The 121,896-nt window shown below is 40.1% G+C and overlaps 15 protein-coding genes and 1 pseudogene across 16 annotated transcripts; 1 reads left to right on the plus strand and 15 right to left on the minus strand.

The window, feature by feature from the left end:
• Window positions 1–2,561: 2,561 nt before the first annotated feature.
• On the minus strand, window positions 2,562–4,611 carry LOC119912473. Its single transcript, XM_038731684.1, has 6 exons — window positions 4,556–4,611; window positions 4,048–4,392; window positions 3,843–3,890; window positions 3,602–3,712; window positions 3,474–3,508; window positions 2,562–2,780 (listed from the first exon to the last, which is right to left on the minus strand). The coding sequence occupies exons 1-6, from the start codon at window positions 4,599–4,601 to the stop codon at window positions 2,658–2,660; spliced, it is 708 nt and encodes a 235-aa protein (XP_038587612.1). The 5' UTR covers window positions 4,602–4,611; the 3' UTR covers window positions 2,562–2,657.
• A 5,353-nt stretch (window positions 4,612–9,964) lies between these two features.
• LOC119911894 lies at window positions 9,965–12,167 on the minus strand. Its single transcript, XM_038730876.1, has 6 exons — window positions 12,088–12,167; window positions 11,583–11,943; window positions 11,397–11,494; window positions 10,650–10,760; window positions 10,514–10,548; window positions 9,965–10,225 (listed from the first exon to the last, which is right to left on the minus strand). The coding sequence occupies exons 1-6, from the start codon at window positions 12,140–12,142 to the stop codon at window positions 10,103–10,105; spliced, it is 783 nt and encodes a 260-aa protein (XP_038586804.1). The 5' UTR covers window positions 12,143–12,167; the 3' UTR covers window positions 9,965–10,102.
• A 6,173-nt stretch (window positions 12,168–18,340) lies between these two features.
• Window positions 18,341–19,657, plus strand: LOC119911895 (signal-regulatory protein beta-2-like). Its single transcript, XM_038730877.1, has 3 exons — window positions 18,341–18,371; window positions 18,476–18,841; window positions 18,995–19,657. The coding sequence occupies exons 1-3, from the start codon at window positions 18,341–18,343 to the stop codon at window positions 19,441–19,443; spliced, it is 846 nt and encodes a 281-aa protein (XP_038586805.1). The 3' UTR covers window positions 19,444–19,657.
• A 24-nt stretch (window positions 19,658–19,681) lies between these two features.
• Window positions 19,682–26,759, minus strand: LOC119912149 (immunoglobulin kappa light chain-like). 2 transcript variants are annotated; one of them, XM_038731180.1, is made up of 6 exons: window positions 21,967–26,759; window positions 21,523–21,864; window positions 21,072–21,413; window positions 20,794–20,925; window positions 20,636–20,676; window positions 19,682–20,416 (listed from the first exon to the last, which is right to left on the minus strand). In XM_038731180.1, exons 1-6 carry the CDS (start codon window positions 22,028–22,030, stop codon window positions 20,318–20,320), a joined length of 1,020 nt encoding a protein of 339 aa, XP_038587108.1. In that variant the 5' UTR covers window positions 22,031–26,759; the 3' UTR covers window positions 19,682–20,317. The 2 variants fall into 2 exon arrangements, with proteins under 2 accessions (XP_038587108.1, XP_038587109.1); XM_038731181.1 differs by having other exon boundaries at window positions 20,636–20,673; window positions 21,967–26,758.
• A 91-nt stretch (window positions 26,760–26,850) lies between these two features.
• On the minus strand, window positions 26,851–34,751 carry LOC119912159. The gene is made up of 6 exons (XM_038731193.1): window positions 34,658–34,751; window positions 34,229–34,570; window positions 33,791–34,132; window positions 33,124–33,240; window positions 32,987–33,018; window positions 26,851–32,888 (listed from the first exon to the last, which is right to left on the minus strand). Exons 1-6 carry the CDS (start codon window positions 34,695–34,697, stop codon window positions 32,769–32,771), a joined length of 993 nt encoding a protein of 330 aa, XP_038587121.1. The 5' UTR covers window positions 34,698–34,751; the 3' UTR covers window positions 26,851–32,768.
• Window positions 34,752–39,298: 4,547 nt separating this feature from the next.
• On the minus strand, window positions 39,299–40,951 carry LOC119912155 (immunoglobulin kappa light chain-like). Its single transcript, XM_038731189.1, has 5 exons — window positions 40,888–40,951; window positions 40,030–40,734; window positions 39,800–39,916; window positions 39,678–39,721; window positions 39,299–39,557 (listed from the first exon to the last, which is right to left on the minus strand). The coding sequence occupies exons 1-5, from the start codon at window positions 40,940–40,942 to the stop codon at window positions 39,438–39,440; spliced, it is 1,041 nt and encodes a 346-aa protein (XP_038587117.1). The 5' UTR covers window positions 40,943–40,951; the 3' UTR covers window positions 39,299–39,437.
• A 2,961-nt stretch (window positions 40,952–43,912) lies between these two features.
• Window positions 43,913–45,971, minus strand: LOC119912152 (immunoglobulin kappa light chain-like). The gene is made up of 5 exons (XM_038731184.1): window positions 45,597–45,971; window positions 44,729–45,436; window positions 44,477–44,596; window positions 44,348–44,391; window positions 43,913–44,219 (listed from the first exon to the last, which is right to left on the minus strand). Exons 1-5 carry the CDS (start codon window positions 45,649–45,651, stop codon window positions 44,097–44,099), a joined length of 1,050 nt encoding a protein of 349 aa, XP_038587112.1. The 5' UTR covers window positions 45,652–45,971; the 3' UTR covers window positions 43,913–44,096.
• Window positions 45,972–47,416: 1,445 nt separating this feature from the next.
• LOC119912158 (immunoglobulin kappa light chain-like) lies at window positions 47,417–50,496 on the minus strand. Its single transcript, XM_038731192.1, has 5 exons — window positions 50,392–50,496; window positions 49,524–50,228; window positions 49,306–49,404; window positions 49,084–49,124; window positions 47,417–48,912 (listed from the first exon to the last, which is right to left on the minus strand). Exons 1-5 carry the CDS (start codon window positions 50,444–50,446, stop codon window positions 48,793–48,795), a joined length of 1,020 nt encoding a protein of 339 aa, XP_038587120.1. The 5' UTR covers window positions 50,447–50,496; the 3' UTR covers window positions 47,417–48,792.
• A 4,392-nt stretch (window positions 50,497–54,888) lies between these two features.
• Window positions 54,889–56,615, minus strand: LOC119912164 (immunoglobulin kappa light chain-like). Its single transcript, XM_038731197.1, has 5 exons — window positions 56,552–56,615; window positions 55,714–56,415; window positions 55,466–55,591; window positions 55,337–55,380; window positions 54,889–55,196 (listed from the first exon to the last, which is right to left on the minus strand). Exons 1-5 carry the CDS (start codon window positions 56,613–56,615, stop codon window positions 55,077–55,079), a joined length of 1,056 nt encoding a protein of 351 aa, XP_038587125.1. The 3' UTR covers window positions 54,889–55,076.
• A 4,312-nt stretch (window positions 56,616–60,927) lies between these two features.
• Window positions 60,928–65,052, minus strand: LOC119912156 (immunoglobulin kappa light chain-like). The gene is made up of 5 exons (XM_038731190.1): window positions 64,971–65,052; window positions 63,601–64,305; window positions 63,173–63,289; window positions 61,475–61,515; window positions 60,928–61,337 (listed from the first exon to the last, which is right to left on the minus strand). The coding sequence occupies exons 1-5, from the start codon at window positions 65,023–65,025 to the stop codon at window positions 61,218–61,220; spliced, it is 1,038 nt and encodes a 345-aa protein (XP_038587118.1). The 5' UTR covers window positions 65,026–65,052; the 3' UTR covers window positions 60,928–61,217.
• A 7,458-nt stretch (window positions 65,053–72,510) lies between these two features.
• On the minus strand, window positions 72,511–76,233 carry LOC119912151 (immunoglobulin kappa light chain-like). Its single transcript, XM_038731183.1, has 5 exons — window positions 76,124–76,233; window positions 75,270–75,980; window positions 75,035–75,160; window positions 74,905–74,948; window positions 72,511–74,767 (listed from the first exon to the last, which is right to left on the minus strand). The coding sequence occupies exons 1-5, from the start codon at window positions 76,179–76,181 to the stop codon at window positions 74,642–74,644; spliced, it is 1,065 nt and encodes a 354-aa protein (XP_038587111.1). The 5' UTR covers window positions 76,182–76,233; the 3' UTR covers window positions 72,511–74,641.
• A 4,553-nt stretch (window positions 76,234–80,786) lies between these two features.
• On the minus strand, window positions 80,787–83,787 carry LOC119912150 (immunoglobulin kappa light chain-like). Its single transcript, XM_038731182.1, has 5 exons — window positions 83,420–83,787; window positions 82,599–83,288; window positions 82,005–82,124; window positions 81,368–81,408; window positions 80,787–81,256 (listed from the first exon to the last, which is right to left on the minus strand). Exons 1-5 carry the CDS (start codon window positions 83,511–83,513, stop codon window positions 81,125–81,127), a joined length of 1,077 nt encoding a protein of 358 aa, XP_038587110.1. The 5' UTR covers window positions 83,514–83,787; the 3' UTR covers window positions 80,787–81,124.
• A 3,536-nt stretch (window positions 83,788–87,323) lies between these two features.
• Window positions 87,324–89,538, minus strand: LOC119911896 (annotated as a pseudogene).
• Window positions 89,539–92,596: 3,058 nt separating this feature from the next.
• On the minus strand, window positions 92,597–94,215 carry LOC119912154. The gene is made up of 5 exons (XM_038731187.1): window positions 94,158–94,215; window positions 93,343–94,044; window positions 93,075–93,203; window positions 92,952–92,995; window positions 92,597–92,826 (listed from the first exon to the last, which is right to left on the minus strand). Exons 1-5 carry the CDS (start codon window positions 94,198–94,200, stop codon window positions 92,704–92,706), a joined length of 1,041 nt encoding a protein of 346 aa, XP_038587115.1. The 5' UTR covers window positions 94,201–94,215; the 3' UTR covers window positions 92,597–92,703.
• An 8,922-nt stretch (window positions 94,216–103,137) lies between these two features.
• Window positions 103,138–116,417, minus strand: LOC119911897. The gene is made up of 5 exons (XM_038730878.1): window positions 115,333–116,417; window positions 104,210–104,554; window positions 104,017–104,058; window positions 103,810–103,889; window positions 103,138–103,296 (listed from the first exon to the last, which is right to left on the minus strand). The coding sequence occupies exons 1-5, from the start codon at window positions 115,376–115,378 to the stop codon at window positions 103,174–103,176; spliced, it is 636 nt and encodes a 211-aa protein (XP_038586806.1). The 5' UTR covers window positions 115,379–116,417; the 3' UTR covers window positions 103,138–103,173.
• LOC119912161 lies at window positions 114,779–121,355 on the minus strand. Its single transcript, XM_038731195.1, has 7 exons — window positions 121,300–121,355; window positions 120,817–121,161; window positions 120,673–120,720; window positions 120,413–120,523; window positions 120,265–120,299; window positions 119,415–119,562; window positions 114,779–115,162 (listed from the first exon to the last, which is right to left on the minus strand). Exons 1-6 carry the CDS (start codon window positions 121,352–121,354, stop codon window positions 119,440–119,442), a joined length of 717 nt encoding a protein of 238 aa, XP_038587123.1. The 5' UTR covers window position 121,355; the 3' UTR covers window positions 114,779–115,162; window positions 119,415–119,439.
• Between the last annotated feature and the right edge of the window lie 541 nt (window positions 121,356–121,896).

The following is a 121,896-nucleotide window of genomic DNA, read 5'->3' on the forward strand; positions in this document are numbered from 1 at the left end:
CTATTCTTTCTAAACTATTCTTTCCTGATCTTCTTCTACGCAGAAGATCACGAAGGCTCCTGGCCCTGACGGTGTGTCTCCATCCTTTAGTCATGCAGTCCTTTGAAAGACTGGTGTTTCACCTGAAGGACATGACAGGCCCCTTGCCGGACCCCCTGCAGTTTGCCTACAGGGCTAACAGGGCGGTGGATGATGCATACAACTTGGGACTGCATTACATCCTGCAACACCTCGACTCTCCAGGGACATATGCAAGGATCCTGTTCGTGGACTTCAGCTCGGCGTTCAACACCATCATCCTGGACATCCTCAGCACCAAACTCACCCAGCTCACTGTGCCAGCCTCACCGTACTCAACAGCCCTGTGTCTGCTGTGGAAACCTTCAGGTTTCTGGGTTCCACTATATCCCAGGACCTGAAGTGGAAGCCCAACACGGACACCATCATCAAGAAGGCCCAGCAGAGGATGTACTTCCTGTGTCAGCTCAGGAAGCTCAACCTGCCTAAGGAGCCAGTTCTACACAGCCATTATCCAGTCTGTCCTCTGAACCTCCATCACTGTCTGGTTTGGATCTGTCACCAAAAAGGACAGGAGCAGACTACAATGGACAGTTAGGACTGCAGAAAAAATAATCACTCATCATCACCTTATCATCACTCAGGAAGGTTTGTGGGACGTGGGGGTAGAGATGGTAGACACCTACAAGTTCCTGGGGATGCAACTCAACAACAAGCGGCCCCTCCCAACTTGGGATTTTTTTCTGAAATCTGATTGTCTCAACGGCACCATCAAATGAGTTTACTTTCCATCTGGGAGTTGAATCTCAATAGCCTAGGTTTGTGTGACAAGCACAACAGAGCAGGTAAATATGTCAAAAAGAAAGAAAGAGGAGGACAAAATGTGTGGTGCCGAAAAAATAAGAATTAAGTAGAAAACAATGTTGGCTCCGGAGGCAGCTAAATGCGCCGAATTAATCGACCTATATATATATATATATATATATATATATATATATATATATTATAAACAACAGTTGAAGGAAGAGGCAGAGGAACAGGAGGAGCTGCAGGAGAAGGACGAGGAAGAGAAGCAGCAGTATGAGGAGGAGGAGAAGCAGGAGGACAAGGAAAATGAACCAGAGGTACAGTGTCAGTGTGCAGGGCTGGGTAGGCAATCATATTATGCATAGATAGAATTAGAAAATGGATTATGGTTAGTAAAATTTATTACTGATGTTCTTCTCGTGCATATGTAGCTGTACAATCAGTAACAGCAGAGTCAGGTTCCAGCACAGGGGAAGCTGAGCCAGAGATAGGCTTACTAAGAGCTGAAGCTGAGGGATTTGATTTTTATGCATTTACACACATACTGCTCTATTTTATGGGACTGCATTGTAGTTTTTGATTATATTGAACTATTTTAGCATTCTGCCTGACCTGGTCTTGTTCAGTGCAGTGGTGTCTTGCTTATATAAACTCTCTGTCTCAATGTCCCGGGCTGGATTTTCAGTGAACTGGCTGCTACGGATGTTCTACCAGTCTGTAGTGGCCAGTGTCATCGTCTTTGCTGTAGTGTGCTGGAGAGGTGGCATTGGGACATATAGCGCCAACAAACTGGGCAAGCTAGTGAGGAAGGCTAGCTCAGTGGTGGGGAATCCTGTCTCTTTAAGGTAACAAAGTGTGGAGATACATCTGTGCAAGACTAGGCCTCACTGGTTACATTACAAAAACACAACTTCATTGATTTTGGTGAAACTGGATCATATTTAATGGAGAAAATATTTTCCGGTTTTCCAACTGATGTCCTCTGGCTGTTCTGCCTCAACTTTCGGTTCCTGATGGACAAATAGCTTTACTTGTTAGCAGTTACTTTAGCCCCAAACCACTGCTGGTGTTGTGTAGGACTATGGGACTAAGTGTGGTGTATTCAGTACGTGTTCAGTGTGTGGGGCTGTCTATGCCGTCTATGCTGCAAAGATTCCTCCATGACATCAAGAATGGAGACAAAGCAGGAGAAAAAATGAGCTTATGATCATATTGAAAAGACATGCAAAAGTGCGTTTTAAGGGACTTCTAAGAGAGCAGTATTCTCGGTCTGTGAGAATAGCAATGCCTTTGTTGTTTGTGCTCATGGCTGAAGTCTTCTTGTTGTGGAGACTTTATATTTGACTCATACAGACAATGTTTGTCACCACAGGGGGCCGGTGTATTCTATAGTTTTTCTCCCCCTCACTATTTCTCAGAAAAGCCTAAATACAGCAGCTACTTTAATTGTGTCATTAGCTAGTTTTCCCCTCAGTTATTTTCAGTTCACATTGTGCCGTCTCTTCCTGCCATATAAGTGGCATGTACCTCACTCACTCCTCCCCCAACAGACTTACCCTATAAGTAAGTGTCTCAGCCATCAGTGTCCTTTCTGAAAAGCTCTTTCATGTTCTTTTTCCTCTCAGACTAACAGCAGACAAAGTAATGAGGACAGATTCTTTGACAGAGATAGAGCCAAAAAACACAAGCTAGGAAAAATAGAATCATTTAACATTTATTATTTGCCAGTGACTTCTTCCACTTAGTACCCAAACACGAAATCAACAGCAGATTAATATCATAAAGCATCAGTTCCACTCTGAGCTGGCTGCAGTTCCAGTAGCTTTCTGAGTCTATCTGGTGGCAGCATACACAACATTTGGCTCCAGTTCTCTCTCAGATGCAGGCCTGCGGTTTCTTTTTGCTTTTGGCTGGAAGCTTAAAGCTGCGTAGTTCAGTTCATCTGAGCCCAGATTCTGTAAAACAGAGTATTTCACATAGTCACATACTGTATCACACATGCTGCAGCTGAGTTGCCAAAAATCCATACAATTGGCAGATTTGTGGGTTCTACCAAAAAGGGATCATTTAAACTAATATGAGTGTTAAACATAGTATAGCTTGGTCTAATTTAAATGGTAAAACACTGTTTTTGATATAATCCCTGTTTTCATAATTTACATTAAACCTAAGAAAAACTGTTGATTTAAACCAAGGTTGTATATACAATAGGATGTATGTCAGAGTGTATGACGAAAACCCATTAACAAAACTAAAATTGTTCCACCTTGCAGTGGTTTTATTTGAACTTTAAAATAACAATGTTGCAACTATTTGTTGTTTGCTACTGTACTACAAGCAAGTATATGCAATTGCATAGCAGATAGGCTCAATTGTCTCTTTCTTGACAATTCATCCTCTGGTGATGAAGCATTTCGGTGTTTCAGAGGGACGAAAAACAAAATCACCTTTGTGAAGACGGGAAAAAGTGTGTACAACTCTTGCATTCTCGCAACTATTTTTTACTTGAGGTTAAATATAACTATTATGCTGCCTGCCTAAATTTCCTCTTTGAAGCCGCCTGCAACTGCTTGGAACATCATTAACAGACTTATGTGTTTAAATGCAACTTTAAAACCACAGTTTATATAAATTAATTGTGAGTTCACCTTGTTTTCCTTTGGCTGCGGTTCTTCATTCAGAGCTAAATGGCAGAAGACAAATGTCTGATTAGCTAATTATTAGTGACCAAATACTTTGCTTTTACCATTTACAACAAATTATAAATCTACTGTACCTGTCTGAAGTTTTCTGATTTTAACAGCCAGAACAATTATGACTATAGTGAAGAAAACAGCCAGACCAGCCAGGATCTCACACATTAGGTTTGTCATTCCACCAGGCTCCTCTACAAGAACATTTATATAAATAAATTCTGTTATTAATCTGGTAGTTTTAGACATGATTAAGATTGAAATTACTGGCTGTATGGTAACTTGCACGATGAAAAAAATCTTGTGAGCAAAGGAAAACCTTACTTTCAGTCTTAAAAGCCACTTTATCATCAGATTCACCATTAATTTCACCTTTAAAAAATAAGGAGGTTAAATCATTTGATACATATTTATTGTTTGTTGTTTGTTATTATTATTATATTTTTACTGTGACATAACATGAGACATACTATAAACATGATGAGAAAAAGAGTTATCTGAAAGAGGTAAGGCTTGACTGCAATCTTACCTTTAATGCTTAAGTGTGTTGCACTGGCAATGACTGTATGTTTGTCCATGTAAAATCCACAGAAATACAGTCCAGAGTCAGATAAATCCACTTGTTTGATTTTAAGAAAGACAGTAGAAATGTTGGAGCTCATTTCAAAGTTTTGATTTTGAAATCCGTGACAGAATGAAACTTTGCCATCAGACTCATACATGGAGGAGATACAGCTGGGCTTGGTTCTGTTGATCAGTCTGAACCAGTCTGTCTGAGTTGGAGTTCTGGAAATGTTGGAGCACAGCAGAGTGACTTCTTCTCCACGCTGGACCTCCACAGTCTGAGACTCAGAAACTGAGACAGAGATCCAGCCTGAAACAAACAGCAGAGACAACAAGAGATTTATCCCTGAGCGTATAATGCAGCAGATACTGTAATAAGGCAACAACAACTATTAATTCAGTTCCAGTTTACAAGTTTGAATTCTGATGGTTTTATTATTTTGTGCTGAGAATAACCAAGTGTCAGTACTTACTGAGGCTGCAGAGAAGTAAAGCTGTTATCAAGGTAAAGCTCCTCATTGTGCATTTAATCGTGTCACTGCAAGATAAGTCTGTACTACTGAGCTCTTATAAAGGGTATTAGAGAGGCGGGGCGTCTTTTGTTTTTCATCTTTCCGCTAACACTGACCTGCCAATGCAATGTAATGCCTTTGCATGTATTTAAACCTGATGTAATTTCCAACAACATAAACTCTGAAATATGACTTTTGATACTAAAAACTCAAAATCTTATCAAATTGGAGTCTTCTTGTTGATGCTCAAATGTGTCTTGTTGACCCACAACGTAAAGCTTTTTCAAATTTCTGTCTGTTAAAGGCCATTCAGTTGCTTTTCCATTTACTTGAAAAATCAGTTGTGGTTGCATGTACCTGTTGTATTAAGTGGAGTAGGTTTTGAGACGATCACTGCTCAGGGCATCTCCCGTACAGACAACCAGACCAGCCCGACCAAGCCTCACCTTGCTCCTCGCTAGGCAGGTCTGGTCGCAGGAATATATAAAATATTGCTCAGGCTAACTCAGCAACTGGAAATCAGAGAGTGATGTGCCGTCATTTTTTCTGAGACCTGGTTCCCCAGCTCTGGCAGAACACGAGACTCCGTAAAGACCAGAGGAGGCACTCTATGTGTTTACATCAGTGGTGCTCAAATCTAGTCAAACCAGATGGCCATTGGGTTACCTGTGGAATTTTTATTGTTAAGATGTTAGCCATATTATCAGTTGTTTACATTCCTCCAAGTACATATTACAAAAAATACTATAGGACTGTATGAGGTCCTCAGCAGTCACAAGACACAACAACTGGATGGTGTTTTTATTGTAGCTGGTGATTGTAAGCACACAGATCCTAGAATTGTTTTACCTAAATTCATGTCCACATCCCCACCAGGGCACTGTACCATGAAGCAAATTCAACATACCCAGGATATCTTTTCATTATCTGCCGTCTCTAACCCTAACAATTGTGATTAGGCTCTGCGGTCACACCTCTACCCCTGTAAGTAATTGAACCACATTGTGGTACAGGCCCCAGGGGAACACATACCCTGGATCATAAACACAAACATTTCTGGCAGCTACAAAACCCAATTTTGGTCTATCATACCATATATGTCTGTTTCTTCTGCCTACTTAACACCCAGCTGATGAAAAGGGTCAGACCAACAGTAAAAACAGTCTAAGTGTGGACAGATGAGGCTACAGCAGCCCTACAGGACTGTTTTGAGTGCACAGATTGGAATATATTCAGCGAGGACGCCACCCAGCGGAATCATCAGTGACATATTACAGCAAATGTGTTGATACCAGTTTGTGATTCTTTGAGATTGAAAGAGTGTTTTTCAAAGCCCTTCATCAGAATGGGGGTGAATGCCACAGCGCAATGGTGGCTGTCTTGAAACAGGAGCGAACAATCTCCTCTGACAGTTATACATTAAAATTTGTAATAACATCAACTAGCTGATTGGCACATATTTTTAGTTCACGGCCAGGAATGTTATCAGGCAGCTTCACCCACATTATTCTCAGCAGGACTCTCCTCACATCAGCTTTGGATACTGATGGTGGCTGCTCTTCTGTAGGTCATGTAGACTTTACAGCTGACTCTTTGTTGAGGGACCGAAACGAGCATAAAAGGTGGAAAGCCCATATGGTAATGTGGCCTCACACATGAAGCTTCCGCTTTTGTATCCTGTGATGTTTTTGATCGCCTGCCACATGTCTTTGGTGTTGTTCATTTTGAGGTCTCAGCCTACTCTCTGCTGATGTCTCCGCTTTGCCCTCCTTGATACCAGCTTTCAGTCTAGCTCTGGTGGTGCTATTTCAACATATTCTCACTGTCAATTCGTCACATATGGACTCATGTTCAAGACCCACTGGCCTCAGTTTGTAACGCACTGGGAAAGCCCTGTAGTGTCAGTTTTGCATGCTAAAGGTAGGTGTAGGATATTTAACATTAAAGTCTAAGTGAGGAATTGGTTGGGGTGGACAGTGGGCCAGAAATCAGACTTTCAGCCAGGAGACCGGTTGTTACTAACTTCCAGTGGAAAGTCCAGGGGAGGAGGAGGTTAGTGAAAATAATAAAACCATTCCAGGTTGAGGGAAGCAAGCAGACAGATTTATCGGTATAGGTTGGGTTTATTTACGATTTAAATTAACCAAGGTATTCTCAAAAAGGTGCCCAGTTTAAGTTACGGTTAGACAACACGCCAGCAAACTTAAAAGTTAGCTTACAAAAAAAATGAATGCCACCAAGGGGAAATTAATACAATAACAATTACCACCCTCCCTCGGCCGAAAAGAATAAACCCAAGCATGAGGATTGGACTTAATACATGCTACTACAGGGACTCCACGAACGCCACTGTAGTGTCACCACTACTGGCTCTGGATAGAGAACTCACCTCTACATTCATGCAAGCTTTCAGTTTGGGGAAGGATTGTATTGTCTTAGTGATCACCACATGTGCACGGCCCAGGACAGGAGGGCTCTGCATGGGGTGCAGATCACACTGCTTAGAAGATTTTTTGTGCGCATCTGGCATCAATGATATCGGTGAGGTGAGGTCCCTGCACAGAGCCCAAAGGATTCTAAAAGAAAGTATTTTCAATTCAATTCAATTTTTCAATTCAATTTTATTTATATAGCGCCAAATCACAACAACAGTTATCTCACAGCGCTTTTCATAAAAGAGCAGGTCTAGACCGTACTCTGTGATGATATTTACAGAAGCCCAACAGTTCCCACCAAGAGCAAGCACTAGGCGACAGAGGCAAGGAAAAACTTCCTTTTAAGAGGCAGAAACCTCGAGCAGAACCATGGCTCAGGGTGGGCGGCCATCTGCCTCGACCGGTTGGGGTGAGAGAGAGAGAGAGAGAAAGAGAGAGAGAAAGAGAGTGAAAGAGAGAGAGAGAGAGAAAGAGAGAGAGAGAGAGAGAGAGGGATGTAAGGGGAGAGAGAGGGGAGGGAGGCAGCCTACACAATATACACACAGAGGTACAGACAGCGAAGGTAATGTTGCTATAAACTAAATGGTACAGATATTTATAATAGTGTTAATGGTAACCATCGTAATGTTAATGATTATAATAACAATAAGACTAGCAACAATAGTCGTTGCAGTAGAGGGTGTCGAGCAGGAACACGGGGGCAGCAGGCGACCCGCAGCCACAGATCCAGACTCCACAGCTCCAGAGCCAGAAAACCTGCAGGAAGTGATAGGAGGAGAGAGGAGAGGGACGAGAAAGCACAAGACTACCAGAAAGGGGAGAAGTTGTGTTAGTAACATGCAATAATGGGATAAGGTTGCATACAGAGGGAGAGAAAGTAGAGGAGAGAGGAGCTCAGTGCATCATGGGAAATCCCCCGGCAGTCTAGGCCTATAGCAGCATAACTAAGGGATGGTTCAGGACTACCTGAGCCAGCCCTAACTATAAGCTTTATCAAAGAGGAAAGTCTTAAGCCTACTCTTAAATGTGGAGATGGTGTCTGCCTCCTGAACCCAAACTGGAACCTGGTTCCACAGGAGAGGAGCTTGATAGCTGAACGCTCTGGCTCCTAGTCTACTTTTGGAGACTCTAGGAACCACAAGTAACCCTGCATTCTGGGAGAGCAGTGCTCTGGTGGGGTAGTAAGGTACTATGAGCTCTTTAAGATAAGATGGTGCCTGACCATTAAGAGCTTTGTAGGTAAGAAGAATGATTTTAAATTCTATTCTGGATTTTACTGGAAGCCAATGCAAAGAAGCTAAAACAGGAGAAATGTGATCTCTTTTCCTGGTTCCTGTCAGAACACGTGCTGCAGCATTCTGGATCAGCTGAAGAGTCTTAATGGACTTTTTCGAGCAGCCTGATAATAAGGAATTGCAGTAATCCAGCCTAGAAGTAACAAATGCATGGACTAGTTTTTCTGCATCATTTTTAGACAGGATGTTCCTGATTTTCGCAATATTACGTAGGTGAAAAAAGGCGGTCCTTGAAATTTGCTTAATGTGGGACTTAAACGACATGTCCTGATCAAAGATAACTCCAAGATTCCTCACAGTGGTGCTGGAGGCCAAGGCGATGCCATCCAGGGAAACTATATCTTTAGATAATGCGTCACGGAGGTGCTTAGGCCCCAGAACAATAACTTCAGTTTTATCTGAGTTTAACATAAGAAAATTACAGCTCATCCAGGTTTTAACATCCTGAAGGCACATTTGAAGTTTAGCTAACTGATGAGTTTCATCTGGCTTGATCGATAGATATAACTGAGTATCATCTGCATAACAATGAAAGCTTATGGAATGTTTCCATAAGTACCCACCCCAACCACCGCCTGTTGAAGCCTTCTGGTGTTTGGCAAGAGTTACTGTTTCCACTGTCGTACCACAAGACTCCAGAGCAGCTTCTTCCCTCAGGCTGTTAGATGTAAATGAAGCGTGTGACTTAAACATCACTTGTGACAGCAAAGACGAAAAGTGGCAGCAGACGAAAACATCAGATATGTGTGGAATGATGAGGAGATGGTAAAATTCTCAAATGAATCCAAAAAACCATACTTGCTTGCTGCCTAGCCAACCAAATCACTTGCTTTGATATGCCTTCTCCAGTAGCTACAGCACCCAATACAATATGTTCCTAAAGCATCTATGAACGGAATTTTACAATGTAAAGAATATTGTGGCAATAACACATGAGCAGCCCATTGCTAAATGAGGTAGGGTAATCCTACATATATAGGGATATTTTGTCTCTCCTTATGTCATTCAAAACTCATTGGTTTCTGTATACATAACAACTGGCAGCCTTCTGAGTGAAAGCCAAGATCAGTTTCACAGGGTCCATTGGTCCTAGCTATACAATTAGAGAAAATCATTTCCATCAAAGGAATGGTCTCCTGGGTAACTGTACATTGCTTGGATGACTACTTTTGGTTAATGCAGCAAAATGCACAGTGGGTAACAGACTAGTTGTAACAAAGGTATAATTGGCAAATTCCAGTTGTGGAGACGTTTGACTCATAAAGATAATATGCATGTTATTTTTGTTCACTTTTAAAAAGTTTTAATATTGCAGTTAGTTAAATCCTGTTATAAGTAGGCTAGTTATCGCTGCTTCAATTATATACTTTCTTCAGAGTTTTGACGTGAGAGGCCTCACTATTTCACCTCAGCTGTTCTAAAACCACACTGTGCCGTCTCTTCCTGCCAAACACGTGAAGTTTATCTCACTCACTCCTCCCTCCACAGACCATCTCACTCTCACAAGTGTGACAGCCATCAGTGTCCTTTCTGACTTTTCGTTCATCACACATTAAGCATGCTCTGTCTCTCAGACTAAAGGCAGACAAAATAATTAAGAGAGACGCTGTGACCAAGAGAGAAACATGAGCGTGAAAATACAGGGGAAAATAATCCAAATTTATTTTTTGACAGTGACTCATTCCACTCACTATACGCACACACAAAAGCACAACAGTAGATTAATATCATAAAGCATCAATTCCACTCAGAGCTGCAGTTCCAGGTGCTTTCTGAGTCTATCTGGTGGCAGCATACACAACATTTGGCTCCAGCTCTCTCTGAGATGCAGGCCTGCGGGGTTTGTTCAGTTTTGCCTGGAAACTTAGAGCTGCATAGTTCAGGTCATCTGAGCCCAGATTCTGTAAATCACAGTAATTTCAAAATAAATTCCAACACAGAAAAACTCAAGGTTATTCAATAGCAAAATAATATAGGCCAGATTGTATGAGATAAGCTCATTGACAGAAATAAAACTGCTACACCTTTACAGTGGTTATATACATATGCATTAAATACACAGAAACGTCATTTCAGAGGGGGAAAAATAAAGGTTAAAGATAACTATTGTAGTGCCTGATCATTAACATACTTTTAATGTGTTTAAATGCATCTTTAAGGCCATAACACAGTTTTAATTGTGAGTTCACCTTGTTTTCCTCTGGCTGCAGTTCTTCATTCTCAGCTGAATGGCAGAAGACAAACTTCTCATTAGTTCATTATTACTGACCATATACTGTACCTTGTTTTGGATTTATCCATCATCAAATTATAAATCTACTGTACCTGTCTGAAGTTTCCTGATTTTAACAGCCAGAACAATGACGACTATAGTGAGGAAAACAGTCAGACCAACCAGGATCACACTCATTAGGTTTGTAATTCCATCCAGCTCCTCTACAAGAACAATTATATAAATAGATTCAATTTTAATTTGGTAGTTTTAGACATGATTACGATTGACAATACTGGCTCTATGGTTACTTGCAGAATCAAAAAAATCTTGATGTCACAGTTTGTATGGTGAGGCAGGTTGGTGGACCCAAACGCAGGACACTGAGCAGAGTTGGTACGGTACAAAAAGGTTTATTTAACATAAGGCGAGCACACTTACAGGGAGTGGCCGATAAACAAAAAATAGTACCGAGCAGACTAAACCAAAATGATGCAGAGAAAGAACTAGAAGCAAATACTACGACATGAACTAAGGCACAGGACTAGGAACAACATGGAACAAAAATGCAGACTCCCCAACAAGATACACAGACAGGACTGAAACCCAGACACAGAGGAACCAAAACCAAAACACAGAGAAGGCATGGCCAAAATAATATAATCCAGACAAACTCAGGACAGGGTCGTGACACTTGAGAGGCCTTTAATAAAGATCACTTCACAAGAAAATTTAGTATGAATAGAATTTGATTCTGTTTTATAATCTGATGGCTTTAGACATGGTTAAGACTGAAAATACTGACTCTATAGTAACTTGCACAATGAAACACATCTTAAGAGAGAAAAGAAGAACCTTACTTTTAGTCTTAAAATCCACTTCATCATCAGAGTCACCAATACCTTTTTTAGAGAAAGAGGGGGATAAACTCATCTGAGACATATTGGTTTCTTGTTGTCTTTATACAGTATTTATATTACTGTGACATTATTTTTTAGATATATGGTGAATCTAATGGAAAATTATATGTCTGAAAGAGGTAAGGCTTGACTACAATCTTACCTGGAACATTTAAATGTGTTGCACTGGCAATGACTGTATGTGTCTTCACGTAAAATCCACAGAAATACAGTCCAGAGTCAGATAAATCCACTTTTTTGATTTTAAGAAAGACAGTGGAGACATTGGAGCTCATTTCAAATCTTCCATTTTGAAATCCGTGACAGAATGAAGCATTCCCATCAGACTGGAACATGGAGGAGATACAGCTGGGTTTGGTTCTGTTGATCAGTCTGAACCAGTCTGTCTGAGTTGGAGTTCTGGAAATGTTGGAGCACAGCAGAGTGACTTCTTCACCAGACTGGACCTCCACAGTCTGAGACTCAGAAACTGAGTCAGAGATCCAGCCTGAAACAAACAGCAGAGATAACAAGAGTTATTCCTCAGCGGAGTATGACACAATAGTTCAACACTACTAATTTGCAAGTCAAAAAATAAAAGTGGGTGACTTGCTGAGATTGCTGCTCAGAATAATTCAATGCCAGTGCTTACTGAGGCTGCAGAGAAGTAAGGCTGTTATTAAGGTGAAGCTCTTCATTGTGTGCATTACCGTGTCACAGCAAAGGCACTTATATGGAATAGACACAGAAAAGGGGCTTTCATTGAAAAGGGGCGGGTATTAAATAGTTCATGCAATGAAGCTCAAATTACAAAGTCTCTGTACCTATTTGTACCGTTTATTTTCAGACGGCATAAGTAACAATTCTTACAGTTTGACATATAATGGAAGGTATCTTCACCTCATCTGTAACAGTCTGATAAGACAGATTGCATGTGATTTAAATGCATAAAACACATGCAAGTTTGTCATCTATATTTAAGTATGCAGTTGAACAAAATGTTTTTCCTTTCTGGGGCCAAGGTGCACAGAAAGCAAAACACGGAAAACACAATAATACAGACAAAACAGTTACCAAATAAGCAAGTCTCTGTTTAATGTAAAAAAAACAACAAAAAAAACCCCACATCGTAATTACTTATTTTTTAGATAATACAATGAAAAATTACCAGAGGAGCATGATGACAGCAGCAGAACTGACATTTCAGTGTTCATTTCAGTGACGCTGCTGCTGTGCTATCTTGGCAAGGGAGGTGATGTTGGAGGAGTTGGAGGACCATGTAAGGTTGTCGCTGATGCCCAAAAAAACTTGGTGCCACAGACTTTCACACAGTGGTGCAACTGATTTGCAGTGACAGGGGGGCAGTGTCACTGACAGCACTTTAAGTACCTATAGCTTCTTTTATCAGACCCAGAGAAGCCATTGTTCATGCACATGCATTCTCCATCTTCTTGTGTAATCAGCTGATATGATAATCTCCCTCTCTAATCAAGCTCACCATTTCAAGTGTTCCCCTCAGGGAGGCACTACAGATCTCTGACTCCCAAAATACTGTGTACACTGTGTATGTAATTAATGAAGTTGTGAACTTGGCTTTCCTGACATGACCTCAAACTGCAAACTATGTCAAGTATGACTCTTTAATACATTTTTGATCCATTATAGTGTAATTAATTTTTTTAATATTTGAAAAAAATTCCTAGAGTTGAGAAAAAACATTTAAAAATGTATGATGTCATCACAATGTAAAGTCTATCGCCTGTTCAGGAACTAATGGGCAGGGCCAGGAGGAGAAACGCATATTCAATGGACCACATACCTCGGAAGCTAGAAACTTTTTTGGCGCATACACACCAGGTGTGCAATTCACAGGGACTGAGTAGGAACCATATTCCAGTATTCAATTCTAACAATACATATGCCGCTGTAACCTAAGTCCTCTACCCTGTGGGCCCTTAACCATTTCATCATCTTGCCAGTTTGCTCGATGGCAGTGTTAACAACTTGTCGACTTTCCTACTAGATTTAGCGTGGGGTTGGTAGGTTTGAGCAGAGATGCTTCTTTAGGATGTAAATATCTCGTTTGAGCTTCTCCACTACTCTTTCTCTCCAGATCTCCGGATTAGAGTGTTCCTATAGCTAATATACACATTAACCATAAAATTATGACCACAGTGGGTAGGATATAGTAGACAGCAAGTGAACTTTGACCACGGCCAGATGGCTAGATGACCTGATGATCTGATGATTGCAGCTCTTGTGGGGTGTCCTGGTCTGCAGTGGTCATATTTGTGTAATATTGCTATCTTTGTATATCCTTAATACAGATGAGGAGGCGGTATGTTGTCTTAGCTTGACTTTATTCCAACACGTCGTAACCTAACACACCCTGAATCTCCCCACCTCTTCCGGTATCTCTGTACGTATACTTAGATACCGACGTATGCTCAGGCTTCTGGTGACTGTGTCGGAGTGTCATTCCTTTCTTGGTTGACGATCTCCAGATGCCTCCGGTTTCGTCTGGTGGTGTCTCCTTGTAGCGTTTTCACCACAAACGAACGTGGAGTAGAACACGAAGACTGTATCACCCCGGTCCCTCCCCATGTCTTCTCTGAGTCTGTTTACAGTCGCACTCTGTCGCCGACACCTAAGGCAGGAAGTGGCTTTGTTGTGTATCTCCTGTTGTAGGTGTATTCGTAGGCCTGCTTAGCTTTGGCATCTGTCTGCCTGATTGTAGACAGATTGGGCCATGCCGGTGTCAACTGATGGTGGAGCTTGGGGACTGTGGTTCGCAGTCTCCTTCCCATTCTTTTGTCGGCTCCGTGGCTGTGTTCCTGTAGATCAGGAGAGCTAGCTGGGGGTCCTGTTGCCTCAGGATGCTTTTAGCGGTCCTGACAGCTCGCTCTGCCATCCCATTAGCTTGGGGATAGTATGGGCTTGATTTAGTATGCTGGATGTCATACTTGGATGTGAAGACCTGGAAGAGCTGTGAGGTAAACTGCGGGCCGTTATCTGTAATCAGCTCTTCAGGTATCCTGAACCGTGTGCTTTGGCTCGGTTTGTGCTCATTACAGTGTGGGCATGAGGAGACTTTCTCCTTCACCGCATGGCTAATCTTTGGCCACCAGACGGCATCTTTGTATCTCTCCCTGGATTTGTTTAAGCCTTGATGCCCGTGGTGGATCCTCTCCAGTCTCTCAGTTCTTATTGTTTGTGGAATCACTATTTGGCTTCCCTTCTTCACCAGTCCATTATGCTCACTAAGACTACTTCTCTCCTTAAAATAGTCTAAAGCTGGTCTGACGACATCCTTTTTATATCGCGGCCAGCCAGACTTAATGTATGGTCTGACCTTCTGCAGGGTTTCATCCTGCTCTGTCTCTGCCTTTATGCACTCCAGCACTGTTTTAGGCCTTTCCTGCTCATTTTGTGTCTTCCGCATTTGACTCCGGGTGCCTCGACAGAACGTCAGGTATTATCAGGTTCTTACCTGGGATGTACTCAGCGACAGGGTTGAACTTCATTAGGCGGATCAGAAGTCGTTGACACCTCAGTGGAGTTTTGTCTAGGTCTCTGTGGTTGATGAGTGTCACCAGTGGTTTATGGTCGGTAAGTAATTTGCAGCTTTCCAGACCACACAGATATAGATAGAACTTTTCTGAAGCCCATACACTAGCAAGGCACTCCTTTTCTATCTGTGCATACTTCTTTTCCGCCTCACTTAGTGTACGTGAGCAGTAGGCTACTGGTTTGAGTGTGTCTCCATGATTTTGCAGCAGTACTCCTCCTAATCCATAACTGGATGCGTCAGCACCTACTACAGTAGGCAGTTTTGGATCAAAGTACTCAAGGACAGGTGCAGAGAATATCATTGTTTTTACCTTCTTAAAGGCTGCTTCTTGCTGCGAGTCCCACACCCATGCCACTGCATTCTTCAACAGCTCGTTAAGGGGATGAAGGATTTGTGACAAGTTGAGTATGTATCTGCCAACATAATTCACCATGCCAAGTATCCTTTTTAACTCACTCACATTTGTAGGTGTCTCTAAGGCGGTGATGGCAGACACTCTTTCTGGGCTCGGAGTCACTCCCTCCTGACTGATTACTTGGCCCAGGAAGTGAAGGGATGCCTGCCTGAACTTACACTTCTGGCGGTTGAGTTTTAAGCCAGATGCGCGGATTGTCTCCATCACTCTTTTCAGGCGGCGGTCGTGTTCTTCCAGAGTGGGTCCAAACACAAGTATGTCGTCCATGTAAACTACCATGCCCTCATGATCCTGCAGTAGTTCTTGCATCCTCCTTTGGAATATCTCTGTTGCCGATGTTATTCCGAATGAGAGCCGTTTAAAACAGTACCGACCATTTGGTGTTATGAAGGTAGTTAACTTTGAACTTTCTTCATCTAGAGCCATCTGCCAAAATCCACTGGCAGCATCCAGAGTTGTGTACACCTTACTTCCGGCAAGTTTGTGCAAGATGCTGTCTGTGGTTGGCAAGATAAACTTCTCTTTTCACGTTCTCATTCAGTTTAGTAAGACCTACTCAGATTCTTACTTTTCCAGTCGGCTTAATCACAGGCACCATTGGCGCTACCCATTCTGTGGGCTCCGTCACACGCTCTATTATGCCATTTTCTTCCATTCTCTTCAGCTCCTCTTCTACCTTTGGCAGCAGCAGAATGGGTATGCGGCGAGGGGCAGCAACACTGTATGGCTTAGCGTTTTCTTTTAGGATTATTTTGACGGGGTCTCCTTTAAGCAGTCCTAACTCCCCAAACACACTGACTTCTCCTATGTGTTGTATCAGACCCAGGCGAACACCGACAGATCTGCTCAGTAGGTTATCACCTGTAGACTTGGCCACTATTACCCTAAAGTAACAGTGGGTTATTTTTCTCCCTTGTGTATTAGCTAGGAATTGCCCCAAATGGACCACTTTTCCTCCTCGACTTTCCAGTTTAGAAGTGACGCCTAAGTTTTGGTTTGACACGGAGGCGGCTATATGTAGCCTCATTTATTATCGTTGTGTCAGCACCAGAATCTATCTTGAAGCTAACTGGAGTATGGCATATCACTAGAGTTGTGCGCCACGGTGGCTCTGTATCAGTGATGACTTCATCCACTGTAGCCTCATTCTTGGTTGTAGTTTCTTCTATTGAGCCTAAGAATAAGCTGTCAACTTCTTCAGTCACTTCCTGTATCATTCTGGTTTTGCACTTGTTTGCAAAGTGACCAATTTTGTGGCATTTATTACATTCTCTCTCTTTAGCTGGGCATTTGTCTCTTGCATGCCTGCGCTCACATCTTCCACAGTTTGGCCTTCCATTTTCTTTCCTTCCTGCTGTTGCCTCATACTTTTTTTCCTTTTACTTTTATAAGACTTTGATTTTACTTCATCAACGTGCCCTGATGCGCCAGCCTCGCTGTTCTGTTGCTTTACTAGCGCAGGCCATGTCGACTACCTTTTTCAGAGTGAGTTCACTTGTCATTTGTAGTTTCAATGAAAGATCTTTGTCTTTAATCCCTATGACCAGTCTATCTCTTATTTCCTCCTCCTTTTCATGAAAGTCACAGTGAGCTGCAAGTTCATACAGGTGCCTTATGTACTGTTCAACGGACTCACCCACCTCTTGCGTCCGCGAGTGGAAACGTGCCCTCTCGAAAATCACGTTGCTTTTCGGCACAAAGTGCTCGTCGAACAGCCTCAGCACATTGTCAAAATCCTCTTCCTCGTCATCCTCTAAGACGAATGATTTGTACACTTGTTCTGCCTCCGGGCCCATAGAATAAATCAATGCACAGACCTAGACATCGGCTGGCTCCTTGTTAAGCTTCGTTGCTACTCGGTACCTGGAGAATCGTTGTTTCCAATCAGGCCAGTCCTCCGGTTTAGTGAAATTAAGCTGCTCCGGCGCCAAAAACTTTGCCATCCTGGGCGGATTCCTCCAGTGAAACTAAACCCCGAGTCAGCGTGCAGTCTGCATCCCACTTCTGACACCATGTGGAATATTGCTATCTTTGTATATCCTTAATACAGATGCAATACAATATGTTGTCTTAGCTTGACTTTATTCCAACACGTCGTAACCTAACACACCCTGAATCTCCCCACCTCTTCCGGTATATCTCCGTACGTATACGTAGATACCGACGTATGCTCAATCACAGATAGTAACAGGTTTACGTGACAATATTGAACAACCTCCATGCACTTGAAGAGTAGTCCTGAGCAGAGTAGTCAAGCATAGGCAGACCTTTTCTTTTAACACTGTACCACGACTGGAGAAAACTCAGAGCAGAGCGTGATGATGGCCATGTTCCTGTACTGACAAGCTGTGAGCAGATCATAAGCCAGATAAGATGACCAGATAAGGACATCTGTGCTGATCTGACATATCTTTATGTAAAGGCTGTACTAGAGTGAAAAATGGGGGCGGGGGGGGGGGGGGGGTGTTTACATAACTAAACATGTAGCATTTCTAACCTACTACACAAAAAAAGCAAACGAAACAGCATTAGTTATAGGAAAAACGTAAGTACTAAGTTAAATGTCATTTCACCTCCACTAAGCTCTCAAGCCTGCATTTTGTCCATAATATTTTTGTGTTTTATTGTCTTACAACTTTGTAATGGAACCTTTTGATAGGAGATGACAGAAATAAAGATACAAATTTTTGCTGCTATATTTTTGTATAGTTTAGTTGTCTGGCCTGGATGTTTGACAAAGAAGAATAACCTACATTTATATGCTCTTCATTTTTCTTATCTTCATTCACTTTCCATTGAGGCCAAGACGGATGTTTATGTCATACAGTTTGACCCTCTTGGCAACCAATCAAATGTCACCTCATTTTTAAGCTGTTGTCTGCTCTTTCGCTGTGCTCAGTTCTCAAAACCTCTGAGAAGATGCACCTGTATACGATCCTCTTTGGAGTATGTAAGTACTTGATAGAAGATATTTTCAGTTTATAATTTGAATTAATTCATTCATTTGAATGTCACCTCATGTCTATAACATGTTTTCAACACCTTTTGATCTAGTTCATCTGTCAGCGGTGATTCAGTCGTCGGCACTCAAGCAGGACACTGGGGTTATATCTGCTCGTGTTGGGGAAAATGTGACGTTACATTGCTTCTATGACAGCCAAGTGGCAATGCACTTCTCCTGGTACCGACAAACCTTAGGAAGTGGACCTGAACTTCTGTCTAGTATTTACAAATATGATAAACCATCCACAGTCTCCCGCTGGACGGAGAAGAACCCTCGTTTCTCTGTGCAAAGGAAGGAAGGGATGAATCATCTCCACATCTCTGACGTTCACTTATCAGATTCAGCTACGTACTACTGTGGAAGCTCACACTCCAACATAGTGGACTTTGGAGAGGGAGTCTTTCTTAGTGTAAAAGGTATTGTACTTTATTTATTTTTTATTTATTTTGACTGTAAACTGCAGAGATTTGCATTCAAAAAAATGCTTTTTTTTAATCACATGAAGTATTAGCAAAATTGCCATTTTTCCTTTGCTTATTGTGATAAATGTTTTTCCCTGTGGATTTTAGGAGTCAACATCAAGGAAATAGTCCAGGGGCCAACATCTGAGACAATCCTGAAAGGAGGCTCTGTGACTTTCAACTGTACAGCACGCTTCGGGACCTGCGATGGAGAACACAGTGTTTACTGGTTTCGACATGGATCTCGCCAAGCAGTCCTTCAGGCGCTCGGGGATGGGTGTAAACAAGTCTCCACATCAGGGCCTCCTTCACTGAACTGTGTCTACCATTTGCAGAAGATGAACCTGAGCTCCTCTGATGCTGGAACCTACTACTGTGCTGTGGCCTCGTGTGGGGAGATACTGTTCGGTAATGGAAGCAAGCTGCTCATCAAAGATGATGTTGAAGACCAAGCGGCACAGATTACAATCTTAGTCTGGCTCTCCATAATCAGAACCGGGCTTCTCTTATTCTTTTTAACTATTTGCTTCTTATTTCACATCACCAAATGCGGGTGATGTTTTTAATGCAGAGGTTGGCTTTCTTAGTTCAAAGTGTTAACTTAGTTAAGAATATCTTTTACAATTATATGTTATCACAAGTTAAAAAAATTCCATCTAGCTTTCTGATTTCGCTTTTTTGCTGTATTATATTTTTCTTCATAAATGCAACTTTGACAAAGCTATCCCAGAGTGTTCTTATTTTTGAGTCATTATTTGTACGATTAGATGAAGCATACAAATAATAAACTTCGGATCACGTTGAATCTATTGTTTAATCAAGCCATAAATTTTGTTCCGGTTTTACCAACCACAGCGCTACATAACATCTGCGATGTTTGCTCACAAGCTGTATGCAGTTAAAAACAAAGAAGCTGGTAAACTGTGTTATGGAACATCAGTGAACTTCTGCTTCTTCACATGTAGTTTGAAAAAAAGGTTCCTGTGATCCACTGAAAGTCTTGCAACAGAATTGCGACATAATGAGGACATCCTGCGTGAAACCACTTACAAACACAAAGAGAGCACAACGGCAAAGGTTATCGTATTTTACTGCTGACCACAAGAAGACTGACAGGCCTATTTTCTGTGATGGTGAATGGTGTGTCGGTGAAATGTCAATGCAACAGGTGCATCTATTAAGGATGGCAACCTAAGAACACAGAAGCACTTGATTGTTGGACTATAGAAATATCATTTTTATGGTGATTAAGTATTCTCCACCAGTCTTTGTTTGGATGTGGGGTACCACACAGTGATAGAGGAGGTGAGGAGACTCTTGATGGTGGCTCTGTAGAACTAGATGCAGATCTTCAAGGAAAAATTCCTTTTTCGGAGCAATCCTTAAAAAATCATCCTCTGATGAGTTCGCTTGATGAGCGTGTCTCCCTTTTCATGAATAAACTACTGTGTCTTGATTGTATTTTAGTGAAGCTGGTCTGCAGGAGGAGCGTCTGGGTTCTGAACACACTGCTGCATAGACAACTGCGGTCTGAAAGACATGAAAATCCAAATATTTTGTATTTGTTCTGAACGTTTGGACTAAGAGAGATCCTGCATATAGTTAACATGTGGTACTGGGTGCTTGTGACTGACAAACACTATTGTATTATATTAAACTACATGGGAACGTTTAAAGGTATAAAACTGAAATTGCAATCAAAAACAAATCAAACAAGGCACGAAAAGCTAAAAGAAACAAATGAATTACCTGACTGTCTTCAAGAGACCAACCACTAGATCTGAATGCTGCTGTAAACAAAGTGACCATCAATGCTAGTAACGGCAGAATATAATTTAACATTTTACTTAAATATTCTATTTAAATTCAGATATACAGATATTCAATATAATACATAGTTTACATACTTGTGGGATCTTCCTTGTGGTTCTTACAAAGTGTCCATACAAGCAGAAGTGTCACCATCCCAACAACAGTGTTTGACAGCATCAGCGCAATAACAGTTGGACTCAGATCATCTGATTTGGTGAAGGCAACGTCTCCATTGAACATGTGACAATGAACAAACAGTATTTCATTTAGATTTTAACAACAAACTTTTGCTTACTTACATGAGAATAAAACTTATTAATACAGTAGATTTTCTTGGACTGATATCTTCCACCTCTCTTCCATACTGTCTTACTGTGAATATTAATCCTGGTCCCATTTCCAAACAGTATCTGTCCACACAAAGTCACAACACAGCAGTAGGCTCCAGCATCATCAGAGCTGAGGTTCCTCATGAGAAGGTTGGACACACAGGTAGTTTCTCCGCTCTCAGTCCTCTGGCAGATGTCGTTCTTATTTCCAGAGGAGTAAATCATTTCTGGAGCAGAATGATCTGAGGTTTTCAGCCACATGACACTAACGTGTTCTGCTGCACAGTGGCCAGTGAGAACAGAACAGCTGAGAGTCACAGAGTCTCCTGGCTGGACTGACTGAGACTCTGGCTGCTGGACGACAGAGTCGCTGATCATCTTTGCACCTTGGGAAACAAATCAAAGAAGTCTGATCATTAGTATTCTGTTCACAGTCAGCTGTGATCAGTAAGCTCAGTATGAATGCTTGAATAATTAACTACAGAGAATAAATACCTTTTATCATCAAATATGTTCCTTGTCCAAACTGAATTTCGTTTAAGTTCATCACTCCACAGTAGTATGTGCCAGTGTCTCTCCACATTGTTGTAGATATGGTCAGGTGGCTGCTAATGCTGTGGGATGTCACTGAATGATGATTTGATTGCTCATTAAATGTTGTCAGATTATATAAAGTATCTGTTGAAGCCACCAGCTGTAGTCTCCCCCCTGTGTTTAGTTTGTACCATACCCTAATTCTTCCAGCAATATTGATGTGACATGTAATAGTAACTGAGCGTCCTAGCTCCACTGCTTGGAAAAGAGCAGCCTGATAGATGTCACTTGACCGTACTTCACCTGAAAGAAACAGAAAAAATAACAAGGAGCCTAAATAATACAATCACCTCGATGTATGTAAAACGACATAAATAGATCTCACAAGTGGATTTTTTTACTTACACACAGACCAGAGCAGGGAAATAATCAGAAGACACACCATCACCTTCTCTGCTTCTATCCCCATCCTCTACACAGCAGGTCTGACTTGCTCAAGTGACAGCAGTCTTAACAGATTCACCATGCAGGACCAACTGTTGCGACAGCGTGTCAGGTATCTGATTGGTTCATCTTCAGCCTCACCTGATTGGCTGCTTCTTAAGTCAAAGAATGTCTCATATTATCCCATGAGGCTTCATGTTGTTTCTATCTACTATACAGTAATCTTAATGCTGTACCAAGCAAACACTAGGGGTGGTACTTTTATAAAAAAATAAGTGACAAAACTAGGAAATCCAAGAATATAAAATAACAGAAATATAAAAATATTAATTCTCAGGTCTTTAAATCTGAAGTCAGATAAAGCAAATTCCAAATAGAGGAACACAGAAACGGCTTCATAAAATGAAAGCAGATGGCTTAAGTAACCATACTTAAACTGACTCTATGATGTGGTGTTGGTGTTTCCTTTGGTGCACGTGTCTTATATAACTGTTTTTTTTTTACTCTTCTTACTGAGCGTTCCTGTTGTTCTGCTGTGGTCCTGGTGGTTCACATCAAGATAACCAAATAGTTCTCATTGGCAATTCAATTATGGATAGTTAAATTATTGAAATGTCAGCCTCTGCCGCCCTCTTCTTTACATTTAACACATGATGCAACAGAAACTCGTCTGGACCCCTTTATGGCAGAAAATACGTTTTATCTTTATTATCTTGTGTGAACCAAATGTCTAAAAGTAACTGTCATTTCATAGAATATGTCTTTGCATAGGCTTCTGATTTTCTAAAATATTTTCTACCACTGTGATTACAATGTACCTGAATCTTGAAATGTTGGCACACAGACCTGAGACCCATGGAAGCCCCACATCCGTTTAATTTTCAAAAAACACCACATTTTTTGTCATGCTGCATGTTATGACCAAGCGGCAACCTCCTGCTCTCACTTACGATACCAGTCAGGAAGTAACTTAAACTGCAGTTCATCGAGTGGCCTCTTTAGGCTGGCTGCAAAAGGGAGTCAATCTCCATTGAATCTGAAACTTTACAGCAGAATAAAACATGTTTAGTTGTAAAGTAAAGGCTCTGTTAGTTGACGTTATGTTAACGGTAAACTTTACAAACAGGCAATGTTAGTTCTGCCTGCCCTGCTGAGGAGAGCCATGCACGTCCAAGTGTACTATAAAAACGATAGCGTTATACTGTTCTTTGTGGGGTTCATCAGTGGGGATTATTGATTTGAAGTTCATATTGAAGGACGTTTAGAGTAATCATTAAGTTATTGCACTTAGTAGATGTAGTATTCCTTGTGATTCAGCAATCAACAATCTGAGGTGATAACTGCGTTTGATGAGCAGCGTTTCTGAAAGGGAGCTTAAGAGGTGGATGCATACTTCGGCAGAACAGATGTTGTAGGCTACCTGCAGAGATTTGCATCCGCCTTTTTGTCAGCATATAATGAGCGTTATGCCTGCAGACAGGTACAGTAGCTGGGCTTTAACTAGTGCAGTGCTCCTGAGTTTAATAGTTAGTTTAGTTAAGGTGAGAAATTAGGTGTGTCAGAGTTTGTTTGGTGGATTAGAATTTGCCTAACAAGGTAGTACAGATTCTTATAATAAATGTTGAATAAGATCTGACTTGAGCAGTCAACAGAAGTCTAGCAGCATGAATTATTATTGCCCAGTGTCCCGCAGCAAACCATTGCACATATTAGTAACAGTTTATTTCACATTTCCACCCCTGATTATAGTTACATGCCAGAGAGGTTTTCTTGCTGAGGTGATCTCAGGGTTCCGTAGCTTTATGGCACTTTGGGAGAAGCTGCTTAACTGTCTACCATTTGTTTTCTTTACAGGTGCCAGAGAAGTTGATTGCAGAACCCTCCAGATGTGATTTGCTGTGTCCAGCTCTACAGGAGATAACAGCCCCAGCTTCCAGCAAGGTTCTTCAGCTCCAACAGCTGAACAACACTACTACTAAAATTGATCAGACTAATTATACTTAAAATCAGTTTCCTATGTTAATTGCAAATAGTGTGATCTAAACTCAACAATATGTTATAGTTAACAGCTGTAAAAGAAAATATTACGATTGTATTTATAGGTTAACATTTTGCATATGTGTTAGTAGAAAGTAAAAAATGAAAGATGGTGAAGAGCTCTCTAATCAGCTAATTAAATCAAAACACCTGCAAAGGTTCCGAAGCCTTTAATCTCTCAGTCTGGTTCTGGTACTCACAATGAACTTTTCCACGGTATTCAAATTTTTTGAGATGCTTTTCTAAAAGATGGAAAGAGGGAGATCACCCTTCTTATCGGTATTGTAATAAATATCATCTTTTGGTTTGAACATGACTATGACTTCCCGTCCTCTAATGCCCCAGTATTGTTATAAACATTGTTGCTCCTCCTCCCCTGGACTTACCATCTGGAGGAACGTGACAAACAGTAAACAGTAGCTCTGCAATGGCCAAAGGACGTTTGGGCCATTTTGCTACAATGTAAGTTGACTGGCAAGGCTCAGGAAGCTTGTGCTGCACTTTCAGTGGAAGACAATATGTGTTTTGATACAGCTGAGCGCGCAGTATTGCGGGTCTATGAACTAGTGCCTGAGGCATATCGACAACGGTTTAGGGGCCTCTGTAAAGCTGCTGGCCAGACGTACGCTGACTTTGCTAGGGAAAACGTAACTTGATCGTTGGTGTGCGGATTGTAAAGCTGATGATTTTCCCTCCTTAGATGAGTTGATGTTGTTGGAAGAGTTTAAGAACCGTGTGCATGAAAGGATTGTCGTTTACTTGAATGAACAGAAAGTGGCTACCCTACAGCAACCAGCTATGCTAGCTGACAAGTTTACTTTAACGCATAAGGGTGTCTTCAGTAAGCCAATCTCATCCTTTGTCTCTTCACCACATCTTAGGGCTAACAAGAAGTCTAGTGACAGACAGGAACCCCGAGTTGGTTTAGCTAACTCTACTTTGGGTGCTAAGGCAGACAGGCTGTGTTTTTTTCTGCCATAAACCTGGTCACCTCATAGCAGATTGTTTAACAAAAAAACAGAGAGCATGAGAGAATTTTTTAAGCCGTTCATCCTTCCTGGTTCTGCATCACTCACAGGGCAGGTTGAAGATTAGAGTCAGGTCACCATACTACGTGACGCTGGTGGTTTGCGGTCTTTCATCCTTTCTAGTATCTTGCCTTTAGATGCTGAGTCAGCCTGTGATGTCAGTACAGTTGTCCGAGGTATCGGTATGTGTTGTGTGCCAGCCCCACTTCATCGCATCCACGTCTAATCTAAGCTGGTTTCTGGTTGGTAAAGTGTACCCTGACCCTGAAGTGGTCAATGTACCCATTTCTGAGAGTGAACCAGATGAGCTGGTTCAAAAACACCCATAAATGTTCTCGGTCAGCATGTTGACTAGAGCTCGGAAACAAGATCAGGAAGTAATGTTGTCTGACTCCATGTTCACTTTTTTTCTGAGGACAGGATGGCTGGTGGAGAGTCGACAGAAGTGTGTGAAAAAGTGCCAGAGACTCTGCCACTGCCGTTGACACGTGAAGGGCTCATTGGTGCACAGAAAAGTGACCCCTCACTGGAAAAGTGTTTAGCCGCAGTTTGTGCCGACCCAAGTGGGTGTAAGAAAGGTCAATGTTTTCTTGTGGAAAACGGAGTGCTTATGCAAAAGTGGTCTTCCCATACAGGTGCAGCAACAGATGAGACAGGTGAGGTATTTGACACAGTGTACCAGATAGAGAAACCGGTAGGACAGGTGCAGGTCAAGTCAGTGGAGGCCAAGATGGCTGCAGTGTTGGCTTATCCAGTTCCTACAACCAGATGAGAGCTCTGGCGTTTCTTAGGCATGACAGGATACTACAAATGCTTTTGTAAGAACTTCTCAGTGGTAGTGTCACCCCTTACTATTATTTTCCAGCACTGCCTTAACCCTCTTGGGCACCAGAACTTCACAGGTTGCCAGTGGAGCTGGTGGATGTTAGAGACCTTGCACTCCTCCACCTTCTGTTTGAGGATGCTCCACAGATGCTCAATAGGGTTTAGGTCTGGAGACATGCTTGGCCAGTCCATCACCTTTACCCTCAGCTTCTTTAGCAAGACATTGGTGGTCTTGGGGTTGTTATCATGTTGGAATACTGCCCTGCAGCCCAGTCTTTGAAGGGAGGGGATCAGTATGTCATTTAAGTACATATTGGCATTCATGGTTCATTCAATGAACTGTAGCTCCCCGGCAGCACTCATGCAGCCCCAGACCATGACACTCCCACCGCCATGCTTAACTGTAGGCAAGACACACTTGTCTTTGTTCTCCTCACCTGGTTGCTGGTACACACGCTTGACATCATCTGAACAAATACATTTATCTTGGTTTCTTCAGACCACAGGACATGGTTCCAGTAATCCCTGTCCTTAGTCTGCTTGTCTTCAGCAAACTGAGATTTCTTCTGGGACGAAAGCTATGCAGAACAATTTGATACAATTTGTGGCGTATGGTCTGAGCACTGACAGGCTGACACCCCACCCCTTTAACCTCTGCAGCAATGCTGGCAGCACTCATATGTCTATTTCCCAAAGACAACCTCTGGATATGAAGCTGAGCATGTGCACTCTACTTCTTTGGTCACCCATGGCAAGGCCTGTTCTGAGTGAAACCTGCCCTGTTGAACCGCTCTATGGTCTTGGCCACCATGCTGCAGCTCAGTTTCAGGGTCTTGGCAACCTTCTTATAGCCTAGGCCATCTTTATGTAGAGCAATAATTCTTTTTTCAGATCCTCAGAGAGTTCTTTGCAATGAGGTGCCATGTTGAACTTCCAGTGACCAGTATGATGGAGTTTGAGAGCGATAACACCAAATTTAACAGACCTGCTCCCCATTTGCACCTGAGACCTTGTAACACTATTAGTCACATGACACCGGGGAGGGAAAAGGGCCCAATTTGGATCTTTTCACTTAGGGGTTTACTCACTTTAGTTGCCAGCGGTTTAGACAGTAATGGCTGTGTGAAGTGTTATTTTGAGGGAACAGCAAATTTACACTGTTATACATGCTGTACACTCACTACTTTACATTGTAGCAAAGTATAATTTTTTCAGGGTCACATGAAAATATCAAATATTTACAAAAATGTGAGGGGTGTACTCACTTTTGTGAGATACTGTGTTCCTGCAATGTTTTTTTGCAGCAACACAGACCGCTAGAACTTAGTCAGCTTGTTCACATTGCATTTCCTCCAGGCTACCAGGAAGTGCTCCATGCTTCTGAAGCCAGTTTTATGTGTAGCCAAACAAGCGGCTGTAAAACGGTGGATACTTTATTTTTAGCATCACAACCCCTTCAAAATGACATAATTTAATCATTCCTTATTATTTTGTCCTGGAACAAAGATGGTTTAAAGGTTATAGGTCTGGCCTGCAGTCCAAAGACTTAGAGATAGTCTTATTGTTGTGCTGTATAACAATTTCATCAAGATAGGGGGAGGTAGACTTAATTACCAGATGCATAAAGAGAGACTTCAATATACAGTAACACTGACCAGGTAACTTGCAAATAAATTATGGGTCCTAGACTCTCTTAAGAGCTGTGGAGTCAAACATAGAGAGATAAACTTATCCCTTAGTGGGATTAATGAACACTACACAGAATCAGTGTGAACAGAAGCGCAGCCATGTCATGCTTTATATTCTTTTGTATTTGTGGAGGCACTCGCTGCCGACATACTACTACTACTGGATAGATTCTAGACAGGGACCTTTGATACATGCCCTCTCTGCAGTACAGGCTAAAATAAAGCAACATGTCAGTAGAATAGCAGCAGAAGCTTCAGTCCCTGTTCAGTATCTGCACAAGATGTGTTCAGGCACAGTACCGAATGTCGGTCACATGTGTTTTCTCAAGCTCAGAGCCAAATACACAATGAAAACAGAAGAAAATATAATTGTGTTTTGGGTTGCACTTATGTGAATAAAGCAATATGCAAATTGTCACTAATCACACTAATCATGTGAGTCCTGGAACTCAGTATCCCATGAACAGAAAGTTACACTTAAGACTGCAATGGAACCACATTTCTTCTACGCCTGGATGAATCCACAACAGACCTGCCAGCTAACAACTAGCATGCTTAAGGAACTTTTCACAGATCACACACATTCACATCTGATTTGGCCCAAACACAACCACGCAGTGAAGAGAGGAACTCTCTTTGTCCTGACCATGTGCGTCCATACTCGTACACGCGATGCATAAGGAGGCATAACAATGACACACGCACACACATCTCTTTGTCTTTAGTTTAGTGCATTTCAGTTAGCATTCATTTTGTGTTTTGCTTTTGTTTACCTTTCTAAATAAATGCTTGTGGATATCCATATTACATTTTTAGCTACTATTGTCTATCTTAGTAATTGATCTAAAAATTTATGTTACTGTGTGTTTAAGATCTGCATAGATGTAGGTAGGATCTATAACTCCGATTCAGAGAAGAACTGATGAAGAAACATCCTGCATGAAACCACAAAGAGACAAAGACATCACAAGATCTCATCTCTTTGCTTTTATCTGTAAATGGGTTAAAGCTTCCTGCTCTTTGGGTTTGTGGTAGCATGTACAAAAAACAACATCCCGTTCTGTGAAGACTTTGCTTTGGCCTTACGTATGAACAAACTGTATATGTGACATGTGCCAATGTTTTATTTTACCTTTATTTATTCAGGGAGCTTCACTGAGGGCAGCCTCTCATTTGCAGGATCATATCCTGATCATATTCACACTGTTACATATTCATACCTGGAAGCTGCCCAGGTTGCTCAAGGGCACCTCAGTGGTGGTAAGCACTGCTTGGTTTACTTTCCACACCCAGATTATATCCTGCCAATCTGGGGAGTGAACCGGGGATTGAACCGGCAACCTCCCGGTCACAAGCTCATCAATGTTGCAGTGACAGCGATCTGAGCCTGGAAACACTTCAATTATTGAGTTGTTTTATACTTTATAATGCATAACAACCAACTGAAATTATTAGTGTAAGGTGTGTGATCATAGTGAACTAAGGAAAGCTAACATAAGATGATAATCTGCTGTCACAATACAGTGTTGAGTCCTTTCTTGGTGAAGGCTCATATTTCACATTTGAGTACACGTTATCTGCATTTAAGATATGAGCCTTAGTTCACACAGCTGTCCTTTTAAAATGACTGTCTAAGCTGCTACACTGTGGCTTGGGGGCCACAGGCCTCAGTCTTCCTGTGTTCAAGCTAGGTCTTAAGTTTCCATCAGCGGAAACCTGTTCACAGAAGTTCACACTTCTTTCACAACAGTAAAAAACAAAATGATGAGAGTTGGACAGTTTAAACTTCACGCCCTCTCTGTACATTTATGGTTAGAAGAAGTTTTAATAGATCAAAGCGAATTTTGGAGTCCGCTCTGTCTGTGTCTGTATCCAATTCTGTATATTACAACATTCTCTTTTAATACACGGATTTTACTTTATGGCCTGCACATTTGACTGCAGAGCTTTCAGCTGAACCATTTTTAACACACTGTAGTTTGCTGTTGATTACTGATACTTTGTATTTGAATTTTACCTTTTCTGTTTCAATTAAATTCAATTTTTTTTATAGCGCCAATTCATAACAGAATCTATCTCAATGTACTTTTCTTTTAGAGCTGGTCTAGACCGTACTTTCTAATATTATTTACAGAGACCCAACATTTCCTACCATTAGCAAGCAGAGTGTGTGTGTGTGTGTGTGACAAAGGTCATAAAATATCAACCATTCCTAAACACCATCTCAGAGCTAGGCTATAGTAGACGACTGCTTGTGTTCATATTTGGCAGCTTAGGACATACGCACAGGCTGCCCATGCTCTGTCATGGTACCTATGAGAGATGAGTGATATGCTTAGTATTGTGAAGACCTGTTGCATGCCACTGGTCCATGATTTTGTATATGTATTTGACTAGAACTATAATATTTGAGATGGGGTATGTTTGGTTATTAGCAAAAATGTCGAAATAGTCATAGTTATTAATATTACAAATTATTAATAAAGATTCATAAATACAGGGAACCACCCTGAAATCAGGGACCAATAACTCTCAAAATGGGGTTTTGTCACCCTACAAATGCCAATATTTAAACATTAATTTACATAAATAAGGTAGACAGTGAAGGGTGAATCCGTGCATTGACCGTCATAACGATAGCTACGTATTGTAACTCCAGATTCTATGAGTATAGACGCAGCCCTCTAAGGCTATCGCTATTGGGTTTACATAACGGTGTGCAGTACTTCACCAGCGGGTGAGCGAAAACTGTCCTGTCAGCGAAACACGTTGTGACAGGCGAAATGGCTGCAGCGTAGGTCTTAACCGTACTGAATGCCAGAACTATGTCCATGAGCAGCTGGATCACATAAGCACCCCATGCAGTGGACAGGCCTGGGTCCAAATACCAGTGTTGGAACGCCGACCATTTGGAGGAGTAAGAGGCTTCAGAGCCACCAGGATCACTGCCAAGGCTGAAAATCGCAGGCAGTTCAGGGGGCGAGGCATCAGCCGAACCGGCGGAAAAGCATACAGCCAAGGAGGCCACAGTGGGTGCATGATGGCATCCAGATCCACAAAGAAGGGCTGAAAGCAAAATAGCTTAGTAACCTGAGGTTAGTGAACATGTTTAGCTCAGCAGTGGCCATCTAACATTAGCTTGCTTTCTTTCAAAGGTTGACTCCGACTATCATTCGTTATGAAAAGATGAATGAGCATTTGTTAATATACTCAAAGTCAATTAATGTAATTATTTATGTACCGCTGGCTGCCGTCACATTAATTATTAATGTTGGCTGCAAACAGGTTACAGGTTTATTGTTGATCATGTAACGTTACATTTACGTTTTATTTAGTTAACATCACACTGGGTTTGAGGGTCTGGGGGATGTGTTGACTGAGTTAACAAGCTGTCATAATTGCATTGCACGTTATATGGTTGTGCTCTGTAAGTGAAAAACAGGTTACAATTAAAGAATCCCTGATAGCTATGCAGTGTTCTAAGCATCCTGGATTGAACGCAGCAGGTGACAACATTCATTATAACCACGAGTGACTTGAGACTTGACTTGGACTCTAGCCTGAGAGCATCTCTGTCTGGATCCCATCTTAATTTTTTACAGTGTTCTAGTGGGGTAATAAGGTACTATGAGCTACCAAGAAATGTGGGTGAGGCTTCTAATGTGAGTGAGTGAATGACTGACACGGTAACATGCGGCTTTCATTTTTACTCTGCAACTCCAGAGTGCTTAATAATTTTCTCTGCTGTTTGCAGTGTTGAGCAATGTCAGTTTTTTCAACTTAGTACTCACTTCATTCTGTTACTAGTCATAAATAGTAACTATTTACTTCAGTCTTCAACAACAAACATGTTCTGTTCCTGGTGATGTGCTCACTTTCCACATTCCTCTGTGAAGCAATATTTAAAAGATGTCTGAATAATTACTTTTTTAAATTTTTTTTTTGTCTACTACTGTTCATACTATTCTACACGTAAGGACCAGCTTACTCATTGCCATGCTGTTTCAGTTTTATCTTCAAACAGTGCAGTTAAATAGAAATTGTTTGTGTTTCTAAAAACTTACATTTGATGATGACAGACCTATCTCAGAGCATTTTTTATTGGAACTTCTTTACACTCAAGAAAGAAATTGTCAAAAAGAAACTGCTCATTGTGAAGTTTTCCTGGGTAACAACATCTTCCCTGTAGCTTTTGCAAAGACACAGCGCTGATTTTTTTCAAGCTGTTTCACAAGACAGAATTCACTCCATATTGAGGTCATGGTAGAATGTTCAGAGGTAGACATCACAAACGTTTGGCACATTAAACAGAAAACAGATACCACAAGGGTGAGAAAATATAGCTTGTGTATATATAGCTAGTGTAAGAGTAGCAGGTCTCTGACATCCACTGTCCATTTTTCTGTAGAATGATTTTAGTCGATTATAGGAGCTTAGGTTTATTCTGTATTTTATCTACATCTGACTTTTACAACTACAAACGTACTTTAAATAACTTTATCCAGCAGCCGTCTTAATGCAGCAGCCACAGTCATTCAAGACTGCTTGATTGATTAAACTTCTTTATTGATTGTTAATATAAAGGCTGCTAGCAGCTTCTAAATATATATAATTTCATTTAAAATTTAATCCATAAAAACTCCTAAATACAGTGGTTACAACTGACATGCCAGAATTGGCCCAAAGGCTTCAAACTAGACCAACCACAGAAAAATGACAATAATAATCAACAAAAGCATTATTCAGATTCAGCAGGTCATTCAGTTATTTGTTGCAGCACACACATGCCCAACAATAAATGTTTACTCAGCAATTTAGTATTTCCATAGTCGTTAGTACTGAAATTAAATTTAAGAATTCAATTAAATAAAAAGCATCTAAAACAGTAAACCATTGCTTTGTTCAGAATCAGCGGCATGATATTGGGGTGGCAGTAGCTCAGTCCGTAGCACATTCAACAGTATTTAAATATACCATTCATGCTGAAAAGATGTGAAGTTGCTGAGTACAGTTTTAATCAGGGAGAGCTAAGCTCCAGTGGCTGACTTCTTCATACATGACAAAGCTAAAGCTCATATTTTAAAGTTGTTATACCACTAAACATATATAGATAGATATATATTTGTTTAGTAGCAAGGCATTCTTCATTCTGCCTGGTTTATCTGCATTCCCCAGATCACCCAACTCAGTTCTGCGGACAGTATTTGATGTCAGAATAAACTACAGTGGATCTCACTGAGGTTTGACTGGCTGGGAGGCTTCTGGGAACAGAACACAAATCTTCATAGATAACTGCATCACTAGTCTGTGAGAAATGGACATTAAAAGAATTATTCTAAACGCTGGGCATAGAAAACTACTTACACAACAAATTAAACTGTCTGTGCTGAGACAAACTCTTACCTGATTGCCTTCTGAACAGCCATCAGTTGCCTCTGAAGAAACACACAAAAAATAACTACAGTCAGTTCCAGTTAGTGCAGAAATCAACTGAATGAGGATCTGATTCTTCAGCCGATCAATATAACAATTTTAAATACCTGTGGAATCTTTCCTCTTGCAAAGTGTCCATATAAGAAAGACTGTCACAGTCCCAAGAATGATGTTTGACAGCGTCAGTGCGATACCGGTTGGACTCTGTTCAGGTGGCTTGGTGTCTGCGTTTTACAGAAAAGAGTAAAGAAATGGTGAGTCATTTAGATTTGTATATAAAACCTACGATTGCGATGTCCTCCATTTAAACGATGTCTAATTCCGATGTCACAACTGACTGGACCAATCAGTTTTATCATATCTTGCCATGCAAATAGTGTTGAGTTAACAGTTAAGTATTTTAGTTTCTTATTCTTCACCAGAATGCAAAAATGTTGGCTTTAGGGCTGCAAATAACATTTTTTTTTATCATTCTGATGATTATATTCTCAATTAATCATTTCGCCTATAAAATGTCAGGACATAGTGACAAACTTTAATCTCAATTTTACAGAGCCTAACATTATTTTCTGCCAATCAACTAAAAGATTTGTAGACAACATTTTTGTCTGGCGACAGGGTTATATACAGTAAAAGTGAATGGCAACTTGTTTGTGAGGCTCAAAGCACTGTCAACTCCACAAATGTATGGTTGAATCAACACTTCTCTGTATTTACCATTTATATGATTTACTAGGAATTGGAAGTATTTTACAGTGACAGTTTCTGTCTTACTGTGAATATTAATCCTGGTCCCATTTCCAAACAGTATCTGTCCACACAAAGTCACAACACAGCAGTAGGCTCCAGCATCATCAGAGCTGAGGTTCCTCATGAGAAGGTTGGACACACAGGTAGTTTCTCCGCTCTCAGTCCTCTGGCAGATGTCATTCTTATTTCCAGAGGAGTAAATCATTTCTGGAGCAGAATGATCTGAGGTTTTCAGCCACATGACACTAACGTGTTCTGCTGCACAGTGGCCAGTGAGAACAGAACAGCTGAGAGTCACAGAGTCTCCTGGCTGGACTGACTGAGACTCTGGCTGCTGGACGACAGAGTCGCTGATCATCTTTGCACCTTCGGAAAGAAATCAAACAAGTCTGATCATTAGAATTCTGTTTAAACACAGCTGAAATGAATATGCAATTAGGGTAAAATCCTGGAAATGAATACCTTTCAGCATTAAAAAGGTTCCTGGTCCAAACTTGATGCTGTCCAAGTGCATTACTCCACAGAAGTATGTTCCAACATCCTCCCATGTTGTTGCAGATATGCTCAGATTACTGATGAATTTGTCAAATCTTACTGAATAACGGTGATGAAATTCAGCACTAAATACACTCAGATTATAGCTGGAGTTTATTTCTACCACAAGCTGCAGTTTTTTCCCTGTAGTCTTGTACCACACTCTTTTTCCCATCTCACTCTTTATGTGACACTCAATAGTAGCTGAGTCTCCGAGCTTCACTGTTTGGAAAGGAACCGGCTGAGAGATGTCACTATGCTGTGCCACACCTGAAATATACAGACAGGATATAATCACCATGTTTGAGTGTGAAGATGACATGAAAAGATTCCACAAGTGGATTCTTCGTTACTCACACAAAGACCAGAGCAGGAAAACATTCACAAAGGACACCATCTTCTTGGCTGCTTCTCTGATCCTGCTTCTTCTCCACAGCAGTTCTGACCTGCTAAGACTGCGGCAGACTTAACAGATTCACCACTTGGCCTACTTTGGGCCACATCTGTCAGGTCTGATTGGTTCATCGTCCTCACCCTGCAGAACAGGATTGGCTGGTTCACAGTGAAGCAATAACAAAACCTTCATCATGACCTGTTTTGACATCAAATCTTCAACTCATCAGCTCTTTGACATTAAATGGCAACACGCAGGTAAACCACAAAGAGGTGAGCAAAATGGAAACTGCAATTTAGCTGCATACTTTCCAGAAGAATGGAAGACACATGTCATGAGCCACACATAGTGTCCTCAATATGAAAGTGTGTCAACATTTAAAAGGATGGTAAGAAAGAAAACGTGTGTATGGGTAACAAAGCCAAAATATCTAACAGCAGCTGTACTGTGGTACTTGGATGAGGTGAGCAAAGCGGGGAACTACAGCATGTTAGAACATTAAAAAAATTCACTCTGTATATTTCACAATAGAAACTGTCTTCAGTAGAAAGTTGATTTGTTTAAATTCTGTGAGCATCATTAACTAAATTCTGTTCAGCTTATATCATAAAACCACAATAATAAATAAATAAAACTTTCTACATGGCCAGATCCCTTTAGAATTAAACAATTTCCTGATTTGTGTGAACTGACTCTTTGCAATTCCTGATGACACACTGTGATGGAGTCTGCTTATTAACGGAAAAGAATGACATTTAGGGAAATACGGTCATTTGCTTTCTTGTAGAGAATTAGACGATACAATTGATGCCGCTCTCTTGTCTATACATAATTCTTGGTCAGGTACATAACCCACCATAAGCCACGATTTGACGGTTACATGTTAATTAGTGAGCTTTAGAGGTGCTGGTAGGCAGATTGTGTTACCTTTATAGCAGTGCTTGAAGTGGAAAGAAATAGGTGATTCTACCTGCATCCGCTTGCTGTGAGCTGAGATCAATGAGATCAAAAATACCGCGAGACCAGGCAATTGTGTGATTCCAACTTTGTGCAGCCAGAGAAAAGCAACCGCGAGGTTTAAATGTCACGTGAAACAATTTCTAACCAGCATACCTTAATTTAAGGCCAGCGTGCATCACGTTGAGTCAGTGCTGCGCAGCGCCGCATGAAGTCAAACACACCTATTCTGATTCTGACCCCAGCGTCCTCAGTGTAAATGACACCTATCTGTCAATATTTGTCCCGCCCAATCTAGGCTGTGATTGGTCGGTTCACAAAAAGTGACATTGACGATCTACATTCAGCACACGGCTGCTTGAAAGGCACCCAAGCTTCTCTCATCCCTCATCTCTCTCCGCCGACAGACTTTAGCAGGCAGTGGAGAATGGGAGCATCACGTAGCGCCCAGAGAACCTGATGGAGAGGGCAGAGGAGAGTTCCGACAGCTCTGGAGGAGCCCCGGTAAATAAGAAAATGTCCCGGTACACCAAAGAGTGAAATGCTGAGGTGTAGGTACTGCATACCGGTGTGTTCTGGCCCGCTTCAAGCTCTGCTTTGGAGAAAGACTGGTTAGCTGTTTCTTCCTGTTTCCAGTTTTTGTGCTAAACTAAGTTAAGAAAAACATGTTCCCTAAATGTCAACCTCTTCCTCTCATGGTGTGGTAAACATTAAAGGAGGAGTGGACAGGTCTGCACTGTGGATGATATGTCTCAGTATCTTCATATTCCCCTAAAGTTCTGATTAATGTCAGCACAGCACTTTTGTTTTGGCATTTCAGTAATGATGTAGTATTCAGTGCACTTGCAGGTGTAAAGAAACCACAGTCAGCAAGTGAATCTGTTTTGTTTTTCTTCCTCTGCAGCTCAGCAATGAAGCACTGTCCAAGGAAACAAAAAGGCTTTTTGTACCAAAATGGCTTTAACTTTTTGAAGATCTCTCAGACATGTATCACAGGTTAATATACTGTATTACGCCTCCTGTCCTCTGTAATGCCTCCCTGTAATCTTAAGTAAATGTGACTTCCTCCCAGACCGTTTCTGAGAACAATCTGAGGCGCTCTTACCTTGAAATCACAGAGCAGCTGAACTGCGTATTTTAAGCGAGGCAGAGCAGAGAAATGCTTCTCTGACACTTCTGAAAGTGTCTGGTGAAATCACAAGCATTGTCTACAGAGCATGTGATCAGCTCCGGCCATCGTGTCGCCATGTAATCAATGATACTGCTGACCACAGCATTTAACTGTTTTTAAAGTTTTATCTCAAGTCTATTAAGTGATGTCTATGATTCTCTATGGTTCTTTATGTGCCTTTGTCTGTCAGGATCTGTTTGTACTATGTATTTGTGTTTTTGTTGTGTGGCAGTTTGTTTTTATATTTTACCTGCTGAACTCCCTCTTGCAATAGAAGAGATGAGATTACCTGATTTAATTAAGGTTATACACAGTATTTCCTAATTCAGACTTCTTGGCCTCTGCTGTGGTTTACTGAATCGGAGCTCTGCTTCATTTCTGTAATCTAAAAGTGAAGTTAGAAGAAGAAGTTAGTGGGTATTTAGTGGGTGCACACACACATATCGATGTCACAGCCCTCAACAGGCATAAAAATTTACTCTTGTTCCTGTTAGCATGTATGCATTAGTACTGACTGCTGAGATAGAGTTTCACATAAGATAATCCTGTTACAGCAAATTTCCATCATGTCAGTCTCACTGCATCAAGAAGCTAACTGTATTAGTTTGATCCCAAAACTAAGACAAAGAATTTGAACTACAATAAAATTATTTGGTTCCCTCTATGGAGATCCGTATTGAAACCAAAAACAGATGATGAAAAAATTTTGGATTGTCTCAAATATGTGTGGATGAGTATGGTATATGGTACATGCTTTAGTTTCAGCATCTTATTCACTGAGATAAGTATATTTCAACCTACTGGCACAGAGATATTACTGTACTTCACGTGTTATGTGTGGAACTACTTCATTATTGAGGTTTTGCAGGGTATTCTCAGCTATTTAACGCCTATGGGGACGTTTGTCAAAATGATAAATACCGCTGGTTCATTAGTGCTCAGAGATTAAATAGCTGAGTTTCACTACCAGTCAGTCAGAACTGAGGAAGTCTGTCAGATGATGGACCAAACCTCTTCAAGTATTTTCAACCAAGCTCGGTTGCTACTGACTTTAACCTTCCTTGGATGATACATGTTCTACTCTACTGCTTTTCAGTAAAGTACACACATTCAGTCCAAGTGTCCTCTTTCTGTCTCTGTGATCTTGTTCTCCCATCCATCAGCGTGCTGGACATTATCTTCATCCTGGCAACCCTGGACATGGGAAACAGTAAATCACATCTGAACAGCATTGGCTGTGGAGGAAGCTGAAAATCCTGCATAAGACAGTAGCAGATACCTGCACAGTGGCTGCAAGTTCTCTTAATGATCATGCACTCCAAGAAAGCCAGTATATCTGGGTGCCAAAGATCCAGGATTGACATGTACCATGTGACCTATTAACATATACTGTATGTCAACTGATGAGCATATTATCTGCAAATCCAGACACTTACTTTCATTTGACAGTTTTTCCCAAAGCGACAATTATGGCATTACAAAGCAGCTTTACTCTGTGTTCATTTTATGTTTGATAAAGGAGTAACCATAACTATTTATCAGCTGAGAGAACTTCTACTAAAAGTTACTTATCCTCAAAGTCCAGCTTGGTCCCCTTCGTAAACAGTATCTGGCCACATGTTGTCAAGCCAATGTATTTTCCGTCCTCTGGTCTAAATAAAAGATTTGTCACTTCCACAAACACCAGAGTAGGAAATCATTCACAATCAGATTGTCTGCTTTAGCAGTTCTGACTGACCGAAGCACCAGAAACAGCAGACTTAACAGACATCTGTCAGGGCTGATTGGTTCATCAGCTGCACCACCTCTGTGGTTATGAATTTAATGATGTGTAGAGGCAGAACAGGTATTTTGTGCATTGAAACATTAGTAGATTTCCACTTGAGTAACTCATATACAGATTTGCCACAGGTTAATATACTGTTTTAGACCTCTTGTTCCTAACCCTAATGCCTCTATGTAATCTTAAGCAATTTTGACTCCCCCCTCAGATCCTTTCTGAGAACTATCTGAGGCGCTTCCTGAGCAGTACAATTGTGTCTCTCGTGTGGTTTAAACTGGTTTTCATACAACCTGTTTTGTTAAGAACACCCATTAAGCTCAATCCAGTTACCACACCGCATTTGCCGATGACCTTGTGGTCTGCGTGTACATTCTTCACAGGGTCACAATAGCTCAACACACAGCATAATATAATTTATTCTGATATACCATAAAAATCGTTCACACACACACACACAATAACAAGAAATAAAAAGGGTAATTAATATAAACATGACAAAACCTTAGAAAAACAACAATAGAGAAACTAGTGAGTGTGACACATACTACAAATACAAAGACAATGATGAAAGCTTCCACTGTGAATTGACTTTGGACTAGCAGTTTTATCGAATTGTGGAAGCCCTCAGTATTGTAGCTGGTGGCACCAGAAGAGCTAAAGTCTATTGGAACCTATTGGCTAGACAGTGGAAATTATTGCACTTCACACTTTGTCTTTGAAAAAGCTCGTTTAATGAGATTACAGCGAGGTGTGGCTCTACACGAAACCTTCTGAGGTAAAATGATATTATTATATATTATTATACAGCGAAGAAGATAAAACATGTCCTGCTCTACTGCTTTACACTGAAGTACACACATTCACTCCAGGTGTCGTCTCTCGCCTTTCTTGATCTGCTGATCTTTATCTCTGTTAGAGCAACGAAATGGAGGCTGTCTCCATTTTGGTTACCCTGGACATGAGAAACAATAAAAACTTCACAAAGTGGCACAACAAAAAGAGCATGCACAACAAGCGCTGTTCTGTAAAAATGTGTTTGAGTGGCAATACAGTAGTTGAAAAAAGATAATACCTTTTTATTTGTTTTGGAGGAATCTGAAAGTCTTGGTTGAGACTCTGAAAAACAGAAAGAAAACCTAACTACCATGCTATGTTCAACGAATACATGCTATAGATACAAACAGTACCACTAACCTGTACAAAGGCGGCTGTTTCTCTTGTTCATCATGCAAACTAAGAAAGCCAAGAAAACACTCAAGATGGTGAATAAAGCTCCATTCCAGAAATACACCAAAACAAGAGGGTCCACCTCTGCAGAGAGACAGAGCAGCATATTTTTACTCTGTGATCATCTTATGTTTGTTTGATTAGGGAGGAATCGCAAAAATTTCAGATGAAACAACTGCTACTGGAAAGTTACTCACCTTCAAAGTCCAGTTTGGTCCCATTTCCAAACAGTATGTGTCCACATGAGGCAACAGCACAGTAGTAGGTCCCAGCATGAGAAGGATTCAGACACTTCAATGGCAAGTTGTAGACACAGGTGTGTGTTTGTGTGCTGGAATTCCTCTCACACTGATCGTTCCTGCCTCCATGGGTGTAAATGAGTCCTGGATGAGATTCTTCAGAGTTTTTGAACCAGTAAACACTGTGTTCTCCATCACAGGTCCCAGTGTGTACTGTACAGTTCAGAGTCACAGAGCCTCCTGGCTGGATGGGCTCAGATGCTGACTGAAGGACTGAAGCTGGGACTTTCAAACCTGAAGCCTTTACACTGACAGTAGTGCCCTCTGCAAACTCAAAAATAAATGTATAGCTACTTGCACAGTAGTAAGTAGCTGCGTCTGATACACGTAAATTTGAGATCTTTAAGTGATTTTGACCTGTTTCAGTATCCAGTGTGAAGCGTGGATTGTTCTTGAATTCATCATGAAAAGTTCCATTTTTATCGTACTTGTAGAAAGTAGAGATGAGCCTTGGTTTCTGTCCCAGAGTTTGTTTATACCAGTAAAGCCTAGCTGCATCACCTTCATAGAAACATTGCAAAGTAACCTCATCACCAACATAAACTGATACAAAACCACTCGTTTGGCGCACAGATGAGGACACTTTCAGTTCAGTTGTCTTCGCTGAAATAAAATGACACAAACCAAATGCATAATTAATTTCTTAAATAGAAAATATATTATAATGAACACATTTACAAATGATTTGAGCTAATGTCATAAAAGGGACCATGCACTCGAAAAGATACAAATTTGAACCACAAAATCACAACTCACCCACTTTCCCCAAGAACAGACATGTGAGATAGAACACAAACATAGCAGGTGTCATCGTGCTCAAACTGCCGCATGGAAGGAAAAACCTCCTGATGCTCTCTCCACTCTTAAAGGACAAGACTGTATTTGATTGGCCAATCAGAAATGACACTATACTCTATGCCCCATACTGTAGGAAACATGATCACATGTTCACTTCCACCTACATTGTACATATACAGTGAGATGAGCCTTGGTTTCTGTCCAAGAATTCGTTCATACCAGTAAAACATCACCGCATCATTTTCATGCATGACAAATAAAACGAATATGAGAGGGGTCATGATTTTCAGACTCTTTTGTTGAAGATTATCTTTATCTTTTCTCCACTCATTAGAGACAACACTGCATTTGACTGCCAAAAAAAGGTGAAACCTAATGTCCTATTAAGGGAACATGATCATGTACTATAACCACATACATCCTCACCTCTGTAACAACACGTACTCACATCGATCTCAGTGATAGCGACATGCTCACTGCACTTATACTGTCAAGTTTAACTCTTGAAAAAATAAATAACCACAGACACCCTCACTTATGTTATGAAATGTATTCACACTGATCTCAGTGAGATGGACTCACTTTAAAGGGCATTATTTTTAGTCATATTTGTCAGATTTCTTCAATTAATAATTAATAATCTGATAAAAGACTAAGTCATGATGAGAGCTAAAACTTTCTCTTATCGGAAGCAAAGTCTGTTTGAAGTCACCTCCTACCAGACCTATGAGGCCCCCTTCACTGAACTTAAATGAACAGAACTGTAAATCTCTCAGCTATATTTTCCTGGTTTCATATGATACCAGATTTGTTAATACCCCATATAAATACTACATACATATGTTCATTGAAGTTGAGCTAACTAAATTAGTTTGATCACATAAAGATCACAAATTATTTAATTATTATTTAATTATTAATTATTATTATTATTATTATTATTATTATTATTATTATTAGTAGTAGTAGTAGTAGTAGTAGTAGTAGTAGTAGTATCTATTTATATAATTGCAATGCCACTGATACTTTACTGATTGATACACTGACTACTGCTGCCCTGCATTTTGTCACTTCATCAAACTACACTTGTTTGCTATAGTCCTGCACTGTATTTCTGTCCTGGGGCCTCATTACAGAAGCATTTCCTAACTGTGTGCCTTTAGTGGTTTCAAAGAAATAAAAAAATCCAAATGAATCGTCTTGACAGACGTAGTTTTAATAGTTTTGAACGTAATTAATAATTAATTACTTATTATTAATAGCCATTCCTACATGGTCCAGGATTAAATTTAAGGCGCCATCATAGAAATTAACTAGACATTCAATCATAACATTTGGTGTTTATGTTCTCTTACATCTTTACTGTAATTGTCATACAGACCAGTGGTGCTTCTTGGCAGTTACAGGACAGGGTCCATGCCATCCTAACACGGGATTCCAAACGCAGGACGTTCTAAGATAAGATAGGATTTTTCCCTTAATGCAGTTGGAAACGTGTTTCGGTAATACCAAAAATAATAAATGCTGTCCTAAACTGAGATAAGATATCATTTCAGACGTTTCTGTAATGAGGCTCCTGCACTGTTACGCTGTATTTATGTCACAATCCTGTGGCCTGTACTATGAAGCGAGGTAACTGACTTATCCAGGTAACTTCAAGAGTAACATTGTAACGTCGGGTGTAACTTCCAGACTAACCCGCACTGCAAAAGGTGGATAGGTGTCACCCGACATCTGTTGCCATGGCAATTTACACTGCATCTTTAAACTGCTCCGAGCAGGGTTACATTTACATTTACTCATTTGGCAGACGCTTTTATCCAAAGTGACTTACATTTGAGGAACAACATACAAGCATAACAAAAAGTGCAATCAATACAAGACAATTGTAGGGGTTACCCTGTATATACGGACTACAGAGCTCATCTGTACTCAGTGTTAATGAGAAGAAGCAGGATATTATTACACACCATTTTATAAAATATTTTTAGATTTTATCCTGACTTTTTCCACTGCGGTTGCAGCTGAAATGACGTTATTCTTAACACAACAGTTACGTTCATACAGCGAGCTCTGCAACCTCTGTGATTTTAGAGAGATCTTAATTAATTAACGGGCCAGTTTCTTAGATGTAGCCCATCTGTAGGCTATAATTGTTGAGTTTTCACATATTTAGATTGACTATTTTAAAGAAAAAAGCACAATTTGTTTAAAAAACGTTCTGAAATATAGCTTGCACTTAAATGACAAATAAAATTACCTTTAGAAAGGTTTATTTTCACATTAAGAAAACATGCAATGCAATTAAAATATAGAAGAAACATATGTGCATTTCCAAAAAAAGTAACACAAGCTACTGATTATAAAATGACCCAAAAACGTGCATGCACCAATCAGTAGCCTAACTTTAAGAACTTCTTGCCAGAGTTTCTTTTGGGCCAGGTTCCGTTCTCTCTCTGTGAACATGACAAAAGAGGAGCCTACATACTGTATGTGTTGCCTCAGCAGGGATGATATTATATGTAAAAAGTTGATCTACAGTAGAAAAAGATCTAACAGCAACACCGAGTGCCTGACAGCTGCACTGACTTGGATTCTATTATTTATATATTTTAAAATGCATTGAGGATATCTTAAAAAAAATCTTTTAAAATGTTTTCGTCTCATTCTCGTGAACCTAATATCATGTCCTGGTGTCTGTCAAAACTGCAAAAAGGTTTGGGTGACTTTACATATATTTGCTAGGGCTGTCATTTGAAAAACAATTTGTTTATTGGAACCTCTGCCCTCGTAGCCTAATCATAAACTATGTTGTAGAATGATTGATTGTCTCTTCCTTTGCTGACTCCACTGCTCACTAAATGATAAGGTAGAAGGTGATCGGATAAGTTGTGAAATTTTTACCAGTAAGTTTTTTTTTCAAAGGCAGCAAACCTTTATCCATCATGTACTTCATATGTTGTCATTAGAAGAGCCTCTTCAGTTTGTTTGTTAGATGGTTTATTACACAGTAAAGCATTACATTAAACATTTTTAGATAAAATAATGTTGAGAAAACTGTTCCTGCTCTTGTAAAAGCCAAATTACAAATGACACTTAACGCACAAAAGACACAGTAAAAGGTCATGTCCTGTTACACAGAGAAAAAAGATGAAACATTTTTAGCTTTATTGCTTCACTCTGGAGTACACACACTCTTCTTGTGTGTCGTCCCTCTGTCTTCTGTCTCCTCTGCTGGCCTTTTTTATTCTTAAAGCAGCGTAATGGAGATCATCCTCATTTTTGTAACCCTAGCAATTACATATAAAACAATAAATCACAATATTGTACATAAATAAAAACAAATCCAACAGAAATTGTTATGATAGAATATATATATTAAAATTGTAATATAACTGTCAATCTAGACAGATGATACCTCTGCATTTGTTGTGGAAAAAGCTGAAAATCTTGCATGAGATTCTGAAAAAGATTTTTAAAGCTGTGACTTTATTATGACATATGTGTTCAGTTAATATGCACAGTGGATACAGACAGTAGCATTTACCTCCACATTGGCAGCTGTTTCTCTTACTGTACAGTAAAAAAGCCAGTAAAAAATTCAGGATGGTGGTGAATATCAAACCGCCACTTAGGAAATACACCAAGACAAGAGAGATTTTATCACCTGCAGAGACAGACACCAGAAGGCATTACAAAGAAGTGTTTTTTTTTTTTACTTTATCTTCACCTTATTTGGAGAGTAATATTTATAAGATAAACTTCAGTTACTAAAGTAAAGTAAAATAAATTTACTTACGCTCAATGTCCAGTTTGGTCCCATTTCCAAACAGTATGTGTCCACATGAGGCAACAGCACAGTAGTAGGTCCCAGCATGAGAAAGATTCAGGCTCTCCAGTGGCAAGTTGTAGACACAGGTGTGTGTTTGTGTGTTGGAATTCCTCTCACACTGATCGTTCCTGCCTCCATGGGTGTAAATGAGCACTGGATGAGATTCTTCAGAGTTTTTGAACCAGTAAACACTGTGTTCTCCATCACAGGTCCCAGTGTGTACTGTACAGTTCAGAGTCACAGAGCCTCCTGGCTGGAGGGGCTCAGATGCTGACTGAAGGACCAAAGCTGGGACGGTCAAACCTGAACTCTTTACACTGACAGTAGTGACCTCTGCCAATTCAAATTTGTGTGATTGACTCCTCACACAATAGTAAGTAGCTGAGTCTGATACACGTGAATCTGAGATATTTAAGTGATTTTTACCATTGCCAGTATGCAATGTGAAGCGTGGATTGTTCTTAAAATCATCATAAAAAACGCCAATTGTATCAAACACGTAGAAGCTAGAGATGAGCCTTGGTTTCTGTCGCAGAACTTGTTTATACCAGGAAAGCCATGTCCCAACATTAACTTCATAAGAACAATGTAAAGTCAACTTGTCTCCTGCTTTAACTGATAAAAATCCACTTGCTTGACTCTGAGACAAAGACAGTTTTAGTTCAGTCATCGGAGCTGAAGTGAAATGAGAGATGAAGCAAATACAGTGTTAGTTTCATGCGATAGAATTCAGTGTAATCATTACTTTAGATCATTACAACAGAAACAACAGTATGAGCAGTGAGAATACAGTGCATTAAAAGATAAAAACTGGAGTCATAGAAACACAACTCACCCTTCTCCACCAAGAACAAACATGTCAGGTAGAAAACAAACTTTGGAGATGTCATCGTGTTCAAATTGCTGTGCAGAATGAGCAAATACTAATAGTTTCTCCACTCATCACAGACAAGACTGTGTTTGATTGGCCAGCCTGAATCAATACTGTATGACCTAAAGGAAACATGTTCACATGATCACTGCAACCCTTTAGTGTCAAGTTTGGGCTTTGAGAAGACTCACATGGTGAGAGCTTTATGAAAACTATCCTTAGATTTAAAATAGCTAAAAAATATATTATCTGTGTATCAAATAGAAGCACCAGTACCAGAGCACAGTAGGACTCCATTTATGCCCAACATTCAGAAACTGACTGGTTGCCATAGTTTACACCACATAATGACATAAACTGAAAGGATTAGCATTAGCTGCTGGTTAGAACTCCATAGTTTTTATAAGTTTTTAAGTGCCTTAAGGTGGATCTGTGTGAGAGTGCACCTTTAACCACTACTGAAACCACAATGAACTCTGCACTGGCAGAGATACAGCGCAACAAGACTAAGAGTCTACAGACATGCTAGCAGCTCTTTGAGGCTGTGCATAGATGTATACATGGACACTGCTGTTCATTGCAGCAATGTGTCAATGCAGCTGCCATATTGGTACAAGGAAACCATCATGCCTACTAACGCTTAATGTCTATCAAGGCAGGTCTATCCGCAATTAAAATCATCATAACTAATTTCAATTCAGTTAAATGATACTTAAATGGATCCTTGGTTAAATGATGTGCATTTTGATACCAAAGTAATTCAGGTGGGTGGGAGATGTGAAACTCTTTCATTACAACATAGTCTGCAGCTCACGGTAGAGACACAGAGCACTCTCACTCCTGCCTGCGAGAGGAGAGGGGGAGACACTACAGTCGATGCTGATATTACTGAGCAGCATGCAGAGAAAAAACTTTGCCTACAATATAAAAGAATTTTGAACATTTCTCACTTCCTCTTGATGGTCTGACATGCTCAATTTGTCACTAGTCACTTTTTGGAAATGAAGTTGCTGAGTGCCTGATAAAGATAGACAGTGGACCAAACCACTGTGAGGCATGTGAGGGGGGAGGATATCATCTTTCAAAACTTAAAAATGCACTGGACTTTAGTTTAGTTGAGAACGTATTTGTGTTCCAAATACATTGACAAGACACTGACTCCACAACACTAGTGGGTATATTTAAATTCTTGGATCAACATTATTGCTAGAGATAACTCAGTAGTCGCTAGAAACCGACAGGGACAAATTCTACGCACTTCACCTAATATTATGTTAGCGTAAAAGAAGAATTACTTAATGTAATATGTCCATTTCAGTGCAGTCCTGTTAACAATAAAATACTGTAAAATAGCATCTTGTGTGAAATGTTATTACCTGTTGCTTCGTTTAGGCATTTCTTTCATTAAAACATCCAAAAGAAGCTAAAAAGTCTCACATTTCCTACTATTTGAACAGTGATGCATCTCACAAGCCAGCTGTGTATCTACGTGCATGTGGAGGCTGTGCTTTGGCCTACCAGCTGACTTCAGTATGCTAACATGCTCACAATGACAATGCTAGCATGCTTGTGTTTAGCAGGTATAAAGTTGATAATGTTACCACCTTAGTTTAGTATGTTAGCTTGATAACATTAGCAAATTATTAGTGACTACAAAGTAGTTAGCTAAGCCTCATTTTTTCAGGTTCTCCTTTAGAACAGAGACCTGAAATAAAAAACACTATAGTCACTACTGAACACACACACACATATATTTTTTAAGATCAATGTACTCTAAATATATTTGTTTATTTGATCAGTAACAAATTAACATAAAATGTGCAGACAAAAAAACATAGCTTACATGATTTGGTTCAAAACCAGCATAAAAAGACAATCTTGATCCTAAAAGCACACGAGTGGCTTCTACGGCATCAATGTTTCTGGGCTTCTAAATAAACTGATTAAGTCAAATAACTGAATAAAAATAACCTTATAATTGGTGATACATGGTCACCCTGCCTCAAAATGTCAACATGCCTCAAAATCAGGTACTGCTTTTTTGTTGTTTGTTTTCAGTTTAATTTCATCCCAGTTAACATTTGCAGCAGGCAACATGTAAGATCCATTAACAATCACTACAATTGTACTACTCGCGGAATAACTGCAGTTAATCTGATCTCCATCCCATTAAATGTTCCACATCCTTCACTAAGAAAGATTATATGGGAAAAAATCAATATGGCACTCAATGTTTGATCACTTAGCAATAAGACTTTATCAACAAACTCATATCTAAACATAAACTTGACTACATGTCTTCAACAGAAACCTGGTTAGTGAGCAGCAGGTCTGTTAATAGTGACAGACCTGCTGCTCCTATTGAGATGTTCCCTTTTTATAGGGCATAGGGAAAAAAGACAGTGGGACTGCCTTTATGTTTGCTGACAACCTAAACTGTAGAATAATCCACAGTAGTGATTTTTGCTTCTTTTTTCACCTTAACACCTTTTTTAAGGCTGTGTTTAATTGTTTAGAAGATGAAGTGCCAGCGATTGTAAGTCTGCTGTATTTTCCCAATGGAAATAAAAACTACAATTGTGAAACCTCTCCTAAATAGAAATAACCTTGATCTGTAAGTGCTGAACAGTTACAGACAATTTTCAAACCTCTATTTTCTAAGAAAAAGTTCTTGAGGAGGAGCGATACTGTGGAACACCAAAAATCTACTTACTTCTTGACCCTGATGTCAATTTTGAATCTCACATTAGCAGTTTCACTAAAACTGCATTTATCATGTTAGAAATATTGCTAAAGCGCAACAGTTTTTCTCCGAGGCAGATACTGAGCGACGTATGCATGTTTTTACCACTAGCAGGCTTGATTACTGAAATGTTTTTGTTTCTGGTGTACCTACAGCGACATTATTTCCTTATATGACCATTTATTTTCACCGTATTATTGTATTATTTTCATTGTACTACTGCATTTTATTGTTTTGTTAAGCACTTTGTCTTGCAATTTTGCATGAAAGACTATATTAAAAAAGTTCAAGTTTATTTTGGTTGCAGACCACAAATAAGCTTTTAAAAGCATATCTACCTCAAACTTTAATCTACATTAAACTTTTAAGGAGGCACTAAGAAAATCCTGTCTTAGTACAAATGTAATATATCACGTTCTACTGCTTTACGCTGTAGTACACACATTCAGTCCAGGTTTGATCCCTCTGTCTTCTGCATCTGTTGGGCAGCTTAACACTTGAAGCAGCGTAACAGAGGTTGTCTGCATATTGGTAACCCTGGTACCAAAACATAAATATAAATATATAATATATATATATATATCAGTTGATCATTAATTTTTTTCTTCACAGAAATTAAAACAATATCCAGGAAACACTGCACTGTGCAATAAAATTGTGACTGACTGATAATTTAACAGTTAGTTACAGTAGGAAGTTTTTATTCACCTCTGCTGCTGTGGAGGGAGCTGAAGTTCTTGTTTGAGACACTGGTTGTGGAACAAAGAAAAGGCTCTTTTAGAATTCATGTTCATTGAATACAAGTTGTCAGATACAAACAGTGCCAGTTTACAGAGTGGCCAAAGGGAGAGATCGTTCCCATGTTTTGATAATGTGTCCACATGACGATCATTATACTTTGTTTCTACTCCTGGGCTCTGCACCAGTTACCTTTTCTGGTCATCATGCACACTGAGAAAGCCAGTAAAACTACCAGGATGGAGGTGAATGCAGAAGCTCCACTCGCGAGAAACACCAAGTCAACCTCATCTGCAAAGACACATCAGAAATAGCACATAAAGCATGTTTTCTGTTTTCATCATAAGTTTGAAGTAGCAATGGATAGACTACGTATCAGATGCAACAACTTCTGTTAGAAAGTTACTTACCTTCAATGTCCAGCTTGGTCCCGTTTCCAAACAGTATGTGTCCACATGAGGCAACAGCACAGTAGTAGGTCCCAGCATGAGACAGATCCAGGCTCTCCAGTGGCAAGTTGTAGACACAGGTGTGTGTTTGTGTGTTGGAATTCCTCTCACACTGATCGTTCCTGCCTCCATGGGTGTAAATGAGTCCTAGATGAGATTCTTCAGAGTTTTTGAACCAGTAAACACTGTGTTCTCCATCACAGGTCCCAGTGTGTACTGTACAGTTCAGAGTCACAGAGCCTCCTGGCTGGATGGGCTCAGATGCTGACTGATGGACCAAAACTGGGACGTTCAAACCTGAACCCTTTACACTGACAATAACACTCTCCGAAAATTGTAATGTATATGAATAATTAATGCAGTAGTAAGTAGCTGAATCTGAAATGCGTAAATCTGTGATCATCAAGTTGTTTTTACCGTTTTCAGTCTCCAGTGTGAAGCGTGGATTGTTCTTGAATTCATCATAAAAAGTGTGATTTCTTTCATACTTGTAAAAGCTAGAGATGGCCCTCGGTTTCTGTCCCAGAGTGTGTTTATACCAGTAAAGCCTTGCAGGAACAGAACCCTCACCGGAACATTGCAAAGTCAACTTGTCCCCAGTTTTAACTGAAACAAAACCACTCTCTTGAGGAACAGATGAGGACCATTTCAGATTAGTAGTCTGAGCTGAAGTGAAAAGAGAAAGAGATAAATAAATAAGTAAATGTAGAGTTAATGTAAGGTGAACTCAGCGGAATCTGTATAATATAAAACTATCAGAAACAGATGTATGAGGTGTGGTCATAAAGTTTGACAAATAAAAATTGGAGTCACAAAAATAATAACTTACTCATTTTTCCCAAGAACAAACATGTGAGACAGAGAGCCAACACTGGAGATGTCATTGTGTTCAAACTGCTGCGTTGAATGAAAGAATTTTGAAGGTTTCTCCACTCTTAAGAGACAAGAATGCATTTGATTGGCCAACCCTGAAGTGACACTGTATGTCCTGTATAGGAAACATGATCACATGCTCCCTGACACCTGTGGTGTCAAGTTTGGTTTTTCAGAAAGTGTTCACATTTTGAGAGATTGTTTTTATTAATAAGGGCTAATTAAATACAACCCATATCATGTTATTGATAAGAATATATAGGCAACAAAACCTTTAGAATAAATTTACATAGTGTTCTGACTCTTCTGAGAAAGGTGTAGTGAACAACGGTGTGGATTTGTGCATTTTACATGGAATAAATGTGGAGCTACCCTAAATTCCTTTCTCCTCCCCAGAGAAGATGGGGAGGGGTCAAAGTTGCTTTCTCTAAGTGCTATCCCGACCATAAAACTGGCACCTTTTTGATTCCGAAGCTGATAACGCGGGGCCTGACTGTTAAACTGACAAAGGGACACGAGCCAGCCATTGGCATCTCCCTGAACAGCCTATCAAAACGGCCCCCCCACACACGTTTCCGTGGCAACTGACCTTATTCTTTGTTTTATTACCACATCAAAAAGGAAAACCCCTGTCTCACCCAAGTGTGACATGGTCCAGACACTGAACTTTGGATGACAGAGGACTGCAGTCTCCAAATACTCAAAGCATTTAATTAAGTTAATTAAATCTTTAGTTGCCTGAATACGTTTGCCTCTATTTGAGTAGTTATGTTGACTGTTGTTTTTATCTGTTGTTGATATTAGTGCTGAAAAGAAGTTACTTGTGCAGTGTTTTTATTTTCAGCAAGGCACTCCTTCATCTAATGTAATCCAAGCTTTCCTCATGTAACCTGAGCTCCCCCAAGTGGGCGAAATAAGTATTACATGCCCTCGTCGGAAATGCCGTTAAATGTATAAATATCCTGGCCACTAATGTGACAATTGTTTCTTGTTACCAAATGCTTAGAACAGTACAACCGTTCAACCATTGAGGTTCGATTGTGGAAAATATTTGATTATAATACGTGCAAATAGATTTCTTTTCTTTAGACATTAAGTTTAGAAAGGCAGTCCCTTGGGGAAACCTGAGACGCCCCCTGGGGAACCACGCCCCAGGCAACAAAAGAGCGACACGCGACCTGCTCGCTCTCTCTTCTTCTCTCTCTTCGCTGCTCTTCCACCCTGCTCGGCCCTCTGGACGTTTCGGCACGAGCAGCGTGCCTCGCCAGGCAACGCCCAGACTCGGCCAGCGAAACAAACAGGCCCTTTTGTTCGCTTGAAGCTACACACCTGAAGTGCCGCGACATCGATCTGCCTTCAGTTTGTTTTATTTTCTTTATTTCTTTTGTTTGTTAAAGTTATCAGTCCGTTAAGTTACACTGGACTAATTCAGGAACGACCAAGTTCCATTTTAAGCCTTTTTCGTCGAGCCAACTTCACCGAGGTCAGACCAAGCCACGTGGTCTCGCCAGCTACAACGAAGGAAACCTGCAAACAGCCGAATTGCCAGACGGAGGAGGTGTTTTCAATCAGACACGGAGAACCCCGGAGAATCCCTAGCAAAAAGCCAGGATCGGGCAGCTAGCGTGGGACCCGTGCAACAGGCCAAAAGCAGGCTGTCGACAAGCAGTAAGACTTAACACACGTCCTGTGATCAGATGTCCATTTTAACTCCTAAATTATAGCATTAGTTTACTTTCATTAGTTCTTCTATGCCGTATGAGTCAAATGCTTCCCACAATCGAACCTCCAGGCTCATTGTTCAGCAAATGTTTATGTTCCCTGTATCCAACCATCTTTTTATCACCTTAGTTAGAGAATAAATTCACTGTAATATAATCAAGAGCTGTGTGTGTTGCCTATTTATAGTTCCTGCCAAGAGAATTGACCCTTTAGATATGAGACTGACTGACTGATTTAAGATAATTGAGCGATTATTAACTAACTGATCACTAGTAATAATTGTATAATTATTCAAAACTACCTAGAGGTCCGGAGACTCTAGGATTATAACAACTCCGGTGGTGCCCTTAACGAGGAAATTTTGATTTTATGAATTTTAATTCATAATTGGGTATCAATTCTCATAAACAGCCCAGTGACATCATTCATTTTCACTCTGCTGCTGATATAAAGAGGCACAATGCTGGACAGGTACTAGAGGAGGAGCCTAAAAGTCTACAAGAGTTCAATTCATTTTCAGATTTTCTAGACATAGCTAATTAGAGCATACAATTAGAGTTAAAGGGATACTTTGTGATTCTAATCCAATACACTTTTTGTTAAATTAAGCGAATTTCGGTCGCTAGCTCTCCCTTTTTTGTATGCTCTGAAAAAAATCAGGTTTTCCTACACAGCTCTGGGTCTGTAAATGGAACACAAACAATGCTTTTTGGAGCGAGCAACAGGTGGCGGTAGCACGCTCGTGCTTTAAGCAGCGGGAGAGAGAACGTAAACAAACACCGACATATTCAAACATGCTCAACTCATCTCGGGACTCTCGCTGTGGAGATGGCTGAGAACAGCCAAAGAGGGAAAGGTCTGAGGAATTGTCAAACAAGTTATATGACCAGGCGAGGGTTAACATCTGTGAGGTGTTTCGATGCTGGATAAATTTGGTTTGTAAGACATGAAAACCGACAGGGAGGTTGCTCTGATTCTGGACAGGTTAGTAACGTTAAACAACAGGGTCAGTATTACTGTCTTGTCTCTCTGTTCTCATGTCTGTGATGATCCCAGCTGGTTAGCTTTGTTAGCTTTGCCGCAGCAGTCAGTGTGCGTGTGTGGTGGAGGAGGAATAGGTGTGTAAATAGGTCAGCAATAAGCCTTGTTTAGCAGTAAATGTACAGTATGAGTTACAGTGGCCTTTACAGTGACTTCTCAAGACTAAAGTACAGCTCCCGTGTGTTGCTTGCCTACTGTTGAATAAAGAGTGAAGGAGGTTAGCCCCAAAGACAGCACTGACTTTGGCCCTGAAGAAAAACAGTCCCAGTGCTTACCAACTCTTGTCAGTCACTGTATTTTTGTAAAAACTATTTTAAATAACTCGCTAGTTTTTTTACTCTGTTGTGTTTTGGATGCTGTGTTTGTGTCTTTACATGTCCCTGTTTGATGATGTTTGCTCACTAATTGCAACTGTTGCAGAGCTGCCAACTCTCACGCACAAGTTTGTGATTGGGTAACATAGCTGGTAGAGTTTTGCAATATGTAATGTATAATAGTAGGAGTTAAAACTATGAAGATATGTAAAATGTCACAGGTATCCTTTCTACTTGTTTCAATCAATGACAGAGACCACCTGCGACACTCCATCATTTAAAATGAACAGTAACATTGCAACTTTCATGCATATTGAATCTTTAATGACAAAATACAAATATGAAAGTACATACAGATGTGAGTTAAGTTCACAACATACTTAATTCTCAAATATCATAAGTCACTTGTGTAGCATCAATAAATGTGACCTTCTAAATGTACTGTTTTATATCAGAAAGACAATTTTGTAAATAGTAATAAAAATAATGGACAGATTTTAGATAGTTTCTTAGTAAGTCAACAATCATGACAAAAAGAGAAAAAGGCTCTAATTGTGCACATTATCTAACCTTATTGAAGCTTAGAGATATTGTCTTTTGACTGCACACAGATGATAGAAAAAGATCATTTACCTTAAAACTTAAATTAATAGCCGAGTCCCAAATAGCCGCCTAGGGTATAGTTAGGTACCCCCTTTACTGGCCTGGTGTGGGAACACATTTTGACAAATAAACACCTGCCTCAATTAAACGTCTGGTCTGGTTTTGGTAGAAGTTCTTTGGATGTAGCTGCTTCTAAGCAGATCGTTAATAGGCTATAAATATTAATGTTTAAACATATGATCAGTATCTCAATATGGACATGCTGAACATTGTTAGATCTGTCAGATTCTCCACAATACCACTGTTATGTTCATTTAACGGAAACAACAAGACCCAAAGTCTAATTATTCTAGATCTACCGTATCTGTAACCTGCATGGCTACAAGAGAGGAAAAGGGGGAAAAAGTGCTGACTCACGTTAATTTTGTGTGCTCGTTAAGTCTGAATGTGTCAGTTCCTTTATTATTTATATTCCTTTAGTCTGTAAAGGTCCACCGACCAAAAGAATCAAAACAGCTTTTCATAAAAATTAATCCAAGTTGTGAATCCTGTCATGTGAAGTCCACCGCCCTCGGTCTGCTAACTTCTCTCATCCTGCACCTGTTGTTGTTTTCATTAGGTTGCTGCCTTCAAAATAAAAGCGCATAAGCCATCTGTCGGAGCTAGATCAAATGAATGACGTGTATTTGATATTTGATCATTTTTACATAAGTGTTCTGTTTGAAATAAATAAACTATTTCATAGTAGTTTCAGTTTTGTGCAAAAAGAATTAAAGGCCTGTCCCATATGGACACCTGTCCCAAATAAAGGCAGGGCCAATTTAGTGATTTTAGCAAATAAAAGCCCAGGCTATTATTCAAAGTTTTACGGTATATCAACATGTACATCGAAATCAACATTACTCTTTGAAAGAATAGTAAATAATCCATTTTTACCTAAAATGTCTACACATGTCCGGTTCTACTTCTTGACAGTGGAGTACACACATTCACTCTTGGTGTCGTTCCTCTGTCTTCTTGATCTCTTGGGCAGGTTAACACTGATAGCTGCATAATGGAGGTTGTCGGCTTCTCTGTAACTCTGTTAACAAAATATTTGAAAATATATCGCATTATGGACCCTGTCAAAATTTAAACCAATGTCCAAAAAAAAAACAAATTAAATGTTGTACAATAATGTGTTTCGAAATTCACAAGTTAGTTTAAAGACAAAACTCTTACCTCAACTTCAGTTGTGGAGAGAGCTGAAAATCTTGCTTTAAACTCTGGTTGTCAAACAGAAAAAGCTCTTAATTTTAAAAGCCATGTTCAGTGGACACAGGCACATTCAAATAGTGTTAGTTACTTTACCTGTAGATCGGAAACTGTTTCTTTTGTTCATTCTGTACACTAAGACTGCCAGTAAAACCAACAGGACGATGGTGAATGCCAAAGCTCCACTCAAGAAATACACCGAGGCAAGAGAGTCCACCTCATCTGAAGAGCGCCAGACATCAGAAAATATCTTTCAGCTTTTATCTCTGTGTTTGTGTTAATTTTGATTAGGGAGTAATGACGTATTTATCACATGAGACCACCCTTGTTAGAAAGTTACTTACCTTCAAAGTCCAGCTTGGTCCCGTTTCCAAACAGTATGTGTCCACATGAGGCAACAGCACAGTAGTAGGTCCCAGCATGAGAAAGATTCAGGCTCTCCAGTGGCAAGTTGTAGACACAGGTGTGTGTTTGTGTGTTGGATTTCCTCTCACACTGATCGTTCCTGCCTCCATGGGTGTAAATGAGTCCTGGATGAGATTCTTCAGAGTTTTTGAACCAGTAAACACTGTGTTCTCCATCACAGGTCTCAGTGTGTACTGTACAGTTCAGAGTCACAGAGCCTCCTGGCTGGAGGGGCTCAGATGCTGACTGATGGACCGAAACTGGGACGTTCAAACCTGAAGCCTTTACACTGACAAAAGTTTCCGCTATAGATTTGTGTGATTTACTATTCACACAGTAGTAAGTTGCTGAGTCTGAAATGTGTAAATGTGAAATTATCAAGTGGTATTCACCATTGCCAGTATGCAGTGTGAAACGTGGATTGTTCTCAAATTCATCATGAAAAGTGGCTTTTGTATCAAAAACATTGAAACTAGAGATGAGCCTTGGTGTCTGTCCCAGAGCTTGTTTGTACCAGTAAAACCTTCCTGGAACATCATTGTCATAAGAACATTGTAAAGTCAACTTGTCTCCTGTTTTAAATGATAAGATACCACTCTCTTGATGCTGAGACGAAGACAATTTCAGTTCAGTCATCAGAGCTGAAGTGAAATGAAAGACAAAGCAAATACATAGTTACCTTTATGCGATACAATTCAGCGCAATCATTACTTTAGAAACATCTGCATGAGCAGTTACCATACAGTACATTAAGGTAAAAACTGGAGTCATAAAAACACAACTCACCCTTCTTCACCAAGAACAAACATGTCAGGTAGAAAACAAACTTTGGAGATGTCATCGTGTTCAAATTGCTGTGAAGAATGAACGAATACTAATAGTTTCTCCACTCATCACAGACAAGACTGTGTTTGATTGGCCAGCCTGAAACAACACTGTATGACCTAATAGGAAAAATGATCACATGCTCACAGCAACCAATAGTCTCAAGTTTGTTTGTTGAGAAGATTCACATGGTGAGAGCTTTATGAAAACTATCCTGGCCTAAAAATCTGTAAATCAATTAGAAACACCAAGACCAGAGCACAATAGAACTCCATTTATGCCCAACATTCAAAAATTGACTGGTTGGCATTATGTCAAACTGATACAGACCCATACACAATTATGAGCAGGTCACTAGAGCTGATACCACATAATGACATAAATCAAAAGGATAAGCATTAGCTGCTGGTTAGAACTCCATAGTTTGAATGTTTAGGTGGCTTAAGGTGCATCTGTGTGCGAGTGCAAATACCTTTACCCACTTCTGAAACCACAAAGAACTCTGCACTGGCAGAGATAAAATACAACAAGACTAAGAGTCTACACCCATGCAAGCAGCTTTTTGACACTGAGCATAGATGTACACATGGGCACTGCTGTTCATTGTGTCAATGTGCCATATTGGTATGGGAAAACTGTGCCTGCTAATGCTATATGTGTCTATCAAGGCAGAATAGGATCAATATTATTGCTAGGGACAGTCAATTGACATTATTAGCATAAAATAAGGCTTATTGTAATGTATCAAATTCAATGCTGTTTTGTTAACAGTAACTACCGAAAAATAAGTTAAGATAAGATAAAACAATTACATTCACCAATACATTCACAGAACCCAATAATTACAGAAGTTTTACAGATAAAAAACTGAATCACTTATGAGTTTATCAAAGCAATTCTGCAAGGGATAAAATAATTTTTAAAAAGGATGTGAAGGATCCCCCACAATTTGCTTTGCTTTCCGCCTGCAGTGCAGCACATATAACTCACTCAGCTGTCTCTGTGGTTTACATATGTTTTTTTCAGCCATATTCACAATACTAGTCAATTTGGACCTTTTCTTAGCCCCAACAATACCATGATATGTTGTACGTGAGAACACTCTCCACAAGATTTCTGTAGACCAGCTCTAGGGTATTTTCGCTTACAGAGAAGCTGTTCAACTTCCTCAACAAATATATATGATGCATAGTCTTTCGGAGTTTACTTTAAAACTCAATCTGCTGTCAAGTAGGGTGCCTAAGTACTTAAACTCCTCCACCATGTCAACAGGACATTAATGTCTACTGTGTTTAGGCAGAGTGGGATGTTGTTACTGCAGATAACCAACTCTTTAGTTTTACTGGTTTGAACACCAGCTCATTAATTCACCTATAACTAAAATATGCTCTCTCCCCACCCTTCTCTTCTTCAGGCACTAAGCCAACCAAAGCCATATCCTCTGCGTACTAATAGGAAGTGGAGTCCTGGATCTGCATCTCGTTGGTAGAGATGGCAAACAGTACGTGTGATAGGACACAGCCCTGGGGTGCACCTGCATTTACAACAAGTTGCTCTGAACTAAAGACACTCTCTCGGGCTGTTGGGAAAGAAAGTCCTTAATCCATAAAATATTTGTGAAATGTTTTTCCCTGTGGCTTTTTAAGCATTTCTTTCATTGAAACATCCAAAAAGAGCTCAAAATTCTCACATGCAGGCTGTGGTATCAACATGCATATGCAGATGGAGGCTGTGCTTTGTCCTACATGCTAACGTCAGCATGCTAGCATGCTGTTGGTTAGCAGGTACAATGTTAATAATGTTCACCAATAATGTTCACCACCATGTTTAGTATGTTAGCTTGATAACATTAGCAAATTACCAGTAAGCACAAAGTATTTAGCTAAGCCTCATTTATTCAGTAAGTCTCATTGACATCAAGTTCTCCTTTAGAACAGACCTGAAATATAGGTAGATAAATACAACAACACCACACTACAGTCAAGGCTGTTGTTTTCAACCAGCACACACATATTGTTTCAAGCACAATGTGCTGCAAATGTATTTGTTTATTTGATCATTAATGACATCAAATGCACATATAACAACACATTTCATCTGGTTTCTCACCTTCTAAATATACTGGTTAAATCACAGAAAATAAACAAGCACAAAAATAACCTATTTATTTCAGATAAATGGTTTATGTCACCATCCCTCAAAATCAAGTATCCCTGTGCCCAGTTTTATTAATCAAAACATCTTCAGTTGTTTGTTTTCAGTTAAATTTAATCCCAGTTAACATTTGGAAGTGGCGCCTCCTTCCCGATCTGGTGGCCCAGATCCGGCTCCGGTTAGGCATGGCAGAGGTGAATCTGTTTGCCAACCGGGAAAACACGTTCCTCAAGCTACTCGTGGACAGGGGTCTGGCATTCAGCACGGTTAAAACCTACGCTGCCACCACCTCGTCCTGTCACAAGGGTTTCAGTGACAGGACGGTGTTCGCTCACCCCCTGGTGAAGCGTTTTCTGAAAGGGGTGCGGAGGCAGTGGGATTTGGCGCTGGTCTTACATACGCAAACCGAAGCCCAGAGACGGCGGACCTGAAGTTTCTTTTGGCCAAGGTCGCCTTTCTTGTGGCTCTGACATCGGCCAAGAGGGTCAGTGATCTGGCTGCCCTCTCTATGGCTCCGTCGTGTCTCAGGATTCAGGGTGACGGCAGCTTGACTGTCCTGTGCCCCAACCCTGCCAAAGAGCTTCACCAGCTCTTTCAGTCGTGGGTGATTACTCTCTGGGCTTCTCCCCCCTGTGTATTCAGCTATGACAATCTGACCACTAGTCTGTTGAGTTGTGATAGAGAGAGACTGAGAGCATCTGTTCACACTGATTTCAGTAACGGATAGCATAGCTACAATATGATATACCACCACTGGCACACCATCGGGCCTGTCGTTGCCGGGACCCCGAGTCGCCCCTGCCCTGGCAGGCGTCCCTTATTTTTCTGTATTGAAGGTGGCAACCCTAAGCTAAACATTGGCTGACTGGGGTGGGTGGGTTGTAACACTTCTTTAAAAAGTGTCACAACCATCCACTATACATAAAACTAGGGCCTTTCTTGATTTTAATATTTTACATAGTGCCCTTTGCAGTCTGGGCCCACCAAGCCTGCACTCCAGGGTTACCGGCATTCATTTGTCAGCACTGTGCTCTGTCTCTGCCAGTGGAGAGGGCAGAGAAGTGTACGGGCAGCTTGTGTCCCATTACGGCAAAGAGTAAAATATAGCAGTGCTGGTACTGCGTACCGGTGAGTACCGGCCCACTTCAAGCACTGTATGTGACTCTGATTAAGAATACAAACACAGACACATTGACACATTTTTTTTAGATCTAAGGATGTACAAAGATGTTCATTAATTAAGTACAATGTAATAGTATTTATTAAGTATACGTTTAAGTAAGTTTATTCTATAGATAAATTTACATACACATACTGTACATGCACGCGAGTCATCAGACAGTCTGTTACAGTGAGAGAGAAACATTGTTCTTTTATGTCACTACCTGTTTTTGAAGAATATCATATAATGTGGCATCTATTTTTGCTTCTTTTTTTTATTGTTACAACTTACCCCAGCATGTGGGAAGACAATGGGAACGCAATGCATTTGACATCAACTCACGAGCTCTATGATATTCTATTCTTGAGGATTGAATTGGTGCCATTTGTAGTGAACAAATGTGGGTACTTTGTATAAAAGTTTGATAGTTGCTGAAGCAAAGTGTTACAACCATACCCCAACCTGAGAACATTTTGCAAGCATGTCTATGCCTGTTGTTGCTAATTTGCAACATACCTGAATTTATATCTTTTCTATTCCATAGACAAATTAACAATTTCCACATAATTTAGCATCAGCTTGAAAGCTAATTTACAACAAAAATAATACATTTTCTTATATACTTGTAAATAAATTTAGGCATCAAGGGCTTAATGGGTTAAACCACCTAGCACAAAATGCCATACCCCTAGAAAAAATTCTTGGCATGCATCTAGACCCCAATTTCAATTTTGAATGTCACATCAGCAGTTTCACTAAACCTTTTATCACCTTAGGCTAAAGTGCAACTGTTTCTCTTCCAGGCAGATACTAAGGGACTTAAGCATGCTTTTATCACTAGCAGGATTGATTACTGCAATTTTCTCCTTTCTTGTTTACCTAAGAAAGCTGTGAATAAGTTACAAATCATTCAGAATGCAGCAGCACATGTGCTGACTAACAACAGAAGAAGAGCAACTTATTAATACTTATTTTACCATTTATTATCACTGCATTATTGTTGCATTTCAGTGTATATAAGTACATTGTATTACAATTTTGTACGAAAGGCCCTATATAAATGAAGTCTGATCAGAATGGTTGTATTTACAAGAAACAAAGTAACATTGTGGGGATTTCCTGCTTCAAAAAAAGTATCATATTCCAAGTATCCAATAGCAAAGCAATTTTATTTTGGCTGCAGACCACAAATAAGCTATAAAAGCATTTTTGCTCAAACTTCAACACATATCTTCTACATTTCATCTCAAATGAGGCGCACAAAGACAATCCAGTCTTAGCACAAATATAATATATCACGTTCTACTGCTTTATGCTGTAGTACACACATTCAGTCCAGGTTTTATTCGTCCCTCTTCTTGATCTGTTGGGCAGCTTCACACTTGAAGTAGCATAAGCGAGGTTGTCTGCATATTGGCAACCCTGGTAACAAATATATCAGTTGATCATTAATTTTTTCTTGGCAGAAATTAAAGCAACATCCAGGAAACATTGCACTGTGCAACAAAATTGTGACTGACTGATAATTAAAAGTCAGTTTACAGTTAGTTTTTATTCACCTCTGCTGCTATGGAGGGATCTGAAGCTCCTGTTTGGGACTCTGGTTGTGGAACAAAGACAAGGCACTTTTAAAATCCATTTTCAGGGAATAGAAGACCTCATATACAAACAGTGCAAGTTTACAGAGATCTGGAGTGGCCACAGAGAGAGACTGTTCCCACGTTTTGATAGACTATAATTTGTTATAATTTTGATAAATTTTGTATTTATATATATACAAAAGCCTGCCCTTGTTCATCAGAGTAGTGTTGTGTAATGGAAAATGTTATTTCTGACTTTAAGTTAACAGTTTGAGTCAAGCACAGAGGCTGTTTTTTTTGTCATTGTATTTGATTGACATTATTCTTTTTTTCTTTATATTGTAGTGAACAACGGTGTGGATTTGTGCATTTTACATTGAATAAATTTGGAGCTACCCTAAATTCCTTTCTCCTCCCCAGAGAAGAAGGGGAGGGGTCAAAGTTGCTTTCTCTAAGTGCTAGCCCGACCATAAAACTGGTCGGAAATACCGTTAAATGTATAAATATCCTGACCAATAATGTGACAATTGTTTCCTGTTACCAAATGCCTAGAACAGTACAACCGTTCAACCATTGAGGTTCGATTGTGGAAAATATTTGATTATAATACGTGAAAATAGATTTCTTTTCTTTAGACATTAAGTTTAGAAAGGCAGTCCCTTGGGAAACCTGAGGGGAACCAGGCCCTAGGCAACAAAAGAGCGACACGCGACCTCGCGCGCTCTCTTCTCTTTGCTGTTGGCTCTTCCACCCTGCTCGGCTCTCTGAACGCTTCGGCATGCGCGTGGCGTGCCTCCCCAGGCAACGCCCTCAGTCGACCAGCGAAACAGGCCCTTTTGTTTCGCCTGAAGCTACACACCTGAAGTGCCGCGACATCGATCTGCCTTCAGTTTGTTTTAGTTTCTTTATTTCTTTTGTTTGTTAAAGTTATCAGTCCGTTAAGTTACACTGGACTAATTCAGGAACGACCAAGTTCCATTTTAAGCCTTTTTCGTCGAGCCAACTTCACCGAGGTCAGACCAAGCCACGTGGTCTCACCAGCTACAACGAAGGAAACCTGAAAACAGCCGAATTGCCAGACGGAGGAGGTGTTTTCAATCAGACACGGAGAACCCTGGAGAATCCCTAACAAAAAGCCAGGATCGGCAGCTAGCGTGGGACCCGTGCAACAGGCCAAAAGCAGGCTGTCGACAAGCAGTAAGACTTAACACACGTTCTGTGATCAGATGTCCATTTTAACTCCTAAATTATCAAGTCATCGAGTCAAATGCTTCCCACAACCGAACCTCCGGCTCATCATTCAGCAAACAGAGAATAAAGTCACTGTAATATAATCAAGAGCTGTGTGTGTTGCCTATTTCTAGTTCCTGCCAAGAGAATTGACCCTTTAGATATGAGACTGACTGACTGATTTAAGATAATTGAGCGATTATTAACTAACTGATCACTAGTAATAATTGTATAATTATTCAAAACTACCTAGAGGTCCGGAGACTCTAGGATTATAACAACTCCGGTGATGCCCTTTACGAGGAATGAAATAAAATTAAATAAAAAGATTTTATGAATCTTAAAAATTCATAATTGGGTATCAATTCTTATAAATTTATTAAAATGCATAACTAATAAATTTAGGTCTGCTACAATATAGTGACTCCAGGGCTCCGTACCAGTTACCTGTTGATTGGCAGCCTTTTCTGTTGTTCATCATGCACACTGAGAAAGCCAGTAAAACAGCCAGGATGGAGGTGAACGCAGAAGCTCCACTCAAGAGAAACACCAAGTCAACCTCATCTGAAGAGAGACATCAGAAACACCACTTTCAGAATGTTTTCTGTTTTCATCTGAAATTTAAATGATTAGACAGTTTATCAGATGCTAAAACTTTTGCTATGAAGTTACTTTAATTAATTTATTATTAATTAGTCATTTAGCTTTTATCCAAAGAGACCTACAATTACTATGTGTGTCGTACGCCTGGAGCTACTCTGAGTTAAGTGTCTTGCTCAGGGACACAATGGTGGACATGTGGCAGTGGGAATCGAACCCAGGTCTCCCACATCAAAGGCATGTACTTAATCCACTTTCCAATCAACACCACTCACCTTCAATTTCCAGCTTGGTCCCGTTTCCAAACAGTATGTGTCCACATGAGGCAACAGCACAGTAGTAGGTCCCAGCATGAGAAGGATTCAGGCTCTCCAGTGGCAAGTTGTAGACACAGGTGTGTGTTTGTGTGCTGGAATTCCTCTCACACTGATCGTTCCTGCCTCCATGGGTGTAAATGAGTCCTGGATGAGATTCTTCAGAGTTTTTGAACCAGTAAACACTGTGTTCTCCATCACAGGTCCCAGTGTGTACTGTACAGTTCAGAGTCACAGAGCCTCCTGGCTGGATGGGCTCAGATGCTGACTGATGGACCAAAGCTGGTATGTTAAAACCTGAACCCTTTACATTAACAGTAGTGCCCTCTGCAAAAGTAAAGACAAATGTATGGCTAGCTCCGCAGTAGTAAGTAGCTGAGTCTGAAATGTCCAAATCAAATATTGTCAAGTTATTTGTACTGTTTTTAGTATCCAGTGTGAAGCGTGGATTGTTGAATTCATGATAAAAAGTGGCTTTTGTTTCAAACACATAGAAGGTAGACATGAGCCTTGGTTTCTGTCCCAGAGTTTGCTTATACCAGTAAAGCCATGCTGAATTAAGACCTTTATAGAAACATTGCAGAGTCACATTTTCTCCAATATCAGCTGATACAAAACGTGTCTTTTGATGAATAGATGAGGAGACTTTCTGATCTGTCATCTGAGCTGAAGTGAAATGAAAGACAAAGGCGATGCACAGTTAATTAAATCTGATGAATTTATTGTAATTGATATATTAAAATTAGAAGCATTTCCATGAAGCATTGCTATAAAGTAAAAGCTGCTGGAGCCATAAAGCTTACCACAAACGAACATGTCAGACAGAAAACAATCTTTAGAGATGTCATCATGTTCATATTCTCATGTTGAATGAAAATAATCTCAATACTTTCTCCACTCTAAAGAGATAAGACTGTTTGATTGGGACACTTCTCCTTCTTAGGAAACATGATCACATGTTCAGACGGTAAGAGATATATGAAGAAAACAATGGCTCTTCATCTTGGTATTATATTAATGAATTGCAATATTTATCAAACACATAGAAGTTAGAGGTGAGACTTGTTTTTTGTCCTGGTTTGTTTATACCAATGAAGCCATGCTGAAACATAAACTTAAAAACACATTGCATATTCATTCGGGCTCCAACTTCAATAGATACAAAAAACACTTGCTTGATGCTGGGATAAAGACAATACAGTTCAGTCATCAGAGCTGAAGTGAAATGAGAGACAAACCAAATGTAATCATTACTTTAGAAACATCTGTATGAGCAGTCACCATACAGTACAGTAAAAGTTAAAAACTGGAGTCATAAAAACACAACTCACCCTTCTTCACCAAGAACAAACATGTCAGGTAAAACACAAACTTTGGAGATGTCATCGTGTTCAAATTGCTGTGCAGAATGAACAAATACTAATAGTTTCTCCACTCATCACAGACAAGACTGTGTTTGATTGGCCAGCCTCAAACAACACTGTATGACCTAATAGGAAACATGATCACATGCTCACAGCAACCAATAGTCTCAAGTTTGTTTTTTGAGAAGATTCACATGGTGTGAGAGACATTCGTCACATTAAGCAAATTTCAGGGACCGCCTTTTTTCACCTACGTAATATTGCGAAAATCAGGAACATCCTGTCTAAAAATGATGCAGAAAAACTTGTCCATGCATTTGTTACTTCTAGGCTGGATTACTGCAATTCCCAATTATCAGGCTGCTCGAAAAAGTCCATTAAGACTCTTCAGCTGATCCAGAATGCTGCAGCACGTGTTCTGACAGGAACCAGGAAAAGAGATCATATTTCTCCTGTTTTAGCTTCTTTGCATTGGCTTCCAGTAAAATCCAGAATAGAATTTAAAATCATTCTTCTTACCCACAAAGCTCTTAATGGTCAGGCACCATCTTATCTTAAAGAGCTCATAGTACCTTACTACCCCACCAGAGCACTGCGCTCCCAGAATGCAGGGTTACTTGTGGTTCCTAGAGTCTCCAAAAGTAGACTAGGAGCCAGAGCGTTCAGCTATCAAGCTCCTCTCCTGTGGAACCAGGTTCCAGTTTGGGTTCAGGAGGCAGACACCATCTCCACATTTAAGAGTAGGCTTAAGACTTTCCTCTTTGATAAAGCTTATAGTTAGGGCTGGCTCAGGTAGTCCTGAACCATCCCTTAGTTATGCTGCTATAGGCCTAGACTGCCGGGGGATTTCCCATGATGCACTGAGCTCCTCTCTCCTCTACTTTCTCTCCCTCTGTATGCAACCTCATCCTATTAATGCATGTTACTAACTTGACTTCTCCCCTTTCCGGTAGTCTTGTGCTTTCTCGTCCCTCTCCTCTCTCCTATCACTTCCTGCAGGTTTTCTGGCTCTGGAGCTGTGGAGTCTGGAGCTGTGGTTGTGGGTCACCTGCTCCATGTACCTGCTCGACACCTTCTACTACAATTATTGTTACTAGTCCTATTGTTATTATTATTATTATCTTTAACATTATGATTATTATCATAATAATCGTCATATTTGTTATCATAGTAAATACAAATACAGTAACACGAGACAACTTACCCATTCTTCCCAAGAACAGATAAATCAGATACAGAGCAAACCCCAGAGGTGTCATCGTGTTCATTTCGCCGTGCTGAATGAATCGAATCTCAATACGTTCTCCGCTCTATAGAGAGAAGACTCTGTTTGATTGGCTAACAAGAAGCAACACCTAGAATCCTGATTTGGAAACAATGAACACACGTTCAGTGCTGCTTTAAATGCATTGCATTAAGCAAGACCTGCAAGCTTAAACAGGTCTTCTGAGAGACGCTGATGGGAATTCTTTTTCATTAAACACATTTAATGAGGCTTTAACATGTTCAGTCAGAATGTGGCAATATCAAGACTCACTTATTAGACTTTGTTACTTACACTTAAATAACTAACTAATGTTCTGTAAATGGTTGGTGTGTGTAAAAAGAAGTCGTTAGGGTGCTTTTGTGATTGCTATACACCTTGCCTACAAATCAGCTGTGACTATTAAAGGAACATTTTGTCTTCCTTCAACCTTCCATGCATCAGAAATGGTGTGCTGTGTCTATAATATCTACAATTCTTGTGAAACATGTTGTCAGTGCCAGCACAGACAGAATGACTGTGTGAGAACAAAAGCTGGTCAGAAAATCTTTTCAAAGATAAATCAAATGAAATAACCAGTGCCAACAGGAAGAAGGTGGAGGTGCTGTAACCTAATAGTATGCTCATGTTACATCAGCAAGTTAAACAATATATTTTTGTGTTATTATTAGTTTATATGACGAAAGTCACTGGTAACAGTAAGAAGTTATGTATGACGTGATGTTCATTGCCTCACCTGCTCCTACCCAAACACATCATGGCCACTGTTTTGTTTATAAAGTCAACGGAATGACTACAAAACTACATGGCTAAAGTACACTAAGAGCTGATCTATGACTGTCGACCACACAGAGGCTAAAAAAAGAACACCTCTGGAGCACAATGAGCTCATTTACAATAAGAGAAGGCCGGCTCTGATGTCTCTGAGCAAATCAACACTGTCTCTCTTTCTCTCAACTACCACAGCCCACAGTCAGTTATGTGTGGTTCTGTGTTTGTACATTGTTAACTACAAGTATGGTGAGAGTGGAAATACAACACCTAGCTTACATCAAAGAGACCTCAGTTAACGGAAGCTGAAGGAAGATGTTTAATAAAAATACTTAAGCCTTGGGTGGTGATGGGGCAGTGGATAAGGCACATGCCTTTGGTGTGAGAGACCCAGGTTCAACCTGTGTCCATGAGCAAGACACTTAACCCTTAGTTTCTCCAGAGGCGTGCGGCTTCTGACATATTTAGTAATTGTAAGTCGCTTTGGATAAAACCATCAGCTAAATTAATAAATGGAATGTAATTAATGATTTGCAAGGTAAATATACATTCATTACATGGAGGTGACATCTGACAAACTTGTTTCTTCTAGTAAGAGAGAACAAATGAAACATGTCTGTTCTACTGCCTTACACTAGAGTACACACATTCACTGTCGCCTCCCTGTCTTCTTGGTGTGTTGTCCTTGTTAAAGCAGCATAATAGATGTTGTCTGCACCTAGGTAGCCCTGGGAATAAAACAAAAAGGGGTTAGTTGTGAAATGAGTATATGTCTCATGACTGATATTGACAAGTATTTCTTCAAATTTGATTAGAAAGTATCCCTTACTATTTAACAAATGACCTCATATTTGCTAGAATGGAAGTCCAGCTTGGTCCCGTTTCAAAACGGTATGTGTCCACATGAGGCAACAGCACAGCTGAAGGTCCCATTGTGAGAAAGATTCAGGCTCTTCAATGGCAAGCTGTAGACACAGGTGTGTGTTTGTGTGTTGGGTATCCTCTCACACTGATCGTTCCTGCCTCCATGGGTGTAAATGAGTCCTGGATGAGATTCTTCAGAGTTTTTGAACCAGTAAACACTGTGTTCTCCATCACAGGTCCCAGTGTGTACTGTACAGTTCAGAGTCACAGAGCCTCCTGGCTGGATGGGCTCAGATGCTGACTGATGGAAAAAGCTGGGATGTTCAAACCTAAACCCTTTATGTTGACAATATTTCCCACTTCAAATTTGTGTAATTTACTACTCACACAGAAGTAAGTTGCTGAATCTGAAATGTGTAAATGTATTGATACTTTTAGCTACTTACTTATTTAGTCTGCCCTCTATTGTCTGCCACGCTTTTTCTTTTTGTTTTAATACTGCGGCCGTGTTTCTTTAATTTTTTTTATATTATGTGCATTTTTTCATCATAAACCTTCTTTACACACAGTGAGTAACAGCAATTAAAGAATGCTGCACACGTCTTTTCCATTTCAGCATCAATGAATCTGTGATCGACCGTGTGGTCTCTTGAAGAAAGTTGTTGATGCGCATTTATCTGAATTACTTACACCTGGCTTGACATAGTCGCACCTTCTGAGCCTGGTTAGGCCTTTGTGAAACTGATAAAGCCAGGATGATCACACTAGGTCAAGCCTAGCTTTATCTCTTTTGGATTTCTAAATTCCGCTTTTGTGAAACAGCTGTCGGGTGCCAGCAATAGCAATACTGTTAAGATGTAGGCCTCAAATGAAACACTGTGTTCTGTTCTGCATCTAAAAACACATTTTTATATATATTTAAGGTATAAAACCACAGTACAAACAATTAGATACTTTATTTAAAATTGCTAACTGTTAGGTTACATACATGTTAAGGGCAACTAGCACCTCCTTGTGCTTCCTTTAAGACTGCTGTCAGCTGAATGTCATTGCTGTATTGGTTAATTGTGATCACATGGGTAGGGTCATAGTTCAGACCAGCCATTTTGGATTAGTTTGCTCTTAGTTTCACAGAGTTGTTGAAAAACACTGTAAGAAAGCAAGTTGATGAAGACAAACAAGTAAATCGCCATCAACTTTACTTCCATGTCTCCTCATCATTTAACCCTTTCAGTGTTCAAGACATCTGTTTAGCTATCTGTCACCTTGTGTAAAGCCACACAAGCAGTGGACAGAATACTAACTTTGCATTGTCCTGAGTAAACAGGACACTGTTTAAGATGCTTTCAGTGCCATATTCAAAAGTCCATTCACCTCCAATGTTACAGACTCACAAAACCAATGGTTTTGGTAAGTTGAAGTAAGCTGAAGGACAGATAAGCCTTTGTACTGCATGTGAAATTTGTCCTCACTAGGATACTTTCCTATGTTTAGGTTTATCAGTATATTACTGTATATATCCATGTCAACTGCTGCATTGTCTCTGGGTTCTGGCATAATTTCTGACAAATAAATTCTCTCATCTCTGTGGCTGTTCTGGGCATTGGCCATCCACAAACCTTTTTTTCAGGTTCCTTGCATCTGGTTGGAGTCCCTGTTTGGAGACTATGTGTCCCAGAAAGGTCACTTGTGTTTGAGCAAGCTGGCACTTCCTGGCTTTCAACTTGAGACCAGCTGAGCGAAACTGGCCGAACACTTCCTCAAGGCTCTGTAGGTGATCTGAAAAAGAGCGTCTGAACACAAGGACATCATCCAGATAAATTAAACAGTCCTTCTTCCCGCACAAGCTCCATCAACCTCTGAAACATTGTGGCGTTGGTCAAGCCCATAGGCATAACCTTGAACTACAGCTTTCCTCAATGATGTCTTGTGACAAAAAGCTCCTGAATCTGCCTGTCAATCTCTTCTCTGATGTTTGGTGAAGTCCTGTATGCTCTCTGTTTGATAGGTGGAGCATCTGCTGTCTTGATGCTGTGTCTGACTATGCTAGTGCGTCCATAGTCTTGGTCATTAGCACAAAAAATGTCACTGCAGGACAGTAGCAAAGCCTCAAGCTGTTGTCTCTGTTTGTCAGTAAGTGCTTACCTGTTGAAGTCAACATGGTAACAACTGTTGAGGAGAGGGTTTGTCATCGTAGTAACGGCGGCTACACCTGCTTCCACTATAGAGTAGTCGTCCTGACTCTGTGCCCAGTGGATGAAAATCTCCTAGCCTAGTGTCACATGGAACATGCAGGTCAGCATTGGTTGGTTTTCAGTAATTTGATGTAAGTGAGACCTGCCTGTACTGGTGTGTGCTGCTATCAGGCCCTGAAAACTAGGTGGACCTGGCTCTAATATACCTGAACCTTAGCTAAAACAGTCATCTGTGACAGGCAGGGACAATGACTGGAGAGAAGGTGACAGCGTTACAGCTCAGGGGAGCAGTCTCATTAGCACGGAGGAGAGCGAGTGTGGTACGATTCCCTATCTTTAAGACACCTTCCCTCAAATCAAGAACTGCATGATGTGCGAGAAGTCCCAACCCACAATCACTGGTTGTGTACTGTCCCCAATGACAGACAACACATAGCGTGTGGGTTTTTTGTGTGAAGGTGGTAACACCTGTCATGGGGCCTCAACACCATTAGTAGCAGACGATCAGCATCTGCTACCGGTCTTCATCAAAACTCACATAATGGCCCCTTTCCCTACATGGTGGTTGTCTGTCCCTAGCAGTGTGGCGTTGATGCAAGTCATGCCGTGTCTATCTGCATCAGAAGAGGGAGAGTAAGAGGTCTGTCTGTAGGAGTCATGGTGGTGTAGATGTCTTGAGACAAACCTGTCAGGGGAGGACCGCCTGTCTGTAATGCCTGAAATGATCCTGACTGTAGGCAGAATGATGGTCACATGGATGATGTGGAGAAGATGGAGGAGTGAGTGAGTAGTGCCTGTCACAATGAACAGGAGAGTATCTTGGATGGAGGTGATCACTGTGTGACCTCCTGGATCTCTGATGGTCGGTAGTAGAGGAAGTAAACATTATGCTCAGGAGACACAGATGGGGGACATGCGCTTATTACTCAGTTCACTTGGAGGGTCGTACTTAGAAAAGCCAGCATGTGGAGCACGGTGACTGGCAGAAAGGCTATGATTTTTGTCCCAGCTGAGTAACTTCAAGCCTGTACGGCAAACCTGTACCCCATAAAAACTATTTTACAGAGCAAAGAATGTTAACTTCACTTTGCACTTAAGCATATGTATTCCACTAAGACCTGAATACCAGTTATCACTGTGCACACAACAAAATCCGTCAGGGCCAACACCCTGTTCATTTTCTGCCAGCCAGCCAGGTGTAATGATATGTAGTGGTATAGGTTGAATACCGACCTCTGTGCAGGGGGATCTACCAAGGAAAGTGTTGGCGCACATCTTGCAGGGTAAGGCTGCAGACAATCATGCTACAATCTTTTATGTAATTTGTGGCATTAATCATGCAATTAAACTTTTGTTCCCTGATCTGCCTCTTACCATCCAATATAACAAGTCCTCCAAATTTAACTAAAAAGACATTGTCCAAAAACAGTAGGGCTAGAATACATCGTACTTCTCCTTTCAACCTCTCTTGGTAGGGATTGTAACTATTACAAAGACCCCAGGAACAGCGTTTGACCATATCTTTGAAAAAACAGAACAAAACAAAACTCATTTTGCAAACGAGTCATCGGAGCACTGTAATGGGAATTCCAAACATATTGCATGTAACCCTGGACTCAGGGAGACTCATCTGATATTTGGGGCACTGAATCTGTGTAAACGTAACAGTCAAAATATCTCTGTTCTCTGTGGTATCCAGACTTCAGGGACAATGTGTCTCTGTGGGATGATAAGATTGACCCTAAAGCTGGATAAATAACAGGCTCACGGAGCTCTCCTCACTCATGTGAGCATACATGTACACGGCGTATGTGTTTTGCTGTGAGTCCTTCTCCAGAAGACGAATAAAATTCACAGAAAGACAAGTGTTTGCCTGAGCTGTTTATTTAAACCCGCAATTCCCACCACGGGAAATTCGGAGCGTGGCTTAGAGAAGGGTGAATTGTATGAGATGCAACAGCGAATTGTTTCGTCTGACATCCTGCGTGCACTTCTGTCATTCTCTGCGTAGCCTATACGGTGGCAAAGTGTTTGTCACAATACTGCGTTTTTTTGCAAAACAAAACAGTTTACTTCCGCCTGCTTTGGTAAATAAAATCTGGATACTTAACTGTAATTTTTGTAGGCAAATGTGAGACATGTCTGCTGTGAGATTGCTGACTTATGACAATGTTTTGCCGGAAACAGTGATGATTGGTGAAAATTGCAAGTTGTGTTGAATTCAGGGGGATTTGTTGAATTTGTTGAAATAGGATTGCCACATTGCAAAATCTTGGAGGGACAAGTTAGACAGCTTCGTCACTCGAACAAAACCATATGTGGGGTGGTGATGGCGCAATGGATAAGACACATGCCTTATCTAAGATAAGATAAGAAAACTTTATTGTCTGACACAAGTGACAGAAATTTGTCTTTGACAAGACAGGCTCAAAAGACATAAAAACACATATAAAACATAGATACACTGAAGACAATTTAGCCACATTATTTGTACAGATGTGCAGAATACAAAAATGTTCCATATGTGATTGTTCAATGTAGTAATGGCCGTGGGAATGAAGGATTTTTTATATATGTTTTTCCTTGCAAGTGGGACTCTGTAGCATCGACCTGATGGCATTAACTGAAAGGATTGGTTAAGTGGGTGGGTGGGATCCTGAGAGACCCGGGTTCAATCCCCCACTGTGACCCATCCACCATTGTGTCCCTGAGCAAGACACTTAACCCCTAGTTGCTCCAGAGGTGTGCGACCTCTGACATATACAGCAATTGTAAGTCGCTTTGGATAAAAGCGTCAGCTAAAATGAATAAAAGTAAAATATGTCATTTTGGGGCACTCGCTCAAACAACTGATGCCCTTGTTGTTTTTTAGGACAGTCTCCAAAATACGTACCCGTCTAACATAAAGTTAGATAACGATGTTACACCAGCGGCTGCTGCACCATGCAAGAGTGTGTGTTGATCAGTGATGGAGGAAGTATTCAGATTCTTAAAGTAGTAATACTCCCTTACAAGTAAAAGTTATGCATTGAAAATGTTCCTAAAGTCTCAAAAGTAAAGGTAGGCTACGACTAAGTTAGACAGACTTCATTCTAATCTGAATAGAAGCACTACTACTACTACTACTAGAACCTCATTTTTGTATATATTTTGATGGTTAACACACATTTTCTTTGTAGATCTCAAGACATAAAGCTCATAATCAAAACCTTTTGGCATACAGAGACACCCTGCAGTGACTGTATGACACTGATAAATGACATCCTGTGGTTTAAGGGTAATGAATCATTATTTATTAGATTAACATCAAACTCTATACTTTTGTGAAATGCACACATTTGATTTTTTGATTTTAACCACCTGGAAGCTGAATCATCAACACCAATATAAAGCAGCTTATTTAATAAAATATGATCAACATTAAAAGCCTCAGACAGATCTACACTGACTGCTGCAAAATCTTGCCTTTTATCAAGCAATTTAAGAATGTCATCCACAACAACAATTATTTTAATAATGGCCAGGTCTCCTGACCTCTTTGGATTAAGGACAGTATGGGCAGGTATTGTGAGCTAACCAGTGATTCTTCTAAGAGAGAGAAGAGTGTGGATGTAGGTCGATAGTTGTTGAGGTCAAAAGAATCACTACTGTTGTGTAACTGAGCTGTTTTCCATATTACAGGAGTTTACCAGAGGTAAAAGTTGAACCAAAGTATGCACAAGTCAAGCCTAGGTACTGCATGTTAGATTTGTCCTCACCAGGAGACTTTTCTATGTTTATGTTTCTCAGTGTATCACTGTATATACCCTGAGCATTTAACATTATTGAAGGAAACACAGTTGTAATGGTGGGGTAGCCAAGCCCGATCCCTTCACCCTGCTTTGCAACATGCTCAATACACAGCACACTTGACTAAGAACTGATCGATTCTCAGTGTGTATACAAAAACGCAAGCAAGCAGTGGATGGAGAATTCTGGTTTGAGCAAGTAGACCTGCAGCAAAATGTTGGTATTCTCGATTACAGAGTCAAAGTACCCCACTTCTATACTGGTAAAGGCTTAAATGAATGTGGTAAGGGTCAGACTAGGCCTATGAACACTTCAGGCAGCTGTAAACCACGTGCAACATTTGGTAGACAGAACTCAATAGCATAGTGGACTTTATGTTTGGTTTGCTTCACTAATTTTAGTGTAGGTACTGACTCAGCTGTCTGGTCATCAACATGGACATATGTACTCTCGGATTCAGTATTGAAGCTCCTTAAATAAAATCCTTCCTGTTGACTTAAACAAAAGTCTGATGCACCACGCCTACTCCCGCTCTGTACTTTCAGCCTCACTACATAAAGGGCACACTTCTTCTTGCACTGGGACTGAATGTGGGCACTGGGAGTACATTGGAGGAGCAAAATCATTCAATAAAAGCATTTTTCCTGGGAGTACTGGGCTTTTTCTTACACACAGAATATACATATAAATCTGCATTAGGTCTACACTTGAAATGCCACAAAATCAATTTTATTGAAAACAGAAATGTAACATGTTCAGTTCATCTGCTTCACACTGGAGTACACACACTCACTGTTGGTGTTATTCCTCTGTCTTCTTGATCTGTTGGGCAGGTTAACATTTAAAGCAGCATAATGGAGGCTGTCTGCATCTTGGTAACCCTGGTAACAAAATATGTAAAACTGGATTACGATATTGGTTCTTAGAGACATTTTTAAAAAAGCAACAAAAAAAGTGGTTGATTTGCATAAAAAAGGTGTTTTCATAGTAATTAATGGATTATTAAGTTAAATTTCACCTCCGCAGTTGTTGTGGCAGGAGTCGACAATCTTGCTTGAGACTCTGGTTGTAAAACAAAGAAAAATCTTTTTTATTTGAAACTTTTATTTAGTGAGTAAAAGCTATCAGATACAAACTGTAACACTTACCTGTACATTGGCAGTTGTTTTTCTTAATTATCTTGTACACTAAGATAACCAGTAGAACAATCAGGATGGTAGTGAATATCAAAGCTCCACTCAAGAAATACACCAAGACAAGAGAATCCACCTGATCTGCAGATTCAGACATCAGAAACAGAGCTTTCAGCTTTTACCTCTGTGGTCACCCAAAGCTTGATTGGAATGTAACAGATAGGACAACCTCCGCTGGAAAGTTACTTACCTTCAAAGTCCAGTTTGGTCCCGTTTCCAAACAGTATGTGTCCACATGAGGCAACAGCACAGTAGTAGGTCCCAGCATGAGAAGGATTCAGGCTCTTCAATGGCAAATTGTAGACACAGGTGTGTGTTTGTGTGCTGGAATTCCTCTCACACTGATCGTTCCTGCCTCCATGGGTGTAAATGAGTCCTGGATGAGATTCTTCAGAGTTTTTGAACCAGTAAACACTGTGTTCTCCATCACAGGTCCCAGTGTGTACTGTACAGTTCAGAGTCACAGAGCCTCCTGGCTGGATGGGCTCAGATGCTGACTGATGGACCAAAGCTGGGACTTTCAAACCTGAACTCTTTATATTAACAGTAGTGCCTTCCGCAAAAGTCAAGACAAATGTATATGCATAGCTAGCTCCGCAGTAGTAAGTAGCTGAGTCTGAAATGTCCAAATCAAATATTGTCAAGTGATTTGTACTGTTTTTAGTATCCAGTGTGAAGCGTGGATTGTTGAATTCATGATAAAAAGTGGCTTTTGTTTCATACACATAGAAGGTAGACATGAGCCTTGGTTTCTGTCCCAGACTTTGCTTATACCAGTAAAGCCATGCTGAATCATCACTTTCATAGAAACATTGCAGAGTAAAATTTTCTCCAACATTAGCTGATACTAAACGTCTCTTTTGATGAATAGATGAGGAGACTTTCTGATCTGTCATATGAGCTGAAGTGAAATGAAAGACAAAGTAAATTAATCAAATCTGATTGAATTCACTGTAATTAATATAAGGTATATTACAAGCATTTCCATGAAGCGTTGCTATAAAGTAAAAGTGAAGCTGCTGGAGCCATAAAAACAAAACTCACCCATTTTCCCCACGAACAAACATATCAGACAGAAAACAAACTTTGGAGATCTCATCATGTTCAAATTGTTATGTAGAATGAAAATGATCTCGATTCTTTCTCCACTCACACTTAAGAGACAAGACTGTGTTTGATTGGCCAACCTGATGTGACACTATGTCCTCCTTAGGAAACATGATCACATGTTCACTGCCACCTATAGTGTCAAGTTTGGTTCTTGAGAAGATTCACATGTTGAGAGGTACAGTGTATGATGAAAACAATGGCTTCATCTTGGTATCATATTCAAAATTAGGGAACAAGAATTTATAGATATATACAGATCATGTTCATAGTTCAGTTAGAATTTTGAACTAAATTCATAATCCTTAAAAAATATTACCTGTTTATTTCTTCACAAAATGAGAGTTTGACTTGAGTGGAGGAACTCTGCGGCTGTTGGCTCGTGGTCTTACCCTTTGTTAATGATCTCTTATCGTCATTATTCACTCAGTGTGTCTCGTAGGAGTTGACAGCACTCACATGATTAATTATTTGAAAATGGATATGGTCAGTTCACCCTTCACCGAAAACATGAGCATGTTCAATAAATGCACTGTTTAGCGTGATAATGACCTTCATGCATTTTGGCAATATTTGGCAATGGAACATTATGTCCAACAGAAAAATACCATGCAGGTACCTACCTGTCAAACAACAAGTGCATTATAGCAGTGTAAGTGGAAAAGTATGGGTTTGGAACATTTTGATGAACTGAACCATGAAAATTAAAGTTTAAAAAACTTAAAATCACCTTAGAGCTTAGATCTTCGACCTTACTTGTACTACACTTGAAAATCTCATGTTTCATGCCCTATGCAACTAGTGTATTCCACCCACTGTTTTTGTTGTTGTAAGTAGTACTCTAAACAGCATTTCAATTAAGTAGTTCTACTAATATTAGTATTTGAATTACTAGTATTAGTGTTAGTATTAGCCTTTGCTATGTGATCAAATATGACACAATAATAACTCCCCTGTGTTTGGATGTTTTAGTGGTCCTTAGCTTAAGGTAAAGTATGTGGGAGTTTCATCACCTCTACATCCTGCTGAAAACCACAGTAGCTGCTGCACTGAGAGAGACACAAAGCAAAAGCATGGAGGTAAAGGTTGAAGTGTCTCAATGTAAAGACTGCTTCATTTCTGCTTAGCATTCATAGAGGAGCAGTACCAAAAACTCTTCCCTTTGCATGACTACTACTGTACGGCATAAAAACTATTCTACAGAGCAAAGCATGGCAGGGAGACACAGAGAGAGAGAGGGATGGAAGGCAGCCTACACAATATACACACACAGAGGTACAGACAGTAAAGGTGATGTTGCTATAGACTAAATGAAAAATGGTACAGATATAGTACTGTTAATGATAATAATCGTAATGTTAATGATTATAATAACAATAGGACTAGTAACAATAGTCGTTGCAGCAGAGGGTGTCGAGCAGGAACACGGGGGCCGCAGGTGACCCGCAACCACAGATCCAGACTCCACAGCTCCAGAGCCAGAAAACCTGCAGGAAGTGATAGGAGGAGAGAGGAGAGGGACGAGAAAGCACAAGACTACCAGAAAGAGAAGTCGAGTTAGTAACATGCATTAATGGGATGAGGTTGCATACAGAGAGAAAGTAGAGGAGAGAGGAGCTCAGTGCATCATAGGAAATCCCCCGGCAGTCTAGGCCTATAGCAGCATAACTAAGGGATGGTTCAGGACTCACCTGAGCCAGCCCTAACTATAAGCTTTATCAAAGAGGAAAGTCTTAAGCCTACTCTTAAATGTGAAGATGGTGTCTGCCTCCTGATCCTTCCATCGCTAAACTAGAGCTGGTCCAGTATGTCTCGTATACCCAGAAAGTTAAATATTTTCTGGCTTTCCCTCTCAGCTACAGTGACTAACAAGATGTAAAGCTATCCATCCATCAGGAAAGTCCATCACAGGAAGTTGAGGCAGAGCAGCTGGAGGACATTAGAATATTAAACACTTTCACCAAAATCAGTGAATAAAGTTATGCAGTTTTTGTGCAGTAATGAGTAGGCATAGTCTCACATAGCCAGAACATGGATGTTTAAAGAGAAATCAATTCAGCGTTGGAAGTGGAGCTCCGTTCATTCCTATGAAAGCTGCTCAGTGGCCAAAAAACTTTGACTTCCCAAGTTAAACGGATCACCCACAATATGCGGCCGTCTACCAGTTATGTCCTCTGCTAATTTAAATGTGGATAAAATTATTTAATCATGCGGCTTTTCTAGACTTTTTAAATTTCATTGGAAAGAATTAATAAAAATCGGATAGTGAAAAGAGTCATTTATCACGGGATGTGTGAACTTGAGTTTTTATGGAGGGGAGCCTTAAAGATACAGCAGCTAAACATGAGTATTCAGAAAGAGGGTGAATAGAGGTGCTGAGGCAATGGGCAGTATGAGAAAAACAATGTGATAATGTAAACATTTTCTTTTAGATGCCCAAAATATGAGAATAATATGGGGCCATTAATTGGTTTTGGCAGTGTATGGACTGAAGACACACGCACACACACCTACACTGTAAGTGTTCCAGTGTTAGATTCTGTTTATTTTATCACACAAAATGAACCTACAACCCATCTGCTAGAGACTCTGGTTTCCAAACAAAGAAAATGTAAAATTCAGTGAATACAAGGTGGCAGATACAAACATTACTAGTTATGAATATCTGCAGCTGTTTCGCTTGTGTAAAACAACCAGGGGTGCGTTTCCCATACGACAGAAATGAGCATTGAACTATCTTGGTACGATGCAATGTTAAACTAAAAAATATCTATTTAAAGTACAAACGTTTCCCAAAACTGCCATACCTTGTTGGTAGCACAATGGTTTGAACCATGTTAGTTTGAACCAACATAGCTTGAACTACAGTGTTTTCAGATGTGTTGCGTCTGACTTTCACAGCGGGAAAATTTTGTCATAATATGCCTAAATATGACAGTTGTGACAGCTATGAAGTTAAATTAATATTTAGGCTTTCGATATTGTAGCCGTATACCAGCAATAAGTGTACCATCTAAGTTACCAACGTACGTGCATTTGGGGAAACGCGCCCCAGGATGGTGGTGAATGCCAAAGCTCCACTCAAGAAATACTTAAAGGCAAAAGTCCGCCTCATCTGCAGATGAACATTACATGACAGAGGTTTAACTTTTTATAATCAAATGTGATAAGAAAGTATTCATCGCTTTTGAACAAATGAGGTTATCTTTGCTAGAATTTGTTTGTTACCAGCTAAGTCCAGCTTGATCCCGTTTCCAAAACCTGTGTCCACATGAGGGTGTGTCCACAGTAGTACGTCCCAGCATGAGACTCTTTGTGTGTTGGGTTTTCTCTCACGCCGATCTTTCCTGCTTCCATGTGTGTAAAAGATGAGTTTTGAACCAGTAAACACTGTGTTGTCCATCACAGGGCCCAGAGTGTAATCTATAGTTTAAAGTCAGAGTCTCCTGGTTGGATGGTCCCAGACACTGACTGATGAACCAAAGCCGGGATCTTCAAACCTGAACCCTTTACACTGATAATAGTGCCCACCACAAATTCAAGCATGAATGAATAATTGTTTGCCCAGTAGTAAGTAGTTTAGTCCGAAAGGTGTGCATCAGACATTTTGATGTGATTCTTACCAACTTTAGTCTCCAGTGTGAAGTGTGTATTGTTCTTCATGAAAAATTTAATTTTTATCAAAACTAAAGGTAATAGAGATAAGCCATGGCTTCTCCCCCAGTGTTTGCTTACCAATAATACTTTGCAGCTTCACTGGATGGCTCCCGTCTGCATACTCACAACAAACCAAAGACCTCACTAGCAGCAGTTTTCATTGAGATCCAGATTTTAGTTTATTTTTTCTTCCTTTTGGGGAAAACAGTCAAATCTATCAATTAAATCTATTGTTACATTTAACTAGATATTTTTACATGTCTACTTTATTTGATCATTGCAACACTAGACTACACAACTACTGGTTTTTTTTATTCCTTGTTTGTGTCCTGTCATTACTAGAATTCGATAAAATATTTAATCAGTATTAGACATTGTAGTATCATACAATGTGACCTGACAAATACATTATTGTTTATGTTCAAGCAGTCTTTGGCTTAACAACCATCTATCTAAGGCTGTGTTCAGACCTGAGGTCTGCATGAAAAACACAGACCTCTTATTCATTTGAATGAAGCCAGTCCATTGTAGCCACAGCAAAAACACATTACACCTTGCTTTTTTACTGCAATGCAGCAGCATGTGGCATGGTGCTGCAACGGCCAATCACATACATGCTAGCACACATTCCTGGTAGTTCACCTCACAATAGTTGTAATGAACAATAAAATAGTTGTCATAAAATCCTGTTTTTCTGATAATGATGCCTCCAAATGCAGTCTTACCAGTACCTTAAACACGTCCCCACAAAATGTGCCCCCCCTCAACGTGTTTTCAGCCTGATTGCCTGCTAAGAGTTCACACACCTCTACTGTACATCCTGCTGAAAACCACAAAGGCCACTGTACTGAAATAGATACACAGCAAAATGTCTGCAAGGTCAACAGGTCTCAGTGAAATGACTGCTTCATTTCTGTGTTCTGAGTACAAACAGAGCCAAAAGAAAAGTTATAGTAACATAGTAACACAATGTACCATGCTATTTTAATAAGAGGCTTTGTCATCCTTAGGCTGATACAACAGGCATAGTGATAGTGGAAATATGTCACCTTTGCTAGCAAAATAAAAAATAAAAACATTGGACAGCTGAACTGTCATTGCATGAGCTTCTTGAAGTAGCGTACTGTAACTCAAGGCTTTACATTCATTATGTATGTATATGTTTATAATGTTGACAAAGCTCTTTCTATATTATGAAAATGTACATCACTTCTGAAGATGTTAACAGCTGTGGAAAAAACATCTTGCACAACAAAAAAGTACAAAGAAAACTTGTCAGCACTACTGCCTTACACTGGAGTACACACATTGACTCATGGGGTTGTCGTTCTCTTTTCGTCTGTCTTTTCTTGATCTGTTGGCCCTGTGATGCCTTACAGCAGCATAATGGAGGTTGTCTGCATCTTGGTAACCCTGGTAACAAATAATAAAACAGTACATGAGAGAAATAGAACAAACTCCACACAACAAGTTTTTGTAATGTCAAATATGTGTTAACAGTTATTTTCAACAGATAATATTCACCTGTGCATTTGTTGTGGTGGGTGATGGAACAATTTGAGACTCTGTTGTGAAACAAACAAAGTAAAAAGCTGTTTATTTACAAGCCATCTCCAGTGACTATAGATCAAGCAGGAACCCCCGGGATCTGAATTCTGAAGCCATGCGGATGTAAATTAGACCAGTATTCTATCGAATGGCCAGCAGGGGCCAACTCCTGTGGTGGCAAAAAGAAGTTCTGTTCCATTAGAAATAATAGTAAAATGACCCTACTTCTCACCTGATTTATTACCTCAGTAAACACTTTCATAATGAGTGTATAGTCTTATTCAAGTAAGTCTTATTCAATACAGCATGATGTTTATTTAGTAAATTATGGTCCAATTTAAAGGAAAATAGATCATAAAGCAGCATATGCTTTAGGCCGGGCATTACATTGCTAGCTCATCAAAATGGTCACGCCCGGTGCCGCTGGTTGCAAAAAGTCAACATGGAGGAGCCCTAAACTATAGCCTTTTTTGTAGCCTCGAGCTAAACTCGAGGCTACAAAACAGCAGTGTACAAACCAATGGGTGACGTCACCGTGACTAAATCCACTTCTTTTATACAGTCTATGCTATAGATAAATAATAATCGGATTGATAAAAACTGTGTCAGTTACCTGTACATTGGCAGATGTTTCTCTTGTTCATCTTGTACACCGAGAAAGCCAGTAGAACCACCAGGGTGGTGTTGAATACCAAAGCTCCACTCAAGAAATACACAGGAGAGTTTACCTCATCTGCAGACAGCCAGACATCAGGAGACATTACAAACTAGGTTAAGAACTACCATATCTACTACAGCAATGGCAGATTTTTCATGTCACTGTTATCAGACCAAACCACTGGGAAGGGGTACATAATCTTTCAAAACATAAAAAAAGCATTGGACTCATAGAGGAGAATGTAAGCTGTTAACCATTTGTGTACCAAATACATTGACTTGACACTGACACCACAACAGTGGTTGTATTTTAATATTTGGATCAAAATTATTGCTAGGGACAGTTTAGAAGTAGTTGGATATGTCCCTTTCATCCCTACAAAATTCTAAGCCCTTGCATTATAGAGATTGTCCACTAGATAGCACTGACAAGTTCATTTTTACGCTGTAAAACGTCCTAATCAGTATTTATCCTCAGTTTTGGCCTCAAAATGTCAATATTGGTCGGTTAGGCAGTAGTCAAATTAACTTAAAATTTTACAGTACGTACCAGCCAAGTCCAGCTTAGTCCTGTTTCCAAACAGCATGTGTCCGCATGCAGCAACAGCACAGTAGTAGGTCTCAGTATGAGAAAGATTCAGGCTCTTCATTGGCAAGTTGTAGACACAGGTGTGTGTGTCGGGTTTTGTCTTACATTGATCGTTCCTGCCTCCATGGGTGTAAATGAGTCCTGGATGAGATTCTTCAGAGTTTTTGAACCAGTAAACACTGTGTTCTCCATCACAGGTCCCAGTGTGTACTGTACAGTTCAGAGTCACAGAGCCTCCTGGCTGGATGGGCTCAGATGCTGACTGATGGACTGAAGCTGGGACGGTCAAACCTGAACCCTTTACACTGACAGTAGTGCCCTCTGCAAACTCAAATGTGTATGTGTAGCAACTTATGCAGTAATAAGTAGCTGTGTCTGAAATGCGCAAATCTGAGATTGTCAAGTGATTGTTACCCTTTTTAGTATCCAGTTTGAAGCGTGAATTGTTCTTGAATTCATCAGCAAAAGTGCCAGTTGTACCATGTTTAAAGAAGGTGGACATTAGCCTTGGCTTCTGTCCCAGAGTTTGCTTGTACCAGTAGAACATTGTTGAAATCTTTTCACCATCATAATAACATTTTAATGTCACATTGTCTCCAACATTGGCTGAGACAAACTCACTCTCTTGATGTAGAGACATGGTCAATTTAGCTGAATAGAAAACAGACAAAGAAAGGGTACAATCAGTGCAAAGACAAGTTTCTCATAACGATTATAAATTGGATCAACAATGAATATACTTCTGTAACGATACAAATACTTCCTCAAAATACCCAACTTACCTAATCTCCACAAGCAAAGACAAGTCAGATATGAAGCAAACTTCAGAGATGTCATCGTGATCAAAATGTCTTGATGAGTGTAGAGAAGATCCATACGTTCTCTACTCTTAGAGAGAGGACTGTATTGATTGGCTAACAAGAAGTCCTATTTTAGTAGCAGTGAACAGTTGAACCGTGCCCCCTCCACTGTCAATTCTCGAGTCAAGACATGTGGAGAGAGCTACTAGAACCACAATATAAAGTCACTAAGAACAGGAATAACTTGTTAAAAAAGACAAGTGGAGTCAAGCAAATCTCTTGTCCGCAGTCCAGACACTGTCATTAGCGGAAAAATCTGAAATAGGTTCCAACTGGTATGTTAGAGAAGGCTCCTTGTCCTGTCCCCAACATTGGTTGCATTTCGGTGATGGCATATTTCAAGTAAAAGATCAGTCTTCCTGTGTTCAAGCTTTGCTATGACCTAAGTTTCCACCAATGGAAAACTGTTCACAGGTTATGCTGTAATAGCAATAATTCCCTCCATCATTCTCTGCTGTATGGACTGTAGGTTTGTGTGAGATGTTGTTGCCGGTGGCAGCACGAATGGAGTACCTGTTTGTAGGATAAAAGTTTTTTTTTATTATAAAACAAGACTAAGGGCCCTGTTTAAATAATCTATAGTGGACAGTCTAAAGTTAACAAGGCAAGTGCATTTAGGGCACGGCGAAAATCCACTTTTGCTAGTTAAATGGTACATTAGCTAATCATAGTTTTATATCCCATTATAAAAACTATCAATTGATAAAAACAAGTGTGATTTAGACTCACAGCAGAGAGAGAGACAGATCAGAGGTCTGCTGTATGCAGATGACTTATTGTTACTTTCACCTACTAAACTGAAGGTTTGCAGCAGCACCTTAATTTCCTGCAGAGATTGTGTTAGACCTGGGCCCTGACAGGAAACACAGCAAAGACTAAGATAATGATTTTTGATAATGAAACAATCCAGAACACAATTTCCATTTAGACACCACTAAATTACAACATACAAAAAACTACACTTACCATGACCTCAACATTATACAGAAAACCTCAACATGGCTGTGAAAGATCTGAGGGACAAAATCTAAAAAATCTTCCAATTTGTACTAGAACCAATTATTCTATATGGCAACGAACTTCAACGAACAATCATAGAATATTTCCATACCGAGTTCTGTGAGAGCATCCTGCAGGTGCAGAGAAAGACCCCAAATAACCTGTGCAGAGTAGAGCTCGGCCAATACCCCCTCCTACTAAAAATTCATTTTACAATCACTTAAAATCAATTAACCCCCAGACATACCATCACAAAGACCATCATACCAGGAGCTGAAACCAGAGAGGAGTCCCCTCAGCCAGCTGGTCCTGAGGCTCCCCAACAGCCTCAGGACAGCAACACCAACTCAAACAGACCAAACCAAATGATCAACAAGCAAAAAGAAAAATGTATTGAATACTGGAAAGAAACGACCAAAACACAAAGTTAATTCCAATGTTATCTGACCCTAAAAAGAGAATTAATACTGGCAAATTACCTGAGCACAATAAAACTAAGAAAAGTGTTGACAACATACAGACTGAGCGAACACAGCCTGGCCATAGAAAAGGGTTGCCACAGACAGAGCTGGCAACCAGAAGAGGAGAGACTCTGCTCCCAGTGTGACAGGGGACAGAGCTGCACTTTCTAGCCTCATGTCCTAAATATAAAACCTTAAGAGAAAAATACTTCGCAAACATTTCCCAAATATTCCCCCGAATTCAAATTTAAATAAAAAACAAACTCTCCTATTTACTGGGTGAAATGCCAGAATGCTAAATAATTGCCACAAAATGTCTCCTCATGCCACAAAATGTCTCCTCATGCCACAAACTGCATGAAATTCCATCCATCCATTCATCCATCGTCAACCACTTAACCTGCGTATAGGGTCGCGGGGGGGCTGGAGCCAATCCCAGCTTACATCAGGCGAAAGGCGGGGTACACCCTGGACAGGTCGCCAGTCCATCACAGGACCACTGCATGAAATTGCTCTTTTAAGCTTTGGGAAAATTGTTCTTTGACATTCATGCCAATAAAGCAAAACTGAATTGAATTGAATTGAGAGAGCAAGCGAGAGAGAAGGTGGTCATGTGGGTAAGCAAGAGGGAACGTCTGAGTTGAGACCTTTTGGATGTGTAGAACAACACACATTGATAAAGAAGGGTGTGATGATACACTTGGCTCACGAGACGATATGACACATTGAGTTGGGCAAATGTGTTGTCTATCTTCATACAATAACTATGGGGACGGAAATATGTAGCGGTCGCAATCTGCAGCAAATAATATCCGACAGGTAGCTGCTGGGTTGTCTTCTTTGAAGTTGTTTTTTTTTGTTGTGGAAAGTATCTAAAGTTGCTCATGACATTACATGGGGATCTAAATAGTTTCAGCTGCTTCTCTGGACACATTCTGTGGCCACTGTTTGGTTAATATAACAGTTAATATAATGCCTTTGTGTCAGGCAGAAACACAAAATTTCAGTGGGAGGACATGAAAAGCAGCTTAGGCTGGTGCCATTCTCTGAGGCTGGATCTTGAGAGTTTACAGTTACATTACTTTTATTCATTTAGCTGACGCTTTTATTCAAAGTGACTTACAATTGCTAAATGTGTCCGAGGTCGCACGCTTCTGGAGCAATGAAGGGTTAAGTGTCTTGCACAACACACAACACAATGATCGGCTGCATATACATTAATGTTACAGAGTTTCTATGTGTAGATTACTAGTTATTATTTTATTAAACCCTAATTTAGCCTTTTGACATAGATTCATTGATCTACTAAAATAGTTGGGGCATTGGAGTTATACTGTGTGGCTGCTGTGCATGACAACGCTGCAGACACTTCCTGTCTGAAACCACAAAGACAAAGAGAGCAGAGGGGCTCAGAAAGGTGCATGGCCAAAGTATATTGAGAGCTGATCGTTGACTGCCTTCCTTACAAGATCCTTACTTTTCTCACAATGTGTAATAAACAACCTGCAAAGACATTTTGGAAAGACACATATTAAGGTCTGACAGATTGGTTCCCGCCATGTTCAAAATGTGGATTCAAAAATGTTGTGTTGGCGGTCTTGTTACCGCCCTGCTGTGAGAAGGCCAGCCCTGCTCTTTCTAACCATGCAGCCGGAAGGAGACATATCTGTATCAATCATGCCTGACGTTTAAATGTCCATCTTAAATTTCAAAATGTATAGTATGTTAAAAGCACTTGAGATGTGAGCATGCTGACTACCTTACTGTCACTGAGAGTTTAATTAGCTTTTTTATTTGCTTTTGAAGTAACCACTAAGACGGACCCAATAATGGAAAGTTTCTCTTTCTGTTACATTTTACTCACAAATTCTCCCATGCACTCATTCTAGCTCTTTCTTTCTTTCTTTCACTCATTGCTTTTATTTGTCTATTGATCTAATGCTGTCCAATGACAACAACTAATCTTCCAGTGTGTTCACTGTGCGAGTGTCAAGGTTTAAATTATGACAAGGAAATGAGACATAACTGATACAAAGTATCTTTCGCTAGGTAGGGGGTATTAAACAGATGGGTGTGGCCTGTTTCTCTGATGGTGTACTCGCCATAATGAAAGTAGTATGTTCCATGCATTCAGCAGTGCAACATAAAAAAAAAATATCTAGTTTCTCTGCAGGTCCTCCACAGTTGGCACTGATTTTGTTTTAATGCTATTTTCCCATGTGAACACTCAACTACCTGAGCCCACAGCCACCACAGAGATGGGTTTTGTGTGGTTGTGTTTCTGTACATTATAAATTTATAATGAGAGTAGAAGAAGATAGCACACACATTGACAGCATGGGTCATACTTATCAAGAAACCCTGTTTTATTTGTTTATTGCAAGTCAAGACTTAACATTGAGTATAATGAAGTGAAATGAGACAGCAAATAATACATTATATAGATTAATAGACAAGTTCTTCTTACACAGAAATAGATGAAATGTTCCCAGCTCTATTGCCTTACACCGGAGTACAAACATTCACTCTGTGTGTTATCCTTCCGTCTAGTTGATGTGTTGACCTTGAGTTCCCTCAAAGCTGCGTAATGGAGGTTGTCTGAATCTTGGTAATCCTGGTAATAAAATATAATTTTAACATGTAATCACCATAGTAATGCAGGTCACTTGTCTGATTCAACATGAACATACCATCAGCAATGCCAGTACAGTATAATCCACAATGATATAACAGCACTTACAGAAGAGTACCTTTGTGCTTTACAAATAGACCTTTTCCACAGCAACAAAACGACCCGTTACTAAACATGTATTTCATATTGGCATTCACATTCAGCTATTTCAATGATATATATGCAAAATGTTCTGGTTTGTAACACAGTGGAAATGCAAGTGGAACCTAGAACCAGATACTCAGTTTCTTAAAAGTGCTGGTTATGGAAGGCTCCATGTCATGGGTTGGCAAGTTCCTGCAGAGGAAAATAACAGCTACTGTGTGCAGTATGAATTCTAGTACTGAATTGCATTAATTTGCACAGGTGTTACTTTTTTCACCCCCAATCAATTGTTGTCGTTCTGTATTATGCATTTTTATGGTGGTGTGATGTACCAAAAATACTCACCCCTGCATTTGCAGCCAAGAAAGCTGAAGATCTTGAGTCTGGTTTAACAAAAAACAAGAAAAGCCTTCAAAATTCACTAAGATGGTGCGGAGAATGATTTGACATTACTGCTAAAGTATGATGGAACACAGAGCACAGCAGCATACATGAATCAATAAAGACCCATACTAAAACCACGTCAACACCAGCAACATTTAACGGTGCAAAGTCTCTAGTTAACAATCGTAATCGTAAAGCGTTGCTGATGAGATTTACAGCTGATAAACCATTGAATAAAACTAAGCAATTATCATCATGGAATAGGTTGATTTCTGACTTGTCTTGATTTGGTTAACTTTACTTTTTGTATCTTTGAATAGTTGCGCATCCACCATACAGTACATAAATACAGTAAATGACAGTTAGCTTACCTGTATTTTGGCAGCAGTTTTTGTTGTTCATTGTATAGGCTGCGTACGCCAGTACAACAATCAGGATGGTGGTGAACAACAAAGCTCCAATCAAGAAGTACACCAAGACAAAAGAGTCTTCATCATCTACAGATCCAGACGATAGGAGACACAACAGAGCTGAGGAGGTTGAAATCATAACTACAGTATACTCTATATGAAACATCTGTTATAATGTTACTTACACTCCAAGTCCAACGTTTTCTGGTCTCCAAACAGTATGTGTCCACATGAGGCAACAGCACAGTATGTATCAGCATGAGAAGGATTCAGGCTCTCCAGTGGCAAGTTGTAGACACAGGCGTGTGTTTTGTGTGCTGGAATTCCTCTCACACTGATCGTTCCTGCCTCCATAGGTGTAAATGAGTCCTGGATGAGATTCTTCAGAGTTTTTGAACCAGTAAACACTGTGTTCTCCATCACAGGTCCCAGTGTGTACTGTACAGTTCAGAGTCACAGAGCCTCCTGGCTGGATGGGCTCAGATGCTGACTGATGGACCGAAGCTGGTATGTTAAAACCTGAACCCTTTACACTGACAGTAGCACCCTCTACAAATTCCATATTGTATGCAGCTAAACCTGTACAGTAGTAAGTAGCTGAGTCTGAAATGCATAAATCCGAGATTCTCAAGTGATTTTTACCATTTCCTGTGTCTAGTGTGAAACGAGGGTTGTTCTCGAATTCATTATGAAAGGTGCCATTTTTGTCATGTTTATAGAAGGTAGAAATGAGCCATGGCTTCTGTCCCAGAGTTTGCTTATACCAGTAAAACATCACTGCGTCACCTTCGTAGAAACATCGCAAAGTCACGTCCTCACCAACATTAGCTGAATAAAAACCACTGTCTTGAAGAACATAAATGGAAGATTTCTGAGTAGTTGTCTGAGCTGAAGAGAAAAAGATCCAGAAAAAGCATGTTTAATTCAATGATTAAGTTTTTAATAATGTCTGCGTGCAAAGTTTGTTATCATAGTAAATACAAATACAGTAACACCAGACAACTTACCCATTCTTCCCAAGAGCAGATAAATCAGATACAGAGCAAACCCCAGAGGTGTCATCGTGTTCATTTCGCCGTGTTGAATGAAGTGAATCTCAATTCTCCGCTCTATAGAGAGAAGACTCTGTTTGATTGGCTAACAAGAAGCAACACCTAGAATCCTGATTTGGAAACAATGAACACACATTCAGTGCTGCTTTAAATGCATTGCATTAAGCAAGACCTGCAAGCTTAAACAGGTCTTCTGAGAGACGCTCCACTCGTGGGAATTCTCCTCTTTCATTCAACACTTAAACGCTAAAATGTTCAGTCAGAATGTGGGCAATGGCAAGACTCACTTATTAGACTTTGTTACTTACACTTAAATAACTAACTAATGTTCTGTAAATGGTTGGTGTGTGTAAAAAGACGTCATTAGGGTGCTTTTTGGTTATGCAACATTTAAAGTATGTTTCTCAATGATGTCTTTTTTTAAATAATCAGGGTTGAAAGGTGTGAGCAGTTGTGATTGCTATACAACTTGCCTACAAATCAGCTATGACTATTAAAGGAACATTTTGCCTACCTTCAACCTTCCATGTATCAGAAATGGTGTGCTGAGTCTATAATATCCACAGTTCTTGTGAAACATGTTGCCAGTGCCAGCACAGACAGAATGACACTGTGTAGGAAAAAAGCTGGTCAGAATATTTGATCAAAGATAAATCAAATGAAATAACCAGTGCCAACAGGAAGAAGGTGGAGGTGCTGTAACCTAATGCCCATGTTACATCAGCTATTTAAACAATATATTTTTGTGTGGTTATGATTAGTTCATGTGAAATGTTGCTGGTAACAGTAAGAAGTTATGTAGGGATGTTCATTGCCTCACCTGCTCCTACCAAAGCACATCATGGCCACTGTTTTGTTTATACAGTACATTTAATGACTACAAAACTACAGTTCTGATCTTCGACTGCTGACCACACAGAGGCTAAAAAAAGAACACCTCTGGGCTTGTGGTGCACAATCAGCTCATTTACAGTAAACAACCTGTGAAAAATAACAGGCTTCACCAGTACACAAAGGGTCGGCACTCACTAATGGACAGATGTGTATTTTATAAATCACATGTTGGCAGGTCTTGTTGTCATCCTGCTGTGAGAAGGCCGGCGCTGATGTCTCTGAGCACGCTAACACTGTCTCTCTTTTTCTCAAGTACCACAGCCCACAGTCAGTTATGTGTGGTTCTGTGTTTCTACATTGTTAACTACAAGTATGGTGAGTGGAAATACAACACCTAGCTTACAACAAAGAGACCTGAACCCTTCAAATCGATAATAGAGCCCTCCAGAAATTCATGCACATATGAATAGCCACTTATACAGTAATAAGTAGCTGAGTCTGATATCTGCACATATGAGATCTTTAAGTGATTTTTACCTGTGGTAGTTTCCAGTCCAAAACGTGGATCATTCTTAAATTCACCATTCAAACTACCATTTTTGTCATGCTTATAGAATTTAGACACCAGCTGTGGTTTCTGCCATATAGTTTGCTTATACCAGTAAAAGATCACAGCAACACCATGTTAATAGAAACATTCCAATGTCACATCATCACCAACACGAACTCATACGAAACGTTAAGATGATGATTGTTCAAGAGCTGTCGTATCAGCTGAGGAGAAAATGGAGACCAAGCAACTGCACAATTAACTTGACTTGCAGGATAATGTAGATGACAAATGTACTGCAGAGCATTTGAAGACAAGACAACATGCAAACGTACAAAAGTTACAACTTTTCCATTCCCTCCAAGAGCAGACATGTCACATACAAAGTGGACATAGGAGGTGTCATTTTGAAAAAATTGCCGTGGTTGGTTGAGAGACTATACGTTCTCTGCTTTTCAGAGACAACCCTGTGTTTGATTGGCCAATCAGACAGACTCTGAATGGTCACATGGTCAGTGAACAGAATTTGCATGGAAATCCAAAAAGAATTTGGAAAGATTTGTTTTCAAAAGGGTGTCAGGACCTGCAGTATTTATAATAGCATAGACTGTATAAAAGAAAAACGTTGATCTAAGGGTTGCAAACAGTAGGACATTGACCTCTGACCTCTTGATGGTAACATATTTTAGCACTGGCACATAATGTATTCTTCATATCCTTCATAAAATATCTTGTGATATTATTTGGCCATTTTTCTCATCCCTTTGGCATAGTTTCTTTGGCACAGGAACATTTTGATCTTTAGTCTTTTGAGACCAGTGGATGAATGTTTCTGCTCCATGTGACTTGGTGCACTTTATCAACCCAAAGAACCTCGTATTGGACCTGAGTTGTGAGCTGAGAGGTTCTGGGCCTGCATGATCATGTCTGTCCTCTTCCTCAAACAGTGGACAACTTTATGGTAAGTTTCCTAAAAAGTATAAATTTTGGTCAAATTCAGACATATGTGTCTTAGGGAAGTGAAACTGTGAAAGTTAAACTGTTATGGTTGACAAAAAAAAAATCGACTGAATAGAAAGCTTCACTCAGACCAGGCTGCCCATGAGCTAAGAAACAAATGTGGACTGTTGGGAGTTGTAGGTATGTAAAAATCCTTTCACTTCACTGAAGTCTGTTGTCTTGATTTTCATTTAATTTCAATGACAAAACACGGCTTGCTTTAGTTCTTCTTTTGTGCACAGCATGTTTTCTGCAGCTAAGACATGGTGCTTGTTTCACAAGGTTCAGTGCGGCGCACTGAGGTGCAAGATGCTGTGGCCTGAAAGCTACCGGCTGGTCTTCCTGTGTTGAAGCTAGGACTTAATGTTTCCACTAATGGAAACTTGTGCTCTGTGTTCACACCACCTTCACCACAGGAGTGAAAGGTAAACGGTGAGAGCAGGCTACAGGTTGAAGGTGCGAACGGTGCTTATCTGTCTGGCAAAAGAAGATATTAATAGGTCTTGGGGGATTTTCAAGATGCTGCTTTGTCTACGTCTGTTTACAGTATTATATTGTATACATGAAGATGCTGATCCATGTGATTGTTGAACACTTTCAGAACAAAATGAACATACAAAATACTGCAAACACATTACACAAAAAAATGGATTTATTTTTATAATATTATACATTTAGTCATTGACAGGAGAGAGAGATAATTAAAAAAGTTTAAGAAGTGGTGAAGTCCTATTTAACTTTTCACTCTTTTCGACTCCTTACTCTAGAGTATACACAATCACTCTCCACGTTGTCCTCTTGACGAAGTCGTTTGCTCTTTCTGTTCAGACTCAGCGCAGCATAATGGAGAATGTCATCTTGGCTCTAGTAATGACAAAATGCAAATTATGTGAGATATACAGTATAGTACTTGAAGTAAAAATACCATAGCTATTATTGGCATCTTATTTATTTAGCGGTATACATTTGGCTTGTATTATTTCACCTACCATGGCATCAGAAGCTGCTGAACATGTTACATGAGAAACAGTCCCTGCAAAGTAAAATACATGAACAATCAAGCAACATCGATACAGAAAAATATGTAGATACCTTAATTCTGAAATTCCTACCTTTGCAGACAGAGCATGACTTTTGCTTCAACTTGTACATGATGAAAGCCAAGACAAGGAGCACGATAATGGAAACTGTCAACGCCAGACAAAGACAATACACCAGGAGGGGGAGTTTGGTAGAACGTCCTAACATGCAGCCAAGAGAAAACATATTTCACTATTCCTGTTATATATTTAGATTTATCGATATACAATAAATATGGTCAATTGAACTAGTTCAGAGTGAAAAAAAAAATCATATGTATTATAAGCCGTTATCACCTACCTGTAATCTCCACTCTGGTTCCATTTCCAAACACAATCTCCCCACAGGAGGTCAGAGCACAGTAGTACATCCCTGCATCAGAGGAGCTCACAGACTTAATAGCAAGGTTTAAAGTGCAGTTTTTCATATGAGACTCTTCACTGGAAAGGTTTTCACACTGTCCCGCGCTGCGATACATGACTGCAGGTTGACCCGCTCCATGTCTGAACCAGTAGAGGCTCTGCTCCCCTGCACATGGTTCAGCGTATGCTGTACAGCTCAAATTCACAGAGTCTCCAGACCGAAGTGGCTCCAACGCTGGTTGATGGACAACAGCTTGGATGTTGGACAGCGATGTTTTGACATGAAGGAAAGCTCCTTGTCCAAATTCTATTGCGCTGAATTCTGAAATCCCACAGTAATATGTTGCTGAATCCAAGAGTTGAAGGTTGGTGATTATGAGATGGTTGGAACCGTCTTTATCTTCTGCTGAGATTTGAAACCTTTCTTTATATGCAGGGTAGATGGTAACATCTGGGTTATGCTTTATCCGATATGATATAATGAGAGGCTTGCTTCCCAAACTTTGCTGGTACCAAAAAAGGACAGATGCAGCGTCATCTTGACAAAAGCATCGCAAAGTCACATTCTGTCCAGCTTTAGCTGTTATGATGCCACTATCCTGAGTTATACCTGAGGTCTTGTTAACAGCTGGAACCTGAGCTGTGTAGAAATGCATACAATAATATTATTTATACATTTTTAAACCTCAACCTTCTCAATCAAAATGATATTCATGAACACATAAACTATGAAAATGTTATAAAAAAACTTACAGATTTTACAGAGAAGCAGAAGAAACATGTAAAGTGGCATCATCCCTGAAGCTCTGCAGTCTGTATCTTCTGTGTTGACCTACTCACCCAACTCTTATAGGAGACGGAGGCTGTTTGTGATTGGCTAAGCTGACTGGTTCGGTTAAGAGGGATTTGTTCTTTTGAAAAAGACAAGTCTGATCAGGTGAAAAGAGGTGCAATATTGTGGGGTGTGAGTCTTTTTTCTTGTTAGATCATTGTTGTTTTACGTTTGAGGACAGTATGTGTGACAACTTGTTTCAGTTCATAAACATGTTTACAGCCTGATACAAATAAATTAATTTTAATCTCTATAGCTACTTTCCATATTCATGACAATTGTATGGAGGTTGAATTTTTCTATAACTTACCTGTTTAAATTATATGAAGACTTAATATATGCATAATTAAGGACACGGCTGCTTTGAGAGACAGCTGGGTGCCCTCTCAGGTGGTTAGACCATAGACAGTATATTACTGGAGGAAGCCACCCCACGGGTTTGAATGGAGAACAGTGAAGCCAGTTTTGGTACTATGAAATACTGCTACAGGGCTATTTCCTGTTGGAACCAGTGTCTACTGCGGAACTACTATTTAACCCCTTAGGCTAGATGCTAAGTGGTTCAGCAGCCAGGCATCATTTGGCCTGCCTCAGCTCATTTTTGGATTAGCCAGAGTGGCATTTTGTAGTAGATACCATGTCAACTACCGTGGTGCGCTGCTGACGAGAGCACATCATAGCCCTATGTACTGTAGCATCATTGTTATGATTCTCTCACCCTGCGCAGTAGTGGTCCTGCACCCAGCCAGCTCAGCTGTCAATCATGACCTAAAACCCTCTTTTTAGGAATCAATAACTAATTAATGCCAAACATCAGAAAAATGACCTATTTACCACCTAATAACATGGAGGGGGCGGGGTGTAGGACCTATACTACAGCCAGTCACCAGGGGGCAATCAAGATGATTTGGCTTCACTTTTGGGGAGCTAGCTAGCTAGTTTTCCAAGCTTGCTAATGTTAGAACTTGTTCCCACTAGATGTTAACTTTTGTTCATGCTATTTCAGTAACTTCAGTACGTGTTCTTAGCTAGCTAGCCATAGCTGTTCATGGGTCCAGATGTGGTTTTGACAAATTACCACAATGTTAAAAGTCACAGCAAGAAAAAGTATGGAATCTTTATGCAATAATTTAATACGTCAAATTCTATAGTGGCAGCTCTGCTGCCAGTCCCAATTTGCCAATGCCATTCTTCTTCTTCCGACGAGGAAATGCACATAGGCCCAGTCCTCTCCCAAACTGCCTCAACTTGTGAGCTAATATCCTGATGGTGGTGCTCGAGCAACTGTCTTAAGGTTAAAACTTCCCATTCATAAATCATTCAAACATGGAAGGAATTATGAAGTCCATCACTCTGTTTTTCTCAAAAACTGTTAAACTAATTTAACACTCTCAAATGTTTTGCTTCATTGACAACAAACGTGCCACACTGCATCTTCAGACTTTCCCTTTTGAGTTATTACAAATTGAGCCCACATTGCATCAAAATGTTTAATGTAGTCCTAATGCAAATTCTTGCTAAATGAATCTCCAGTGTTTTTTGACATTTTGATGTTGTGGTAGATGTAGTGTGGAAATTTTAGAATTGTGTCTCAAAAACAAAATTGTTGACAGTATACAGCATCTCAGTTTGTCAGCTAGAGCAATCAGCCACATGATTTCAAAGATATTTGAAATAATTAGGGTCCAAGCAGTTCTGCTGACACACCCTGTATTTGTCATTTTGTCCTCTTCCTGTTTTCATCGTCCTCCTCTTTCTCCTTCTTTTTCTTCCCCCCAACCCTGACTCACTGCTGTGCAGCAGCTATCATTTTTATTTTCACATTTTATTATGCCTACTACAAATCCCATATAACCTTATGTAACCACTTCCTCATTCATACCATTTAGACTCTGCCCGGACATATGTTGGTTTCACTTCATTTCTTTACAGAAAACTTGCAAATTACTTGAAATACAATCCACCAATCACATAATTTCTGTATGCTAATGCAGTTTGAATAAATGTAGTATGAAGTATTTAGAATGAGAGTAGCAGTCATTTAAAGTACACATTATTTGTAGGACATGACTTAAAAATAAAACTGAATTTATTAAAAAATGCCATTAGTATCCTTTAAACAGAAGCTGGCTAGAGAGGTTTGTGGATATGATTTTCAGTCACATGTTGCCTGATTTTAACGTTGCAGTGAGAGAAATGGTCGGATTGTTGTCAGGCATTCGCACCTGTTCCCACGCTTTAACCAGCTTCAGTCCTTCGGTCTAACTCTGTCAGACCCTTGCAAATTTAATAGCATTGTCAACACGTGGAGTAGACCTTTACCCAGAAGAAGCGGGCCACTGGTTGTGACTCAACAATGCCTTTTGATGTTTGTGGTCTGTATGTACATGCTTTAACAAAACTGCGGTAAAAGTTCTACAGTTTTTGATTCAGTAGAGACGAGGGATTACTGACTTCTCACTTGAACGCATACTTCCTGAGTCATGCAAAGTGACAGTAGGACGACCTAATGTCTCAAACCAGTCATAGCTCAAAAGGAACATAGATCCTCCCATTCTTGCTTTAAGAGAATGTGAGTCAGACAAAAGTAAAAGAGGAAGCAGTGCTGGTACTTGTTTGTCTTCAATATCCTATCAGTGTCATTTGGAACTAGGTGCTCAATACTGTCAAGTTTTGTGCTTCCCAAAAATGTGTGGGTGGAGGATGCTTTTTGCTCTTGCTCTATCATTAGTTCAACTAACTGTAAGCCTTTCTTCCTTTGCTTTCTTGTTTCCAAACTAAAATCCACACATGTATCATGCATTTTAAGAAAGCAACTCTGCCCAATATCTTGAGAACTAATGAAAATTGCTGCACGTGGGAGAAGTTTGCCCTCAGGCCACCGCTTCAAGCCAGGTCAGGTTTAGAGACCTACTTGTTTAGGTTTAGGAAAAAAGAAAGGCAGTGTCTGTCTACCAGAAAACCCTGAAGGCAAACTTCTCCCACGTGCTTATGATTTTACCTTCTTGTAGACATATGGCATTATGTAACTTTTTATTATAAGTCATGGAATCTTTTATCCAGTAAGATATGAAAAAGTCTATCCTCGAATTCACTGTCATGTATCACTGCTATCTTGCTGTTTTTAAATATTAAATGTTGCTACCCTCTCTTTTGAAGTTCTACAGCTTCATGCTTTGAACCACACACTTACCAATTTAGCTTTCAATGGGCTCCTAAATCTTCAGCGTGCTCTAAATTAACTTTTTTACATCAGTTAGATTTCTGGTAGCTGGTTAGAAATTACATTGAGAGTTCATGCGCTCTAAGCTTCAGTGGGGCCAGAGAGTGGTAGCTGCTGCTGTGGTTTGCTACATGAAAAAAAATCTTTTCACTCTTCATACACACGATGAGTATCTTCATAGTTTTTTCGTACCAATATTTGCCATAACCTTTGGAAATAAGTCAGAAAGTCAGTTGTTTGTTTTTTGTTTATGTACGTTCCAAGTGTGAGTTACACTGGTAACAGGCTAGATGAATGTAAAAATAGGATTCTGTGAACGAGAAGTGAAAGAGCGAAGGTGTTATTGTGAAGCTGCTGGAACAAACAAATAGCATCACAAATAAAACCACATAGACATCCTGTCATGGGGGGGAGGGGGGTGACAAAACAAAACCACCAGTGGGCTGAAGTTGACGTGAGCAAGCTTGACCAGAGCGGGAACTCAGAAGTTCCCGCCATCTTCAGTCGGCTCACTGTCTCGTCTCGTGTTTGAGAGAAACAAACACCTTTATTACATAGTGCTCAACAGATGCAATGTTTTCTGAGGAGAGATGGGATATAGGAAAAGAAAAAGCCCATTTGTGACAGTGAAAATGTTAAAGAACCAAGAAAAATGATTTGATCATAATACATAGTTATGATGATTAAAAGCTGACCAACTCACTGAAGAAATTTGGCTGCTTAAACAATCAAAACATCTGGTGAAAACTAAAAAACTGAGTATTGCTTATTGCATAGTGACATGACATGTTGCTGTCACAGTGCTCTGGGGCTCTGAAAAAAAGGGATGAGGGATGACTTCTATGTCAGTCGACCACAACAATACCTCCAAGCACATGACTCTGTGGCTGGAACAAAAAGGACACACCTCACAAGTTCCTCTGAAGTGTTCAAATGCACCTATTGAGCCTTTCTCTGTGGTTTGTTGCCTTTAAATAACGTATCTGTCCAATCTTAGATCTCTGATGGTCCCAGCAACATGTAACTGCTGTGTGATCAATAGGGCTGTCCCCGACTAAGGATTTACATAGTCGAATCAGAACTGTCAAGTCCTGCCTATAGTTGACTGATTGTCGAATCATGTGTGTTTTTGTGTGTGTGTATGGGGGGGGGGGTTACACACGGTAGCTCTGCTTTAATCTCGAGAAGCTGCAGAGCTGCAGTCTCTGTTCATTCAACTTACACTGTAAATTTCCAGCTAAACTGAGGCTTTATTGTTGACCCCTTTCTCTCTCTCTCACCTGCCATTCACCGAGTTTTGCAACTTGGCTGTGAGGGTGACTCCGAGTTCACTCCATATCAGAGTGGAAGTGGCGATGGTCTAGTTTCGGAAAGGCCCTAGGAATTGGAGGAGGAGTAGGGAGAGAAGGTGGAGTAGGAGGACAAGAATCTCTGGGCCTGTCCCAAACCAAACACAGGAAGTTGGAGAATAATAATTAGTTGTTTGGTGTGTTGTACTTTACAGCACACTAAGGAATAAAAACTGTGCAAATGTGTACATGTGTTGTTTCCTTTATTGTGTGAAAAGGTTTAAGGGGGAGAACCACAAGTAACATTACAAATGTTTTGGTACTATTGTTTTGAATCACCAGTGTGTTGAACATCCTGTTGTGTACGCATACCTTCAAGCCCATGGCGGAACGTTGCACAACGTTTCAAGGAAACTTGTCGTTCAATCCCAAAATGTTGCAAAACGTTTTGGGATTGAACTCACCCCTTATGTTGGTTCTCTGCACAAGTCTGAACTGAGGTGTGCACCCAAAATGCAGACACAGACGAGGCAAAGTCAAGTCAAGTCACCAAAGGGCATTCCTTGTATTTGTAAACCTACTTGGCAATAAAGCTGATTCTGAAAATGTATAAAAAGTAGTAGACTGCTACTGAATACCTCATCACCACAAAGCAAATACACACTGCTGTCTGCTGCTGTAACTAATTCAGTAAACAGTACAGAAGAAGACCCCGTCAGCTCCCTGTATAAGTACGAGGCAGCACCAGGAAGCAGAAGAGTAAAAAAGAGTGAAATGAGTGTGATTAGTGCGGTCTGAATGTGACGGTTTGAGAATAGATGGATTTACTGCTGATGGGATTCTAGCTATCATCACATTTTAAGAGCTGTTGAAAGTAGTACAGCTTCTGTTGCATGTGGTGTCACTGCAGAGAGCTGAAGGCTAGTGGTTTTCATTTTGGCTGATACACATTGCATTGATGCTGTGTTTTCACCACATTGAATATGACGGGGAGGATGCAGGGAGGAGGGGGGCCAACTTATGCATGCAAAAACAGACAGGCCAGGGTTTGACCTTAGATGCCTCATAATCTTCTGCTCAGTTGTGCTCACACCATACTGAGCTCTCTTTCAAACAAGTGATGTGTAACTCCTCCCTGCTTGCAGACTCTCCGTATAAGGACATTTGTCATCAGTGTCCTTTGCTGGCTCCTCCTCCATCAAACCACAGATGTCTTTTGTTTTTTTATCTTTAGATTAGGATCAAGGACAAACAATATCAATACTGACAGACACTGAGAGCAAGAGAGAAAGAAGCATGTGAGAATCAAAACTAAACTCTTCCAAGAAAATATATTTGCCTTAATATGACCACATTCACAACAAAATCAGATTTTAAACAAATTCATCTTCATTCTTCCCAGCTGATATCCTACACTTATTATACAGGAAATTTGCTGGAGCAAGAATGGATTGCTGCCGTCGCATGCACCTGTTGACAAATGAAAGGAGGAGCCACTTCTTCTGCAGACACATTTGTATTTCTCTCATCTTAGAGTGAAAGTAATGCTATCAATTGTAGAAATCTTTAATCCTTTAAAGTCCAAAGCAGATTACATAACCTTTGCCACAATTTTTCTAGATCCCAGACAAAACATCACAACATAACCAGTGTACAACATGGCTTTGAAGAAGGTGAAATGGGCCCTAGTGTCAAGTGGACACAAGAGAATATGTTTGTGTAAAGAAAATACATCTTTTAAAAAGGAGCATTATTAGTGGTCTTTGAAAACAGCAAGTCATTTGATATTTGTGGTCAAGGCTGAAGTCTTCCTGGTGGAGGCGTTATCTTTCACTCACACAGACAATGTTTGTCACCACAGGGTGCTGGTTTATTCCATCAATGTTTATTTTCTTCACTTCATAGGAGGCTGATATTATTTAGTCAGAAGCAAGTAGGTTCGTTCCCACAGTTTCTTTTTATACTTTGCTACAAAGCCTCGTGCCTTTCATGTGCTCAGACCGCACTGTGCTGTCTTTTCCTGTGAAGAGATGTGTACCTCCCTCACTCCTCCCTCCCCCTGACTCTCAAACTTACTCACAGGACGAGTCAAATGGTCTGCCATCACTGTCCTTTGTGGCTCCTCCTCACCAAACATCAAACATGTCCTTGTTCCTATTTGATAAAAATCAGAGGCAGACAACATAAGAAAGGCAGAGACTTTTTCTGAGAGAGAGAGGCAGAAAAAACACAAGAAAGAAAATGCAAACTGAACATGAATATAGGAACTTTATCGTACAATATGTGTCCTTCTGCAGGTGGCAGCAGATTAATATGATAAATCACCAGTCAGAGCTGCAGTTCCAGTTTCTTCCTGCTGGCAGCATAAATAACATGAGCTTCCACTTCTGTCTCTGATGCAGGCCTGCTGCTTCTTATTGTTGTTGAATATGAAGTCAGTGCTGCTTCCTTCAGGTCAGGAGAGTCCAGATGATCAAAATTAAAGTGTTTACAGTCACACAGCTTAAACAGCTGAGTTGGAGAGGAGAAATAAAATCTGATAATTGACCCAAAGTGCTTCCAAGACAGTAAGCCCACATTTATTACTGACTCAGATATATTCTTGCAACCACATTTACACTGATCAGTTGTGTAATAAAGAAATCGAGACACATTAGCCGTGTTTCCATCAATGTTTTTTTATTGCGCATTCTGAAGCATTGCATTAGAAAAGGTTGATGGAAACGGCAACATTTGTAAAAAAAACAAAAAACAAACGTTAATTTCGCAAAAAGGTGAGGTGGTTTTTGCCTTTGTCGAAAAAGAGTAAACGTGCTAAATGGGACATAGAAACACTTGTTTCCAAATAAGTTCTGATGCAGCGAACTTGTAACTCACCACTGATCAGCTGTTTCTGCTGTCGGCGTCTTGCCCGGTTGTGCAGAGTTCTGCATGCCTGCCGAGAATTTCATGCACCTCGCGGCTGGTAACACTCATTTGTGCTGAGAAATGAGGTGGACGCAGATCTCGGCAGGTAGCATTCATCATCTTTTCTGCCGAATTATGCATTCACCTCTTAAAGGTAACTTTTCATACTTTGCTCTTTATGATCCCTAACATTGAAATTGTGACCATGTTAGCATGCTGATGTACCAAGCTCAAAGCATCGCTGTGTTTAAGTAGCCTACAGCATCACAGAGCCACTAGCAGGGTGGTAGACTCTTTGTCTTGTTTAACATCTGTATTCTCCTTTATGCTGCAGTTTGTGCTCTCGATTATGAGAATACTAGTGTTGGGATCTGGTAGGAGCCGGTTTGGTTATTAGAACAATAGCAAAGATATTCAGAAATATTAATAAGGTTTTTAATATTACTCAAATATTAATAAAGATGAATACATATGGGGCACCACCCTGAAATCAAGGATCAATAACCAAACTTGAAAAGAGTCTCAGAGAGTGTTTTTTCCCACCTTTGAATGCCAATATTTACAACAATCAGCAAGTATGTGAATGTAGGTGTGTGTGTGTGTGGGGGGGGGGGGGGGGGGGGGTTGCACATGTGGCGTAAAATGGCGGGCACAGGTGGAGTTACGGCTACATGCTGTGTTTTCCAGATGTTGAGTGAGGATGTGAATAAAGCATGTAAATGAATGTGTGTGTAGGCCAGTACAGAAAGAGAAAAAGAGAAAAAAGTGCACAAAGCAGAGTATTTTAGATCCTGGTTGCCGCAGCAAGATACATCGTAACTACCACTTTTTCACACAGTACCCAGCAGCAAACTTTCAGCAGCCTGGTCCTGGTCCTGCTGATGTATAGTTACTCACTCTGCACACAGTTCCAGGAAGTAACACAGCTAAAAACACACAAATCCTAAATACTGTGGTAAAAAACAATTACTGCCACTTTGTCACACAGAAACCGGTGACAAACTTTAATTCGGCAGTCGTGTTACTACACAGAAATCACCACAATAGAGCTTCAGGTTACAAAGACACAGTTAGAAACCTATCTCTGCCTATCTCTCATTTTCTGCTTGGATTCTGATGATAGCTGCGATGCTGCACTGATTCTCTTTAGCAGTCGAGACAAACAGTTTGTGTAAAGTGATAAGTAGTGATTTAACAGGCTTTTAATATTTGTGTTGAGGCTTTTTTCTTTACTCATTGGGACTGTTTTTTTTCCCTCCCTACTTATTTTTCAAAAAAGCAGCTACGTTAATTGTGTCATAAGCAATTCTCTTCCTTCCAAACAAGTGACGTGTACTTCCCTCACTCCTTCCTCCTCAGACCATCTCAGTCTTTCAGCAAGTGACAGCCATCAGTGTCCTTTCTGACTCCTCGTCCGTCACACATTAAGCATGCTTGGTTCCCTCAAAACACAACAGCAGTTTATTTTGAAAAAGCATCAGTTCCACTCTGAGCTGCAGTTCCAGTTGCTTTCTGAGTCTATCTGGTGGCAGCATACACAACATTTGTCTCCAGTTCTCTCTCAGATGCAGGCCTGCGGTTTCTTTTTGCTTTTGGCTGGAAGCTTAGAGCTGCGTAGTTCAGGTCATCTGAGTCCAGATTCTGTAAATCAGAACATTTAGAGTCACATACTGTATCACACACTCTGCTGAGTTGCCAAAAATCCATATAATTGGTGGATTTGTGGGATCATTTAAACTAAGATTAGTGTCAAACATAGCATATCTTATATTATTGTGTAATTTAAGTGGTAAAACGTGATTTTTAATAGAACCCCTGCTGTTTTTCTCAATTTAAGCTAAACAAAAACTGTTTTAAACTGATCGTTCAAACAATAGAATGAAGTGCTCCACCTTGCAGTAGTTACATTTGAATTTTAAAATAACAATTTTGCAACTGTTTTTTGTTCCTCACTGTACTACAAACAACTACATGCAACTTTATAACCTTATAAGTGTTCACATTGTTTCCTTCTGTCTGCGGTTCTTCATTCACAGCTAAATGGTAGATAACAAACATTAATTATTATTGAACATATACTTTACTTTGGACTTGTGCATCATGTTAACACCATTTACAAGAAGATGTGCAACAAATTATCTCTGTATAATCTACTGTACCTGTAAGTTTCCTGATTTTAACAGCCAGAACAATGACGACCATAGTGAGGAAAACAGCCAGACCATCAGGCTCCTCTACAAGAACAATTACAGAATTAGATTCTCTTTTCTAATCTGGTAGTTTTAGACATGGTTGAGATTGAAATTATTGACTCTAAAATATTTGCACAATGAAACAAATCTTGAGAGAGGAAAACCTTACTTTCAGTCTTAAAAGCCACTTCATCATCAGATTCACCACTACCTTTAAAAAAAGGTTAAATCATGTGACATGTATTGGGTTTTTTTGTTTGTCTTTATGCTGTCAACTACTGCAGCATTACATGTGAGATAAACTATAAATATGATGAGAAAATGAGATCTCTGAAAGAGATAAGACTTGAAAACAATCTTACCATTAACACTTAAATGTGTTGCACTGGCAATGACTGTATGTTTCTCCACGTAAATTCCACAGAAATACAGTCCAGAGTCAGATAAATCCACTTTTTTGATTTTAAGAAAGACAGTGGAGACATTGGAGCTCATTTCAAATTTTCCATTTTTAAATCCATGACAGAATGAAGCATTGTCATAAGACTGGTACATGGAGGAGATACAGCTGGGCTTGGTTCTGTTGATCAGTTTGAACCAGTCTGTCTGAGTTGGGTCTCTGGAAATGTTGGAGCACAGCAGAGTGACTTCCTCACCAGGCTGGACCTCCACAGTCTGAGACTCAGAAACTGAGACAGAGATCCAGCCTGAAACATACAACAGACGACAAGACTTTCTTGTTGTAACCTAACAGTAAAAAAATATATCTTACTAAATGTCAGCAAGTTAGTAATTTGAAGCTGGGAGTAATTCAGTGGCAGTACTTACTGAGGCTGCAGAGGTTGAAAGCTGTCATCAAGGTAAAGTTCATCATTGCGCGTATGACTGAAGCTCTGTAATGTCCGTAAATGAAGTGTTCCCCATGAAGGGCGTTCTCAATGCAAAGAGGCGGGCTGTTTTTTGTTGCTTATCATGTTGCTCAAACTGACTACATAAATGCTTTCAGGAGTGTTGAAGCAAACGTTAAACCTCATAGAATACAAGTCTAGGTTATATTTCAGAAGATGTTCGTTCATAATAATCTTCACACCAAAATACATACAATACAATGAACAAAAATATAGGGAAGATGAAAAGGATTCACATAACTTGATCAGGTAGCTGGTGTAGAGTCACAACAAGACACAACAAGATGCTCAATTTGAGATAAAAGTTAACATATTAATGCCTGACAGTAAACAGATGGGAATGTCTGATGTAGGCAAGCCAGGACGAGACCATTGGAAAAACCATTGGAAGCATAGTCCACCTGTGGTCCTGAAACTGCCACACATTGTGCTGTGATTTAGATTTTACATTTATTCATTTAGCTGACGCTTTTACCCAAAGCGACTTACAATTGCTACACATGTCAGAGGTCGCACGCCTCTGGAGCAACGAGGGGTTAAGTGTCTTGCTCAGGGACACAAAGGTAGATGGGTCACAGTGGGGAATTGAACCCCAGTCTCTCACACCAAAGGCATGCATCTTATCCATTGCACCATCACCAAAAAACTCTACCACCCAGCGAGTTTATATTTGTTACATTCTATCTGTAACAGATGTTCTGAGGCCGTACCATACCACTTTAGTGGCAACACAAAGATAAGTATAAGCAGCAATATGAGCTTTTGGCTGAACCTCAACTGAACTGCCTGAACTGCCTGCGTGTAGACAAGGACAGATAAGAGTTGTGTAACACCCCTCTATGGTTTGGAAACTGACCAACCAGTGGTTAAATATAAGTGGGCAACAACACCAACAAGCTGTGCAAAATATAGCCTCCAAGTTTATTGCATGCATTTAAGGAAATAGACATAAAGGGTTAAAACAAGGTCAAAGCAAAGAAAGCTAAAGTCAGTTCAATGGGGGGAAAAGGGAATCAGGCTCTTTGGCTGGGTGTGCTCAACTTCGTTTCCCTGCGTGGTTCATGGTCGGAAACACACTAGCACTACGGATCCTGGTATCATCGGGGAAGCATGTGTGTGTGTGTGTGCATAAGCCTGTCACAGAGTTACTGTAGTAGTACTGTAGTCATTGTTGTTGTTAATGAGAATAGAATCAATTAAAGGTGTGAGGAATTAATTGCAACATACTCATATGCTTTGTATTTGCTTTGTTTGTCAATCCACGTTTTAGTCCAACAAATAATACGTTGCCTGGCTTCAATCACCTGCCATTGCCATAATTCTAAAAGTTTGCATTTATCACATGGTCCATTGCTGTTCATTACTAAACCCTCATTCATGCTAACTTTGTATAAGGGAAATATGCTGATTGTAAGAGAGGTGAGGTCAATTTTAAGTTAATTTGAGATTTATAGATTTATAGAAGTTACAAATGGGCTTCTTAGAACCTGCATAAATAAGGTCTTTCATGCTCAGTATCTTTTATGAATCAAACGTAAGCACACCGTCTGAAATGATCTGAAGAAGTAAATTTAAATCTGAGAACAGTTCTATAAACTGAGGCCCAGGCCTTTATCCGAAACAGTCATTTAGAGACATGCCTTTATTCCTTATTAATTTGATCACATTCTAATAAGACTGATGTACTATTATTTTAATTTGCTGTTCATGTTGTTTGTTGGTCCCTCATAGTTTGTTGCAATGCATGTTCAAAATTTCCTCTACTAGTGCAGTGCCGTTTCAGGGTGTTAACGTTCAGAATGCGTGCCGGTTTGGGCTATGACGTTTGTATGTGTGTGATTATGTTTGTTTTGTTTGTCATTGTCTGTGGGTTACATGCTGGGTTAGGGTGTTTTTGTCTGTTTTCTGTTTTCTCCCGGTTAATCCTCTGGCAGTTGGTTGGGGCGAGTGCCTATCTTCCCCCCCACACATCTGGCTCTGATTTCATCACCACACCTGGGGCCTGTACCACATAGCAAGTTCAACATACCCAGGGTATCTTTTCGTTATCTGGCTTCAATAACCCTAACAATCGCATTCAGGATAAGCGGTCACATTTAGCTGGTTATCATCTTGGTAAGTCAACCCTGCGTTTCCCAATCTAGCCATGAGCGTGTTGACATAAAAAAGGCGGTGTTGGCAGCAGAGTGTTATATTTTACCAACCAAGAGCAATATAGAGAAACAGTCTAAGTAACATAGCTGCAGCTTACTCATGCGGGAAGAGGAGGCGGAGCCTATAATATGAATGTATTGATTTAACATGTTCATGGCTTGTATGACAGCTTTAGCCTTATTGTTTTAGCTCAGCTGTGTGTCAACATTTCCACATTAAAAGCCTCAGAGGTTCTTCCAACTCACTTTTAAGAAGTTCTCACCCCTTCAAAAATCTGATTAAAGTATTTAACACACTCAAAAGTGCTCCAAATATTGTTAATTAACTATATAAAGCAACAAAATCAAAAATCGACTCATGCCAGAAACAATGCTCAAATAGTGGTCGAAAGACTGAATCTCAACATTTAGACTCTGTATTACAAGGTTGCTACTAACCAAAATGAAACCTTTACACTAAACTTAATTTCAAAATGCCTGCCAAATAATACATAAAAATATAAAACACATTTCAAAGTGGTAAGCAGGCTCACTGTCACAAAAAACAAGTACAGTAGTAGCCTACTTCAATCAGTTAGATTTTATTGCTATACAAACGTTCCTCCACATCACCACAGGAAACATAAAAGCAGCCTATAAAACAGTCTGTGGGATCTCCAAAAGATGGTGATGTCATTTGAGCTGATTGATGCCAAGAGAGCTGATTGGTCGGTAGGCAGTGTTTTTATAGTGTAGATCTCTTATCTGGAACACAACCTGCTCCAGAGCAGTGGCCTGTACTACGAAGCAGGGTAACTGGCTTATCCAGGTAACCTCAGGAGTAACTTCGTGACGTCGGGTGTAACTTCCCGGTTAACCTGTACTACGAAAGGTGGAGAGTATGTTACCCGGGCTCTGTTGCCATGGCAATTTACGCTGCATTTCTAAATTGCTCCGAGCAGGTTTTGTTCGTGGTTAACTCGAGGATACCCTGCAAGCGGACTACACACCACATCTGTTAATGATGAGAAGTAGGATATTAATACACACCTAAAATACCACACATAAAATATGTTTAGATTTCATCCTGATTTGCTCCACCGCTAAATCCGATTGCAAAGTTTAATATAATTTTCCAGTGCCTGCATACTACACGGCAGACGTGTGTGTGATGTTGCAGCCTTGAAAAGCGAAGTTTCTCTCAAATGTGTGACTATAATGTCAGTGAATATTCAAGTTTTTTAGTTGTAGGCTAGATTAAAGTAAATTTTCTCTCGGATTATTAGGACTACCCCTCCGTTGGCTCCTTTTTTTCTATTTGGCCTACAATGGACCTCATGTGCAGTTGTACCTTTACATCATATTACACATAAAAGAAGAGCCCATAAAATACATAATAGAGTTTTGAACTATAATAAGAACACTGGGAAGATAATTAGGCTACAAATTTAGTCCAACAAGCATCCCTGGCTTTGTCGTCTGCCACGATATTAGATTCAGCCGTTAGTCTTTACATTCATAATTTCCTGACACTACCAACATGCATTCCTCTGGAGAAATACGGAACACGCGGCGTTGCGAAAAAACTCTGCCTTCATGGCCGAACACACCCCTTTTATGTGAACGTGCACCAACAGCAATCAAGTTAACACGGACTCAACTAACCAACATCTTATGCACCATCGTAGTGCCGTTTAACTCCAGTGTAGGCGGTCAGAGTTTGTCAACCCTGAGTTTGCCTGATAACCCCGAGTTAACTCTGAGTAGGTTGAACTCCCTTCATAGTACAGGCCACAGGTTAGCTGTTCAGCATAAGTTACCATGGCAATCTATCTACCCTGGTAAAAAGGGAACTGCCGTTATGGTACTGAAAATGCAGGGTTAACCCCGAAGTTACCTGGGTAAGCTCAGATCCTGTTATATTATCACATTAGTGAATTACGAAGTTCACACTTAATTTGTTTGCCTGTATTTACATACCAATATTATTGGTAGGCAGGAATGATAGTAAAGTCAGTTGCAAGTGGTAACACAGGTGTTGTTACACTATTACACAGTGTGTAATTATAAATGTTACTAACAATATGTCCCATTGATCTCAAGAGCTCGCACCTGACCAAAGGGAGTGCAGTGCACAGTATTTTAATTTTTTTTTAATAATTTGATCACAAGTAGTTATTAGCCTAGTTATTAGAATCTACAAAGCAGATTTTTATCTGTTGAGCTGTACTGCACATTGTAGGTATCTCACTTTACAGAGGAAGACACTGTTGTCTGGCTCTGCAAGTATGAGGCTGCACAAAGCATTTTTTCTGCAAGCAGGGTGCTGATGTATAACACTGACAGAGTGAAATCAGTGTGATCTGTAAACAAGGTGCCAGTTTGAGAAGAGATGGATACTGCTGATGGGATTCTAACTAACTAACTGCATATCTACATATAACAACAAAACTATCATCACATTAGAAGAGAAATTAGAAAAGCTGTTGAACAGCTTTGGTTTTCTGTGTGGTTTCTTTGCAGAGAGCTGAAGGCCAGTCCTCATCTGGCTTTCGTTTTGGCTGATCGACATAGTGTTTTCACCACAGTGGAAAGTTGCGGGCAGGGAGGGCACAAAACTTGTTGCTTACCAACATGTGGATGCAAACCCTTTCAGGACAGAAAGCTACAGCTTTTAATTGTTCATATACACATTCACTGTGTCAGCACACAATAGAGACAAAAAATAATAAAGGTCAGCATAGCCGAGCAAATTGTGAAAAATAAAGAATTGTGGAAATGTTTTATCCAAAACTTGAATATAAATATAAATGTTAAAGATATGAGGCCTCATGACTCTCTGCTTCATATCATATTTTATTTAACAAAGGTTTGACTTTAGATTCCTCATGATCTTCAGGTCAGTTGTGCTCCCACCTGTGCTTTATTTGCCCGTTAAACCAGTGACATGTCCGTCACTCACTCCTCCCTGCTTGCAAAATCTCCCTATTAGGACATTTAAAGTCATCAGTGTCCTTTGCTGGCTCCTCCTCCATCAAAACATGAAGGTGGTTTGGATATTCATCTTTCAGGGTTCTAGTTAGGTACGTGGGAGCTCAGCTCCCATAAGTGAGGGGGAGGTCTGAGCTCCAATGGAAGCAGTTAAATCATTCATCTGTGGGGGTACCCAATTCATTTATCAACAACCATTACTTTGATTCAAAAATTACTTTGTATTTTTCATTGTAGTTAGTATTATTTGCTGTACATTAATAAAACCAAAATAAACATGTTTTCCAAATAGGGCTGTGTAATTTGACTAAACTCTCATATCCTGATTCAAGTCATTTCAAATCTCCAAAACAATGCATATCCCCATATAGAGCAATTTTGTAAATTCAATGTATCATGAGTTAGTGTTGGAATTTCCAACAACTCATGACATTTCTCTGCATCATAAATGTGAGATAAGCAATTCTGGAGAAATCCAATACCCTGACAAATACCATGATACAGAGAGAACAACAACACAGCAAGTAATGTTACTACTTGTAGCTAAATTGTGTTAGCAAACTGTCGCTACTTGAGGACGATACTAGAGACCTGCGTGGGACTGTTTTCTTGATCCTGCTCCCACCTGCATGTGTGTTCTACCGCCCATTCCTGCAATGTGTGTATCCACTCCTGCCCGCACCCACAAACATTGTGACATGCAGAGTAAAAAAAGGACACAAATGTTTGGACTATGCTAAAACCATGTGACAGAAACCAGCGAGGCTGTGCAGTGAGTAAACCTCACTCACGACACCTTAGGAGACATCCTGGCAACTGTCACAAGTGGGCACTGGGTTTAGCTCCCTCATCAGCGTGTTGTGCGACATAATAAAATGAATGATAAATGTTTTTCAATCATTAATTGATTTATGTTGTCATGTCAAGTGAACTATGCTGCATGACTGTCATTATGACAGGATGGCTGCTCTCCACCAGGCAGACACTATGGTGTGCAGTACAATATTGACCAAACTGTAATGCAGAGTGAGACAGCATGACCCCCGAACATGAACTCAGTTAAAAGCAGCTACTACCAACATTATCTTATATTGAATAAAAGGTTGTAGTTTTAGACTAGGTGAGTTATCATGCTGCCAATAAAGGCTGCCACTGCCAACACTGTCTAAAATCCTGGCTAGCTTCGGTTTCTTCTCTGAGAAATAAAAAAACGCTTCACTGGCTATCATGACAGCCAGCACATTTTGGCTGCTATGAAGAATGCTAGCTATGCCGCTGGACCTGACGTTGCTGCCTGTGGGACCACCACAACACACTCAGACACACATTCACCTGCTAGTGTGCAACTGTTACCTGACCTGCTGAAAGTGCGACGACCAAAAACTTGCAGGAGCAGGATGAGGAGGTACAGGTTGCTGCAACAGAACTTGGGGCACAATCAACAGTGATCCTGGAATGAAAAAAACCCTGTCTGTTTGCAAAGGAGGATGGGGTTGGATGCAGTGTGTGTGAGGAAGCTAAGACACCTTTAGTCTCTAAGAAAAAGCTTGTCAGGTACGACGTCACTGGTAACACAGATGTGGACAATGTTTTTTTTTTAACATTGTTGAACTGGATCGGGGTCACTACAATACTGCACTAAAAAACAACCCTTAGGCAGCAGGAATGGAGGAGGAGTTTCTTCAAAAAAAGCTGATCCGCATAGCCACTGATGGGGCAGCTGTGCTAACCGGCAAACAGGCTGGACTCATAGACTGAAACAGGATTTGACTTGACTTCAGGCAGTTCATTTCAACACTGTTCTCCCAACTTATGCAGGGTGAGAGAGGGGCTTTCCTACATGTAATCACACTGACTGCAAAACCAGGAAGATGTTGCGGGTTAAGAGCCTTTCTGTTATTTGTTACTAAATAATCCAATTTGATCCCCTCACTTTCATACAATCTTGGATTAAAAAAAAAGAACTTCAACTTCAGCATCATGGGTACCAGGACCACAGCCTCCAGAAAACAGACCACTTTGTTGTTTTTTCTTCATAAGGGTAAGAGAACAGGGATAACTGTTTACTAGCCTAAGAGTATTGTATTATGTGCTGTATGAAATTTGTCGAACAACTGCTGGTTTACATGATGCATTGTATCATCCCTCGGTTCTTGCACTGGTTGCAGTAGACAACTGTATTAGACTTTTGACTGCTGCTTGTTTGTTTTGTATAATTAGATTTTTGAAAGATCCTCCAATTAGTAGAGTGCTTCATATGATAATGTGCTACTGTGTGCTGGCGGCGAGCAGTGTGTAAAATAATAACACTTTAATATGAAACCAGAAAGGGCGGATTTGTGGTCTCTCCTAGAGCGATGTGTCTTTGTTGGCAAATTTTAGGAAACTGAAACTTAGTAGCAGTGGGCTGCCGCGTATGTGTGAGAGATAGAGAAAGAAAGTGTTGGACCATGTAATGAGCAATCAAGTCTCTGTCTCTCTCTAGGCGTATTATTTATATATTTATCTCAGCTGGTAATGTTAGTTATATTAGAGATCCCCACAAAGCTCCGATTATTACTCGAACCCTGGTATCTTTACATTACAATTAAGGAAAAACAATTTAAATTTTACAGAAACTGAAAAGTGTTAATGCTAATAATGGTGCTGATAAAACTCAGTCTAGATAATCACACATCAGTGTATGTCCTAGTTGACTTTCACTAGTTAGAGTGGGTCATCCACTGATCACAGGGTTTGTGGTTTGATCCCCACCTCCTCCTGTCCACATGTCTAAATGTCCTTGAATGAATGAGTGGCAAAAACCTTGTAAAGGGCATTGAATGAAAGAGCGGATGGAGAGGAAGATGGAGTGAGTGATGTGACCCTTGACCAGGTTACCAGCTTATTCAATAGCAAACTTCCTCTCTCCAATCTGATCTACTAGCAGCACATCACCTGTCTGAGAGCTGATTTCTTTACTATATTTCCATTCTGTACACATAAAGAGGCTGACAAAGGCAAACAGGACAGTTTTAACAGTTTATTTTATTCTTTGCTCCAAAGCTTTGACTTTAAAGGCCTCGCACCACACTGTTCTGTCTCTTCCTGTGGGGTGATGTGTACTTTATATGCTTAAAGTAATTAAATAAATACATTTTTCTAACTGCTCCCTGGCCAGCATTTATAACTTATGTTTATTTTCAGGCCGATTAAATATTTAGACATGAAATACAAATGTCAGTTAGATTTTAATCTGCAGGAGAAATAAAGAAAAGATGAAAATATAATAATTATTATTCGTCATTTATAATCCTCTGCTTATAGTGACCGATTTGACCCGGACAGACGTGATCACTATAAGAGGTTTCCACTCTACTACGTAATATCAGTTGATGAGTTGCAGTTCCAGTTGCTTCCTGAGTCTATGCGTTGGCAGCAAAAATAACATGAGTTTCCACTTCTCTCTCTGATGCAGGCCTCCTGCTTTCTGATTGTCTTCGGAAGGAACGTCTCGGGGAGAATCCCTTGGATTTTAACCACCACTGCAGGGCCCTCATGTGCAGCAAGCCAGACGGGATTACCGCTGGAGGCTGCCGCCATGAGACCCAACACCCTCTGAAAGTCTTTCACAGTGATGGTGCGGCCTAGCTTCACTCTGGTCACTGAGGACAAAATGGACCCGATGCGTGCAGGCGACAGGTGGCGTGTGATAGCGTAACTGGAGGCGCATATAAGCACGCCGGCACACCGGACACATTAGCTTTTTTCTATTCAGCAGACACTCTGGCATGTTTGAGACTACGAAAGAAGTACAACCTCGAGAGGAAATTTCTTACCTCGAAGGAAGTCTGGCAGAGGAGATGGCTGGTGAGCAGTTCAGGCAGTGTGTTTCCCATGCCCGCGCTACATCACGGCTGGGGACACTCATGCCCTGTGTGTGTCTTGTCTGAGGATGCCGCATACCCAGGCAGCTCTCGAGGGGGCTGCTTGCGGCCATTGCGAGGCCCTGCACCTAAGGGTGCTGAGGTCCCAGTGTGGCTCTTTCTCTTAATGCGGCAGGAAGCGCTCTCCCAGTGGCTCGGGCCCTGCGGTCGCTTCATAGCAAAGAGCTAATGTGTCCGGTGTGCCGGCGTGCTTATATACACCTCCAGTTACGCCGTCACACGCTACCGTTCTAGCGACGCCAATAGGATTGGAGTAGTTTCATTCATGATTTCAGCCCTGCCACACCCAGAGGCGTTGCTATAGTGTCGTCACCGACGCAGTTCGAGTTCCCTTGAAGGGGAACCTCAGCGAGTTCAGGAATGCAGTTACTCTTCAAGTTCATGAGCCTCAACTGTTCAAAGTTTGAAGTTGTCAGCTGAAATTCATTTAATGGGAACATTTGTGGTGAAAGAAGGGAAAAATATCATTAACAGACCTGTCATGTTTAAATGCAACTTTGAAACCAGATAGTTCATATAAATTAATTGTAGGTTCACGTTTCTTTCTGGCTGCGGTTCTTCATTCACAGCTAAATGGCATAGGACAAATATTTGACTGGTTAATCAGTAATGACCACATACTTTGGATTTGTGCATCATGTTGATTCATAAATCCAAAGAGGATTTGCAAAAAAATCCTAATCTACTGTGCCTGTCTGAAGTTTTCTGATTTTAACAGCTTTAAAAATGACGACTATAGTGAGGAAAACAGCCAGACCAGCCAGGATCTCACTCATCAGGTCTATTGTTCCACCAGGCTCCTCTACAAGAACAATTACAGAATTAGATTCTGTTTTCTAATCTGGTGATTTTAGAGAAGATATAAATCACTGACTCTATTGTTAAGAGAGAACAAACTTACTTTCAGTCTTAAAAGTCATCATCAGATTCACCAATAAATTAAATTAAAAACCCAATAAAAGAGGGGGGGTAAATCATTTGACACACAATAGTTTCTTGTTTGTCTTACTACAGTGACATTACATGAGAGATAAACTACAAACATGATGAGGAAATTAGATCTCTGAAAGAGGTAAGGCTTGACTACAATTGACTGTATGTTTGTCCATGTTGATTTTAAGAAACACATTGGAAATGTTGGAGCTCATTTCATCTTCCATTTTTAAATCTGTGACAGAATGAAACTTTTCCATCAGACTTGAACATGGAGGAGATACAGCTGGGCTTCGTTCTGTTGATCAGTCTCAACCAGTCTGTCTGAGTTGAAGTTCTGGAAATGTTGGATCACAGCAGAGTGACTTCTTCACCACGCTGGACCTCCACAGTCTGAGACTCAGAAACAGAGACAGAGATCCAGCCTGAAACAAACAGCAGAGACAACAAGAGATTTATCCCTGAGCGTATAATGCAGCAGATACTGTAATAAGGCAACAACAACTATTAATTCAGTTCCAGTTTACAAGTTTGAATTCTGATGGTTACTGGTTACATTATTTTGTGCTGAGAATAACCAAGTGCCAGTACTTACTGAGGCTGCAGAGAAGGAAAGCTGTTATCAAGGTAAAGCTTCTCATTGTGCGTTTAATGGTGTCACTGCAAGATAAGTCTGTACTACTGAGCTCCTATAAAGGAGATTAGAGAGGCGGGGCGTCTTTTGTTTTTCATCTTTCCACTCACACTGACCTATTAATGCAATGTAATGCCATTGCATATATATTAAGCTTTGAGCTAATTTCTGAACATAAACTCTGAATTATGACTTCACATGAAAATTCAGTGCTAGGAGACTCTACAGTACCATGTTATATCTGTGTCAGATGCAGTTTGAGACAGAAGTTGCCACAAAGAATTGCAGAAGCATAAAAAACAACTCCTTTGTGACTCCTGCCGTTTTACACAGCCATTACTGAAAGCATCCTCCCCTAATCCATAACAGTCTGGTACAACAGAAAAAACAAAGTCAGGGACCTGTGGCGTTTTAATGCTTGATGCTGTGTTTATGTTCATTCTAAAGGTGTTCAGTAGGACTGATATCATGTATCCTATGATCATCTAACAACGACAGGATTGATTATTAAAAAGTTTATTCACTCAGAATTTTTGCTGATGTTGAAATCTGTCCTTGACACCCACCGGTATGCCTTTTCAAAGTTCTGTACAAAGTCTGTTCCTTTTCATTTACATGAAAATCACTTGTAGAAACCCGAGTTGTGTTTAAATATACATGTTTGTCTAATAAGACATTAAGACAGAAAGGGAGACACATGTTTTCTATCCCTCAAGTCACTGGATATAAATTTATAATATGGCAGCTGAGCCTTTATCAGACTCTTAAGTGGCTGCATGTCCAACCTGTTGCATTGAGTGAGCATTTGTCCACATGATGCACCCTCTCTTGCAGCAGACAGAGGCAACCTGTTCTCACTCCCTGACTCGTCAAGTTCAACGCAGTGGGGGAAGCCCCGTCAGTTTTGACGGTAAAGGTGGGTATATGATATCTAACAGAAAAGAGGTGGTTGGGGTGGATGGAGGGCCAGAACCTGCACTTTGAATCAGGAGACCGGGGTTCGTGTCCAAGTAGTTTTTGTATAGCATGCTGTTTCGAAATGGCAATGTTTTGAAACGCTAGCATTTTATTTTGAAAGTTTAGAATCAGAATCAGAATCAGAATCAGAAGCTTTATTGCCAAGTAGTGTTTTACACATACGAGGAATTTGCTGTGGTGATAAGGTGCTACACACAGAAGTCATACAGACATAAATAAATGTAGAAATATATAAATATGGAATAGAAGAACAATGTTACAGATATATACATGTGCAACATATACACTCACCTAAAGGATTATTAGGAACACCATACTAATACTGTGTTTGACCCCCTTTGGCCTTCAGAACTGCCTTAATTCTACGTGGCATTGATTCAACAAGGTGCTGAAAGCATTCTTTAGAAATGTTGGCCCATATTGATAGGATAGCATCTTGCAGTTGATGGAGATTTGTGGGATGCACATCCAGGGCACGAAGCTCCCGTTCCACCACATCCCAAAGATGCTCTATTGGGTTGAGATCTGGTGACTGGTGACATTTTAGTACAGTGAACTCATTGTCATGTTCAAGAAACCAATTTGAAATGATTCGAGCTTTGTGACATGGTGCATTATCCTGCTGGAAGTAGCCATCAGAGGATGGGTACATGGTGGCCATAAAGGGATGGACATGGTCAGAAACAATGCTCAGGTAGGCCGTGGCATTTAAACCATGCCCAATTGGCACTAAGGGGCCTAAAGTGTGACAAGAAAACATCCCCCACACCATTACACCACCACCAGCAGCCTGCACAGTGGTAACAAGGCATGATGGATCCATGTTCTCATTCTGTTTACGCCAAATTCTGACTCTACCATCTGAATGTCTCAACAGAAATCGAGACTCCTCAGACCAGGCAACATTTTTCCAGTCTTCAACTGTCCAATTTTGGTGAGCTCTTGCAAATTGTAGCCTCTTTTTCCTATTTGTAGTGGAGATGAGTGGTACCCGGTGGGGTCTTCTGCTGTTGTAGCCCATCCGCCTCAAGGTCGTGCGTGTTGTGGCCTCACAAATGCTTTGCTGCATACCTCGGTTGTAACGAGTGGTTATTTCAGTCAAAGTTGCTCTTCTATCAGCTTGAATCAGTCGGCCCATTCTCCTCTGACCTCTAGCATCAACAAGGCATTTTCGCCCACAGGACTGCCGCATACTGGATTTTTTTCCCTTTTCACACCATTCTTTGTAAACCCTAGAAATGGTTGTGTGTGAAAATCCCAGTAACTGAGCAGATTGTGAAATACTCAGACCGGCCCGTCTGGCACCAACAACCATGCCGCGCACAAAATTGCTTCAATCAACTTTCTTTCCCATTCTGACATTCAGTTTTGAGTTCAGGAGATTGTCTTGACCAGGTGAAGCAATTGCCATGTGATTGGTTGATTAGATAATTGCATTAATGAGAAATTGAACAGGTGTTCCTAATAATCCTTTAGGTGAGTGTATACATGTGTGTCTAACCGGACATTGCATATTTATTGTTTCTAACTTTACCGGATGATGCAAATTTGTTGTTGCTAAGCATTGCTAACTTGACTGCGAAGCCTTAAATATCAAAAAATTACGCTAAAGGGCTACCCAGGGCGTTCATAAGCAACGCCAAAGGGCTTTGACCAAGCGTCAATATGTGAGGAGTCGGGAGTGAGAATGTGTTGATAGAGGGTATTCACCATTTAGTCTGCAGATCTCCCAGCTGAGCGTGTCACAGCAAGCCTACTTCAGGAGATAAAGAATCTCATGAGGACTCACAGTTGCTCAATTGCTCAATTGCTGAGAGACAGAGTTACTGTAATGAACGGTTTGTGTGGCAAAGAAATAGCTCTTTAGCAAACATTTGTGCTGAATTAATTGTAAAGACAATGCGTCATCCACGATTTTATTGAAATTTTTTATTATCAGTAAATCATGGGTAGCATAACAAGCAGCTGCTAGTGGTGGTAGTGATAGTGGTCGTCATGGTTACAGTGACAGTCATCATGATATACTAGTATTATCAGTATTTGCAGTTGGTTTGTTACTATTTTACCATAAAGTTATTTAAATAAATTATTTCCTATTATTATTTACATTATTATATATATTTATATATAATTTTTATTATTATTTATTATATAAATAATAATTTTACTTTCCCTTCTAAGCGTAAAAGCACTTTCTGCAAGACATACTGAGCAGCCTCCAGCTCTAGTATAGTCAGTGATAGAATGATTGCTTGATGTTGGACGGTGGGGCTGAGAGTGGTGTGTTCAGTACGTGTTCAGTGGGCGGGGCCGTCTACGATGCTGAAAGGCTAGAGGAGGTTCGATGCTACATAGATCCTCTATGATGTCAAGAAGGGAGCCAAATACAAAAGGTGTGTTTGCACACACATTTACTGAAAGACTGAGCCGGTGAAAAATGAGAATATGTATTTTTATCTCAGAATTATGTTGAAAAATACATAAAAACTGCATTGTGCATAATATTGGACCTTCTTGTAATGTGAGAATAGCAATGCTTTTGATGTTTGTGCTCATGGCTGAAGTCTTCCTGTTGTGGAGACTTTATATTTGACTCACACAGACAATGTTTGTCACCACAGGGGGCCGGTTTATTCTGTAATTTTTTCCCCTCACTATTTCTGAGAAATGCCCTAAATACAGTAGCTACTTTAAATGCGTCATTAGCTAGTAGGATCGTTTTCACTGTTTCCCTTTATGTTTGCCATTGAGCTTTGATATCAGAGGCCTCGTGATTTCACCTCAGTTATTCTGACCACACCGTGCCGTCTCTTCCTCCCATACGAGTCACATGTACCACCCCCCCCCCCACCCCCCCACCCCCCCCACAGACTTACTTTCCCTATGAGTGTGACAGCCATGTCTTTTCTGACTCGTCGCTTTGACGGAGAGAGACAAAAAAAAATTAGCTAGAAAAAATAGAAACATTAATCATTTGTTTTTTGGCAGTGATTCCTTCCACTCACTACCCAACCACAAAAACACAACAGCAGTTTATTTTGCTAAAGCATCAGTTCCACTCTGACCTGCAGTTCCAGTTGCTTTCTGAGTTTATCTGGTGGCAGCATACACAACATTTGGCTCCAGTTCTCTCTCAGATGCAGGCCTGCAGTATCTTTTTGCTTTTGGCTGAAAGCTTAGAGCTGCGTAGTTCAGGTCATCTGAGCCCAGATTCTGTAAGTCAGAATCACATACTGTATCACACACACTGCTGCAGCTGAGTTTCCAAAAATCAATCCGTTTTGTGGGTACTACCAAAAAGGGATAATTTAACCCAAGATGAGTCTTAAACACAGTATAGCTTAATCTAATTTAAATGGTAAAACATTATTTTTAATACAATCCCTTTTTTCATAATTTACATATACCTAAGAAAAACTATTGATTTAAACCAAGGTTGTTCAAACAATAGGATATATGTCAGATTGACACTCAAAGTAAAATTATTCCACCTTGCACTGGTTTTATTTGAATTTTAAAATATTGTAACTGTTTTTTGTTAGTAACTGCAGTATAAACAATTATATGCAATTGCATAGCAGAAAGGCTCAGTTTTCTCTTTACTGACAATTTATCCTCTGGTTGAACTGATGAAGCATTTCTGTGTTTCAGAGGGAAGAAAAACAAAATCCCTTTTGGGAAGACAGGAAAAAATATTTCTACAACTCTCACATTCTGAGTAAGCTAGCAAAATCACACATTTTGTATCTTATTTTTTAGTTAATGAACGTCAACTGTTTTGCACTCAAAAGATAACTATTATACTGTCTGCCTAAATTTCCTCTGTAAAGTCACCTGCAGCGGCTTGGAACATCATTTACAGACTCTTGTGTTTAAATGCAACTTTAAAACCACAATTTACAGAAATTACTTCACCTTGTTTGCCTCTGGCTGCGGTTCTTCATTCACAACTAAATGGTAGAAGACAAACTTCTGATTAGTTAAGTATTAGCGACCAAATACTTTGCTTTGGATTTGAGCATCATGTTGACAACATTTACAACAAATTTTAAATCTACTGTACCTGTCTGAAGTTTCATGATTTTAACAGCCATAACAATGATGGCTATATTGAGGAAAACAGCCAGACAAGCCAGGATCTCACACATTAGGTTTGTCATTCCACCAGGCTCCTCTACAAGAACAATTATAGATTTAAAATCTTTTTTTTTATCTGGTAGATTTAAACATGGTTGACATGATTCATGGCTGAATTAAATTACTGATTCTGACTATGTTAACTTGCACAATGAAACAAATCTTGAGAGAAAAGGAGAACCTTACTTTCAGTCTTAAAAGCCACTTCATCATTAGTTTCACTAATAAATTCACCTTTAAAAAAAGGGGGGGGGGGGGTAAATCATTTGACACATGTCAAAAATTTGAAATTAGATCTCTGAAAGAGGTAAGGCATGACTACAATCTTACCTTTAACATTTAAAAGAATTGCACTGGCAATGACTGTATGTTTGTCCATGTAAAATCCACAGAAATACAGTCCAGAGTCAGATAAATCCACGTGTTTGATTTTAAGAAAGACATTGGAATTGTTGGAGCTCATTTCAAATCTTCCATTTTGAAATCCATCACAGAATGAAACTTTGCCATCAGACTGATCCATGGAGGAGATACAGCTGGGCTTGGTTCTGTTGATCAGTCTGAACCAGTCTGTCTGAGTTGGAGTTCTGGAAATGTTGGAGCACAGCAGAGTGACTTCTTCACCAGACTGGACCTTCACAGTCTGAGACTCAGAAACTGAGACAGAGATCCGGCCTGAAACAGACAGCAGAGACAACGAGTTATTCCTCAGCGGAGCATGAAACAACAATGCCACTAAATGAGTTCAATACTAACTAATCTGTAAGTGAAAAATAAAAGAGGGTTGGAGAATAATTAATTGCCGGTACTCACCGAGGCTGCAGAGAAGTAAGGCTGTTATTAAGGTGAAGCTCTTCATTGTGTGCATAATCGTGTCACAGCAAAGGCACTTATATGGAACAGAGACAGTAAAGGGGCTTTCATTGAAAAGGGGCGGGTATTCAACATGCAATGAAGCTCAAACCATTCACCATGGAGTATCTGTCCCTGTTTGGGCCATTGTATCTGAATTTCAGACGGTATAACAAGTAACAATTCGTCTGCACTTCGTCTTCCAGTTTTACACATAATGGAAGGTATCTTCACCTTATCTGTAACAGTCTGATAGGACAGCGAAGACAGACAGATAAGATAAGAAGATTGCATAAACCACATGTAAGTTTGTTGCAGTTGAACAAAACTGTTGCCAAGGAGCACAGAAAGCAAAACATGGAAAACACAATAATACAGACAAAACAGTTACCAAATAAGTAAGTCTGTTTAATGTGTGGCCACACTTTGTTTTAGCACTGTACCAAGACAAGAAAGCTCCTATTACTTTTACATAGGTTTATCTCATTATTTGAATCTTAAGCATTAAATATAAACTTCTGACATTGTAACATTTTAAATGACAGAACAAAAGGGAAA

The sequence above is a fragment of the Micropterus salmoides genome, unplaced genomic scaffold (assembly GCF_014851395.1).
Source record: "Micropterus salmoides isolate LMB-PRFRI ecotype aquatic unplaced genomic scaffold, ASM1485139v1 Ms_hic_scaffold_2, whole genome shotgun sequence".
Taxonomy (NCBI): Eukaryota; Metazoa; Chordata; class Actinopteri; order Centrarchiformes; family Centrarchidae; genus Micropterus; species Micropterus salmoides.

Coding starts and splice junctions, on each gene's coding strand:
- LOC119912473 (XM_038731684.1), bottom strand. CDS start 4,601: ATGAGGAGCTTTACCTTGATAACAGCTTTACTTCTCTGCAGCCTCA. Junction 3,891..4,047: donor AACACACTTAAGCATTAAAG/GTAAGATTGCAG, acceptor TATTTTTTAAAG/GTGAAATTAATGGTGAATCT. Junction 3,509..3,601: donor AATCAGAAAACTTCAGACAG/GTACAGTAGATT, acceptor TCTGCCATTTAG/CTCTGAATGAAGAACCGCAG.
- LOC119911894 (XM_038730876.1), bottom strand. CDS start 12,142: ATGCACACAATGAAGAGCTTCACCTTAATAACAGCCTTACTTCTCTGC. Junction 10,761..11,396: donor AGTGGATTTTAAGACTAAAA/GTAAGGTTCTTC, acceptor TTGTTCTTGTAG/AGGAGCTGGATGGAATTACA. Junction 10,226..10,513: donor TGCAGCCAGAGGAAAACAAG/GTGAACTCACAA, acceptor TGTGATTTACAG/AATCTGGGCTCAGATGACCT.
- LOC119911895 (XM_038730877.1), top strand. CDS start 18,341: ATGCACCTGTATACGATCCTCTTTGGAGTAT. Junction 18,372..18,475: donor TACGATCCTCTTTGGAGTAT/GTAAGTACTTGA, acceptor CTTTTGATCTAG/TTCATCTGTCAGCGGTGATT. Junction 18,842..18,994: donor AGTCTTTCTTAGTGTAAAAG/GTATTGTACTTT, acceptor TGTGGATTTTAG/GAGTCAACATCAAGGAAATA.
- LOC119912149 (XM_038731180.1), bottom strand. CDS start 22,030: ATGGGGATAGAAGCAGAGAAGGTGATGGTGTGTCTTCTGATTATTTCC. Junction 20,926..21,071: donor GACCAGGATTAATATTCACA/GTAAGACAGTAT, acceptor TGTTCAATGGAG/ACGTTGCCTTCACCAAATCA. Junction 20,677..20,793: donor CCACAAGGAAGATCCCACAA/GTATGTAAACTA, acceptor CTTTGTTTACAG/CAGCATTCAGATCTAGTGGT.
- LOC119912159 (XM_038731193.1), bottom strand. CDS start 34,697: ATGGTGTCCTTTGTGAATGTTTTCCTGCTCTGGTCTTTGT. Junction 34,571..34,657: donor TTTCCTGCTCTGGTCTTTGT/GTGAGTAACGAA, acceptor TGTATATTTCAG/GTGTGGCACAGCATAGTGAC. Junction 33,019..33,123: donor CAAGAGGAAAGATTCCACAG/GTATTTAAAATT, acceptor GTGTTTCTTCAG/AGGCAACTGATGGCTGTTCA.
- LOC119912155 (XM_038731189.1), bottom strand. CDS start 40,942: ATGACACCTGCTATGTTTGTGTTCTATCTCACATGTCTGTTCTTGGGG. Junction 39,722..39,799: donor AAACAGCCGCCTTTGTACAG/GTTAGTGGTACT, acceptor TCTGTTTTTCAG/AGTCTCAACCAAGACTTTCA. Junction 39,558..39,677: donor CCTCCAAAACAAATAAAAAG/GTATTATCTTTT, acceptor TCTCATGTCCAG/GGTAACCAAAATGGAGACAG.
- LOC119912152 (XM_038731184.1), bottom strand. CDS start 45,651: ATGACATCTCCAAAGTTTGTTTTCTACCTGACATGTTTGTTCTTGGTG. Junction 45,437..45,596: donor TTTGTTCTTGGTGGAGAAGG/GTGAGTTGTGTT, acceptor ATTTCACTTCAG/CTCCGATGACTGAACTAAAA. Junction 44,392..44,476: donor AAACAGCTGCCAATGTGGAG/GTAAATGCTACT, acceptor AATCTTTTTCAG/AATCTCATGCAAGATTTTCA.
- LOC119912158 (XM_038731192.1), bottom strand. CDS start 50,446: ATGACATCTCCAGTGTTGGCTCTCTGTCTCACATGTTTGTTCTTGGGA. Junction 50,229..50,391: donor TTTGTTCTTGGGAAAAATGA/GTAAGTTATTAT, acceptor TTTTCACTTCAG/CTCAGACTACTAATCTGAAA. Junction 49,405..49,523: donor GACCAAGCTGGACATTGAAG/GTAAGTAACTTT, acceptor GTGTCTTTGCAG/ATGAGGTTGACTTGGTGTTT.
- LOC119912164 (XM_038731197.1), bottom strand. CDS start 56,615: ATGACATCTCCAAAGTTTGTTTTCTACCTGACATGTTTGTTCTTGGTG. Junction 55,592..55,713: donor GACCAAGCTGGACTTTGAAG/GTAAGTAACTTT, acceptor GGCGCTCTTCAG/ATGAGGTGGACTCTCTTGCC. Junction 55,381..55,465: donor AAACAGTTTCCGATCTACAG/GTAAAGTAACTA, acceptor TTTGACAACCAG/AGTTTAAAGCAAGATTTTCA.
- LOC119912156 (XM_038731190.1), bottom strand. CDS start 65,025: ATGACATCTCCAAAGTTTGTGTTTTACCTGACATGTTTGTTCTTGGTG. Junction 63,290..63,600: donor GACCAAGCTGGAAATTGAAG/GTGAGTGGTGTT, acceptor GTCTCTCTTCAG/ATGAGGTTGACTTGGTGTTT. Junction 61,516..63,172: donor AAAAGGCTGCCAATCAACAG/GTAACTGGTACG, acceptor TTCCACAACCAG/AGTCCCAAACAGGAGCTTCA.
- LOC119912151 (XM_038731183.1), bottom strand. CDS start 76,181: ATGATGAGATCTCCAAAGTTTGTTTTCTGTCTGATATGTTTGTTCGTG. Junction 75,981..76,123: donor TTTGTTCGTGGGGAAAATGG/GTGAGTTTTGTT, acceptor ATTTCACTTCAG/CTCATATGACAGATCAGAAA. Junction 75,161..75,269: donor GACCAAACTGGACTTTGAAG/GTAAGTAACTTT, acceptor CTGAATCTGCAG/ATCAGGTGGATTCTCTTGTC.
- LOC119912150 (XM_038731182.1), bottom strand. CDS start 83,513: ATGGATCTTCTCTACACTCATCAAGACATTTTGATCACGATGACATCT. Junction 82,125..82,598: donor GACTAAGCTGGACTTGGCTG/GTACGTACTGTA, acceptor GGCTGTCTGCAG/ATGAGGTAAACTCTCCTGTG. Junction 81,409..82,004: donor AAACATCTGCCAATGTACAG/GTAACTGACACA, acceptor GTTTCACAACAG/AGTCTCAAATTGTTCCATCA.
- LOC119912154 (XM_038731187.1), bottom strand. CDS start 94,200: ATGATGCCACTTTACATGTTTCTTCTGCTTCTCTGTAAAATCT. Junction 94,045..94,157: donor TCTGCTTCTCTGTAAAATCT/GTAAGTTTTTTT, acceptor ATTTCTACACAG/CTCAGGTTCCAGCTGTTAAC. Junction 92,827..92,951: donor CAGCAGCTTCTGATGCCATG/GTAGGTGAAATA, acceptor TGTCATTACTAG/AGCCAAGATGACATTCTCCA.
- LOC119911897 (XM_038730878.1), bottom strand. CDS start 115,378: ATGAGAAGCTTTACCTTGATAACAGCTTTCCTTCTCTGCAGCCTCA. Junction 104,059..104,209: donor AACACATTTAAGTGTTAATG/GTAAGATTGTTT, acceptor CTTTTTTTAAAG/GTAGTGGTGAATCTGATGAT. Junction 103,890..104,016: donor AGTGGCTTTTAAGACTGAAA/GTAAGGTTTTCC, acceptor TTGTTCTTGTAG/AGGAGCCTGATGGTCTGGCT.
- LOC119912161 (XM_038731195.1), bottom strand. CDS start 121,354: ATGCACACAATGAAGAGCTTCACCTTAATAACAGCCTTACTTCTCTGC. Junction 121,162..121,299: donor CTTACTTCTCTGCAGCCTCG/GTGAGTACCGGC, acceptor TGTCTGTTTCAG/GCCGGATCTCTGTCTCAGTT. Junction 120,721..120,816: donor AATTCTTTTAAATGTTAAAG/GTAAGATTGTAG, acceptor CTTTTTTTAAAG/GTGAATTTATTAGTGAAACT.